The sequence below is a fragment of the Pholcus phalangioides genome, unplaced genomic scaffold (genome assembly GCF_987345545.1).
Source record: "Pholcus phalangioides strain wild (caught in Gottingen) unplaced genomic scaffold, Ppha-v1.0 ptg000005l_1, whole genome shotgun sequence".
NCBI lineage: Eukaryota > Metazoa > Arthropoda > Arachnida > Araneae > Pholcidae > Pholcus > Pholcus phalangioides.
This window is the reverse complement of record NW_028301598.1, coordinates 4,838,886-4,983,064: the sequence shown is the minus strand read 5'-3', so window position 1 is coordinate 4,983,064 and position 144,179 is coordinate 4,838,886. Positions and strand designations below refer to the sequence as shown.

At 35.6% G+C, this 144,179-nt stretch overlaps 5 protein-coding genes across 6 annotated transcripts in view; 2 read left to right on the top strand and 3 right to left on the bottom strand.

Moving 5' to 3' along the window:
- Window positions 1-47,313: 47,313 nt before the first annotated feature.
- On the top strand, window positions 47,314-66,866 carry LOC149085776 (uncharacterized). Its single transcript, XM_089232178.1, has 4 exons — window positions 47,314-47,600; window positions 55,282-55,846; window positions 55,957-56,150; window positions 62,203-66,866. The coding sequence occupies exons 1-4, from the start codon at window positions 47,486-47,488 to the stop codon at window positions 63,849-63,851; spliced, it is 2,523 nt and encodes an 840-aa protein (XP_089088304.1). The 5' UTR covers window positions 47,314-47,485; the 3' UTR covers window positions 63,852-66,866.
- Window positions 66,867-81,103: 14,237 nt separating this feature from the next.
- On the bottom strand, window positions 81,104-81,658 carry LOC149085775 (uncharacterized). The gene has a single exon (XM_089232404.1). It carries the CDS (start codon window positions 81,656-81,658, stop codon window positions 81,104-81,106), a length of 555 nt encoding a protein of 184 aa, XP_089088530.1.
- Window positions 81,659-82,650: 992 nt separating this feature from the next.
- Window positions 82,651-95,819, top strand: LOC149085774 (uncharacterized). 2 transcript variants are annotated; one of them, XM_089232176.1, is made up of 5 exons: window positions 82,651-82,716; window positions 87,631-87,753; window positions 90,438-90,631; window positions 90,785-90,946; window positions 95,676-95,819. In XM_089232176.1, exons 2-5 carry the CDS (start codon window positions 87,655-87,657, stop codon window positions 95,812-95,814), a joined length of 594 nt encoding a protein of 197 aa, XP_089088302.1. In that variant the 5' UTR covers window positions 82,651-82,716; window positions 87,631-87,654; the 3' UTR covers window positions 95,815-95,819. The 2 variants fall into 2 exon arrangements, with proteins under 2 accessions (XP_089088302.1, XP_089088303.1); XM_089232177.1 differs by lacking the exon at window positions 82,651-82,716 and having other exon boundaries at window positions 87,537-87,753.
- Window positions 95,820-96,067: 248 nt separating this feature from the next.
- On the bottom strand, window positions 96,068-138,728 carry mms4 (Methyl methanesulfonate sensitivity 4). The gene is made up of 12 exons (XM_089232175.1): window positions 138,529-138,728; window positions 133,610-133,763; window positions 132,277-132,384; window positions 125,981-126,127; window positions 121,419-121,586; window positions 116,633-116,725; window positions 113,583-113,701; window positions 111,464-111,527; window positions 110,132-110,247; window positions 108,122-108,320; window positions 104,282-104,338; window positions 96,068-96,260 (listed from the first exon to the last, which is right to left on the bottom strand). The coding sequence occupies exons 1-12, from the start codon at window positions 138,630-138,632 to the stop codon at window positions 96,147-96,149; spliced, it is 1,443 nt and encodes a 480-aa protein (XP_089088301.1). The 5' UTR covers window positions 138,633-138,728; the 3' UTR covers window positions 96,068-96,146.
- A 5,126-nt stretch (window positions 138,729-143,854) lies between these two features.
- LOC149085772 (protein argonaute-2-like) overlaps window positions 143,855-144,179 on the bottom strand; it is a 19,972-nt gene continuing 19,647 nt past the window's right edge. The window contains exon 6 of the mRNA XM_089232174.1: window positions 143,855-144,179. This exon is cut by the window's right edge and continues 3,513 nt beyond it. The gene's annotated coding sequence lies outside the window, so the exon portion shown is untranslated.

Sequence of the window (144,179 nt, the reverse complement as noted above, 5' to 3'; positions counted from 1 at the left end):
TGGTGAGTTTTCGATAACGTCGTTTGAGATTTCTGTCTGTCGGATTGTGTTTGGGTGAGTTTTCGATAGCGTCTGTTAATATTTTTGTTTATCAGATTGTGGTTTAGTGAGCTTTCGATAGCGTCGGTTGGGATTTCTGTCTGTCGGATAGTGGTTTTGTGAGTTTTCGATAGTATCGGTGTGGAAATTTCCGTCTTTTTCTTTCTTTCAAACCGAACACAACTCAGGTCTATCGCCATGGGCAATTTACTACATAGTGAGGTGTGCTGGAAGTGTAAGTGTGTGTGTGTTACTGTTTTTAGGCCTGTTGCTCTCTGTGGTGAGACATTTTAACGTGGAGATCAGCTCGCATTCACGCCTCGTAGTTGGGAATCACAGAAAACAAACTTCAGCCTACCATCACTGTGACGGCGGTGGGGTTTCGAACCCGGGCAATTCCGTCACTATAATCACTCGAACACCCCTACGGTGAGAGATTTCTTTCTGTCGGATTGGGGTTTTGTGAGAGTTTTCAGTAGCGTCGGATCGGATTTCGGTAGTGTCAGGATTTCGGTGTTTTCAGGATTTTGATATTCTTGTAATCGTTTAGGTATCGTCGGAATTTCGGCTTGTCGATATCGTTGAGACTTCGCACTGTCACGAGATTTTGGTATTTTCTGAATTTCAGTATTTTAAGGATTTAGAGTTGTCAGGATTTTGGTGTGGTCGAGTTTCATTATTGTTGTAATTTCGGTATCATTGGAATTTAAGCTTGTCGGCAGTCGCAAGATATCATCAAAGTTTTTGAGATTCAAGTCAAATTCTGGATTTAGGATTTCAATAATCTTGTAATATCAGCTCGTCGATATTTTCATTATCGTTTGGATTTCTTGCTAACGATACTGGTATTTCAGTAATGTCAGCATTTCAGGCTGTTCGATTTCTATTATTGTCCGGGTTTCGGTAGCGTCAGAATTTTTCTTGATCGAGTTTTTTCAATACTAATAGTATTTTGTGCTGTCCCGTGATTTCAGTATTGTCAAGATTTCTGGTTGTCAGAAATTGGTGTTGTCAGTGTTTTTGACTCGGGGAATCCAGGATTGTCCTGATTCCAATATTTTGTGGATTTTTTGCTGTTGAAGGATTTTCAAGTAGCATCAGAATTTTACTTTCCTATTTCGGTATTGTCGGGGTTTTTTTGGTGGATTCGTTATTTTCGTTTTTTTTTTTTACGGTTTCAGTATGTCGGATTCAGTAGCGTTGGAATTTTAACTTGCCTAGTTTTCACTAATATATTGTATTTGCATGCTATCATTGGATCTACGTGTTGATGAGATTTCAGCACTGCCACAATTTTAGGCTGTTGGCGGAAACCGGATTTTTTGTGTTTTCCGATCTCTGTGGTGTCGGGATTTGAGTAATATCGGAGCTATGGCTAGTCAGGATTAAAAAAAAAAGTTTTATTTCAGATTTTATTTTTTTCCTATGTATGTTCAGAATTTTAAGCTTTTGTAATTCACCTTTATCTGCACTCTGCATGCTTCCAATCAAACTCTACCTTAAATGGATATTCCCTAATTGATAGAATGGTATGCAGTGCTGTCAGTTCAGTAATAGCAATAGTACAGTGGTAGTCAGCTGATGTTGGTATTTAGTGGTTCCCATATTCGCATTGTGAATGCGAGCAGATAACCCCATTAAGAAGTCTCCTCACGAAGAACAAGTGACATACAACGGTACAAATCATTATACTTATAGGTTGAAAAAAAGAAATAGATGACTGAGTACCAAAATTCATAAATACGCACTCGGACTCTTAGGTAGTACGCGTTCATTCTTTCGACACAACTCATTCAGTAGTAAATTGTCTATGGTAGTAGACCGGAGTTGTGCTTTGTTTGAAAGAAATGAGGAGTAGTGGTAGAAGTGTGTGTGTTAGTGGGATTTAGGAATTGACGGCATTTTGGATTGTTGAGATTATGATTGGATTTGGCTTATTTATTTTTCTCTAAATGGGAAATTTGAACGTTGTTTGACATAAATTATTCATTCAGTTTAAAATTAATCAATATATTTCTCCAATATTTCTAGAAAAAATTAAAAATGAAAGACCTTTGGTAAACAAAATTTTTCAAAAAAATGCGTGCAGTGGAATTTGAAGTATGGATTTCCCTGTCTATTTATATTTAATTCTTTTCTCAACAATAGTGAACATTTAAAGGATTCGAAGAAGATGAAGAAATATTTTTTTTTCACCCTTAAACAACGAAACAAATCCAGTATTATGTTACTATCTCGGATATGTTAAAACCAATAGCTGAAAGAACGGGAAAAAAGAAGGCTCAGTCAAGTTTGATAGATTTCGAGGCTTAAGGCGGGATTCGAGGGGACCTGCAACACACGAGACGAGATAGCACAGGTCATTTAAAGTTAAGACATGGTTTTGGATCAGTCGAAATGGGTTTAACTCCAGGAACAAATCTTTCAAGCACGAATGTCTATTTGTTTTTGCTGTATATAAAAAAGACAAAACACACTCAATACGTTTTTCAGCTGTGAGCTGTGCCGGAATGTTTTGTTATAAAACGGTGTAGGGATGGAGTGATATGTTCATTTGTAGTGTTACTACATGTCGCTCATGTGGGAAGAGAGACCCAGAGAGTTTGTTTCCCTGGCAATGCAAGTACATTTAGCTTGTGAGGTTTTGTTTGCTATTGCCAGTTGGTAAATGGCTTTTCGATCTTGAAGCAAATCCATATAACAAAGGCTGTCTTACGATGCTCTGGAGTTGATAACAGCTGACGTCATGCATATGACGTTATTTCCCTGCAGAACCAAGTGTGCCCGCTTGGCTACTCTGTTAATTACGGAGTTCACACAATCGCTGTACGCATTTACTCAGCATTTTACTCAGTTTATTTTCCAAAAAATTATCTTTTCGATCATTTTCATTAGTATTTAACTACACTGCTGGCCACCCAAATTTCAACACCAAGAAAGACAAGAGATATCGCAACAATATTTATTTTGTAGATAACATGTTGACCAAGCATCAAATGATTAAATTTATAGACTTCTGTGAAGTGTGGTTCCTGCCAAAATCAGTAGCCAGAGTAGCCGCCATTGTTGGAGATCACCGCTGCCACACGCCTCGGCATTGATTCAAAGAGACTTTGGATGTGTTCTTGGGGTACAGCAGACCAAGCAGCTTCCACGCGTTGCCAAAGTTGATCTGGTGTGGCAGCTGGGCATGTAATCTGGGTCAATCGTTGAGCAACCATGGACCACATGTTTTCTATCGGCGAAAGATCCGGAGAGAGCGAGCTGGCCAGGGAAGCAATTCAATCTGGCGATAGACGAAAAACCTTTGGACAATGCGTGCCACGTGTGGTCGCGCATTATCCTGTTGAAATATGGCTGTGGGCAAGCCCTGAAGGTAAGGAAGGACAACTGGCTCCAACACCTCGGAGATGTAGCGCTGGCTTTTTAAAGTACCGGCAATGCGTACTAGAGGAGTGCGAGAGTGATATCCAATACCGCCCCATACCATAATACCCGGTGCAGGACCAGTGTGGCGGTGCATAACGCAGCTGTTCAGCATCCTCTCTCCACGGTGTCTCCAGACTCGAATCCGACCATCGTGGTGTTGCAGACAGAAGCGTGACTCGTCAGTAAAGACAATTTCACTCCATTGTGCCGTCCACATCCTTCTTTCATCGCACCATTGGCGGCGGAGACGTCTGTGGTTCTGCGTCAAGGGTAGACGAAGCAATGGACGTCTTGCGGACAGACCACTCTGCTGTAAACGGCGTCGAATGGTACGCGCAGACACTGGATGAGCGATCCGTCACTGCCATACGCACAATACGCCTGTCATCACGTGAAGTGGTGCACTGAGGTGGATGCGATCGAACACGTCGGTCCGTCGTACCCTCCTGCATCCAACGATCACATATCCGCATTACAGTTGTTTGGTTTCGTCCAACACGACTACCGATTTCCCTGAAAGATAATCCACAATCTCGGTAGGCCACTAACCTTCCTCTGTCGAACTCGGATACTTGATCAAAAGATGATCGTTTTTTTTTTAAAAAACCACAAGAAAAACACAATTGCCGTACTTCAAATCGTCGAAATCTCCAAGCCTTAAATAGCGCTTTGAAGTGGCGCCACAGGCGCGCGTGATGTGCGTCTGCGCTGAAATTCTAATCATTTGCATATCTCACCTCCGCTAATGCATGTTGTCAATTTCATATTATTTGCATGCTTCCTTCAGGGTGTTGCATTTACGGTGACCAGCAGTGTATTAGTAATTAGCTTGCTTCGTTAAACCATGTAAACATTTAAAATAAGAAGTTTTGCGTACGCTTTCGAGGTAACTATGACAATAGTTTTCTTGGATCCATTTCAGCTGAATCACGTACATCAAATTTTGTTGGGTTGATTGAAAGCCAACTCGAGGCAGATAATTTCAATTATCTTCTGAACTCTCAGATAATTTTTGTTTCCGTTTGAATTAAGTATAGCTTTTGGTTACTGCATTTATCTTGCTTATTATTTACCTTGTTTTGCGTTATTACCAATACAACTACAACATAAAACATGGGAAGTAAAATGTAAGAAAAAATCCTAATATAAAATATTTGAAGTTTTTAGTATTATTTCGAATGCTTATTATTAAAACGCATTGAAATTACTTACCAACTCTTTCTTGGATTTTATCCATTTCTCTGCTTTATCATCTCTTTCCGAATGCACTTTTTATCCCTCTATTCAAACTTTTAATTCTGTTAAAAGCCTTAATCCTAGTATAAATGTGTATAGTACGTGGGCATGTATCAGGAAGCTCCTTCGTATAATCTTTCTTTAGTAACACCTTTTCTACGGTTGAATGTCTCACGCTTACCACGGAGAGGTTTAAAAACTCTTTCGAAGCTATCAACTGTTCTTTAATATGTCTCTGTTAATCTACCAAAGGGTAAAGCCTTTATTCAAAAGAAATTTATCCGAAATTTGTCCTTGCACGTTGCAATCACACAAGATCTCATATTTGTTCGTAATTAATTTACTCAATAATCGCAAAATATAATATAAAAATACCCCCCGTGCATACCAGTGACACTAAAACAACACCGTAACGAGAGATAACACTCATGTAAAATTGTAAAATGAGCAACTGAAATTTAAAATAATCCTCTTCAATACAGTACGTTTTTTAAGCTGATGTCGTCTGCGAGAAAAAAAAGTCGCAGCACCTTGACGTCACACAGCAGCTGTGAGACCACCACGCACACTGATCCAAGGCGACAAGCGCAACATCAAAGAGATGAACAGTACTTACTATGACGGCTTATAGGAGATAAATAGTACTACTGGAACTAAAATGATAATGAATGATGAATTTATTATTCATTGTTCCAATATCCAAAAGATGTATCCAATAAGACAGCTTTTCTCCTGGTTGACGCCAACTATCGTTGGGGGAGAACACTAGGACAAACTGAAGACAAACTCAACGTTTGTCTTGGGAATGACGGCCTTCGAGCTCAAAAAACCAACTGGCAATGCAAGTTCATGTTTTTGATTGGTTACGTTCATGTGTGCATTGCTGCAACTATCATCCAAATTGCGAGTTTAACTCACGTAGTTCTTCAGCCGCATGCTATCAAGAGACTTTTTTGAAGAATGAATCAGCTTACAGGTAGTAAGTGCTGCCGCTGTGTGGCCATGTTGGCACAGTGATGGACTTAAATCGCAAGGATCCAGGTTCGAACCTCACTAACAGCGTAGCCGTAGTCGGCTGAAGTTTGTTTTCTGGGGTTTCTCCATTATCAAGCAGAGAGATCTTCTATTTCAAAAATTCTCTACACAGAGGGCAATCAGGCCAACAATATTTAAAATTCAGGCAAAATAAATTGCCAATTTTTTTACTTCCGGATTTGGAAGACAGACGACAACATAATTTGCGGACTGGCTAAAGATAAATAAATAGGAAAAATAATTTCTGGACTCACAAAAGATAAACAAATGGGAAAAATAATTCGGACCAGTGAAAATAAATGGATAGAAAAAACAATATGCGAACCAGAAAAATAATTTTAGGACTGACAAATGGTAAATAAATAGGCGGAAAATAATTTGTGGGCTGGCAAAAGATAAATATAGATTAGCAGTAATTTTTCGACTACTAAAGATGAATAGATAGATAAAATAATTTGCGGGCCGGCAAACGATGAACAAATATAAGGAATGATTCGGACAGGCAATAATAATTAAATAGGAAAACTAATTTGAAAACCAGGAAAAACATAATTAAGTAGGACGGACCGTTAAAAAATATACAAATAACAAAACAATTTGCGGAGCGTAACAATACACAAATGGTAAAAACTTGCGGACCATCACTAATAAACAAATACGAAAAACAGTTATTGAACCATCAAAAATAAACAAATGAGAAAATATAATTTGTGCACCGTAAGAAATTAGCAAACGAGAAAAAAGTTGCGGACCGTCAAAAACAAACAAATGGGGAAAGCAATTTGCGGACCGTTAAAAATGAACTAGGAAAAACTTGACTCTGTCAAAAACTAGGAATTTGAAAAACAATTAATGAACGGTGAAAAATAAACAAAGAGAAAAATAATTTGCGGACCGTTAAAAATTAACAAATCGGAAAAACAATTTGTGGGACGTCAAAAACAAACAAATAGAAAAAACAATTTGTGGGACGTCAAAAACAAACAAATAGAAAAAACAATATTGGACCGTGCAAAACGAACTAAATGCGAAAAACAATTTGCGGACCGTCAAAAGCAAATAAATGGGTAAAAACAATTTTCGGGCGGTTAAAAATAAACTAGGAAAAACAATTTGTGGACTGTCAAAAATTAGAAAATGGAAAAAAACAATTTGTGAGCCGTCGAAAACAAGCAAATAGGAACAATCAGTGGATCGTCAAAAATTGACAAATGGGGAAAAACAATTTGGAAGTGTCAAAAATTAGCAAATTTGAAAACAATTTGTGGACTATCAAAAATAAACAAATGGGAAAAATTGTGGATGACCGTGGAAAATGAACATAGGAGACAAACAATTAGTGGATCGCAAAAAAACAAATGAGAAAAACAATTTTCGGACCGTGAAAAATTAACAAATCGGAAAAAAAATTTGTGGGCCGTCAAAAACAAATAGAAAAAACAATTATGGACCTTGAAAAACAAACTAAATGCAAAAAACAATTTGCAAACACAAACAAGTGGGTAAAAACATTTTCCGGGTGGTTAAAAATTAGCAAATGGAAAAAACAATTTGTGAACCGTCAAAAACAATCAAATAGGAACAATCAGTAGATCGTCAAAAATTCACAAATGGGAAAAACAATTTTCGGGGCGTTCAAAATAAACTAGGGTAAACAATTTCTGATCTGTCAAAAATTAGCAAATTTGAAAAACACTTTGTGGACTGTCAAAAATTAAACAAAGGGGAAAAAAATTGTTGACGACCGTGAAAAATGGACCATAAAACAATTAGTGGACCATAAAAAATACAAATTAGAAAAACAATTTGTGGGACGTTCAAAATAAACTGGGAAAAACAATTTATGGATCTTCAAAAATATACAAATAGGAAAAGAACAACGGACAAAAGCAGTAACCAAAACAATATTTCATTTACTAAATATGAAATTATATTGCGGCTGCATAGTTTGAGGGGGGGGGGTTTATTGCAGACTAGAGGCTTTGAAGAACATTGACTTAAATTGTTTATAATTTTAAATTAATTGATTATTAGTGCAGCCTGGATCAAACGCAAATGCATATGCGCTTATGAATTTGCATATTTTGGCATTAATGCATACAAAATCATAAAATCAAAGAATTTTTCAGAATAAGTGCATATTTTTGAAGGTTTATTGAAGCTCAATCAAGTTTTAATTATTTTTTCAAACGAATGTTGCTCATAATATTTACATAACATCGGGTGTTATTTTTCCACAGCAGGTGGGATTTAGTAAATTAATAGAGATATTTGTAATATTTTTGTAAGCATCAACGATTTCACTGTAACATTATTTCTAGAGATAGCATCAAAAGAGTGTTAAATTTCTTTTCAGAAATAGGCTCGAAATTATTTTTGGTTACTGGTATTCCGTTCCTCAGCAGCTACAACTAACTGAAACTTGAAAATGCCTAAATAAAAAATATGTAGAAGTTATTTGCATATGCAGCATATACATACGTGGATATATTTTTTTTTAATGAATATGCACTAAGACATAGGAAATATACATTTTAAAAACATATTTGCTTTTTTTTTTTTGCATGGAGCAAAAAGCATTTGAAAACACGTTTTCTCATTTTTTGTACATATATCGCAATTTTCATATTTTTCAAAATTTTTAAGTGTATACATATTTTATATTTGTAAAACATATTTGCATATTTGTAAGCATATTTGCAAGCATATTTGTAAGCATATTTGCATAATTACATATTTCAAAAGCAAATTTGCATATTTTTAAAGCATATTTGCATATTTTAAAAGCAAATTTGCATATTTTTAAAGCATATTTGCATATTTTAAAAGCAAATTTGCATATTTTTAAAGCGTATTTGCATATTTTTAAAGCGTATTTGCATATTTTTAAAGCATATTTGTATATTTTAGAACATATATCGCCACTTTTCTAGTGCATATACAATCCGTACTCTAATTATTAATTACCATAATTAAACAACGTAAATAACAATTTAATAGTACTGGCAATTTCGATTTTTTTATATCTAAATTTTTCATCTTTTCACCTACAAAGTGTCCCACTATTTCAAATCTTCACTATTTGAAAAGAATGCTCAAGAAAATATCATTTTCGATTGAAATACCGAAGAATTTTCTCTTGAGAATCCAAGTATGTAAAAGCGTGTAAAGACATATGAACTGTGAAGAGAAATCATCAACGTAAAAGTACGCATTCTATTTTCCATCATGTCTGTATGTCATTTCCAACTTTTAGCAAATATTTCTCATTGATTTTTAGAAACTCTTGTTTTGAAAGAAACAATGTACTATTTTCTCTCGGTACGTCTGAGAAAGAGACGGACATTATTGAAACGTCTTCGACAAGTAACACGGAATTTTCGTGGACTTCTTGACAGTTTGAGAAACATCTGTGATGAAGACATTCCGAGTTCGAGACACGAAGCAAATTTCAAAGAGAATAACTCTCCTTTCAATATTTTTCCTTATAGTTTCTACTGAGAAGTTATTATTGGAGCCATTCACGAACTTTCAAAGTGAATTTTTTATAAGCATTTTTGGGAAAACAATCCAGAAAAATTAAAGCATCCGACTTCATTTCTTAGCATTTTTTCTATAAAAATCGTTTCTGGAGTGAACTTGAATAACATTTTTTGATAGGAAGTGTCTCAAAATAGTGGAAACAATAATAAATTGTGGATGGCCTATGTCATTCTCGCTGATAAAAGAAACTTTATGTCAAATTTCAAGCCAAAATGTATTAAAACATGATTGCAAAAAAATTCTATGAATATAATGTTTTGTTATTTTCACAGCAAATTTAGATAGTAATATAATGCAGGTTATAAATTAAAGTTCAAAGGATTGTATGGTATGTTCGTAAGTTACAACAAATCTGTTAATGTAGGTGTGAATTTTTTGAAATTTAATTTAACATATCGTGTATAAAACGTTGTTTTGAGACGACTGCATGCGACAGACCCTTGATTTTGGGACGAAACTTTGGAAATATATAGCAAAATATGATATTAAAATTTTCTAATGATACACTCAATAGATTTTTAGAAATCATGTTTTTCCAACTCAGGTAAAATGTCAAAAATATCGTTCTTCGCAAAACGTGCTCAAGATTAATTGTTCACTGATTACTTGTATGTAAAAACATAACGATCTAGACAATCTTTACAATAAATTAAGAGAATTAATAAATGTTCCAATAGAAAACAAAAACATACAGTGCCCCATATTGACACTGAGACATAACTACATCTACAGAACTCATAAATTTATCGTCAAAAACGAAGAATGGTTGGTAAAAAATGAAAATAGAACCTCGAATATAAAAATATCTATCAATTGGTCGAGTGGTTATAGTGCCGGACTCGTGATGCGAGGATCCGGGTTCGAACCCCACAGTGGTGGTCGGCTGAAGTTGGTTTTCTGTGGTTCCCAACTGCAAGGCGCAAATGCGAGCCGATCTCCCCGTTAAAAAGTCTCGCCACAGAGAGCAACAGTCCTACAACGGTAAATCATTCAACCATAACACTTCACTCATAGTTGTAAAACTGGGGGCAGATGACAGCACTACACATAACAAGCATTACACAGAAACAAACTTTACGTCAGGTTGCACTACACGTACACGCACATTCCCGCATGTACCGATTCGTTGGGGGGTTCCGCGGGGGGGGGGGGGTTCATGTGTGGTGTAGCAGTAGTAGGTAGGGGCTCGGGGATCCATGATGTTCTTAAGTCAGCCACCTCGTTGGGCAATTTGCCTGTTGTGGCGTTGTATTTGTATTTGTAAGTGCCTAAAAGTAACAAAATATTATTTTAAAAAAGTTTTTGTTACACCGCACCAAAAATGATGGACTTCATCTACTCTAGTATTTACGCAAATAGTAATAAAAATACAGATTACAATGTCTTTATTGTGATCAAAAACACAGATATTAATGCAGTACTTTGAAATAAATTATTGCACCAATGCATATTAATTATATACTAAAATACATCTAATGAAGAAAAGAGCTGTTGCTGAGGGAGGGAGAAAATCATGTAATAAAAATCATATAGGCCTGCTGGAAAGACTTCACAGTCCTTTGGGGCGACATAGTGTATGTATTATATATGTGTGTGTGTTTTTATGTCGTGTAACATATGTTTGTATTTGTATATTGTAATTTGCTGTTTGTTCATTTTAATTTCTTTTAAAAATGCAACAATAAAATGTACGTAACTTCGGTTCTAAGCATCGTATAAACAAAACAAGGTCTGTTCTGGAATCACAAAAATGCAGCCTTCATATAAAAAGGAAAATAGGAAAATCAATATTTCCTTTTTCAAGGGCATTTTGACATACAATAAACACGAATAAATCAAAAAAGAATTTCTCTAATACTCGTTTTTGACTCAGGTGTGAAGAGGATAATACATAGTTATTATAATTTATTATTATATGAATCAACGCATTTTTTTTCCTGTTTATTCAGATACGTTTTGGAATCATTGCTTATGATCATACGATTAAAACACGATTTTAACTGCAATACAAATTCCGGAGGTCTACCTCTGTTTTGCGAGAGTAATGTAGTATTCAATTACATGTAATTGGTTAACTTTCATGAAGGAAAAAAAAAAGCTCAAACATGAGAAAGGTTTTGAAGAATAGATTGGTCCGTTCCATCGCAGGAACACTGCCCACGAAGCTCCTTTCTCTTACCTCTTGTGAGCTCGAAAAGCTGCTTGCTAATGAAGATTTCATGTAACCATGCCAGGTAATTTCCTATTCGAACTACTCTCTCTCTCTCTGGTCTCTCAGTCAGTAATAGAATCTATGGCGGTTCCTGTCGAGGGTTATCAACGAGACTCGATTGTCATGAGTAGCTTTCAGCCGAGTCTCCGCCCACTGTGTCCTCCAAAGCACTGCAGAATGAATGAGACAGATTGGATTATAGAGAAATTGGACGAAAAGGAATCAAGTTAACGACGAATTTGAGGGACTCTAATGTAATGCTTGTGGATGGAAATATTTTTCCTTCCAGAAATCGATTGGAGATTCTACATTTTCGATCGAACATGAAAGTTTTCATTGGTTATCTGTCTATTTTGGGGACTTTTATTATCTGTTTGTTTTAGGGACTTGGACCTTGCCAATGACGCCCGAGTCCAGTTTGGGAAACAGAAAAATTTTATATTTTTAATTTCATTGTTATATGTAGCACAAAAAAATATAGCGTTTTCTTTTCATGAAATTGAGTTCATTTATCTTTTTTATTGATATAATGCACAACAAACAAAAAGGTTCCCATTTTTGGTGCATTTTTCTAAATATTTTCCTGAAATGAATTGCACTGTCAAGGTGTTAACACTGCTGAGTATTCTGTGCTTTTAATCCTGGTTGAGATCACAATTTTCTTATAATTCAGTCAATTTTTTAGTGAAAAAGTTTCAAATTCCATTAATCGTGACGACAATTTTGTTATTTATCAATTGCGTCAAAAAGAGCAGGGAAACAACGATGTTTTTACCCGCAACAACTTTATATACAGGGTGTTCTGTTAAAATGGAACGACAAACTCAGAGGGTTGTTAGCAGACATCAAGGGGAACAAAAATAGCGATGGAACATGGTGTCGCAAACCCCGTTGAGAGGGTGAAAATTGCGAAAAACACATACAGGTTTCGACGTCACGCTGGAACGACAAAAAGTACAATAATAACTGCAACGATTTATTTGATTACTTATTACTGTTGGAAGTGGCGGCCGCTGACGTCATTACACAGTATACAACGACGTAAAAACGATTCTCGGACCTGCTCGAAAATACCAGGTATGCATTTGATATCTGCCGAAGCGACGTCAATCCGCGCTATGAGATCCTCCGGTGTGTCTACAGGCGTTGCATAACCGAGTGATTTAAGATGACCCTGATAGGAAATAGTCACACGGCTTGAGATCCGGCGAACGTGGAGGCAAAGAAAAGGGTCTCGCGCATCCAATCCAGCTCCTTTCTCGTTTTGGCCCGGTAGGGATTGGACGTGTTCTCATCGCGCTCCGCTAGCCGACCAATAGCGGTAGTTATATCCGAAACCGTTGCCGAAGGATTATCTGTGGCGTCGGTGCGCCATTTTGTGTTTTTGTTCGTTCTCGTGAGTTTTATTTAGTGTGTTTATTTTTAAGATCAAACACTGCGTTGTTTTCTTTATTTTTCCAGATTGTGAGTTTATTCTCTTTAGTTTGATTTTGTCACTGGATTTTTAGGACTCCCATTGCTGAATTTGCGAGACAAGTGTTTTTCTTATTACCAACTTTTTTCATTTTCGTTGTGTATTCTCGGTCGACTTAAACTTCATTTTCTCGCTCTCATTTCATTTTCATTATATTTTCGCCAGGTTTAGGTTTGTGACCGTTGTTTTTTTGTCGATAATCAATTTCTTTGCTCACGCGCTATAAGAGGGAATAATTGGTTCTGTATTTCCGCCATTTTTCTTATTTTTCCCGTTATTTGATATAATTTAATGAATTTTTTGGGCGTTAATGTTAGCGAACAGTGTATAGTTTTTCCCGGGTATTCTCAGTAATTTTAGTTTTTTTCGTTTTGAGTCCCATTGTTTTAGTTAGTGAATGGATATTTAGCTAATACTAATAAGTATAAATTTTACTTTTTATCTTAATACTTTTTAGGGATTGTGTGTGTTCCATTTGATATATATTTGATATATATTGATATATATTTCTTGATATATATATTGATATATGAGTAGCTCGTGAATTATGTTGTGCATTATATTTTACTTACTTTTTTCGTACAATCTTTTACCTATATTTTGCATTGTATTGTAATTTACATTATTTTAATTTCCTGTTAACTTTTCTCATTTTCCTATTTTTATGTGTTATTATCTAGTTTTTAGCAATAATGTTAATAGCCTCGACCTCGATTAGTGCTGTGCAGGGCTTGTGACGGGAGTTTTCCCTGATCTAGGAAGATAGTAGCTCGTAGTTTCAACTGTAAGGGATGTTTGGAAGTGCATGGTCGCTCATTTTGGTTCGAACACCCCACGTTTCTCTTACGAGTTGAATGGTGTCACTATCCCGAATGCAACTAGGGTGACAGATTTGGGAATTCTCATCGTCAAACGGCTTAGGTTTTTTGAACATTGTTCAGTGGTGGTAAAAAAAAGCGAACAGAATACACTGTTTCATTTTCAAAAATATCTCTTCGTGCTCTCCTAAAGTCATTTTTCCGCTTTTCCGAGGCTTAATTAGTTCGTTCTGGACTGGGCTATGATGTAAGGTTTTGGAGACCATACCTACGGAGGGACATAGATTTGTTTGAATTAGTAGCAAAAAGAGCTACGCGTGTCCTCGTTGGCAACGCAGGTGTCGGGGAGATATGATCGAAGTGTTCAAAATTTTCAACGGGATGGACGGGATGAATCATGAACTATTAGTACACCACAAATCGACTGCTTTTACATGGGGACACCAGTATCGACTGGTATGAAACCGGGTGAGGTTATGGTGTCGCAGGGAATTTTTCTATAATGGGGTTGTTAATAAATGGAATAGCCACAATTGACACGTTTAAAAAGAGATACGACAAATATGTTGGAGTAAATCGAGGAGCTATCCATACTTCGAATAAGACGATCGTAAGAACATTTTATGGGCATTGTATTATAATAATTTTAACGTGTGTGTACTGTTCATAATTTTCATTTTTAGTTGGGCTGCTATATTTTAGTAATATATGACATCCATACTTGTTTGTTATGGGCATCTTTTTCTCAGCTACCTCGTTTGGCATTTTGCTTGTTTTGGCCTTGTATTTGTACTTGTGCTTGGGTGTGTAACATCGAGGTGATTACACACATCGCGGGAAAATAGAGCAGGGGCACAATCATGCATGAACCACATGCCTTTCTGCACTGCGGCCGGCACACTTTCCAATAATTCCGAGAGGACGTATTGCAGAAAAACAAGGTGCGTTGCTCCATTCAGGCGTTCGGGCAGCAAATACACAATAGCGCTACTTTACATCATCCGCAGTGCGTGATCCTACCCATGGGCGCGTGTTTCGCGACGCTGCTTACGTCAGATATGGTGAGCGAACCCACTAACACATTCAGCGATCAACTGGCATCCACTTTTTGTCTCCTCTGGACTCAGAGCCTGCACGCGTTTTTCGCGATTTTTACTCTCTGAACGTGGTTTGCGATAGCATGTTCCATTGCAATTTTTGTTCCTCTTGTTGCCTTTTGACAACCCACTCAGTTTTCCGGTCCATTCACAGAACACCCTGTAAAACAAAATTGAATAAAAGCAAATTTTGTACTTTTTCGACGCATAAGTTTTTTTGAAAATTTTATATAATTGCTAATTAAACAATAACCTTGAATGAAAACTCGTAATTTCGTAAATGTGCATACATTGGAATGTATTTAATAAAGATATAAAAACCACAAAAATTATCAGAGTGAGGTTTGCGCTCACACTTTAATATCAGAGTCAGTTTTTTTTCCTCGCATGAGAAAAATAGTTAAAATTATCACCGATAAGTGGCACTACCTGAACAAATGAACGCCAGAACTTTGCCACTGGATTTACCCCATTGCCGAGATCTCTTCCAGCCCAGCTTCGTGGCTGAGTCCGGAACATTTTATTTTGTGTCAAAAAAAAAGCATAACATACAAAATTTCCACAACATATTTTCTCCGGACTGGGAACTGTCTCGATTAACAAATTTTGTGGTGATTTCAGACGGGATGGCGTTGGAAATTAGAGAAAAGTTTCTGGGTTTCGTTAGACGGATAAATATACACATTAAAATGGAGGTATATTTTAAAAGCAAATGGAGGTTTGTCCAATGCCATCTTATCTGTTATCTTACACTTGTCATGTTATATACACAGGATACAAAAAAAAACGGAATGAGAATTTTATTTTGAAATATAAAATATAAAATCAGAGAGCGCTTAACACTTTATTGGTGAACAAATTGGTTTGATAACTTGCGGACTAGAAGCCAGCATCAGTTTTATTGGGTTAAGTTCACTCGCTCTGGGGGGTGGATTTGATGAAAGAAATACAAAATAGAAATATTGTGTGGGGGAATATATACAATTAGGGATCACCCGTGCCATCTCGCTTAGCACCTTATTCGGTGAGCAACATGAATCCGACAATATGAGTACGCACGTGTGTTGTGAACATGAAATGCATGGACAACTTGAATGGAGGAAAGAGAAATACACACATTTATATACATGTATATAACTGCCAGGTCGAGTCGTCTCGTCCTAAACCTATTTTGGTGAGCAATGTGGGCTTGATGTAAATGGGGGATTGTCTGGAGAGAGCCTTAGCTAAGGATCAGCTTCGGTCTTGGTGTTTTGGTTGACTCGCTCTAGCTGGTTATATTTATATTTAAAAACAATGAATATATATAAAATATAAACTACATGTAATGGTTATTATGAAGCCATTCTTGTCCTCCCACCTAGCATCCTCGCTAGAATAGCGGGATGAAGGGCATTTGTGGTTATCGCATTTACATCATTGTAACGGGAATGTCATAAAAATTCTTGTTCGGATCCCGTTAGTGCATTCTATATTCTGTACATGTAATGATCATGTATTAGTAGTGGCAGTAATGTGGATATGATTTTCGTTGTTGTTTTAGTCTATTTCTATTTTTTCCCTTATTTTTGCAGAACTCTTTATAAGTCATTATTTTATAAATCTGGTGCACAGAGATTTTGTTTTTCGTTGGCGTGTATATATCTGACAAGGCTTGCAATCCTTGCTGCTGGGTTTTTGTCTTTGATTATTTGAGTGAATCATTTTCTATTGTTTTAGGAATATTTGTACATGTGTAGATGCTTTGCAAATTTACACTCTGTGGCATAGTGAACTGGGGTACCCACCATACCACAGGCAAATTTGTCTGTTCGGCAGGGTTTCCGATCCCGTAGATATATAAGGAATTGACCAAGGTGGCACTACATAATGTTTCTTAATCATAACTGAATTCAATCCCTTTAAAGCACGCTATAGAAATTAACAACTAGCAAGTGAACAAATGTTTCCTGGAGACTAGTAAATGTGAATTGAATTACGGCATTTTTGCGCTATCAAGTGGCTTTAAAAGACTGCGGCACTGGTCACGGACCGGAGATAATAGCGGAATTTCACAGGGGCAGCATCAAACTTGTATAATAGGGGTGGTTAAACTTTTAGGTATTACGATCTAAAAGAAATTTCCATGAAGACCCGAGGTCATACCACGGTATCTATATTCACGCAGTGGCATGTTAACAGGTGGGCTTAATGGAACACAGAGCTCCAATTCAAATCGGGAATTTCAGAATTTTATTTTATTGGAGATTATTTTTTCACTGAGTATGAATTTTCATTAATCCTGAAAATATTTTCTCATTGAATAGTAATTTTCATTAATCCTGAAAATATTTTCTCATTGAATAGTAATTTTCATTAATCCTGAAAATATTTTCTCATTGAATAGTGATTTTCATTAATCTTGGAAGTATTTTCTCATTGAATTGTAATTTTTATTAATCTTGGAAGTATTTTCTCATTGAATTGTAATTTTCATTACTCCTGGAAATATTTTCTCATTGAATAGTAATTTTCATTAATCCTGGAAGTATTTTCTCATTGAATAGTGATTTTCATTAATCTTGGAAGTATTTTCTCATTGAATTGTAATTTTCATTAATCCTGGAAATATTTTCTCATTGAATAGTAATTTTCATTAATCCTGGAAATATTTTCTCATTGAATAGTAATTTTTATTAATCTTAGAAATTTTTTCTCATTGAATAGTAATTTTTATTAATCTTAGAAATTTTTTTTATTGAATACTATTTTCCATCAGTTCTGAAATTATTCTTCATTTAATTTAAATTTTCATTAATTCTGTACATATATTTCGAAAATTCTGTAGATACTTCTTTCAATAATTCTGTAAATACTTCTTTCAATAATTCTGTAAATACTTCTTTCAATAATTCTGTAAATACTTCTTTCAATAATTCTGTAAGTATATTTCTTATAATTCTGGAAATATTTTCATCAATGGCGAAACACTCTTTTCCACTAAACTAATATTATTTATTTTTTTGTCAAACTATTTCTCTCATTAGTTTCGAAAAAAGTATTCTAAAAGTTAATTTGAAACTATTTCTTTCACAAATTCCAAACTCACTTTTTCAATGAACAAAGGGAAAAATTTTCGTGCCTGTACAGTTGTTTTGCTTGCAATAAAACTTCTGTTGCAGTGAAGCTGATATCAGAGTTTCACAGGGGCTAAATAATACTTGTGAAACGAGGGTCCTCAAATTTTCAAACATTACGGGCAAAATAAAATTTCCATGAAGCCCGAGGGCCACCACCTCATAGTGTGGTATCTATATTCACACCGCGCCATCTTAACGGGTGGGGCCTAATGGGGGGACAAGGACTCCGATTCAAATGGAAAATTTTATAATTTGACTTGTATTCTGAGTTTCTCATTTTTTCATTGAATTTGAACCTACATTAATTCTGAGATATTATTCATGAACTTAATAAATCACAAAATAATTTTTTCTCGTTAATTCTGAAAAAAATTTTCCAGCAATTATGAAATCATTTCTCTCATTAAATTCAAAATTATTTCTTTCAATAGTTGTGGAACTATTTTTTTTTATAATTATAAAATTATTTCTTTCAATAATTATAAAATTATTTCTTTCAATAATTATAAAATTATTTCTTTCAATAATTATAAAATTATTTCTTTCAATAATTATAAAATTATTTCTTTCAATAATTATAAAATTATTTCTTTCAATAATTATAAAATTATTTCTTTCAATAATTATAAAATTATTTCTTTCAATAATTATAAAATTTTTTCTCTCGTTACTTTTCAAATGTTTGCTAAAAGTGAATTAGAAATTATGTTTCACAAATTCTGGAATACACTTTTCCTTTCAGGCTTTTCTTCAGCATTCCAATATACTTCGGAATTCTGAATCTTTTAATACATTTTTAATACAAAATTTTAAAATAATCGATCTCTAGTACATGTAACGCCATCTTTTGGACGTTTGAAAATACATAAATTTCTGATCTGCTGATATCTTGGATCAACGGCTAATTTTTAAGATGATCTTTGATCTCTATTAACTACTGGAAATATTAAACGACCAATTCGTTCGATTTTTTTTTTCATTCATATCTGCTGTAGCAGTTTCCTTTCTCATGGTCTGAAAACAAACAATGCTACATAATTAGTTCATGTGGATCCAATCATATATAAACGTTTATTAAATACTTACCATACATGATCATGTTTACTACAACCCCAGTCATTTTATGCAAGCGAGAGTCAATGCGACTGATAAATCTCCTAGACTGTATATGCATTCGTGAGTGCTCAGCTCTATTTTTATACTGGGTATTTCGAATTCTGAATGCTAATTGCACAGAACGGTTTCACAAAATACTGTGAGTGCTTGAGTACCCACTGCAACTTTTGCTCTGTGACGCAAGGTTGGGATCTCAATAATAAAAAATCCAAATCTCTTTTTGTTCGGATCCCCGTTTCTAGCCCATGGCCCTGAATCAAATAGAGCTCAAAAGTTATAAGCTTTCGCTAATTCTGAAATTATGCCCTTCACAAAGTCTGAGTTATCATTGATACTGGAACTGTTTCTCTCTTTACTGTTTTGTTTTTGGTAATAATTAGTTGTTTTATTCAAGAATTTTCAACTATTTTAAATCATAAAATTTTCGCTATAATTTTTCATCCATTTTGCATTAATATAACAAGTACCAGATAATCATTTTCAATGAGTCAAAATCATCAATAGATATGAAATAACGTCTTAAATTAATCTCCGTTTTTCATTATTTTTGTTTAGGTATTTTTCACAATTCGTGTAAACGGGGGAACACAGATGCGCGCTGTTTTTCTGCTAATATATTATTCTCGTTCGTGCACGTCACCAGTTGCCTATTAATAATAATTTCCAAACTTTTCGAGAAGACTCTCGTCAAATTCACTGGATGGTAATTGTCACGGTTTCTCTAGTACCTCTTTTGAGTATTGGAACCACATTATCAAGCTTTCAATCCCCTGAGACGATACGCTCAGCAACACTACTCCTGTAAATCTGTGCGACTGGCCCCAACAATTCATTAGCACATTCCCTGAGGACCCTGAGATAGATATGATCTCGTCCTGGTGCTTCCTGAGCACATACATTTCCCAAGAGTTTGAGGTCTTCCGCATCTTCCATTAGAATATCGTTGAGGGCTTTATCACCCCGTCATACACCCGTACATTGGATATCGCCCTCTCTATTAGAAAAACTGATGCGATGGAACCATTGAATGCTCTACACATGCTTTTATTTCTTTCTACTCTGGACCTGTAAATAGAAAGGATGCCAACTGCCCCTTAAATTCATTATTTACATACTTGAAAAATGATTTTGGGTCAGTGACAGTGTTTCCTACAAACCTAGGTATAACTTCCTTTTTACTATCCCTTATTACTTTCTTCAACGTCTTTTTATTGCATTAAAAACGACAGGTTATTTTTTCCGTTTTTATACTTTCTGAATGCCTTTTTCCTTATCAAAATAATAGACTCACATCGTCCGTGAACCAGAGAGGGTGTGAGGAGCAAATTTGTTTTTTTTTTTCTGACTAAAGGCTTGAAATCATGCAAAACAGAGGACGTTATATCCTAAGTTCTTCCCATTGGCTTACTACACCGACTGATTCCAACCTGTATTTGAAAATTGCAGCTAACCTTTCTCACAAAATTTCAAAGTTGGATCTTCGGAAACAAGGAACCATTTTTTCTTTATGAGGTTTACTCGTGAAGAAGCTACAGATAAACCTAATAACCCGATGGTCACTGGAATCAAATCCAAAATAGAAGTACCCCTGGTGGCTTCTGATACCTGTTGATACGAAAAATTATAGAGTACTAACGTGAGAAAGTCCCTTTCATATTGATCTCTGGCCGATAGGTTCTCCCAATCTCGATACTCATATATTTTAAATTCCCTAATGCAGTAGTTTGCAACCTTTGGAAGCTCGCGCTGCCCGGTGAATCTCTTTTACGTAAGTGGAAGGCCTGGTCATACATTCCCCCTAACGAGAAATTAACGGGAAAATGAAACTTCGAATCACTCACGATCCGGTATGACTGGTGTTAGGGCACTGTACTGGGCCGCGGCCCAGCGGTTGAGAAACACTGCCCTAATATAACGTTATTATGTTTACACATGAGAACTGGAATTATGATTTTCGAAGGTGACTATTTCAGTACGTAAGCTCTTACTTCTGGCTGTGTACAGAAGCCCCCAGAATAACAATATTAAGTGCGTTTTGTTCAAGGACAGGGCAACCGTAATCATATAAGCAGCTTGTGAATTCCATTCAAAAACTAAAAATTTGTATGAAACTAATTTTTTTTTACGTTCATATCTTACAGGGCTCAGCACGGATCATGGCCTCAAAACTAGTGAAAATAGTGACCAAAATATTTAAAAAAGTGACCAAATAGTGACCAAAATGTTTGAAAAGTGACCCAATAGTGACCAAAATAATTTTAGAAAGAGACCAAATGGACAATGAATTTTGATTATTACCAAATTGAATGAATTTAGTTTTCACTAAACTTTGTATTTCAATGGAGCTCATCGAAATTGCTTTTTTTACATATAGCAGTGTGAAATAAATCAAACTCGAATGCATTCTGCTAACCAGAAAAGTTTTGAATAACTTATCAAATTTATCAACAACTATGTGTGAGAGAGTAACATTACATCCTTTCTAAGTAACAGTAGTAATGCCTTTCCCCCCCCCATAGGGGCCGTTCAAGTATTATGTCATCACATAGATGGGGGGAGGGGGTTTCCGATTTGCTGACGGGGGGGGGGGGTCGAAAATGACTAAAAATTTGCTTATGTAATACTTGAATGGCCCCATATTGCTATCCACAACCCATCTTAAAATCAATTTAAGCAGGAAAAACTTCAAAACGGGAAAAAATTTTCACATTCAAAGAAAGAAAAAAAAATGAAATAACACAAAATTTGATGAGAGAATTTGTCCCATCTACATCCTAGTGGATTTTTCATTATGTTATGCTATGAATGACAGTATACAAAATGTACTCAAACTCTTTTTTTTAACTAAGTACAAATTGATTTACATAATTAGGTTTGTATAACATCTTCCAACAAATTTTAAGAAATTTACTATAATGATTGATTTAAAAAAAAAACTAAAATTACATTTTTAACAATATTATTTTAAATTATTAAATTAAAATATTACTTAAACTACTGAATTAAATAAATTATTTAAATTAACTAAATTATTTTAATTGTTAGGGGCCGTTCAAGTATTACGTCATCATCGATGGAGGGGGGGGGGTGTTTCTGACTTGCTGACTTTTGATGACAAGGGGGGTTTCGATAATGCTTACGTCATCAACCACCCTTTATGAAAATATGAGTTAGGATTCAGAGGGGCAGAGCTGATGACGAAATTTTGCTGACAAGGGGGGGGGGGTCAAAAATGGCTAAAAATTTCCTTACGTAATACTTGAACGGCCCCTTATACGTTGAGGGAGGGCAATCCATCCCCCCCCCCCCAACGTCAATGGCAGAGCCTAATGATGTATATCAATTGTCATCTGCCGCATCTCTAAGACCTTCAAGTCTATCTGCACCTATGGCTGGACTGGGAAGGGTGGGTGGGTCTACTCTTTTACAGGCGAAGGAGGCTCCAAAATAATACTGCCCTTGGGTGAGGGAGAAAACAAATCAGTTTTGAAATTGTTTGGTTTTTGAGAGAAAAATTTTTAAATATATATTTTCCTTTTTTTTTTACACACAACATACACCCTTGCAAAAAAAACATTTACTACTTTACCCAGAAACAATATAATTTTGCCCCCCCCCCCGTAATTTTTAACAGAAAAAGACTCCGCGGTCTTCCCCGGTAAATTTCCCATGAACCTTGTAAGCACCAACGTGGCGACTTTTTTCCTCGCCAACCAATCGCCGTTTTGCGGCGATCAATTCAAGATGGCTGACAAAGGGCACATAAAATTACAAAAAAATATATAATTTATAACATGAATCAACCAAATATGCGGCAATATGCGAAAATCGATAGAAATATATCGGGAAATACGGAAAATTAGGATAAAATGAACACAAAAATCGAATCAACGACATACGGGGTTTATAAATGCGGTTGATAGAGTTTATGGATGCTGCTGTCAGGGCTACTTATTTTAGCGCGAAAAAAAGTCGCCACGTTAGCTCGGACTCCTCCCGTAATTTTCAAAGAACAAAAACAGTGAATTCGCCCCCACCCGGGGCACCCGATTTACCATGGCCGTAATACGATATTTTTTCTGGAGGGGAAATGTAATTTTACTGCCCCTTGACTGTGAAATTCGATAATTTTGCAAAGGAATTTATTTCCTTTTCTTAAATATACCATTCCATCAAAAATTCCATTCGAGGCATTGCCCCCCCCCCCCTAGTTTTGGATTTGATCACGGTATGTAGCAACCCGGGCCGCAAGTACGAACGAAAATTTACTATCGCCCGGGGCCGGTATCCATTTTTAATAACGGAAAAAAGAGTAAACTCGGCACCTTTCCTCGTTCAACACCCGTGGAACCAGACCCCGCCCTCTCCTATTGCGGTCATAACAGCGACTCGAGACAAAAACGTTGTAATAACTTCCGAGGTCTGAAAAGGGGATTTTTTTTACACAACACCGAGAATGGAGCGCAATATGTCGATATTAAGTCAACAATCAGCATCGTGAAGATGCTCTAAATTAAGTTACGGCCAGAAGCGGATAAAGGTCAGTTGTTGACGGCCCCGGGCATAAAAAAAAATTAATATTACGCCCCTTAAATTAGGAAAAAAGTATAAAGTAGGGGCCAAAGGCGCGGTCGCTGTGCCCACCGTTAAATCCACCTCTATGTACGGCTCGCATGCACGTTAACTGAGTTTTCATCAGCCTGATGACCAATTTTCATCTGATTTGGTTAAATAAACGTTGAATCCGAAGGTTTTTAACAACTGGCTGTTGCGAAGATATATTTTGGAAAGAGAGAAAATTCAACTGCCCCTCCGGGGAATCGAACCCACGTCCTTTCACTTTCCGGGTGAACGCACTAGACTACAGAGGCAACGAATCTCTCAATCTTTCCTTGGAGCTCGTGTACACTGAAAAGGACCGTACATGGACGGCCAGACCAGACTCAGGCCAAGCTCACAACTGCTGACGCTGCCACTAGATGGAGACTTATGGAAGGATGACGTCACTCTCCGCTACCACACGAAGGTTTTTAATAACTGGCTGTTGCGAAGATATATTTTGGAAAGAGAAAATTCAACCGGAAAGTGAAAGGACGTGGGTTCGATTCCCAGCAGGGGCAGTTGAATTTTCTCTCTTTCCAAAATATATCTTCGCAACAGCCAGTTGTTAAAAACCATCGTATGGTAGCAGAGAGTGACGTCATCCTTCCATAAACGTTGAATTGCAGGATTCTGTGATCTTATAAACAGTTCTCCTTTCGATCATATCTGGGGCTACGGTTTCTTGCTGAGATTTAAATCCAGTTAGAAAAATAGTACGAATTTTATTTCTAGATAGATCGCGATTTTCAGTCGGATGATTTTTTTTTTTATTCTAAGTAAATTCAAAATACTTGCGAGCTTCTTTAACGTTGGCCAGCTACAAGAGTATTCTCCAAAGCGTACTAATAATACGCTTAATACGTATTAATAGTATGCATCTTTAATATGCGCGCTTTGGTATTCTCCCGCTGCGCGTAAGTTAGTTTCTGCACGGGCTCTCTTTATAAACTCGCTCAATGTAAATGAGCCTTTAAATCGTCATTTCAAATGTTAAAAAAAATTAATAAAAGTAACGATAGAACAAACAACAAATGTAACTTGCTCGATGCTCCAAGAAAGGAATTCGGCCCTTAGGACAAACTTTTTAAAACTAATAAAATAAAGGATCAATTTTAAAATAAGATGAAAATGAAAGAACGAGTGGGGAAATAAGAAAGAATGGTAGTAGAGGAGGGGAAAAAATTCTTTGTTGTAAATACGCTATTTTTTTCCGATCGGCTTTTCCATAAAATGACGACTCTTAACTATAAGGAGCTTTCTTTCCAAGCGCCTTGAAATCAAGTTATGCTGACGTCACACGGTATGCTCCCGGGAAGATAAAGACGCCTTCATATATATATATATATATATATGGGTTCCTTGTACGATCGTAGTTCAATGAAGGGAGGGAGAAAATTAGCGACCTTGAACCGGTAAAGTTCGTCCTTGAAGAAAAGAAAAACACTGACACCCGAAAAGCGCGCGAGACCGAGGTTTTTTTGCTAAAAAAAGTGGAAAAAGTGACCTGGGCCCGAAAATAGGTAATAAAAGTGACCAGCTTCTAAAAAAGTGACTTTTAGGGAAAAAAGTGACCCGTGCCGAGCCCTGTATCTTACCTTTTATTTTTTGAAAAATTTCATGATACTATAACTGACATATCATGATACCATAACTGACATATCATGATACTATAACTGACATATCATGATACTATAACTGACATATCATGATACCATAACTGACATATCATGATACTATAACTGACATATCATGATACTATAACTAATGATTAAACATTGTTCTTGAGTAAGTCTTCATAAAAAATCATTACAATTTCTCAAATTTTAAGAAGCTAGAAAAAAAGTTATTGAATAGAAGGCGGCCATCAGCTTCATGAGCTGCATATTAAAATTGAAAACTATACAAGTCGTGGCTTCCTTGCGGTAAATAATATTTCAAACTTATAACCGATAAGTTAAATCAACAAAAATCAGGAAAATTCCAACCTGTTTCTCCATTTCAAGAGAAAACACTCTTTAGATCTTAAAAGAAATCGATCAAAACGTCATATTTCAAATATCACACGGAATATAAATAAAATTCACTTCCCGATTCATTTCTCAAAACGGACCCCATTTTTATAGAGAGGCTTTTCAACTTTAATACAAGATTGATGAGAAATGATTTTCACCTCTTCACGCATTTTTTTTAAAAGCAATGGAGGATAATACTCGTATAGTAACAACAACAAAAACTCTCTTTACACCTCTCTCTCTCAAGTATTCGTCATAGTGTTTTATTTTAGTTTATTTTTGGCAGTGTTGAATATTTATTAACACGATTTCAAGCAAAATAAACTCTAAAAAAGAAAGTAAAGAGCCTTTTTTTTCCCCTGTGTAAAGTGGAAATGACATCGAGGGAGTTACATGTATCCTGACGCTACTAACTCTTTCTATACATAGACTTTTTTGTATGTATAAATACATAGTAAAAAAAAAATACACAGCAAGGAAACGTTTAGCTGACGGAAGAGCTACAACAAAATACTCTGAAAAAAAAAAGAAGAGGCTCTAATGTTTAATGTATGAACTCAACATCCAGAAAATTTATCTAAGAGGTCTTTCCGCTCAAAAACATTCTCCTTCTCTTTGCTCAGTCTGTCCTTTATCATAGGCACTTCACTTTGTCATAAGATGTTTTCTTTTTTGCTTTCTCCTTCAGGCTCTTCTCCATCATCATCTTCTCCTATCCATGCCATTTTTAGGTTATTTTTAAGGGATAGAGTTCATAAAAGTAAAGAACTGCCCGTTTTTTTCCCATCTTAGACACACATATAAACTGACGTTTAGCGCCATGAGTTTCGAAAGGTTTGCAAAAACATCGACTTGTTATATACAATATACAATTTTTTTTGTTCTTTTAGTGAGAGAAGAAGAGACTGTTTAACGATATGACGTAAAACGCTCGAGTTTCCTATTGATGGTCTGACGCTGGATTTTCTGAAAATTTTAGTATTTTCGAGCTTGATTAACCCGTTGAATGTTTCTGACAAAGTATTTGAATACAAATACAAAATTAGAAACCACAACAGACCAATTGTCCAGCAAGTTTGCTGGAAAAAAGGAAAAGGAGAAAATAAAAAAATATATATAAATACATAGTATTAGTAAAAATGCCTATAAAATTATAGCTGAGGGGCCTAAATACAGCTACCTAAAAATAATATGCCTAAAAAAGTAAACAAACAACTAAAACATCTGTTCATAAAAATATGGTTGCCATTCTTTAAATATGGATAGTTTCCCCGATTACTCCCACCCATCTTATAATGTTTTCTCTTCAAAATGTCTGTCGGAGGGAGGGAGAATTCACGACATCAGAAGGTAATGTATTCCATGCATTTACAACCCTGTTGCAGAAAACTCCCTGAGACACAACAACTTAGACTCATTCCCTAACTAATCGAAACTGGTGTCTCCGAATCATTTCATGGTCCATCATATTGATCCCTTTGAAAATTTTAAATATTTCAATCATATTTTCACGACGCCTACGTTGTTCCAAAGAAAGTATATTAATCGAATAAAATTTTTCTTCATACCTTAAGCCTTGCATACCCACCAGTGTTCAAGTGGTTCTTCTTAGCACCCCTTCAACCATGTCTATATCCTTATGAAGATGGTCTCCAAAGCCGTACGGCGTACTCTAGTCCAGGACGAACTAAGCCTCGGATAAGCGGAAGAATCACTCTGGGAGAACGCGAAGAGATTTTTTTTTTAATCAAACCGAGCATTCTATTTGCGGTGGTTATTATTCGGGTGGTAGACATTATTCTACGGTGGTTAAAAAAGACCACCGCTGAACATTGTTCTGAAAACCTAAGCCGCTCGTCAACGGAAAGTCCCGAATCGGTGAGCCTAGTTGCATCCGGAATATTTTTCCCACTTAACTCGTTAGTGAATCGTGGGTTATCCGAACCAAAATGTACGACCATGCACTTATCAACGATGAATGGTCATGCCCCATTCTACTGGGTGGGCAAAAAGTCCGTAAAAACTTTAAAAATGAATAAAAACCGGAAAAATAACCGAAATAAAAAAAATGGTTTGCAGGGTTAAGCATCGCTAGGTCACAGGAATTTTTTTTAGGATAGGAAAAAAACCCTCAATAAACAGCCGATAGATGTTACTGGTAAGAGCGACGACCGTGGAAATATGCAAATGAGATGGAAATGATTATAAGAACTTGCGTTCCTAATTAACAACCAGTTCATCGATGTAATGGTCCTGTGTGTGTGTGTGCAAAGGATAAAGCTTTGTTGGTGAAGCTGTTTTACGTGAAACAGGAATCAGCGACCATTGCGCTGCGGAAATTCCGAATTCAGAAGAATGTGAGGACTGGAAGAGGGCCTTTAACAGCGACAGGCCTCATAAAGCTTTTTCAGCGGTTTGAGGAAACTGGAACGCTGGAGAATCGTGCAAGAGCCGGACGACCATGTTTAAGGAAGGCACGTTCGCCGCGTGTTGCAGCTGAAATGGAAGCTTTAGAGTCTGAATCATCTGCAGGGACCAGCTGTGCTCGTGAAGCTGCCAGACGCTTGGGCTTACCACCATTTTCGATATGCAATATTCTTCATGGAATCCTTGATCTGCACCCATACAGATTGCAGTCGTGCCATTAGCCGCTGTGCGGTCGAGTGGTCATCGTGCTGGACTCTCGTTCTGAGCATCCAGGTTTAAACCCGTTGACGGCACAGTGGTGGTCGGTTGGTTTTCTGCGGTTTTGCAGCTTCGAGGCCCGAATGTGAGCCAGTCTTCCATTTGAAAAAGTCTCTCCGCAGAGAGCAGGCAAGCCTACAACCGGATACTGACAAAACGTTAAAATTGAAGCATCTCCATCTTTACTTCAGATATTGGAATCCAGATGGCAGCACGAACACGAAACAAGCATAACTCGACAACATAAATACGTTAGGGCCACACATACACTGAGAACACACATTCCGGGATGTGCCGATTCATTTGAAATTCCATAGAAGGATGTGTACGAGGTGCATGTTCAGTTAAGTAGGCGACTTTAATACCCATAACTGTCGCATCTGGGCGACGTCTAATCCACGTGAGTACACGCAGAAACCATTGCATGGCCCCAAAAGTGACAGTGTGGCGTGGGTTCACAGGTTTGTTCACCATAGGACCCTTCTTCTTTGAAACGCAGTGCCAGTAACTAAATGGAAAACGGCTACCGTGAATGCTCAATGTTATTTAACGCTTCTTCGCGAGAAGGTCGTGCCATGTTTGCGTGAGAGAGAAGATGTGCTTTATACCATCACGTTTACGCAAGATGGAGCAACTAGTCACACTACTACTCCGGTCAAGGCATTCCTGATACAGACGTTCGAGGAAGAAAAAATCAATAGCAGGCGTTGCAGATTCCCATGGCCTCCCCGGTCTCCAGATTTGACACCGGCAGACTTATGGTTCTGGGGATATTTGAAATCCTTGGTGTATCGATCCGGTCCATCAAATCTGCCGGAACAGAAAGATGCGCTCCGTCGAGAGGTGTCATGTATACATCCGGACCTGCTACACTCTACCATTGCCGGATTTGTGACTCACCTGCAATGTGTTATCCCCTTTGGTGGTGGTAATGTGGAACGCATACTGCTGTAATAAATGATTTGGAGGCATTCTGTTCGTTATTTGCGTATCTTTTGTATGACTTGTGTACGTCAGCGCCACCTATCGGCTGTTTTTAGTTGTTGTTTTTTTTCCTGTCTAAAACAATTCCCGTGACCTAGCGATGCTAACCCTGCAAACCGTTTTCTATTTCGGTTATTTTTCCGGTTTTTTATGAATTTTTTAAGTTTTTACGGACTTTTTCGCTGACCCTGTATATGGCCAAGCTGCAATCCTATTCGAATTGTAAGTGGAATGCATTCGAATTAAAATGCACTTATACATTTCTTTTAGAAATCGTTATCAGTGGAGTTGTAACAAAATAAGATTTTCTGGAAACAAAATATCGTAAGTATCGGGCAAGTTTCTCATCAGATCAAACTAAGTCTAGAATTTTTTTTATATATGTAGCCATACAGTCTGATAAAGCCAAGAATCCAAAAATACTCTATTGTTAACGTGTCTAGCTATTTGTTTCAACGTGGCTATAAGAAAAAATGGCAAAGCATCGAAATGTCCGTTAATGTCACGCTGTCAAATATAAAAGGATGAAATTTAAAAAAAAAATGAAATTAATGCCAATTTGTTTTCTTTTTCCTTCAGTGGACGTTAGAATAAGTTTAATATTTGCGAGTTAATATAAGGGAATAAATGGTAATTTTTTTAAGTAAATAAATAGGTTTTTTTTTTAATTAGAATAAAACTTTTAAAAAATGTGAATAGAAATCTAAAGAAATGTGAATAAAAATCTAAAAAGATGTGAATAAAAATTAGAAAAAAATGCGATCTGGAAAAAAATCTGAATAAAAATTTAAAAAAAACCATTAAGAAATTGATAAATTTGGAGAAAACAATATTCACGAAGTATTCGATGATGAAATTCAAACTATAATAATAACGGCAGTATAATCGGGAAATATAAATGAAAAAAGTAGTTCTATAAAATAATTTAAACAATAAGAATAGAAATAAAATTAATACAGAAAAATGTGCAGTTCCGAATAGAAGAAATTATTTCAAAAAAGAGGAAACGAGTAAGAATCTAAAGTAAGAAGAATGGAGAAAACAAAATAAGTGACAAGCAAGAAGAAATATGAGATGAAAAAATTATAATTACCTACCAAAAAAAAGGAATTAAATAAAATTTTCGAAAATATCGATAAATATTCTTTCAATTGCACATTAAGTTAAAAGATTAGATGACACGACAGTGTTGGAAATGTTTAAAACGAATTTTAACACGTAAAAAATGTTAGTAAATATACAGGCCTATATATATAAAACAATATATATATACAGAACAATATATATATATATATATATAAAACAATATATATACGGGGTGATTATAAAAAAACTATCCCGACATATAGGCCCCTAACTATCATACCATTCACAGAAACTGAATGAAATTTTGGCATAAGGTATTTTGAGGTATGCGCTCAAGAATGATATGGAAAACAACAGTGTCACTCTAACAGTTACGGTTACAGTGAGAAAATTTCGAAAATATCAAATGGCAACACCAAGTTTTTTGTATTGGAATGCGATCTCCATACTGAAAAACACTAAATAGCGTTGGAATGGCACCTGTAGCACGAAAATCCCCGGAGCTAGGCAAGGAAAAAGTAAAAAGGACTTTGCCGTGCACCAGAGCATTAATGTTCGTTTCATTCGTCACACCGTTTCCCAGCCTGATTAGTCCTCCACAAGGTCATGTGGAAAATTTGTGAAACACAATAAAATGCTTTATTTTATGCTGCTTCTCTGTCCTTATTGGTTGTCCTCACTTTTAGCCTATCTACCGCCGGTGATTTTCATGCTACAGTTGCCGTTCGAACGCTATTTAGGGTTTTTCACAATGGAGATCACATTCCAATACAAAAAACTTGGTGTTGCAATTTGGTATTTTCGAAATTTTCTCACTGTAACCGTTAGAGTGACACTGTTGTTTTCCATATCATTCTTGAGCGCATACATCAAAATACCTTATGCCAAAATTTCATTCAGTTTCTGTGAATGGTATGATAGTTAGGGGCCCATATGTCGGGATAGTTTTTTTATATATATAACAATATATATATATATATAAAACAATATATATATATATATAACAATATATATATATATATATTGAACCAAAATAGATTAAAATAGAATAATTATATTTGTTCTTTACTGGAAATAAAATGTTACGCGAATAAGTGAATATAAAATAAATTAATTTTCATTTTTTCATTGTTGGTGACTATATTCATCGTGATGTACGTTGATGTATTTCTTAAAAGTAGAATTATTCTCCTCCCTGTCGCATTATATTTTCACATATTTTTATTTAATTTTATTATTTCTATTATCATTTTCATCTATTTTTAAACATTGTAGTCAAACATATGCACAAATATATATTTTCAATTCATTTTCATCTTTATGTCTCATCGGTTTCACTTTCATTTTCTCTGAAAAATAGTGACGTCATATTTCGCATATCAGCATAAATGGCGTTGTACATAAATACATCGTGTTATAGTTATTTTATTTATGCAATATTATAACAACCAATACGGAAACCGATTCCTTGGTGATTTTGTTTTTATTTAGAAAAACTGAAACTATCATTTTTAATTATAAGAACAAATTTGAAATTTTAATTTGTCAGTTTTAGAAAATCAGTCTTTTTCCCATTTTAAAACGTTCTTTTCATTTATTTCGATTTAAATTTTTTTAATTTCGTAAACATTTTTAACTTTTTACATTTTATAATTCATTTAAAGTTTTTGTTTCAAAATTTCTTCGAATTCTTTCATTTTTATCATTCACTTCTTTTCATATTTTGCACTTTAAATTAAAAATTTAAAAAATATTTTCGGTAATAAAATGTGTAAAAGTATGATTTCACAAACGAAATAAGGAAACTAAGTCTAATTGAAACTAAAACAGATTGATACAAATATTACAACAAACGATAGAAAGTTTAAGAGCCAGATAAATAAAAATAGAACAATTTGATATTTACTAAAAATAAAATGTTATCAATGAGTAAGTGTTGCAAAATAAATTTCTCATTACAAATAATTTCCATTTCAAGATCATAAACATTATTAATGGATGTTTTGATCATCAATGGTTGTGTATGTGGATGTATTTCTCAAAAGTATAATTATTTTCCTTCCTTTCGCATAATATTTTCATCTATACTTATTTTATTATGTTATTTCTATTATCATTTTCATTTATTTTTATATTGTATTCACACATGTAGAAATATAATTTAGTTTTACCTTTCTTTTCCTCTCTCCTTGATTTCGTTTCTATTTTGTCTTAAAAATAAAGAAAAATGACACGTCATATCACGTATATTAGCATGAATGGCGTTGTATGTAAATACATTGTATTGTAGTTATTTTATTTATACATTATAACATTGAAGGACCAGACATTATAACAACCAATACGGAAGCTGATTCCTTGGGTTTTTCTTTTTTAATTTCATAAATGATAAACTGTCATTTTCAATTATAAGAATAATTTTGAAACTTTAATTCGACATAAAGTTTAAAAAATCAGCCTCTTTCCATTTTAAATCATTCTTTTTATTATAATGATTTGAATTTTTCTAATTTTTTTTTAATTTTTTTTGTTCCTTAATTCATTCTTATCTTAACTTTTTTCATTTCTTAATTTATGAAAAGTTTTCTTTTTTCAATTTCTTCAAATTTTTCTTTCTTTTTATTTAAATTTTCTATATCATTCATTTTTTTTATATTTTTCACTTTAAATCATTCAAGATTTAAAAAATATATATATTTGGTAATGAAATTTGTAAAAAAAAATTGTTTCGGTTAAACTAATTTAAACTAAAGCGAATTGAAAAACGAAAGAACGTCTATAATAGAAACTAAAACACGTTAAAACTAGACAAATGAAAATAGTACAATTGTATTTATCCTATTTACCCGAAATAAAATGTTATCAATAAGTGAATATCGTAAAATAAATTTATCATTAGAAATAATTTCCATTTTAAGGCCATAAACATTGTTAATGAATTAATTTCAAAATAAAAATTTCAGAAATATTTATTCAAAAAAATCATACTTCAAAGTTATGATGTTGTCATTTGCATCGAATTCGGGAATTCTTTCCGTTTTATTACTAAAATGTTCAAATGGTAATGGTTATCGAGCTCAGTGTAATTAAGATAATGTATCACCAAACAGAGTGAAACAGAAGTTTTGACAAGAGCTCTTTTGAAATAGTTTCTATTTCTATATATTCTTTCTATTTTCTAAAACAATTTCTTTTGTAATCGTTTTTTTTTTTCTCCCTCTCCATGTTCATGGTAGGATTCCTAAATGTCCCGGAGTAAAGCTTCGTTTTAATTAGAAATGCTTAGCATGGATCCCGGTTTATGACATTTCCATCCATTATATGCAGCGTTTTGATTGATTCGCGTGTCTTTATTACCGCTGAGGTTGCATTTAAACTCTGGATATCGTTTTGGAGCCATGTTTCTCGTTTATTATTCTTATTGATCAAGGGGAAAAAAAAGAGGTTAATGAGGTTTTTTGAATTACAGACTACAAAGATAAAGTTATGATCTTGGTTAGAAGCGTCCAAAAGAAATAGGAATATAATATATTAACTGTTTTATTGGGTTTTTTGGAGAAGTAAATTACTTAGGGGTTGTTTTGCAAATATACCGGGTGTTTTTCACGGATCGTTCGAAAAGAAAAATGAAATGATTGATCGTAAAATTAGTATAAAATATGAGAAAATTATAGACAAGTAGAGAAAATTTTAGCTGTGATCGAAGCATTCGTAATGTTTGTTCGAAATATAAAAAGAAAAAATTATGTGACTGCACGGATTAAATATGTTTCGGTAGTAAAATTTGCGTCTTTCTTGATTTTACCAGAAGAAATTAATTTCACAATAATTTAATGAAGAATTTTGGCGATACCGATTATTGAAATTTTTCCTTTTCACCACTTTCAAGCTCCAGAAATAAAGAATGTCAACTGTCGATGTCTCTCAACGAGTTTTTGTTCGGATTTTACATGAAACATTTCTTTGATCTTTATATAAAAGGTGTAAAATTCAATTATGGATTTATATTTTTTGCTCCTTAAAATTATTTCATATTCTTGACCATTAACCTCTACAATCTGAAGCTCGATTTCCTGTGACTAGTTTGACAATTTAGAACCTGGAATTCAATGCTTACTGTCTATTCCGTTACTAAAAAAAATATGTAACTTGAAATTGTAGTAATTAGAAATTTACAATTTGTTAAATCTGCATTTTTATATACAGTCTGGATCTGTATTTCTACGTACATCAATTGGCAATTGTGAATTAAGATTGTTTCTTTGGTAGTTTTCTATTATTCTATATTAATATTTTTACGAATATAAATGTACGAATAGACGTTTCATATCAGGAATTTTTGTAGTGTTTATTACAATAACTATTAAACGGCACATATCCTGCAGGTCCACAAAACATGCCGCTCAATTTATAGAGTCTATTTTCGAGTATTACTCCTTCTCTATATACATGTTTTTATAATTTGCTGGTCCGCAAATTATTTCTCCCGTTTATTTAGCTTTTGCCTGTTCTCAAATCATTTCCACCATTTATTTATTTTTTGTTGGTCCGCAAGTTATTTCTCCTATTTGTTTATTTTTTGCTGGCCTGTAAATTATTTCTATTTTAGTTAGTTTTTTTTTTGTCTGTTTTAAAATAATTTTCCCCTATTTATTAATTTTTTTCCGGTGGTCAAATCGATTCTCCCATTTTGACCGGTCCGGAGTTGGAAAAATATGAAGAACACTAATTTTTATAGTGTCTGGAACCAATTTGTTTTCGGTCTGCATAGGTGGTGCCCGCTATATATCCAGAGAACTGTAATTTTCACAATGCGATTAGTTAGTTTAATCAATAGTTTTCATGTTCTTAATTAGTCAGCCTTCACAATTTTCGATTTGTTATTATGTTTTCTATCAGTAACTTCTACAGTCGAGAATTGTTCTGTTTCCACGTTCTGTTATCAATATACGTTGTGGTCATAAAATAACTTTGCCGATATACAAGCCCCTAACGAAACCCTCGCTCTCGCGGTTAAGTTTACGGTAATAACATTTTGAAAAAATTCAAACGGCAACACTCACTTTTAAACATTGGAGTGATTCACTCGGTAGAAAACCATATGTGTCGTTAGAACGATACCTGTGGCTGGATAAACGCCTGTGGTAGAGGCAGACAGAAAAAGCACACAGGAACAGCCAGTACAGATCTCATTACTGCTGCAGAAAATCCCCCACCTAGGGATTAGCGTACCAACACCTTAGCGAAATCTTTTTTCTTTGTCTGCGTCCCGAGACGGGATTTATAATGATGCAGATATCGTTCCAATGCCATCACTTAGAAATACATAAAAGGGAGTGTTGCCATTAGCATTTTTCGAAATTTTGTTCCTGTGACCGTAACGGCAAAAACTAGGGTTTCGTTGTGTTTCTTTCATTCTCAAGCGCATACTTTGAAACACTCATGTCTCGAATTTCATTCATATTAGTTGACTTTTACGGCCGCTAGGGGCTCGTATATAATAGGAAAAGTTATTTGATCACCATCCGACATGTTAACATCATACTTCATACGATCATTGCTGTAGCATGATTTTTCAGTTCGTGCCATCGCTGTTCATTCTCATTATATCTAGTGCTAGTAAGTCTTTCCACGAACTAAATTTTCACAGTTTTCAAACTATGAAATGCACTTTTCTTTCTTCTCCATTCATTTCCAGATTTGGCAATGTTTAAAATAGATTGACGATGTTCATTTTCAAATTGAAATTGCAAAGGAAATGAATCATTCCAAGACATAAAAGGGTGATTATATCACTCAATAGCATACGGTCAATCGAATGAAACTCCGGAATCCGATGGGGAAAAGCGTAACAAACACGAATAAGATAAGACTTTTCTTTCTTAAGTCCTCCAAGATCGGTTCTGCGTGAACTAAGCCGTTAGGATTCAAGCGGTAGACTCGCCTTAAAGACTCGAACAGTATCTGGAACGGAAAAGTAGAATAAGAAGGGCCGGGAAAAATGGCCATCGGCCGGAGAGGATTACAGGACCTACCAGCATACCAACGCAATCATTGGCTCATTCAAAGACCCAACCTTTGGACGAAATCGCTTTTGACCAATCTCTGAAACCACCTTTTTGGATCATACGATGGAAGAAGATCAGGTCTTTCTTATTCCTGGAGCAATCGGGGAAAAAAAAGGAAATAAGAGAGAGAGGGAGAGTCTTATTTCTTGTTGGGAAATGTTATTGGAGACACGTGAGGAGTTTTAAAACTTGTTTTTAAACGCTTTTTTTTTCAAGGTTTTAGCAGCAGTAGAAAATGGCAACTTCAAGGAAATGGTTTCCAGAGATCCTTTTTTTCTCTTCTCATTGAGAAATGGTCTACCAATCGGGATATGTCGATTTCGGATTTAGAGAAACGGTGAATTTTTTAAGAATTTAGTAAAAGCTTTAAAAATTCTCGGATTTTCTCATACTGGGGATTGCGTTGACTTTCACATATTTCGAGCTATCATTTCTGTAACTGCTCACAAATTATCACTACTCTAAAACAAGAGTATTTTTAAAATTCAAGATAAATTTATCTTGTCTACGATAATCATTTTTATACTCAAAAAACATTCGTTTTTTTTTTTAGGTCTAGGTTTACAGAGGTTCGGTGTCTAGGATACGTCATTTTATAGTCTACGATTATTTATTCTTTAGTCTACGATTATTTATTCTTTAGTCTACGATTATTTATTCTTTAGTCTACGATTATTTATTCTTTAGTCTACGATTATTTATTCTTTAGTCTACGATTATTTATTCTTTAGTCTTGGATTATTCTTTCTAAAGTCTATCGTAATAATTACTTTCATTGTTTACGATCAGTCATTTTATAGTCTCAGATCGGTCGTTTTTCCTAGTTTCGGGCTATCATTTTGTAGTCTAAGGATTATTATTTTGTAGTCTAGGATCAGTCATGCTTATTGTCTAGGAAAAGGTTATATTTATTGTCTAGGAAAAAGCTAATTGTCTCTCTACGATCCCGTAATCGTCAAAGCTAAATTTCTCTTTCCGGTCACATGACATTCGCGTGGCAATTGTCTCTTCGAAACCATGACCTTCACGATCTAAATGTCACTATACAATCCCATGGCTTCATGAGATAAATCAACACCCCCTATAGATCTATATATATAAAATTGATTTTCTGTCTGTCTGTATGTCTGTGTGTATGTTCTCTATACAAATCTACAATTTTAGATCGATCGTCGCCAAATTTGCATATATACCAAATGGGACCCGACTTGAACGATAGGCTACTTTAAAATTTCGTCAGAGCAGGACGAATGCCCCAAATGGGCAAAAAACCGTAGGGCAACAATGGTTTTTGGGCCTCAACAATCACTTTCCGAACGTTTACTTTGGTTACCGTGGTTCCATAGCAATGCGTTTCAGACGTGTATATGCCTTTACAATGGTTTGTCATTTCTTCAACGCTGCCAGTATATATGTATAATAGTTTCTGCCTTTATAATGGTTTGCCACATTTTCAATACTCCCAGTAATGAGGCTTTTTGAATAGACGTCATCATCAGCATCGCTTTGAGGGTAAGGCAAAGGATGATACCCCATAGAAATCAGTGTTAAAATTGCCGATTTTACTGTAGAAATGCGAAAATTTGGTGGTGTTTTCTGTCACATCAATAATTTCAAAAACTGTATTGAATTCTAATTCTCGATTTTTGAAATATTGAGTTCGCTTAGAGATGTATGAAGCCCAGAAAAATTAAATATAAAATAATTAGCCGGACCTACTTTTGAGTTGGATATCCATGTAATAACATTGATTTCAACTTTTTATTTATATCTGCTCAAGCATGAAGATTAATGTCTCTGTATTGTCTTCTAATATTCAACTGCATGCATAAATTCATATAGTTTAGGTTGTTTTAAAATTAGTTATGGGCCCGTAAAGTGCATCGAAGAAATTCCACAGCTTTAACTAAGCATTTTTGGAAGCTGAAACAGGCAGATGGAAAACTTAAAGTTCAGGGAAGGGGATCGAAACACCTAGCGGCTCCTTAAAAAAGGAAAAAAAGTATTCATTTCTATGTTTGTTCAAATCTAGATTTGTTTATTTCATGATTCGCGCAGGAAGTCACCGTATTGGTTAACTTAGACACGGTTTGCATGTCCCTCAAAGAAAGAGGCAGATATCACGTGATCCAAAAAGGCTCATTGAAGGAAACCCGGGCAGCGCCGGGTATTATAGCTAGTAAGATATACGATAATATGTATACGCGTATTTATCTCGGTTTTTTCCGGGTTAAGGGCGGCAAAATTTGTATAGCTTACAGCTAACAAAACTACGCTTACGAATACGCTTCCGAAGTTGTGGGAGGGGGGGGGGGCTCGAATTTCCGTGTGGGAAAAATGAGGCATTTGCCCAAGCGGCATCTGCGATTGATCAAAGGACTGGATCCCATTGTCGTGGAGTGCCCCTGTGCACCAGAGAAGGCCCTAGGCCGTGATTGGCGGACCCATGCATTGAGATACTCCCGGGGTAGTTTATTAAAGAATCAGGCAATAGATCTTCGTTCTTCAATTCAGAAACAAACAAAATGAGTGGAACTTTGATCACTTTTGTCATTTTGTGCATTCGAGGGCTAATTAGACCGTAAGCTACAATTTATTGCTTATTGCAAACGGCAGACTTTTGTATACTCACAGAGGTTTTGGTGCGCTAACACCTCATTGCGGGGCTCCTTGCGGATAGCAATCTTTTTATGTGGTTCTGTGGCTATGCCACCGTTTCTGTGATATCCCGCCTCAAGAATTGGAAATTTGCCAAAAGTTTCTTGCAAGAATTGGAAATTTTACTTATCTTTGACAATTTTTTTGTTATAATTGGTATTAATCCCATATTTTTTTATGAACTAAATATGGTCAGCCTATGTGCGTGCGTGCGTGTGTATGTGGATATCTCCCGGACTTTCGCGGGCCGGTGCTTGTGACCCGATTTACACTATTATAATATACCCTCTGGGCCTTGGCGTCTCGAAAAAGCCCCCCTTAAGCTAGGGTAGTTGGTACCAAAAGTGGTCGCCCCCAGAGGGTGATGAAATGGTCCAGGAGGGTGGGGTAGAAGCTATAGGCTTCTGTGGTCCAAATCAAGGATCCTATGGGCTGACTTGAATTGGGGGGCGATGGGAATGAAAATTTTCGGAAGAAGAGGGCGATGGAACAAAGAGTTTGGGAAACTATGAGCTATGGCTGGCTCATGCCCAGCCTTGTCTAATATTCATTCGCAAGTACTTGCTTCCATCGGCCCCAGAGGGTGATGAAATGGTCCAGGGGAGAGGTAGAAGCTATGGGCTTCTGTAGTCCAAATGAAGAATCCTATGGGCTGACTTGAGTTGGGGGGCGATGGGAATGAAATTTTTCTAAAGTAGGGGGCGATGGAACAAAGAGTTTGGGAAACTATAAGCTAGGGCTGGCTCATGCCCAGCCTGGTATTATACTCATTCGCAAGTATTTGCTTCCAATGTCTGCCTCCCTCTGCTGCTGCAATGAATCACCAGCGGTTTAGGCTGGCTACACACTGACCAAGACACTCCCAATGTTCTTTGCCGAATGTTCGCTTCCACACACTCAAACCAAATCATCCTCCTGATTTGATTGAAAAATCTCAAATTTCATCGGAAAAGAATATTTTTCCTCAAAAATTCCGGAAAAATAAAATCTTTGAAAAAATTATTCTTTGATTACATTATTATTATTATTATTTGTTTCAATCCGACATCAAAAAATTTTAAAAATATCCATAAAAAATGTTATTGTGGAAAAGTGTATATATCTATGTATATAAAATTGATTTTCTGTCTGCCTGTGTGTGTATATGTTCTCTATACAAATCTACAATTTTAGATGGATCGTCGCCAAATTTTGCATATATATCAAATGGGACCCGACTTAAACGATAGACTACTTTAAATTTTTATCAGAGCAGGGTAAGTGCCCCAAATGGGCAAAAAAACTGTAGGGCAACAATGGTTTTCGGGCCTCAACAATCACTTTCCGAACGTTTACTTTGGTTACCGTGCTTCCCTATCAATGCGTTTCAGACGTGTATATGCCTTTACAATGGTTTGTCACTTCTTTAATCCTGTTAGTATATGTATATGTATAATAGTTTATGCCTTTATAATGGTTTGCCAATACTTTCAATACTACACAATACTACTATTCAATACAATTACATTTCAATATTCTCAGTAGTGAGGCTTTTTGAATAGACGTCATAATCATCATCAGCATCAGCATCGCTTTGAGGCTCAGGAAAAGGGTGATCCTCATAGAAATCACTGTTGAAATTGCCGACTTTACTGTAGAAATGCTGAAATTTGGTGGGGTTTACCACCACATCAATAATTTTAAAAATTGTATAGAATTCCCGATTTCTGAAATATTGTGTTTGCTTAGAGGTATACTAAGCCCAGGAGATTGAATATGAAGAAATTAGCCGGACCTACTTTTTGAGTTGGGTATCCATGTAATAACATTGATTTCAACTTTTTATTTATATCTTCTCAAGCATGAAAAATTAATGTCTCCGTATTATCTTCTGATATTCAACTGCATCAATTCATACAGTTTAGGTTGTTTTAAAATTAATTATGGGCCCGTAAAGTACATCGAAAAAATTCCACAGCTTTATTTAATTAAGCATTTTTGAAAGCTGAAACAGGCAGATAATTAACTTGAAGTTTGGGGGGGGGGGAATAGAAATACATAGCGCCCCTTAAAAAAGGAAGGAAAAGTATATATTCATTTCTATGTTTCTTTAAATCTAGATTTGTTTATTTCATGAGTCGCACAGGAAGTCGCCATATTGGTTAACTTAGACACGGTTTGCATGTCCCTCAAAGAAAGAGGGAGATATCACGTGTTTCTAACAGCCTCATTGAAGAAAACCCGGGCAGCACCGGGTATTATAGCTAGTATATATATATATATTCAAATAAAATTCTCCAGGTTTTTCTTTCCAGTAATCTTTTTATTATTATCACTTTTTTTCTTTTTAAATTGTTATCTATCCGGAAAGAGAATCGCGATTTACTATCGTATTTTGCATAACAACTTTGATAACAAGATGTTATTTTTACAGAATCGAATATCAAAGTCTGTGCGGGAGAAAAAAAAATTCCCTGGTGGGACAAAAAAAACTGGATAATGATGAAAAAAAATGCAGCGCAGTTTCAAATGACTATAAATCTGGGAAATGTGATCCTATTTTTGTAGAAAAATTAAATTTCAAAAATATGGGGAAATTTTAAATTTCACTTATATTGAAATTTCTACTTCTCCAGTATTGGATTACTGATATTTGGCTGGAGTTTGATGGATGTCCTGGTTTCGTTTCATTCTAGTTTGGTCTGTTCTATTTACATGATCTTTACCGGACAGCTTCTGTATGTCATAGTAAATTTGATAGCTGAGATTATTATACATAATAGCCTCATTGCTAATGACCATTTTCATTCTAATGTGGTCATTTCCTACTTGCATGATCTCTACCGGCCGCCTCGTGTATGTTACTGTAAATGTGATAGTTGAAGTTATTATGCATAATAACCGTATATTATACATAATCAATACACTAGGATATTATGCAATAATCACCGATACAGGCGATAAATTTCAAGTACTTGCCAAATTTATCAACGACATGAAATCAATATGCTTTGTGGATATTATGCCGAGGTGAGGGAAAAAAGTGTCGTTTCTCTCAACTAGGAATCGAACCCATTTTTCCTGCTCACTTCCGCATAATATCCAGAATGCCTATTGATTTCGTGTATCTTGGCCGAGCGAAAAATCATCATCCATCTCTATTGCCAACGACACTTGGTTATTATGTATATTCGTCGGTAAAAGTGATAAACTTATTAAACTAACCAAGGCAATTGATAAGTATGCATAATAACTGGTTATGCATGTATGCGTATGCGTGATACGTGAGTGTGGGGCTCCCAACTTATTTATGCTGTCGAAGGTGTGTTTGTTTCGCATTATGCTGGTGATGCCATCTCTTCCATGTTTCGAAGTGAAGGTAGTAAATGCTTGAATTTTCATGTTATGTAAGTATCATGTTAAAGGTCTGCTTTCTTTCTGCGGATAGACTTTTCCAAGTAGGAGACCGGTTCATGTTCGCACCTTGAAGTTGGAAAACCCACATAAAACCGAATTCAGCCGACCATCATTGTGCCGCCAACTGTATTCAAACCTGGATCCTCACTATGAGAGTCCCGCAAGATGCCCACATCACCGCACAGCGGCCAAAAAAAAAATTGGAGGCTGGAAATTATTGGAAGGCTGGTCGAACAGAATAACCAGGGCTTTCCAGCCTCAAGTAAAAGGAGCTGCCTTACGAGGAGGCAAACTGACCAGGCTAGTCATGAGTGTGGGCCCTGGCATAAGGTGCTTTTTTGAGACTCCCCCCCCCCAAAGCCCAGTCGGAAAAAAAATAGTGTAAATATTATGATCCATGTCCGAAATCTAACGGAATGAGTGTTCTAAGTGTGCGTGTGGTGCATGGAACACATAAGAGTGGAGCAGACAGGGCTCCACCCTGAGGAGTGAGCCCTGGGGTCGTTGACAATTATCGTCATTTTTTTTGTTTTTTGAAGCCATCAATTCACTATGGAAGGGCAAGTGAAAAATCTGTCTTGGGGCCGCCAAAGATCTTAGTCTGGAAGAAAACGAAATTGAATTCACAGAATGATCCTGACGTACTTTCTTAACGATTAACAGAAAATTCACCGCTACGCAATTCACCGACGGAAAAATCACCGCCGGAAATATTCAACAAAACATTTAACGACAACCGTTCGTCACCAGTGAGTGAATATGTGAGAGTGACCGAATGAGTTGGTTAGTGAGATTAGCGAATAAGCTAGTTAGCGAATGTGTTAATGAGCAAGTAGGTAGATTAATGAGTGACCGAGTGAATGGGTAAGTGAGTAACAGTGTGTGAGCAATTCAGTAACGGTGTGAGTGACCAAGTGAGTGACATTACAAATGACCGACTGAGTGACCAAGTGAGTGACATTATGAATGACCGATTGAGTGACCAAGTGAGTGACATTATTAATGACCGATTGAGTGACATTATGAATGACCGACCAAGTAAGTAAATAATTGGGTGACCGAGTGAGTGGGTGAGTTTTTGAGTGAGTGAGTATTTGAGTGAGTGTGCTCAACTCACCCGCTCACCTGCTTTCACTCACGTGTATCTCACTCACATTGATAATGGACTGGTCAACTGTGGACGATGTTTGACTACGATTTTTAATCCATATTTCTCATTGTAAATCTATGTATGCATGAAATAACGTTGTTTTCTATTTTCTCATAAATTTATAAATTTCCGGATACACCCATCCTTTGGGAACGCTCCGATATTTCTCTCTGAAATGCGAAGCGGGGTGTGTCCGGTCCTTCAATGTTCAATGTCGTGACAGTGAATTTTCCCTGCGGTAAATTTTCCTTTCGGCGAATTTCGTGGCGATGAATTTCCCGCACACGTTTTCTCAAGCACACACATAACGACGAGAAATTTACAGTTCCAAGACAAACGCATAAGAAGTCCATTTCGTCCAACTCTCCGTAATAGTAGCATCCATTGGCATGTTGACAAGTGACCCGCATGTCTCAAGCTCCGTAAGAGAAAAATGATAAGGGCCATTGGCCTAAAGAGATTCTCTTCCCATGTAATTCTGCGATTCCTTAAACTGGTCACGGAGTAATCTTTTCAAAAAACTGCCATTTTATTCTCCTTCTCACTGAAAATCCCTTTCATTGTTCTCTTTTATTGTTTTTCTTTCTTTCTGTGAAAGAATTTTTCTTCTCTAATAAGACTTACCCAATGTAATAAATTCTAGTAAATTCCGTGAATTTATTTTCCCTGATTTTTATATTGTCGCTCTATCTTATCATTTTTAGTTCATTGGGAAAATAAATGATTGGTTGTTGTAGTTTTTTATACTGGTGTAAAGTGCGATCAATTTACGTCATTATTTTGCTAATACGTGCGATCATAACAACGTGCTCACGACGTCCTGTTGTTTGGAGTTATCCGTCAAATTGCTATGCATCATTTGGACAACCTGCCATTATTTCTACAAAGACAGCGTCATTTATGTTGACCGTGAAGCTATCTACTGAACATATCGAGAATAACTAAGAGATACCTAATTATTTATGAAGAAGAACAATTTTTGCTTAATGAAGTCGATTAGCTAAAAGCCTTCATAAGCTAATTCTCCTCTTACGATCCTATGGCTTAACCAGCTAATTGTCTCTCTACGATCCCGTGATCTTCAAAGCTAAATTTCACTTTCCGATCACATGGCATTCGCGTGGCAATTGTCTCTTCGAAACCATGACCTTCACGATCTAAATGTCACTATACAATCCCATGACTTCATGAGATAAATGTCTCTTTACGATCCCGTGACTTCATGAGATAAATCAACACCCCCTATAGATAAGATATATAATCTTATCTATAGGGGGGGGGTGCTGGAGAAATGTCTCTTTACGATCCCATGACTTTATGAGCTAGTTGTTTATTTACAATCCCATGACTTTATGAGCTAGTTATTTATTTACAATCCCATGACTTTACGAGCTAAATGCCTCTTTATGATCCCATGACATCATGAGATAAATGTTTCTTTACAACGTCTTCACTGGCTAAATGTCTTTTTGATTGCATGACTTCCACGAAGTAATCGTTTCTTTACAATCCCATTGTCTTCACAAACTAAATGTTTCTTTCCGATCGCACTACATTCGTGAACTACTTGTCTGTTTACGAACAAACGACCTTCACAGAGCTAATTGTTTTTTTTCCAATCCCATGACTTTACGAGCTATGGTTGTCTCTCGACGATTCCATAATCTTTGTGAGCTAATTATCTCCCTGCGATTACATAATCTTAGTGAGCTAATTGTCTCTTTTCGATTCCATAAGCTTTGTGAGCTAATTGTCTCTCTACAATTCCATAATCTTAGTGAGCTAATTGTCTCTCTATAATTCCATAATCTTAGTGAGCTAATAGTCTCTTTTCGATGCCATAATATTTGTGAGCTAATAGTCTCTTTTCGATGCCATAATATTTGTGAGCTAATTGTCTCTCTAAGATTCCATAATCTTTGTGAGCTAATCAAGGCCGTAGTGCAGGGAGGACTTGGGTGTCTGGTCCCCACCAGAAATGTGAGAAAATGTCCAAAAAAAGGGAAAAGGATGGCCAAATCTATTGCTCCATCACTTTGCCCTTCCCTCCTCCCCCCCCCCCGAAATGAAAATGGTCTCTCCTCCGAACGAAATTTCTGGCACGGGCCTGGAGCTAATTGTCTCTTTTCGATGCCATAATCTTTTTGAGATATTTGGTTTTTTTTTTTATGATTTCATAATCTTTGTGAGTTGTCTCTTTTACGATCCCATGACCTTCACTAGCAAGTGGGGGCCTACAGGAAAAGAGACGTAAAGCTAAACAACATGCTGATGTATGATATTTCCATTTTTATTTGTGTGTATGCTTTATTTTTGATTTTTGAATGGCAATGAAAATGCTTATATCTCAAAAATGTAATTTTTGGAGTTGTCATGTTCTGACCAAACACCACAGAATTGACTGCTGAAGTTATCTTCGTCTTGCACCAATTGCGTAAAAGATTTTTTTTTTTTTCAAACGAGAAAGTTGACTAACTTTTAGTAACTAATTTGAGTAACCTACTTTAAGAGAAACTCAAAAGCGTGAAATATTGAGGTAACCCTATTTTGCTGTAAGCCGAATTACTTATTACGATCCCGTGACCTTCACTAGTTAAATATCTCTTTATGATCAAATTACTTTCGAGAGCTAATTGTCTCTTTACTATCACATGACCTCCACGAGTTGGTGCTTCCAACTTGAGAGAACTGTTAATACATAGAACCCACCACAGGCTATGCACCTTTTAGACCCGAGTATTCATTTTTTGGAGTTTGCCAAGATATTTTTGCATTTTTTGAGTGTCAAAAATGCAAATGCTCATAAAGATTTGGTGTTTTTAATGTCATCAAATCTTTATTTTTCAAATTTTCATTTTTTTGTAAAGAAATAATTCATTTCGTTCAAATTTTTTCAACCAAGAAGATGCAGGCTACATTTATCTTCACGTTCAATTTTTTTCAGAATTTTATTGCTGAATTTTATATAAAAAATCCCACTTTTCCGCGGGAAGCACTTTCTCCTAGAAGCCATAATAAAAAAACCCGGAAAATTTAACTTCAAGTGCTGCCCTCTGATGAAAGCTCTCAAAGTTCATACTAATCATGTTCCACAACTCAAAACTTACACAATTCTTTAAGTCAGGGCTGAACTCCCTGAAGTCAAAAGAAAAAATTCCATAGTAAGAAAAAGCAACCCACATATTTGTGGTACCAGGGGTCTGAAAGGGATATCTTGTATCTGAATTTGTTACAATCGCAGTACGGATTCAATGTTGCCAGTTCACGTTCTTTCACAACACCCCAATTATATGATAGAATATTCATCAAAACTTCAGATGGTAACTCGAATAGACTTGAAAACCATATGTATCTGTTATAAATACAAATATTCACACAATAATTGAAAAGAAATTTGATCATTTCCAAAATTTAATTTTTTTAACAAAATTCATATTTTTTCAAAAAATCAAACACTCAGAAAAGTACGATTTCCATTATGAACATGAATCAACTCCTGTTTTTCCTCCACTTCAAAAGAGATCCACGCATGCGCAAATCGACTCCCGTTTCCCGCGAGAGCATCACGGGAAAGAGAAAAAAAAACTCCTCTATTCAAAACATGTCTGCCATATACCCCAAAAAACAAAATATCGATCATTTTTGAGTGATTCAGAAAAATGGAATCTCTCGTAACTGGTAAAATGATGTTGAACCAGACTTGAATTCGCGTAATAAACAACAATAATGATGAAGTATCCCGACAATGGCGGCCATGCTCCGTTCTTGCTCCTGATCCTGATATCGACAGCTGCCAGCGTCGTTTGTTCATCGGCTAATAACGACGTCGTCTACAGACCAGGTAAGTCTCTTCCGTCATCATAATATTTATTCAAATATGTTCATCATATATACTTATTTTGATTATTTGGTATAAGCAGTTAAACCCCGATACTGCGTCAACCCCTCTAGCCATAGAAATGTTCATACAGAAAAAAATTATATACAGATTTATAATATAGAAAACCATGGTTGGTTCTTTCATTCTCATTTGGTTATTCCTCCCATTTACATGATCCCTACAGGGTACCTTGTATATGTTACGGTAAATGTGATAAATTCGGTCATTATGCATAATGACAGAACATGTTGGGAAGTTCAATAAATTTTTCTAAATTTATAACTTTTACCGACGATTATGCATGGTACCAAGCGTCGTTGATAAATTTAATAACGCTAAAAAATTATCACTTTTAAAGGCGATTATCCATAGTACCCAAACGTCGCGTCGTTGGTAAGCATTATAAATCGTAGTATGTGATGTACTGTACATGAAAAGTACTATTATTCATTATATCGGGGTACGGTCGTAAAATTTGTTATCATTATATCGGGGTCCGACTATATTCTTCACACATAGTAGATTCATATGAATATTTTTCATATTTATCAAATTCACGAATTACACTAGGATATTATGCATAATCACAGATAAAGGCGATACATTTCAAGTACTTATCGAATTTGCCAACGACACTTGGCTGTTATGCATAATCACAGGTAAAAGGGATAATATTTTCAGTATTTATCAAATTCATCAGCGACGTTTGGGTATTATACATAATCTTCGGTAAAGAAATTATGCATAATATTGAAATTTTGAGAATTCACTTGACATGTCTCCCTCTCAATAGTTTTTCTTGGGAAAGCGTTGATAATTAGTTTTTCATAGTTATTTTAATCAGTATTCTACAGCCGTGACTCCTATTTGTGCCCAGGGATAAGTTAAGGGACCACGGGTAAAAATTAATTGAAGGAGAACTACAGGGAACTGTGAAAAGATTATCTATTCCATAGTTTCCCAAACTTTTTGCTCCATCGCCCCCCTTCTTCAGAAATTTTTTCTCTCTCATCGCCCCCCCCCCCACCTTAAGCGAATCCATAGGATCCTATGTTAAATCAGTAGCTTTTATCACCTCCCGGGTCCATTCCATCTCCCACCAGGGGCGATATTGCCCACTTTGGGAAACACTTGTCTATTCGAATATATAAAGAAGACAAATGAAAAAAAATAATAACCAGCTACTCTCTCCGACCTACGGATTTTCGAGTTAAGAGCTGAAATATTTGTCACTGTTGCCAAATCCTGAATTGCCCCGCAAAAATCTTTTAACCAGCCCAGATCTGCCGGTTATTTGCATCATTTCTTGCAATTATTTCTTTTATGAATTCAAAAATATTGTTCAAATTTTCATTCAATTCCGGAGAAAATAAGTTTCTTTCAATAGAAACCATTTCTTCGAAACATTTCTTCAATTCTGAATTATTGAATATTCCTTTCAGAGGAAATTATTACTTTTTTATCAATTTCAAATGCTCATTAATTCTGAAGTTATTTCTTTTCAATGGATATTATTTTTCTTGGAAATATTTCTTTCACACCAATTTAAAATTTTCTTAAAATTCTGGACTTACTTCTTTCGGTAGAAGTCATATAAAACATTATTTCTTGGGATTATTTCTTGAATTGTGGATTTTTTTTTTACCGATAGAAATCACTTGCTTATTCTGAAATTATTGTTCTCTCTTATTCTGAAATTATTGTTCTCTCTTATTCTGAAATTATTGTTCTCTCTTATTCTGAAATTATTGTTCTCTCTTATTCTGAAATTATTGTTCTTATCAATTTCGAATTCTTATTAATTCTGGAAATTATTTCTCTTATGAATTTCAAATTTTCTTCCAATTCCGGATGTATTTCCTTCTATCAAAATCAGTTCTTGGAGTTATTTCTTTAATTATGGGATTATTTCTTATCAATAGATATTATTTCTTATCAATAGATATTATTTCTTATCAATAGATATTATTTCTTATCAATGGATATTATTTCTTATCAATAGATATTATTTCTTATCAATAGATATTATTTCTTGGAATTATTTATTTCAAAGGATATTATTTCTTGGAATTATTTATTTCAAAGGATATTATTTCTTGAAATTATTTCTTTCATCAATTTAAAATTTTCATCAAATATATAGAAGTCATAAAATATTATTTCTTGAAATTATTTCTTTCATCAATTTAAAATTTTCATCAAATATATAGAAGTCATAAAATATTATTTCTTGGAATTATTTCTTTAACTGTGAAATAATTTTTTCGATAGAAATCACTTGCTAGAGTATATCTCTGATTCTGGAATTATTTTTCTCATCAATTTCGAATTCTTATTAATTCTGGAAATTATTTTTTTTATGAATTTCAAATTTTTATCAAATTTCGGAATTAGTTCCTTCCATCGAAATAATTTCTTGGAATTATTTCTTTAATTCTGAGATTATTTCTTTAAATGGATATTATTTCTTTAATTATTATTTTGATATTATTTCTTTAATTATTATTTTGATATTATTTCTTTAATTATTATTTTGATATTATTTCTTTAATTATTATTTTGATATTATTTCTTTAATTATTATTTTGATATTATTTCTTTAATTATTATTTTGATATTATTTCTTTAATTATTATTTTGATATTATTTCTTTAATTATTATTTTGATATTATTTCTTTAATTATTATTTTGATATTATTTCTTTAATTATTATTTTGATATTATTTCTTGGTATTATTTCTTTAATTCTGGGATTATTTCTTTAAATGGATATCATTTTTTGATATTATTTCTTTAAATGGATATCATTTTTTGATATTATTTCTTTAAATGGATATCATTTTTTGATATTATTTCTTTAAATGGATATCATTTTTTGATATTATTTCTTTAAATGGATATCATTTTTTGATATTATTTCTTTAAATGGATATCATTTTTTGATATTATTTCTTTAAATGGATATCATTTTTTGATATTATTTCTTTAAATGGATATCATTTTTTGATATTATTTCTTTAATTCTGGGATTATTTCTTTAAATGGATATCATTTCTTGATATTATTTCTTTACTTCTGGGATTATTTCTTTAAATGGATATTATTTCTTGGTATTATTTCTTTAATTCTGGGATTATTTCTTTAAATGGATATTATTTCTTGGTATTATTTCTTTAATTCTGGGATTATTTCTTTAAATGGATATTATTTCTTTAATTCTGGGATTATTTCTTTAAATGGATATTATTTCTTTAAATGGATATCATTTTTTGATATTATTTTTTTCATCAATTTAAAATTTCCATTAAATTTTCGAATTAGTCCTTTCGAGATAGAAGTCATAAAATATTATTTCTTAGAATTATTTCTTTAATTGTAGAATTTTTTTTCGATAGAAATCACTTGCTAGAATTATATCTCTTATTATGGAATTATTTTTCTCATCAATTTCGAATTCTTATTAATTCTGGAAATTATTTTTTTCATGAATTCCAAACTTTTCATCAAATTCTGGAATTAGTTCATTCCATTGAAACCATTTTTTGGAATTCTTTAATTCTGGGATTATTTCTTATCAATGGATATTATTTCTTATCAATGGATATTATTTCTTGGAATTATATATATATTTCTTTGAATGGGCATCATTTCATGGAATTATTTCTTTCATCAGTTTAAAATTTTCAAATTAATTCTGGAATTAGTTCTTTCGATAGAAGTCATGAAATATTATTTCTTGGAATTGTTTCTTCAATTGTGGACTTTTTTCGTTAGAAATCATTTGTTGAGATTTTGTTTTCAATATTGGAATTATTCTTTCGATGGATATTATTTCCTGAAATTAAATCTTTTATCAACTTAAAATTTTTATAAAGTTTTGGAATTAGTTCTTTGGAAACACATCCTATCTTGGAATCATTTCTTTAATTGTGGATTTTTTTCTTTCTTTTGATGGGAACCACTTGTCAGAGTTATATCTTTTATTCTGGAGAGAAAGTGAGTATTATTTCTTTCAAATTTTCACTTATTTTATATTTATTTATTTCATTAATTCTGGAATTATTTTCTCTTGCCAATTTCAAATTCCTATTAATTCTGGAAGTTATTATTCTTTTATGAATTTCAAATTTTCATTAGTTCTGTAAATCTTTTTCAATGCTTCAAATTCCCTTTATTTCTAGAATTATTTCCTTTTTCTAAATTTTCATTCATTCTAAATTTTCAACAACTTTGAATTCACATTAATTTTTAACTTACACTTTAGTGTATAAATTACATCTAATTTTGCGGCAACCATCTAGCTTTCCATAACCACTCTCGTTATCTCATTTGTTGCAAAAAATAAAAATGTGTAAAACAATGTATTGCTGCATAAAGCTGGCGATAATTTAGGTTTAGAGCTATAAATCAATGCTTTATTTCCATTACTGTTGAAACTCATGAAAAAAAAAAAACTCGTATATTACGGAGAAAACTATTATTATATTCCCATTCGTTATTTATTCAGTATTTAATACAGATTTATATTGATCATCTGAATGATGTGATCTTCATTGAACCTCGCTTTTCCCGGCTTGCGAGGAACGTTCCAGACACTAACATTCGAAAAAGCTGATGCCCTTAATTTTTACGGGATGCCGGCTAATGCGGGGGGGATAGAGTATGAAGAGCAATGTAGATATCCTGAAACTTAATAAATCGGGAAAACGAAAAATCTTCAAAATTCTCAAGACTACAGTGAGCATGAAAATTACAGAAATTCCTGATCTAATAGATTCGATAATCTGCATTAACAACACAATGTCATTTGGCCACATAGGCCTAATAAAATTTAAAATAACGGATACCGGGAGGCTAGTTATCATAGTTTTTAGTTTTTGATTTTTCTAATTTGTTCAGTAATATTTACAGCAAATGTAACCAATGCTGTGGATAGCTGTACTCCTTCGTTACAAATACAAATCCATGATGAAAATTTCCCTTTCCCCCGCCCCCTCTTCACGCACAAGCTTTTAGCAACAAATTTAGATGATCTCTATTTTACAAATCGGCAATAAATCTGGTAACCCTGTCTTAACCTAACCGCATTAGATAAAAGAAAAAGAAGCGTGAAATACAAGAAGAAAAGGAAGAAATAATGAATAAATAGAAAAAAGGAAAAACTACATATATTATGTAAGTGGATAAGCAAGTATTTTTTAGTCTTTTTTCACCCTCACCTTACGCGTTCTCTTTTGCTCTTACATGCATATAGTAGAAAGGTACATTATAGGTGGGGGGGGGATCACTAAGAGGAGTGTAGAAAAAACTGGGTGGAAAAAAAAATTAAAATAAAGCTTCACGATGGTGAAGAGAGAGGAAAGAAAAACACAGGGTACTGGATTGGATTACTTTCACTTGCCTTTGGACGAAATATTTCATCCGTGATCGTAAAGGGGTCAGAATTGTACGCTTAGTTTATCGTACGCTTTGTTTAAAAGATTGTTACGAACTATTACTATTAATTGTTACGAACTTACCCCTTATCCCGGGGTAAGTTCGTAACGGTTACGAATGTAAGCGTTTACGTTCGCTTACGAAAAGTAAGTTATTACAGACGGGGGACAATTTGGCACAACATCTGGGACAAGTTGGCATAGTATGGTGATTTTTTAGATCTGTGGAATAAAAGTAGAAGTTATAGTTACTATAAAATTTTCATTTCAATACAGAAATGCAGCAAAAAAATTAGGTGCATGTGTTGGAGAGGTTACTTACGATATTTTCCGTATTATATATTACTAGGAAATCATGAATATGACATTGCGAAAATAACAATAACCTTTTCAATTAGCGAATTACAATTTAATTTTATTCATTCGTTGAAAATACTTCGACACCGTGAATTACACTAAACTCGATACAATTTACATTCAACATGGACACTCTCACTCCACCAAATTAAACACACAATAATTATATATATAGTTTGAATCACTCACCGTCATCTCGGGGCAAGGTTTCTTGCGTCCCCTACATTGAGGGATCACGACCCGGGGTTAGGAGGAGAGAGAGAGTAAATTAACGACTCTTCAAGCGCGACACGTTGGCCGTCCAACCTCCAACAATACCTCTCTGGCAAAAGCCTCGCGTGTTCCCAAACCAAGTTGGTGAAGACCTCTGCTATTGGTCAAAGGCAATCGCCTGATTTCTGTAAGGGGTTTTCATTGGCCCAGAGGCACAATGTCTGTCTGTAGAGTTGTGATGGTGTTATGTAATACATACTTCTTCGGTGCTCAAGTGCGTCTTAGAAATACCTGGTGAGGGAAAGAAGAGCACACGTGTTGCATCCCATGTATTGATGTATGTATGATGTGTGGTTTCTCTATGAGAAGGCGAGAGGGGGAGAGAGAGTGTGTAAGGTGCAATCGTGACACATGTTAAGCACTCAATATTTTAAAGAAGAAAACTAATGTAAAAAAGAAAAAATACGCAAAAAACCCAAAAGATCAAGGAAGTCATCATTCATAGCATCAGGTCCATCAAGGTATGTAACAAGTAATCATTCCAACATTGCCAATTTGTCCCAACGTGGCCCTTTAGATAATGGGACTGCCGCACTTTTTCGGAAAAGTTATAAGAAGTATTTATAAGCACTTTAATATAAAACGTGATTCTCTACCCATCACAACTGTTGAAAACGTCTCAACTCTCACCGTATTCATGAGTTCACAGAAGTAAGAAAAAACTTTGAGTGAAGGATATTTTTTTCTGGCAGGAAATTGGGAAACTTTCTGTCTTTCCTGACATCACATTGAAACTATCATGGATGATGCAACACCCTCAGTTGGTTTGACAGCCGCAATACCAACACGCAGTGCTCACTGCGGTATAAAAGAGAAGCTGTATGTGTCAACTTGCCCCTTATGCCAACTAGCCCCGTTCTCCACTACGTGTAATAATAGATTTAAGGGTTTGATCTCGGTGTTGGTTGGCTGACGTTGGACGCATGAATGCGATTTGGCTCTTCTCGTTGCAAAGAGTCACACCCACATTCGTAGTGGACACATAAAATTACAAAAATATGTTCGTTCCACATCATTCTATAACTGTTAAAAACATAGTCAGGTGGCAGCACATTCTCACTAACACATCTCTAGGTACCCCTCCTTTTTACGATGAAAATACTAAGAGACTCCGGCGAAACTATTTCTAAAGCCATTTACCTTCAAAAAAAAATTCGGATTATGAGCAACATTTATCTGCATCATCAGAGGAAGAGCATCCATGTGAAAACGCTGGCATGCTAATACTAATACCAGCTTGATGCTGATTCTTGCGTAGGATATTCTATCGGAGAGACAATCAACACCTAACGAGTATAGAATCACGTATAATTCACGAGCACTCCTTGAGTGTTCAAGCTCTTGCAAGTTACCTGTTCATGGCACTTCTCCTTCGGTAAAACAAAATCTTTTAGGTTTAAACTTAAGCATAATTCTTTGTTCTTGATGACGTCGAAGTCGGATATGTTTCGGTTGCTCTATTTCGTACCACAGGGCAGGGACTACAGTGCCTAAAGTACTTTTGACGCCTTGGAGGCTCCATATTTTAATTACAATATAACTCATCAGAAACTTTTTTCTCCCCCCGCCTTTACAGAGGACGATGACCGCTGCAACAAGACAGTCGACATATACCAGGCGATATCCAGTCCACCAGTGACCGACCAGAACCGCAATAAGCCCCTCCACTGCACCTACAGGATACGGGTCCGACCACCGAGGAACGACTGGGTGGTCTTCGTGCGTTTCACTCGGATGCGAGTCGGCGAACCCAGCGAGGACAGACAAACGTGCCACGGAGGCTATGTACAGATCATCGACGGTTACCGGGATTCGAACCACAGTAACAAGGACTCGCCCGGTTTCTACTGCGGCGAGATTGACTCCCCAAAGACATTCATGTCCGAGACCCCACACGTCAAGATAGTTCTGCACGTCGAGAAGTACGACACGGACTACTTCCTGCAGTTCGATGCGAACGTGGAGCAACAGCAGGAGGTGCACGCCCGCTACGGCCAGTACGCTCAGCTCTACCCTCACAGGAGGGGTACGTTGGTTCAAGGGACGTACTGTGAGAGATGGTACCAAAGCTGCGCCCCGACTAGGTGTTTCGTACAGTCACCGGCATTCCCGGGGGTTTATCCGAGGAACTTGAAATGCAGGTACGTTCTCATTTTGGATTTTTAGGTTTAGGAACCGACTAACATATCGTGGTGGCTTGTTGAATGTTACATATTAATGTAAGATTTATAATTTTTCACTTTATTCTTAGGTACCACTTGAAGGTCAGCCAAAGTGTCGTAGCGCTGGACCTGAACACCTTCGATGTGGATGGCCTGAGATGCGACAACCTATTGCTGTGCTTTCCTCGTCCAATAACGAAGATTCCCGAGGAATGTCCCTTCGATTACGTCAAAGTCTATGATGGTGACACGAAGGATAGTCCTCTCATCATTACATTGTGTGGTAAGTTTGAAATCCGATCATAAATTATATGAGATTGAGATTGAGGTTCAGCTTATTGGTCACAACGGGTTATGGTGGACGGGGAATTCTCTGATTGGATAGACACACACTCTTTTATCGATTTTTATCGATAAACTCGAATGGGGTATCGATGGGATTGTTAACAAATTCGCAGTTGACGTGAAGCTAATGGGGGTAGTCGGGAATCAAAGCGATAGAAAGAGTTGCTCAAGACCAACCTAAACTGGAATGGAGCATGGGCAAATGAATGAAGCATGATTTTTATCATTGAGAAGCGCATGGTCGCTCATTTTGGTACATAAAACCCACGTTTCGGTTACGGGAATGGTGTTGCTATCCAGGAAGCAACTAGGATCACCGATTTGGGAATTCTCATTGATGAACGGCTTAGGTTTTGTGAGCATTGATCCGCGGTGGTCAAAAAACGTGTACAATGCTCGGTTTCATCCTCAAAAAGGTCTTTTCGCGTTCTCCTAGAGCACGGGTTTCCAACTGCTATTCCACGGAATCCCGTGGTTCCGCTTGATCAAACGCCACGGAACCCTTGAAAATCCCGAGCGCTTTTAAAGAAAAAAAAATTTTCTCGTTGCTGTGATATTCACAAAGCTGATCATTGTTTTGAATTTCTACGACATAGTGTTGAGTTTAAAAAAAAATCCAGACCATTTGGATGACTAACCTAGAGAATGTGGGAAGCATGTGAGTGACCAAAAGAGTGTGCAAGTATGTGAGTGACCAAAAGAGTGTGCAAGTATGTGAGTGACCAAAAGAGTGTGCAAGTATGTGAGTGACAAAAATGTTGTACATGTATGAGAGTGACCAAAAGGATGACCTGTTGAGCGAGGGATGAAAATGGTGAACCAGAATGTTTGTAAGCATGCAAACCGAAAGATAGTGACACTCAGACATATTATGGGGGGGGGGGGGTATAAGCAGGATGTAGTCCGGGGTGGCTAATTTGGGGGAATGAGTAGTCAAGAAAACTAGACTAGGATGGATGAATGAATTGCGGCAAAATTTGTATAGCCCACACAGGCCACAAAACGATAAATCTGCATCCGGATGGGGTTGAGGTTGGGAGAAAATCCTCATCAGAGGGCCTAAATTTATGTGGTCTTTGTGAATTGCTCGAATTTCGTGAAAAAATCTGGCTGAAATGAGGCAAAAAATTCCTGCTGAGCTGAATAAAGTCTTTTATTTCGGTGGTACCAAGGATCCTTTTTATTTTTCAGATGGTGGGCACATTCTCTTAAATTTCACTTGCAGAGACCTGTTGTTTCCCTGGTTGCAGAATTTCGATATCCGTATGGAATTAAAAGAATATCAAACTACCACATACAATATAAGGGAATTTTTTTTCTGCGCTTCTGTGCGCAGCAGAAACTCTGGGTACACGGAAGTACTCTCACTCTTAGTCACTCTCAGACTCTAAATGTCGATATTTTTAAATTTATTAACCATGAAAAAAGATGTCTTAGTTACTTTTTGTCCATAACCAACCAACGAGTAAAAGTATCAGTCAAAATATGATGGGCGCGGCAGCCTAGGTCGATAAGAAACTCGCCTAAAGTACCAAAGGATATTTAGAGTTGTCGCGAGTTCGATACCCGGTTCGTCCTTGTCAGAAAACTTTCCTGACAGGGGGTACAACAAAAAAAGGCGACTTGACCGCAGCAAAAAATTGCTACCGCAGGGAGTCCCCCATCGAGGGGCTACCGCACCAACTTCTCGATGAGTATAAAAAAAACAAGCCTGCCATTCGGAATCGGCAATAAATTGTAGGTCCCGGTCTCAAATTTTCCCTCGTGTGCAGAAAATGACCAAATGATCAAAATATGCTTCTTAGAAAATAAGTATACAATACAGTACGTATTATATTGAAAAACATCATTTAACTGGAACCCCTTCCGCCACCTATTAAATAAAAAATACAACTGTTTATGGTCCTTCAAAAGAGAATTAGTAAATGCGCACATAAAAAATATTACAGTATGATATTAATATATATTTTTTGAGCAATAATATAGATTGAGTCAGCAATTTTGCTGCAAAACTTTAACAGTTGACATTCAAGAACAGTAAAATAGTATTAGTAATACGCATAAATATACTACCTTAAATTATGACCGAAAAAAATTCCGTTTTTTAAACTAAAAATTTTCTTTAGTTATAATCACAAGAACCTGATAAGGGTTGATGCGAAGTACTAAGCTCTTGGTTTCTCTACTTAGGTAGAGATATTGATCAGTCAATGGCAAAATGGTTGCTTAAAAACAACCACCAATAATTTTTTTTTTAATTATATATAAAATGTTCTCACTAATACAAAACAATGTCAATATACTGTTAACAGTTTTCAAGGGTTAAAACATCTTCTACCCCATCAGATTACACTTACTTTCAAAATAAATCTCGTCGACTACAAATATTCTCACAATATTAAACAAATCAGTTTTTCACAAAGTGATTAACACAACATAAGTTTACAGCATATTTTGCAATATATTTCCATTTAGACAAAACATTATATGTGTATATACATGAAAACTCCAACAATGTCACCAAAACCATTCAATATGATTTCTAAACATTTGACAAACATATTTAAAAAATATATAATTATAAAATAGAGTATAAGGTTACAAATGGTCATTAGAATTTACAGAACATCAATACACTCCTCGGAATCATATTACGTAACTCTTGAACATTTGACAGTTATATTAAATTAAAAAATCTATGCTGATTAGGTCACATGGTTATATAATTCACATAACGTTCATATCATATACCTTTCAATTAAAATTTAATTTCGTTTACATAAACTGATATACAAATACAAATACAACGCCACAACAGGCAAATTGCCCAACGAGGTGGCTGAGTTAAGAACATCATGGATCCCCGAGCCCCTACCTACTACTGCTACCCACACATGCACCCCCCCCCCCGCGGAACCCCCCAACGAATCGGTACATGCGGGAATGTGCGTGTACGTGTAGTGCAACCTGACGTAAAGTTTGATTCTGTGTAATGCTTGTTATGTGTAGTGCTGTCATCTGCCCCCAGTTTTACAAACTATGAGTGAAGTGTTATGGTTGAATGATTTATTGTTGTAGGACTGTTGCTCTCTGTGGCGAGACTTTTTAACGGGGAGATCGGCTCGCATTTGCGCCTTGAAGTTGGGAACCACAGAAAACCAACTTCAGCCGACCACCACTGTGGGGTTCGAACCCGGATCCTCGCATCACGAGTCCGGCACTATAACCACTCGACCACCACAGCGGCAAAAACTATTTTAGTGTCCTATCGGGATTCGAACCCACGATATATTACATGACTGTATTTACATGAACTAATCTCACTACACCAATGTTAAAAATGGAATTGACCGGTAGTGATTAACATTTCCAACATTTTACAAAAATTTGATGAAATTTATTTATAGTAATATTTATCTATACTATGCTGTGGTACATTATTAATAAAAATACAAGGTCTTTTTAATCATAACTTCAGTATGACCAACCATTATTGCCCGTTCTACGACAATTAAAATTCCTTTCTAAAATTTGTAACCAAGATATTCTTTGGTCTTAGCTGTGATAATTTCTGTTCAGCTGGGTAGTTGGATGCTGAGCTGATAATATCCACTTCTGAAGCCTCTTGCTTCTCAAAGTACTTTTTGGCCAGTTTCTTTATATATTTGTAGATGGATGGAATTTGAAGATCAGCGTGCAGGTCGGTTAGTCTGAAGTATTTTGGAGCACCTGTGAATCTCCTGAGAATGTAATTTTGATGTTTCTGGAGGTTGTAAATATTGCTTTTCTGAGCGAAAGCCCAAGCCGGTGCACCATATGTAAGAACAGGTCTGATAATTTGTTCATACATAATTTTCTTGTTCTTTAGTGATACATGGGGTAGCAAAAACGGAGGAGACTTTCCATTGCAATTAGGGATTTTTTTTATCACTTGCTCGACATGATATTTGAAATTTAGGCGAGTGTCTATGTATACTCCTAAGTACTTAGTCACTATGCTTGGGTCAATCGCTTGATGTTCAATAAACAAGTAAGAATTTTGTGGAATCTCTTTGTTTGTCAGCCACATAAAAACACACTTTGAAACATTTAATTTGACCCTATTTACTAAATTCCAGTATTCCACTTCTTCCATCAGCTCCTGGAGGTTGCTAAGAGGCTTAGAAGCTATCCTGTCTGTGCATATCATGGGGACATCGTCAGCTTATACGCTGACGATAAAATTCCTTTAGGCACCTGCGGATAATCATCCATAAAAATATTGTGTAATATAGGTCCTAAGTTTGATCCTTGATTGATTCCCGCCTTAATGCACTTTTTGGAAGAACATGCTTCTCCTATTTTGACCTGAAATGTTCTGGAAAGTAAGTATGATCGCAAAAAATTTTATGATTATCGAGGGAAAACCTCTGTTGATCATCTTCAGTAGGAGCTTCTCGTGCTAAATGCAATTGAATGCCTTGTTTTAATCTAAAAAAGCTCCTACTGCATAGTCTTTGTAGTTTTTAGCTTCTTGAAGACATTCCACAACCCTCACGAGTTGATTTGTTGTGCCGTGACCTCTTTTAAAACCAAACTGCTCGGCTAGATTATGATCTTCTATAAATTTGATCAATCTTGCTGCAAATTCCCTTTCGAATAATTTAGACAGATGTGTTAATAAGAGTTCCATTTTGCGAGTGTTACTAATGTTATTTTACTGCACACAACCATCAACTGTTAAAATTTGAAGCTGACATTACAATTTAATTAACAGTATTGCTTATGAAATATTTACTAATACCATATTACATTTGTTTCTTTTTTTTATGAACCGTGTTAATTAAAAATCGGTCACCCGATTCCTATCGAATAATCATAACAGTCGCGTTTTTTTTATTTATAGATGGCAGAAGGGGTTCCCAATGATGTTTCTCAATATAATATATAACATCCTGTACTTTATAGTTGTTTTCTGAAAGGCATATTCTTGTAGATGATAAATTTTACTTTTATCTGTTAAGTTATGGACAAAAGTAACCAAGAATGGCATCAGTGTTGTTCATGGTTAATAAGTTCACAAAATATGGGTGTTTAGAGTCTAGAAATGACTAAGAATGAGAATGCTTCCGAGCACAGACATGCTAATTTTCCGCTGCGCAGAAAGTAATTCCCTCTATCGTAGGTAGTATGTTATTTTGAGATTCTATGCGCAGAGAAACAGGTCAGTGCAAAAGACAATATGTCCCCATCTGGAAGAAAACAATGTTAGACAGCACATTTCACGTAGGAATAAAAAATTTTCCTATCCCTATGAACATCTCTGTGTTCATTGTGCCCCCTCCCCCATCCTGGAGAAAGGTCCCCCCCCTAGACTGAGATCTTTAATGGGGCCTCCTTAATATTGAATTTATAGTGTAAAAAAACCGACAACTCAGATAAATGCCCTGTGATTCAATGATTAGCATCATGATTATTTCAACCATTTTCATGATTATTTAAAGCACATGCCTGACACGAGAGCTCTGGTGATGGTTATTATAAAATCTCTTGATTGGTGAACATACCTCCAATCAGATGACAGGGCTCCAACCTCTTGAGTCCTATCCATGAGTTAAATCGAGCACGGCGACCCGTCCTCTCCCCATCCAGCAGTAGGGCCCCTGGTCATAATGACGGACGAATAATAACAATGTGGTCGAGTGGTCATAATGACGGACCGCGAGGTCCCGGGATCGAATCGCACTAGCTTCACAGTGGTGGTCGGCTGAAGTTGATTTTGTGTAGTTTCCTACTTCAAGGCGCGAATGCGAGCCGATCTTCACGTTAAAAAGTCTCGCCACAAAGAGCAACAGAGCAACATGCCTACAAATGGTACAAATATCCAATCATTATATTTCACTTCTGAAATATAGATGGCAGCACGGAAAAATCATACACAACACTACATACGCACACTCAGACTATATGTATATATATACTCACGACAAATTTGTATTTGTTTATTGCAGGTCGTGGACGATTGAAATCCCAGATCGTAGCTTCCGGATCAGACATGCTGGTGGAGTTCGTGTCCTCACCAGCGGGACCGCTCTTGAACACGGGATTCCATTTCAAAGCAGAAAGCGTCTACGGGGAGTCCGAAGCAGATTACGAGGCCCTACACCTCAACAACGGCTCCTGCACCATAGAGAAGAATCTCAGAGACACGCACCACGCGACATTCACCAACCTGAGGTCATGGTACCCGCCGAACACGACCTGCTCGTACAAGTTCGTGGCGTCTGAGAACGAGATCCTGAAGCTTTCGTTCGATTACTTCAGGATGGAACGCGTCACGCTGTGCGCCGAGTCGCTCAGATTATACGATTCGAACCACGCAGATCCATCTAAAATCATGGTTAAGCTTTGCGATATCAACAAACCGAGGACGGACCAACCGAAATCTGTTTACCAGAGCACGGGTCCGGCCATGTTCATCCAGTTCTTCAGTAAGGTAGGTTCCCTTGAGGGTTCCTCCCTCAATTACGCGTTTGAAGTCCGGGCGGTCAACGTCGAGTCTCACAGGAACAGTCTGAGACAGAACACTTGCAGCAAATCTTATAAACCTGAAGACGCGATGTCCGGGTCCTTCTCGACCACGTTCCAGGAACTGAACTCGAGCTCTTCGACTCAGCCGATAGTGTGCAACTACACGTTCGATGCGTCCGGTATACCCCAGGGACAGGTCAACGTGACGCTCCACACGTCGCTCAGAACCGTCGATGACTGCGACGAATGCTTTCACGAGCCGGTGATCATCGAGGCTTATTTGGGTCCCGGGCCGACGTCGTGCTTTTGTAAGATATCCAGCCTCAGGCGGTACACGCTGTACTCGATGGGGCCGCACCTGCACATGACTCTGCGAGTAGATCAGAAGTGGGATAACAGACTGTTACCGCAGAAACAGATGTTGAATTTCTCTTATAACTTCTATACTGAGCCCAGATGTGGACCAGAAAGACTCGAACTCGGACTACAGGGGACTCTGTTCTTCCCGCCGCTACCGGGCGTTGCTGGTGCCTTACCACCAACGTGCACATCCGAAACCCAATGCCGAGAGCGGCCCTTATATTGCACGTGGAAAATCCCAGCATTCCACCGCATGGACGTTGCCCTGCGAGTTTCGGGGTTGAGCACGACTGCCAATTGCTCCATGGATCACGTTACAATCAACAAGGTCTTGCTTTGCCCATCGGCAACCGAACAGGAGGTCATCGTCCACAAGGAGGAGGTGATTTCGGACGTCATCGTAGGTCTGAAGATGTCTTCGGATATCCAACAGCTCAACATCAGCTTCAAGTGGACTCAGCTTCGCATGTTGCCGACCCAAACGAATCGGGACAGCCTCGTTTCTCTCGGGAAGGACTGTGATTTCTTATGTGCCAACTCTATGGCCTGCCTTACCAGAGAACTCGTTTGTAACTCTTTCCCGAACTGCCCGGGACTGTTGAACGGTTCTCCAGCTGATGAAGATCCGAAACTGTGCACGTCCGAGCAGAACGGGCTGAGTTGGTACTGGTGGCTGGGAGGTATAGGATTGATATCTTGTATATTCTTCAGTGTCTGCCTAACGGTCGTTGCATGCAGGAGGTGTAACTACCGTAGGCATCGGTTTTGAAGTCAGTGAATGGCATCATTACCCCATGAGTAATGTACTCTACACATAGGCCATGGCCACGCTGTTGAACGGGATTCAACTTCTGTGAGTCTGTGCGTCGGATGTGACGCTAGAAGAGGCCCTGATTGACACATCGGTCAAAGTCCGAATTGTCATTCTTTAGAAGAAAAAAAACCTTAATCTCGAAGAGAGATGCACCACATTCTCTCCCCATACTACCCATAACTTCATCTCTTAAAACTGTATTTGAACTGTTCAAGAAAATTTGAAATTTAATTTTAATTCAAATTTTAGTTGTAAATGGAATCTTGTTTAAGACAGGAATAAAATTTGAATTCAGAAACGAAATTAATGGTGAACGAATACGAGAAAAATTGAAATCATTCTAAATCGATCAAAAATGTATTGCATTTTAAGTAAATGAAATTTAAATTTGTTCTTGAAGAAAGTCGAATTCGTGAAAAAAAAAATGAAATAAACGTGAATTAGGAAGAGAAAACAAAAAGAAACAAATAGGATTTATGAAAATTTAACAAAGTTCAAGTTCTAAAAGTTGAATTGAATTTAATTCGTTAAATAAGTGCAACATAATATAAATTCGTGGAAGAGAATGCCACGAATTCAAATTCGTAAAAAAACTGGAATTAAATTGCATTCGTGAAAAGAAGTGGGACAAATTTGAATTCCTATAGAAGTGCAATAAATTAAATTTCGTAAAAGAAATACCACCAATCAGAATACGTGAAAATATAATTCAATTGCGTTCATCACAGAAGCATAAAAAAAGTGGAGCAAAATTTCATGTGTTAAAGAAATGCAAGAAATTCAAATTCGTCAAAAAATGTCATGAATTTGAATTCATAAAGAAGAGGTGGAGTTAAATTGTATTCATTAAAAAAATCGTCACAAATTTGAATTCGTAACAGGATGGAAATGAATTTTATTTGTGAAAAAAAGGGGTAACAAATTTGAATTCGTATAAAAGTGGAGATGAATTTTATCCGTGCAAGAAGTCAAAAAATTCACATTATTGAAAGAAGTTCCATAAATTTGAATTTTTGAAAATATAGAATAAAATTTCATTCGTCAAAGAAGCGTAAAAGTTTTTAATTCGTTTAAAATTGGGGCGAAGTAGCATCTGTCAAATAAATTTACATTCGTGAAAGAAGTGCCGTGAATTTGGATTCATAAAGACATGGAGATAAAGTGTGCTCGTGAATAAAGTGTCACAAATTAGCATCCTGTATATCCTTCAGTGTCTGCCTGATGGTCGTGGCTTGCTGTAGGTGCAACTACCGCAGTCATCGATTCTCATGTCAGTGGATGGCATTATTTCCCTATAAGTAATGTAGAGTACGCATAGGCCATGACCACTCTGTTGAACGGTGTTAAACTTCTGTGAGTCTGTGCGTCGGATGTGACGCTAGAAGAGGTACTGATTGACACATCTGTCAAGGTCCGAATAGGAAGTTAGAAAAATAACCTATAGATCTCGATAGAATATGCATCATTGCATAAAATAAAATTCTAGTTCGAAATGAAATTTCAATTGAAGACAGTGATAAAATTTGAATTCAAAAAGTAAGTTAATGTTGAATGAATAAAAGAAAGATTGAAAACCTTCTAGATGAATGAAAATATTGAAAATTGAAAAATTCAAATAAATGAAACTAAATTTTGTTCTTAATAACGAAGTTGAATTCGTGAAAAAAAAATTAAATGAAATGCAGGTGAATTCTTAAGGGAAAGAGTGTAGAGTTACATACATTAAAATACAGAATTACATTCAGAAAAATTGAAGAAATACATTCTTGGAAAATAAAGGCTTGCATCATGCGAAAATAATTACATTCCTGTAAAAAAAACCATTGTTAGAAGATAAAGGTTATGCATTTCTCCCAATTGCATTAACGAAAAAAATATATTTTTGGAAAATAAAGACTCGAAATCAAAAAATAAAGAAATATATTCTTGAGAAATGAAGAATTGCATTCATGAAAAATAAATATATTCCTGAAAAATTAAGAATTTCACTCATGGAAACTAAAACATTGCATTTGTGAAAAAATAAATAATTACATTTGTATTCGTGACCAAATGAAGAATTGTAGCCGTAAAAAAAATTGTATTTTCGGAAAATATGAATTACATTCGTGAAAAATTACAAAAAAATCTATTCGTGAAAAATTACAAAAATTGCATCCCTAGGAAAATAAGGAATTACGTTGGAAAATAGATCGTTGCATTCGTCAAAGAATAGAAAAATTTCATTTTTTTTTAAATAATCAATAATTACATTCGTGAAAAAAATTTTAAAAAAAATGCATTTCCTGAAAAAAAGGGAAATTACATTATTGGAAAATGAAGAATTCCATTCGAGAAAAAATTAAAAGCGCATGCGTGTGTGTGTGTGCGTGAAAAAAAATTTTAAAAAATTAATTCTTGGAAAATGAAAAAAAAAGCCTTGCAAATACTGAAGATTGAAAAAATTTAAGAATGAATTAAATTCGTCTAAAGAACCAAATATATTAGCACTTGAAAACATGAAAAAGTATCGCATCAAAGGTGGAAAAAAAAATTTCATTCATGGAAGAAAAATTCCATTTGTGAAAAAGAAGTTAAAGGAAACATTGATACTCCCCAAAACACAAAAAAGAAATTATTTATGAAAACGAAAGAATTTAGTTCGGTAAAATGAAAAAAAAAAATCTGAATTAAATCTCGACCCAAAGCTGATTCAACCAATCATCAAACTATCTCGAGAGAATAAAATATGCAAATTATCATTAGAAAATGATAATTTTCAAAAATTGCATTCAACGTTGAATTCGCGTCTCTCTCTCTCTCTCTCTCTCTCTTCCGCGTCCCTGTGATTATTACAAACTACTTTTTCTTCGAAATTCTCCAATATTTTGTGAACCTGAATTAATTTGTCCTTTTTTTTTCTTTCCTATTTTTCTGCATTATATTCAATATTTTGATCATTGTTCGAATAAATAAGGATTACATCCTGCATTTAGTGTGTGTTTGAATTCTTGCTTTTAATTATTATAGTAATGAAATGATTTTATAGTTATGTAATTTTCTCCCTATGCACTAAAACTAATCTTAAAACTAAACTAAAGTTTGGGTATAAAAAGTATTTTTCGAACTATGTGAATTCCGTATCTCAATTTTTATTGAAAAAATTAGTTCTAGAACCCCCCGCCAGGCGCTTGAGTCCTGAATACTAGCACACCCCCTATGGATAAGATCTTATCTATAAGGGGTGTTGATACTTGCCGTTTTTCCTCATTGAAAATTTTTCATCACCGCGGACACCTTATCGTTTAAAAATATCTATTTCTATGCTACCATGTCTTATCCAGGGCCCCCCATTCACAGTATAGAGGGGCTTTTTACTTATTGAATTGAACTTAGTGAAAACTGAATTTTTTCAACTATTAATGAACGTGTTCCTCACGTATTCCCAAGGGATCAGCATGATCCGTCCAGGGAATTTGTTAGAGTTAGTAAACATCCATGCCCGAACCGGGATTCGAACCCAGACCTGCACAGTGAGAAGCTAGTTCCCTAACCACTCGACTGCCAGGCGGCAATACACCAGGCGGTGTAATACATAAACAGTTTTTTCTGTAAATAAGATTGGGTCCCAACTCCCGACGTATCATCCTGGATTCACGTCTAACTTAGGCGAGAGTTCAATGAGCTTCTTTCTTATGGAGGTTCTATTCAGAGCCGTCTCAACATCATGGGTGCTAGGGCAAAGGGGCCCCCATACTTTGCTAGAACTAACAGCTCACACATTTGCATCATAAATCGTACCAGATCTCATCAGGTAGGTTTCTTAAGTTACCTTATGGCCTCTTATTACCTATGAGAACTCTGGATCACGCCTGGATGGGGGCCCATGCGGTAAGGGAATCCATGCTCTGTTTGCCTAGTCACATTTGTTTTCACCGTATTCCACCTAAAAGCTTCATTTCTGCTTAGTGGATTTTTTTCCACAGTTTTCTGCCCCCCCCCCTAATCACCTGTCGTGGTTTCCCCCTTTCAATTAATTTTCAACCATGTCCCTAAAGATACCCTAGGACGGTGAGAGAGCCATATGGCCTTAATTTGAGATCCATTGTCTTAACGCCCGTTATGCTATTAAGACGGCTCCGCGAGTCTGCGAGAATCTCACAGGGAAAAGGTCCCTTCCAAGAAATACAACGCCACAACAGGCAAAACGCCCAACGAGGTGGCTGAGAAAAAGATGCCCATAGCAAATATGAATGTAAGAGTCGGATAATATCTCAAAAACAAAAATCTATCCCGTAAAATATGGAACGAACCTATGACCCCTAAGCAGTTAGTCGTCCCTCCAGACGCATCGGCCCTAGAGCCATATCAAGAGCATCATGGGCATCGGGCAAAGTGGCTTTTCTGAGGCCCTACCCGGTAAATTGTGGAGCATTTCTACCAGATCCCATTTTTGTGAGGCCCCTTCTTCTATTGAAGCCCTCGGGCCGTACCTGGGTGGGCCCATGCGTTAAGAGAGCACTGTTTGGCCTGGATCCTGATTGCAAGGAAGGTACGCAAGTCTTCTATGCATAGTTGTGGGTGTGCAACGTCTGCCGTCTATAGCGTACGTAACGTCTTCCTGTAACACATCGATAGCGTACGCAACGTCTTCCTGTTACGCATCTATAAATTACTCAGCGGCACTCTTTGCCCTGAGCCCTAAGGCCCGTACAGGTTGCTTTTCGAAGACCAACGCTGCAAGTCCTAACAGTACAGATCTGACAATGCAGAACGAGTATTACACCTCGAGTCGATAGTCAGCAGAGAGAGAGAGAGGTCAGGCTCGAAATGCTGTGTCAATATCTTATTTTGCACAAGGCTAATCTTGCCAAAACTGCAAAGTTTAGACCTATAGAGTACGCAATTTCTTCGTGTAACACATCTATATAGGGTATGCAACATCTTCCAAAATGTCTCTAAAAGGTCTCTAAAATGTTTCAAAAAGGTCTCTTCGCGTTCTCCTAAAGTCATTCTTCCGCTTTTTCGAGGCTTAGTTCGTCCTGGACTGGAGTATGCTGTAAGGTTTTGGAGACCATACCTACAGAGGGACATAGACTTGGTTGAAGGGGTGCAGAGAAGAGCTACGCGTGTCCTTATTGGCACACAGGGCTTGAGTTATGAAGAAAGACTTCATTTTTTGAATATGTTTACATTGGATGAACGCAGGTGTCGAGGAGATATGATCGAAGTGTTCAAAATTTTCAATGGGATGGATAGGATGGACCATGAACTTTTAGTACACCGCCAATCGACTGCTTTTACAAGTGGACACCAGTATCGATCGGTGAGGGACAATGCAAGGTTATGGTGTCGCAGGGAATTTTTCTCCAATAGGGTTGTTAATAAATGGAATAGCTTACCCCCGGAGGTAGTAAATTGTAACACAATTGACACGTTTAAAAAGAAATACGATAAACATGTTGGGGTAAATCGAGAAGCTATCCATTCTTAGAATAAGACAACCATAAGTATTCTTTATGGGCATTGTATAATATTTTATCATGTGTATATATTGTTTGTAATTTGTGTTAATTGCATTTTTAATTGGGTTGCTGTATTTTTGAAACATATGACAACCATATTTTTATGGGCATCTTTTTATCAGCCACCTCGTTGGGCATTTTGCCTGTTGTGGCGTTGTATTTGTATTTGTATCTGGTGAGTACTCAGTCTATTCCTGCAACTAAAAGAATGACCCCGAGAGCAAGAAACAAGGTAAATGAGCGATCAAAATAATAAGAGAATGTGTGAGTATAGGAGTAACCTAGAAAATGAGGACCAGGTTAGTGAGTGATCAAAACAGTGATCTAGAAAACAATTGACCAGGTGGTTTGTGAGTGACAAAGAAAATTTTGCAAGAATTTTAGTGACCAAGAGAATTTTGCAAGAATTTTAGTGACCAAGAGAATTTTGCAAGAATTTTATTGGCCAAGAGAGTTTGAAAGGTTTTTATTGGCCAAAAGAGTTTGCAAAAATTTTAATGACCAAGAGAGGTTTTAAGGTTTTTAGTGACTTAAAGAGTTTGCATGAATTTTAGTGACCAAGAGAGCTTGCAAGAATTTTAGTGACCAACATAGAGAGAAAGAACTAGGTTAGTGAATGAGACCAAAAGAGCGACTTAGAGAATGTGTGAGTATGGTAGGGGACTAAGAAAGTAGTGTGCAAACATGTGAATGTCCGAAAGGGTGACTTAGAGACAAATGCTCATCCAATAGTGGGGGGGGGGGCTAATTGTGAAAAATGTGTAAAATGACTAATCACAAAAAAAACATACAAGGATGGGAGAAGAGCGGCAGATATTTGGGTAGTCGCGTAGACGGCAAAACCGTAAATCCGCCTCTAATGAGAGCGCCACGGAATATCAGAAATTATCCCTAATATACTGAAAAATTCAGAAATATATAACCATAGCTTAAATTGGTCAATTTCAGAACATCAAGCCATTAACGACAAATTGCAAGAAACACGACAAGAGGTAATCCAGATCTAATTGCAAAAAAAATAGAGCGAGTTTTAACGACGATCAATGGTTGTTGTTCGCTGATTTCTCGTATGTGTGCGAGTGTCTGAAATAAATTACTAATTTACTTTTTCCGGGAAACTTTTTGCTCAATCACGAAGAGAAAAACGACCAAAGTTTCTCTTGGATAAAAAAAACGTCGTGTTTCTTCTTATTTGTTGCCTTACTTTTAGCCTCTTGAGTGATGGTCAATATCAATCCTATCGGACACTTTTTTCTCTCTCTTCCGCAAAGACTTTTAAGGAAACTTCCGTAACTCATCCTAAATCGAGATCCCTTATACGATATTTCACTATCAATTATCGTCTAATATCGCAGCAGTAATTTCTAACGAATCTCAATTAAATTCACGAAATAACCATATTGATAATTAAGGTTAAAAAAAAAGGATGTTTTTGAAGAAGTTTTTGGAGGCAAATTCTGTTTTATTTTCCAAAATTTTCTCCGATGTGCTTTTCAAATTTATTGAGAAAATTACGTTTCCCCTTAACCCCTCAAAGAAGTCCTTCGAGGGAGCCTGTTACACCCGTCACATTATTCTTCAAAATTTATTTTTTCTCAGTGAATTTTTGCCATAAAAATTTCACTAAATTCATTTTTAGCATCTGTATAATTTATGAAAAGGGCCGTTCAAGTATTCAGAAAGCAAATTTTCAGCCATTTTTGACCCCCTCCCCCCCCCCCCTCGTCAGCAAAATTTCGTCATCAGCTCTGCCCCTCTGAATCCTAACGCATATTGGCGGGATCATAGACGTACGTGAGAGCCCCCCTAGCCCCCCCCCCCCACAAACAAAAATTTATTTTTTTAATGCAAAAAAATATTTTTCCATTGAAATTTCGGAAGAAAATACCTTTATATGTTATTATAATCAACTTCTGTTAATTTCAAAGCTATTTGAAGGGTATGAACTCAAAATTTATCTTTAATAAATTCATTGCGACCCACCCTCTAAGCCATATGATGATGAATCGTATAAAGGCCCTTGGCTCGCGGACCAAATATGGCCCTGGGGGTTATCCGATGCGGCCAGCCCTCCTCAAACCTAGTTTTGTAAAAATGAACTAAGCGGCACATTTACAGACCGCTGTACAGTGGTACAATTGCAGAGCATTTAAGTGACCCGTGGCACATTTTCAGATCACTTAAATGACCCGGGACACAGTTTCAGAACACTTAAGTGATCCGTGGCACATTTAGAGATCCCTTGAGTGACATGTGACGTCGTTTTAGAGTACTTAAGTGGCCCCCAGTGCGGTTCTACATCACTCAAGCTTCATAAAGGGTCGTTGATGACGTAAGCATTATCCAAACCCCTCCCCCCCCCTGTCATCAAAAGTCAGCAAATCGGAAACCCCCCCCCCCATCGATGATGACGTAATACTTGAATGGCCCCTAAAGTAAAGCGAGGTCATCGTATTGCGCATTAATTCCCCACGGGGTAGTGATGGCTGATTTAAGACATTACGCGAAGAGGATAATGAAATAGGTGCATAACAATGGGATAGGTTCTCCTGGTGGAATACATCATCTTGCTACGTAGCACTTTTCGACAAATCATCACTAGGCATTTTAGCTGAATAGTAGCTACTGTATAATGTAATGGTGTACTGCCCATACTATCTTGTGCAAAAGAGATGGTCCTATATATATATATATCAGACTATAGATTTAGTATTGAAAAACTATATATAACACCGAAGAGTCTAATGTTTATTTATAAAAATTTCCTACTTGGTTTGAAATCAGAAAATGCCCAACAAACACACGTCTTCGTCGAGGTTTTCAATATAATATTATGCAACCTAAAAAAACATTAACCCAAAAGTAATTCATATATTTGGCTCCATTTTAATTTAATAATCTGCCAAATGAAATAAAATATGAAAAAGAATTAAGAGCTTTCAGAAAACTAATTATTAATTATATTAATCTTTTACTACAATAGGAAAGTACTTCTTAGCCCCCAGTATACAGTGTTGTGACAATAAGGCCTCTGTAATATTTGTGTCTGTTTGTATATCTTGTTTCATTTGTCATTATATGAAAGTGTTTGCCACCACAGAAATATTTTTTCGTATACTCTGGACGGATCAAGCGATTCCCTTGAGTGTAGTGTTCCTTAGTAGTGTACGTGTATTGTAATATTGCATGTATATTGTATTTTTCTTTTCTCTTTTTTCTCTCAATAAATTATTATTTATTTAAAATATATATATAAATACTATCTTTTTCCTCTTATATACCTATATAGCCCTAGATAGTTGTTGTACCAAATGTATAGGGACCCGTTTGTTCGAAGCTGAAATAGTTAGTAGACCTGCAACCATACCGACCAAAGCTGTACGAGCCCCATCACAACGTGTTTAAGGATACCTTCTGAAAAGTAGGATAGAAAGAAGGTCTATTTTGTCATACTACTTCCTCCTATAGGTCCTAGTTCCCCCTCTTTGGTGGTCCATACATTCTATATGGTAATTCCATGCTACTGTAAATATAGGGGGTATGAATGGTGCCTTTACTGGAAGAAAGAAACTAAAAAGGTCATTCCTTAACCTAGTCTTCCTAGTTTATCCATAGTTAAAGAATCTAGCGCTTCTTCGACCCAAGACCGTTCTATCCTGATATGGGCCAATAAATTGGTTTACTTTTATAAAAAGTTCAAATAGTAGTTCGAATTCTCTCTTCAATGATTGCATGTATACCGAATGCTACTATCCGTATTTATCGCATTCAATCTTGTATCCACATGTAATCACATATATAGCATTTAATCACGTGATTCATTGGAATGAACATACATATACTCTGTTGTAACCATTAGATGGAGGATTCCACGCATATTTGTCAATTAGTAGCTCAGATAATTGATAGTTAGATTCTGTAATTACATATGAAAATCAGGGGCTAGCCAATAAAATGCAGTGAGTTTACTCAGCGTTCTTGAAATTTGATACCTCAGTAAGAATTGTAATAACAAAACACCGGGGTTTTCCCCCTAGACAATATCATCAGTCTAAGGGATTTCATCCCGAAGAACCCAAAAACATCGGGTCCCCTGGTTTTTTTGTTTTTTTTTCACGCGGGTAATAGCATTGTTCGTGGGTTTTCTTGTAAAGTATAGCATCTAACAGATATTTCTCGACCTCCTTTGGATTTCGCTCTGCAACTTCTAAATTTCTGTAATGCGTAAGCCACAACTATCACATTCATATTTTCTAAAGCAGTGGTTCCCAACCGGGGGTGCGGGAGAGCTTTCTTGGGAGTGCGAGACGGGGGAAAAAATTACAATATGTTGACTGATTATTCAGAAAAAGTAAAATGATGATACTCGAATTTTGCAATTCCTAAAAAAATATAAATCATGTTAATATTTTGACGCTTCATCTTCTGACTTCTGCTCGCAGAAATGTGTCACACGAACTTTGCGTTGTAAAAGTGTCTTTTTCGGTTAACGATCATGCTTGTATTTCATTTCGGTTGAGAAAAAATACCATTATTTGCTTAAATTGTTTGATAGTTTGTTTCAATTGGTACTTCATGTTATTAGCATGTTGTGCTTAGATTTGATACTGACGGGAACACACATGACTCAGGAAAAACTCTTAAAAAGTTCAGTCAAGTGTCAAAAAAAATTAATTTATATTGCGGCTGGAATCAATAAGTGAAGAACTGTTCGATGAAGTTTTTGTTTTGCCAAATCTCAAAAAAATGTTAAAAATAGTGTTTTTTAACAATAATTCGAATCCCGACACATTAAACCTCGTTACTTTCCTCAATAATTACGGGAATCAGACTAGTTTTAAATATTCCAAATATTCTTAAAGTCTTCCTATACCCAGTCTGAACAAGTGCTGTGTAGTCCAGTGGTGAAGGTATCTGACTCTCATACCGATGATCCGGGTTCTAATTCTAAAACTGGTCAGTGGTTATGCAAAACCGGATTTATAATATTATTTCGTATATATGTTATGGTAAATGCGGTTTTTGTATGTTATTATGCATACTAAAAAAAGCATTTTGATGTTTTTGATAAAAAAATATATACTACTGATTATGCATAGTATGCCAGCGTTGTTGGTAAATTTAATAAATGCTAAAAAATATCACTTTTACCGGTGATTATGTACCCAAGTGTCGCATCGTTGCTAAACATGATAAATCGTATTATACGATATACTATACATGATAAATCATGCATGTATTGCGTCATTCTATGAAGGTACAATCGTAAAATTTGTTATCATTATATCGGGGTCCGACTATATTCATCACACGTGCATGATTCATTTGGATTTTTTTCAAAGATTTTTTGGATGATCACAGATAAAGGCTATAAATTTCAAGTATATATAAAATTTACCAACGACACGTGGTCATTATGAATAATCGGCGGTAAAAGTGGTAACATTTTCATTATTATCAAATGTATCAACGACGCTTGGTTGTCATGCATATTCGCCGATGACAGGAATAAATTTATCAAACTTACCAAGACGATGGTAAGTATGCATGATGAGCAGTTGATTATTATGTACTTATATATATATAATTAGTAAGTATCCGTAACATATACTTTTATTTTTTTGCTATTTTTATTTTTTTTTCCGATTTAGAATAGTTTCAATTTATGACAGAACTTGTGCTGCCATCTGTGGGTATGATATCGCATTTTTAGTTTCGGATCTCAATCGACAGATGGTAGCAGTGTGTTATATCGTTCGATCAAATTGCAGCAAAAAAAGAAAAATTTATTGGCAATTTTGTGTGGGAAAAAAAATCGATTGATCAATTAGTAAATTAATAAATTAAATCAATCAGTTAATTATAACAGATCAATCTCCATCCATAATGCCAGTGTTTCTTTTGTTTTAGCCTGCCATCGATAAAATTCCAGCCTCGCACAAATGATCACAGAGGCAAACTTCTCGTGACCATAATAACCGCTTTTTACATATTCTCGTACAAAATTTTGGCGATAAATTTGAATGATCTGGTGTTAGACGTATAAGCGATTAAATATGGTAGTCTTGTTCACACGTTAAAAAATAAAAAAAGTGATTAAGGTGGGAAGGAACAGTATAGAATGAAGGTAGATGATATTAGATAATAGATACAGTTCCTTGCTTTTTTTCTGCCCTCACCTACGTGTTCTCTTTCTCACGTCCGTGTACAGCAGGCATCTTCAATTCGTTGCTCGCGAGCACCATGGTGCTCCCCCGAAGCACTCGATGCTCGTGTACGATTTGGTGCTCCCGAGCACTTGATTAATTTTTTCATTTAAACACCCCTTGTGCAAGTTGCATTCAATTATTAAAATCATCTGGATTTCATGAATTCGTATGTCAAACATAACGTAAGAGTGCTCTTCTTTTCATGATGGGTACAGGCAGTGCTCGCGACTGGAGAAAGGTTAAAGACCTCTGGTGTACAGTATATAGTAAAAGGATTAGATCTGAGAAAGATACGTTATATGTAAAGAAGAGGAATACCATGGAGAATAGGGAAGCCGAAGAGGGAACAGAGAGAGGGAAACAACACACACACACAACTTTGCTTCATAGGGTTACAATAAGGCTTCATGATGAGGAAAAAAAAATAAGATTGAAGAGGCAGTCAGCTGGGATGAATTTATTCCACTGGCATTTGGACGCAATATTACGTCCCTGATGGTAAAGGGGTTAAAAACGTGATGCCATGTGGATTTTTGTTAGAAGAATTCTTTTAAAATTTTACTGTCTCTAAAGCCTAAGCTGCTGCCCCTTTCAACCAGCTACCCAGGTGCAACGCACCCCTTGCACCTCTCCTTCTTCCCCTCTATCGATGCTGATGTAATACTTGAATGACTCATTTATCTATCTATTGTACAATATAAAATCAAACTGGCCGTTTCTATGAAACGGAAATCGGTAACGATTTTGGGTGAAGTTTTCATTTAACTCTTGGATATATCGGGAACCGTTTGACCCATCGAGACCAAATTATGTGTATGTACCGAGAGGCGTGGGCCTCCACATCCTGCAGCAGGGACCCCTAGGCTGGGATAGTTGGCGGTCCCCCCCAAACCAGCTTTTTTCTGTGGTTAATTTATAGTGTGGGAAAATCTAAAAGTGGTAAATATCGTTCCGGCCCCTGTCAGCCCTGCGCTTGTGGGGGACATACCGAGAGGTATGTATATATATGATATGCATATATCACCAGTGCCCGCAACACACAGGGTCGGAGTGCGCGTGGCATTGCACATATACTTTCATGGAGGAAGAAAGTTAAAAGGTATCATTTCCAGGTACCTTTGACGGATGTCATTCTTTTCTTGCTGCTTTACCATTGAAAAATTTGCAATAGCGGAAGCCAGTCTGGGGACTCCATAAAAATCTGCGCATTGGGTCCCGGGAAATTGGTTGGACGCCCTGGATTTTATTCGTTGTTAAAATGTATACAAATGAACATTTTTCGTGGCCCTCACAGAGGGGATGTCCGACAAGTTTCCGGGCCTGTCAATGTGGAAATTGACAGGTTTCATTTTGGGGGCCCTGGATGAATCACATTCTAAAATTCTGTGAATTGGGTCCCCGGTCATTGATTGGAGGCCCTGGAATTTATTTGTTGGTAAAATGAATACAAGTGAAATTTTTCGTGGTCCAACATGGGCTCCAGTCTAGGGACCCCGATGGAGAAGTTTTCTGGGGGGTACTTGATGAATCACATTTGCTTTTTCTTTTCCTTTATTATTGTAAAATTCGTCAGTAAGCTGGTGCTTTGACATGTCGCTTTTCATAGCATTCTGATGAAGTGGGGCGAAATAAGCAAAATATCATATATCTTTGCAATTTTATTTGTTTTTTAGAAAAAATTTCGTAAATTAAAACAAACTTATCACAGTCAAACTTGGTTATAACGACAATGAAGATTCCGCGAAATTTTGTCATCATAACCGAGTTGTTACACGCACACACACAAAACCGAGATCGATATTTTCAAGACCTTTTTTTGACGAAAAATACAATCGGATGCAATCACATACTGTGCATGAAATTGTAATTTCATTATTATTACGGTAATAAGAATACGCTTAACTGGTATCAATAGATGCGGAACATTGTCAATTCCCACCAAAAATATTGCGTATTGTCGGTGAAATTGCCAGACACTGTATTGCTTATAAAGCTTAATACCCCTGGGCAAGATATCAGTGCTACAGCAAAGTCTTCAGTAAATTAAAATGTATTTCTTTTCACGGAAAATGAGTGGATTTTTTTTTTTTTTTTAGGAATTCTCATCCCATTTGAAGATTTCATATTTGTGCTCTATTATTGTACATGCGCAAAACTGTTTTGATTTATTTGAGGCTTAGTTCGTCCTGGATTGGAGACCATACTTACAGAGGGACGTTAACTTGGTAGAGGGGGTGCAGAGAAGATTCTGTTTGTCTTGATTGGCATTGCCTTGATGGCACACGGGGCTTAAGCTATGCAGACAACAAACATGGCCCCTACTCTGTCCCTTGCAGGATATAAGCAGTTCATCTTACGTCTAGGCCATACTGGAAAAAGAAAGCCCCCCCCCCCACCAGCCACCAAGACCACGGGTCCAACGCCGTCCGACATCGCGCCACCGGATCCCCGACCCACGCAAAGGACCAGCAAAAACACCCCGGCGGCCCAAGATCTCACCGGCCCTACGACAGAACGCCACCATCAGTCACTCCCCGTCCATCGGATCAACAGAAAAGAACCAAAAGTCCGCTCCTCATCCAGCGGCACATATTCAAATTCAAATTCAAATTTCCTTTATTTAAGATTTTTAAACACAGTTACAAAACATTTAGGGGCTAAGCAAGCTTGTGAGCCCACAAAACAATATCCGATACATATCTGTCGGCATAAATAATAACGAGAGAAAAAAATAAAGAAAAAAAACCACACATACATATAACACCAAGAAATAAGTGGCAACAGGAATGGAATTGATAAACAAAACAAATTAGGCATTTAGCAGCGTATGCAAGATAAAAGAAGGTTACATTACAATATCAAACAGATAATTTAAATCTTCTTGAGTTAACAACCAAGATTTTAAATTGACAAAAAAAGATGTACATGAAGATAGTTCTTTTATTAACTGAGGAAGTAAATTAAATATTTTGGGAGCTAAATAAAGGAAAAAATTTTGGAAACGCGTTTTATGTGGCCTTGGTACCTGTATAGTATGACGTCTAAATTGCATTCCAGACTTATGTAATTTCAGATTGAGATGGCCACTTCTTTTATAAAACATTTTTAAACTTTTATAAACGTACAAATGTTGCAGAGGGAGTAGCTTTAATTGATTGAAAAGTGGAAATGTATGCGTGAGTCTATTTTTACTCAGAATGATACGGATGAAGGACTTCTGTGTGACAAAAAGTGAAGAAAGATTGCTGAAGTATGTCCCACCCCAACATGTAATGCCGTAACTCAATCTAGATTCTACTAACGCAAAATAAAGAAGTTTTGAAATGGATTGGGAACATTTATTCCTGATAAAATAAAATTTCCTAATGTTCCGATTTAATTCTACACTCAAATAATTAATATGTGTTTTCCAGGATAGGGATAGTTTTGAATCTAAAAAAATCCCTAAATACTTAAAGGTGTCTACTCTGTTTACAACTGTGCACATACAATCCGAGATACAGCCATCTGCCACACTATGATATTTTAGGACACCAAAATCATCGAAAGTACCAGAACCAAATAACATATATTTAGTTTTATCTGTATTTAATTTTAAATTATTATTTCTAAACCAGATATTTATTGAGTTAAGATCATTTTGCATGTTATTCCTCAAGTTGATTGAAGAGCTTTCAGAGTAACAAAGAGCTGAATCATCAGCAAAAGCAGTGATTTTTCCTTTCAAATTAAAGTTACACAGGTCATTTATGTATATTAGGAATAAAACAGGTCCAAGTACTGATCCTTGAGGTATACCAGATGTAATTTGTCTTTTAGAAATCAAAACGGAATTTACTTTCACACTTTGAACTCTGTTAGTAAGATATATTTTGAAAAATTTAAGTGGCAAACTCCGAATTCCAGCATATTCTAGTTTGGTTAGAAGAATACTATGATTCACGGTATCAAAAGCTTTGCTGATATCTAAAAATAATGACGCTACTTTACAATTATTGTTATCTGCTATATACACTTTTGAAAGAAAATTAACAAGAGCGTCCTCTGTACTTTTTGCCTTTCTGAATCCAAATTGGTTCTCACTAAAAAAATTAATGCTGTCAAGAAATTTAATTATTCTGGATTTAATTATTTTTTCTATGACCTTTGAGAAGACATAGTAAAGAAATCGGTCTGTAATTATTAACATTCTTTTTGTCCCCTTTCTTGTGTATTGGAGAAGCAATTGCAAGTTTCAGACACTCTGGAAATTCGCCAGTGATAAAACTTAAATTAAAAATAAACGATAAGACATCACTTACATATGGTGCAATGCACTTCAATGTTATGGAATTAATTTTGTCAAATCCTGGCGATTTTTTGGAGTGTAAAGAATTTATTATACTCAATACTTCATGACTATCCGCAGGGTATATAAAAAAAGGATTTCTCAAAAAATTTAAATTTGAACAATTTAATGAGTTACAATTATTAGGAAGATCATTGTTACAAAAATTAGAAAAAAAGTCATTAAAACATTCATCAATATCAATTGGATTCGTTATTTCACCAGTTGTTTCAGTAAAAACCGTGTCAATGCTGCTATATTTATCCTCACCAATTAATTTGTTAATTAAATTCCATTGAGATTTTGAATCACCGTTTGCTTGAATAAATGCTGCAGTATAATAGTCATTCTTATTTTGTTTTATCTCATTGTTTAACATATTTCTAAATGTCTTGAAATTATATCGTAGCTCAATATCAAACGGTTTCTTTTTAATTTCTTTCAATAATCTATGTTTAATTCTAATTTTTTCATAAATGTTTTTCGTAATCCAGGGTTTTCTTATTCTTTTATTATACTTTACTCTAGTAGAAGCATCAACACAATTCCTAATTAAATCCAAGAAAGTATTCATTGCAGAGTTTGCAGATTCACAACTGTAAACAGTATCCCACGTAACCATTTTTACAAGATCAATCAATTGATTTTTATCAAGATAGGTAAAGCACCTTGTTTCACAATTTGAGTCATTGCTGTCATGATCTGTTTCCAAATAAAATAAAGCCATTTTATGATCAGTTATGCACAAATCGAGAAGTGCAGCTTTTTTTTAATTTAAATTTCTGGATCTACAAAAAATATGATCTATGCAAGTTGACGTTTCATCGGTTTTTCTAGTTGGAGAATTAATTAACGATTCAAATCCAGATCTTGACATAAAATTCACATAAGAAAAAATATTTAAGTCTTCAGATCTTAAAATATCAATGTTTAAGTCACCGATGAAATACATATCTTTATCTCGTTTATAATCAAGCAAATAATTCATTTCGTTTATGAATGTGTCAATAGAATACATGTGATACCTATAAATGCTTAATAAAATAAATTTGTATTTCCCGTAAGTGCAATCAACCAACAGCGAATCAACACATGTCATCTTATTTAAATGCAACTTATTAAAAATTATACTTTCAGAAAAAAATAGTGCTATACCACCAGAGCGATTTATGTTTCCACATTTAAATAAACTTTTGTACCCATGTATCTTGTAAAACGAAGTTTCTCGTTGATGAACACTCGCTGTTGCTCTGAGAAGGCGCCATGGATGTCTTTCGCCGTCAAACGCATTTTTCGTGATGCGGTAATGTAGGCATCTCGTATGTCCCGTGAACGGAATTGTGCCACGATTTTGTCAGGTTGTTGGTCACCGTAGTTTCTGATCCGGTGCGCGACATCAATGTCCATCTCCGATACCTCAAGTCCAGCTTTCTGTCCGATCGTGGATACGATAGTCTTCACATTTTCATCTTTCGTGCGTGGAATTCCAGAAATCTCTACATTCCGATTCCGGCAATACTGTGACAGGTCATTTAGTTGGCACATCAAGTCACTTACTTGAACTTCCAGCGATGCCTGATTCCGAGAAAGGGATTCTTGTTTTGAACGTATTTCATCGGTTGACACTTGCAATTCGTGTATTTGACCCCGGTAGATCTCAATTGACTCCTTCATTTCTTCCAGCTTTTGCAAGTTGTCTTTGATCTCCTTCAAAATCTCCATCTTGAAAGCCGCAAACATTGATTCCAATCTCGAAAATATCGCACTTTCAAAAGACCTGCAGAAATCACACATCCATGTATTTTTCCGCGAAGCCGCTTGCTTTAGAGTGCCGGTAATGTCAGTGCATACGAAATGGAAACCTCGACCACAGTTTCCCGCGTAAACCGTTATTATCATTGTACTCAATCCCTAATAACTGATCAAGTGACCAATCTAATGCTATTCTAGAACCTCTCGATCAACATCGAGCTGTTGCATCGTCGACCTGAAAACATAACATAAAAAGACACACTGCATAGAATAAATGTTAACAATTAACAGCAATGTAGCTCTTCAAGTGTAATAAGTAGAGCCCGGATTACATGCATTTGCATATTTTGGCCTTTTTTAGCATTAACGCATATAGATGCATAAAATCGAAGACTTTTCAGAATAAGTGCATGTTTTTGAAAGTTTACTTCAGCGTAGTCTCACTTTTTTATAATCTTTCAAATAAATATTGCCAATAATACAGTAAAACCTCTCTTTTGCGGCCGTAAAAGAGGGTTGTCCGTTAAGAGAGAGAGGGGTTTCCACTGTTTCTCTCTCCTGGAAATTAATACATTACACTAAAACACCCTGCACACATAAAGACAAGTATATAATTTCTTTCAATGACATCGGGGCGTTGTATCAGTATCCTAATCAAAGAGAGGAATATAATAATCCTTTACAATGCATTGCGTGTGCACGCCCCCCCCCAGTGGGGGGGGGGGCGGCATTACAGAAATCATCAAAAAGATGCCGAAGCGAGAGCGCGGGTCCCTTTTGTACTCCTTTGTGTATTCCGGGAGAGTTATATTCACTTTCGGCACGGATCCTATGCAGTTAGGGGAGAGCGAGCTAGGATCACAAGAAGCCGCCCTCATCCAAAAAGCTCGCTCTTTGATCAAAGGGGGGCTTTTATCGATCGAAACCGGAGCGCTCAATTCCGAAACCTTCAATCTCTCAGACCCCGTCACTGATGTCGCCTCGAAACAGTCCGTACATTGAAGCGATGATCCGCTCTCATATGACAGGTATTGTAAAAACTTATTTTTCAATTAAATAATGTATTATTTAAATTAAAGATATGCGACTATGTTTAAGAGGTCTCATACCTTATAACATGGTAAAAACTATGTTTCTAGTAGAAATATTATTAAAAATACCACTAGACCATTAATTTATTTCAAATTTTTTTTACACATATTTTTGATCGTACATGATATCTTATATCAGTATAAAGTTTTACACATCTCTAATACTTAATTTTTTACAAATTTTTGAAAAAAAATGCATTAAAAACATTTAATTGGCATATAATTGAATAAAAATCATTCAAAATAAAGAAAAATGTTCAGTTCGTGAAATGGAGCGAAAGATTGAGATTTCATTGACTCAATCTCATTTAGAATTAAATTTTAAATTTTGAAATTTAAAAAAAATTAAATGATGAGTCAATGAAATCTCAATCTTTTGCATCATTTCGCGAACTGAACATTGTCCTTTATATTCATAAATTGAATAAATTTTTATTCAATTACATTGATGTCATGCTATTTTATCATGCACGCGTAAGCTGTTTTTAATGCATTTTTTTGAAAATTTGCAAAAACTTTAATATCAGAGATATGTGAAACTTTTTATACTGGCGTTAGATAGTATGTATAATCAAAAATATGTATGAAATATTTGAAATAAATCAATGGTTAAGTAGTATTTTTAATGATACCTCTAATAGAACATAGTTTTTCACCATGTTAAAAGGTACGAGACCCCCTTAAAACGTCATTTTGGAAGAAAATATGTATCTTTTTTTATTTTTTTTTATTTTATGGCAGCCCAATTTCTTGTGATTCCGAAGCAGGCCTTATTTTTTATTCATATGATGCTTAGAACCGAATTCATGCCCATTTTAGTGTTGCGTTTTTACATCAAGTTATCTGTGAATGAAAACTTCAACGCGTTTTACGAAGAATGCTGGTTTTTTTTTTTTTTTATTCTTTTTTTTTTGGCATTTTACTTGAGTTTGAAACATGTTTTCTAAAAATCTATTAATTGTGTCACTATAGAATTGCAATGTGGTATTCTGTCACGTGTTGTTGAGTTTATGAACCAAAATCTAAGGTTTATCAAATGTATTTGTCTGACTACACGTTTTATACACGATATATAGATTGAAATTTCAAAAAATTCACAACAACGCCAACTGATTTGGGTGTAACTTATGAGCATACCATACATTACTTTAAGTTTCAGTTCATAGCCTGTATCATCATTACCTGAATATGCTGTGAAAATAACAAAACATTTCAGTCATAAAATATTTTGACAATAGTGCTTTGAATATTACATAAATTTTGCTTAAAATATGACGTAAAAATGACTTTTCCTAGAAAATGGCATTATGTAGTCAAAAATATTGTTTTCAACATTTTGAGACACTTTCTATCAAAAATTTTTTATTAAAATTCACTCCAGTGTAATTTTATTCAAAGTGCCAAAAAAGGTAGTCAGATATCTTAATACTCTGTATTAGGACAATTTAAGATTAATTAATCAATTTTATTACGATAATTTTAAAAATTCTCGAATAATTCAACAACTTACTTGGCTAATATGTGAATAAATTTTTTGACTAATTCATAATTACTTCATAAATGAATTACAAAGATTGATTAAGCAAGAGCATTTTATGCCAATTATGTATATATAAAAATGGTGCCTTTCTTATATCATCATTTTATTTTGGATAGCTTCTCGATTTACCACAACATGTTTATCGTATCTCTTTCTAAAAGTGTTATTATAACAAACATCAAGCAGTTAAAATAAATGAAAAAATTGGTAAATTTTTGAAGTAGAAGGGTGTACCGCAGGGATCAGTTCTAGGGCCAATGCTTTTCCTTATTGGCATCAACGATTTTTGCAAACTAAATGGAAAATTAATATCTTTCGCAGATGATACAGTTCACACGATACAGTTCTTTATGTAGAAAACATGGAAACAGCAAGATCATTAAGAAGAAATGTATAATACCTTTTCACAATAAATACAGTAGAACTTGGTTAATTCGAATTTTTGGATAATTCGAACATTTACGAACTCCCCTTCAGTTTTGTTTCTAATTTAAATTTCTATCTGACGTCAAAATTCCTTGTTTAAGTCCAACTTTTTTTTAATATTTTGGATAATTCGAAATTGGAGTTTTCCTCCAACTTCGAAACCATGATTTTTGTATGAAAAATCCTACTAGAAGCCAGACTTTGCTTTTCTCGATCAAGTTGTTATATTTGTGTTCAGGTGGAAAAATGGTCTTAATGTTCTAAAGGTCTAAAATGGTCTTAATGTAATAAGTCACACTTTTTAAAATTTCCACGAGGGAAAATTTTGCAAAAATGTGATACTGTGGCTTTTTGACTTATTGCAATTTGCCTCCGTTAATTCCTCATAAAACGAAATTTTGTCTCCTTCCAAAATTTTGAAGAGCGAGACGCAGAATGCGAACAACTCAATTTTTTGGGAAAAGTGACTTGTCACATTTTCCATCTGATTTCAAAATTTAAAGAAAATTTAAAGTTTGAAATTCTGTTTTTCTCTATTCTTTTTTAGTAATTTAATGCTCATTTTAACATTGTTCAGCTGGAATGAATCGGGAATGTGTACCACTTAATACCGATAATGCTTTTTAACCTATAAATCAAAGTGTAACATTCAAAAAAATCTGAATTTATTTTCTTTTATCGTCAATTTACTTGATAGCATAAGAATAATAAGCAAAATTTGGGCAACAGTTTCATAACGGATGATCATGAAGTGTTTCCGTAAATCGGGCTTTGAACACGGTTATGAAATTTGGCAGTTAATGCTGATTACAGAACAGTGGAATAATGTAGCTGACATCGATTATTATAAATTATTAAAATTCGGGAGGCATTTTCGCAACTGATAAAATTTTAGTATTTAATAGCAAATTATCTTATTTTGCTTAAGTTGAAATTTATAGTCATTTCACAGATTCAGGAATAACTAATTGGATAATTCGAACCTTTTCCAGTGATTTTAGACTTCGAATTAACCAAGTTCGACTGCAGTTGACTAAGTAAAAACCGACAGTAGATGTGTGTGTCCCTTTTGTTTACAGGCGATTCCCGTTTTAACGAATACTGTTATAGTGAAAATCTCGTTTTAACGAAAATTTTTCCAACCCCCCCCCCCCAGAAAAATGTACATAGGAACAATGTAAAAACCTGGAATTCCTTCAGAGCGAAATTTCGTTATAACTAAGTGATTTCTCTGCGGTCTCTTGGAGTTCGTTATAACGGGATTAGACTTTATTTTTACGAATTTTTGTGCCTTTGTTATCAATTTTTCTTATGTTCTTTGTAACGTGCTCTGCTCAATTAAAAAAAAAACATAAATAACATTTTGATCCGTGAGGTCGAACAACGATGTCAAAAGCTGTAATAGGAAATGGAGTTAGGCGCACATTTCATATCAACAAATAAACGTACAACGACACCGTTACTCATTATTAGGTCTAGTAAGTACCAGTCGCTTCGGCATCCTACACATTGCCGATAAAGGATCAAGTGCTGATAGTACATTGCAAACAGAACTGGCATGGCACGAACATTCGAAGGGCGGAGTGACCGCCACTTCGGTTAAATTCTTCAAGGGGGAGGAGGGTCGTGTTTCGTTCTACTTTCGACATTATTTTGTGTGCAATATATATATATGTGTCTATATTCAATTAATTTTTCTTTACACCCTAAGAAACACCCAACTTTATAAAGTCTGCCCATCTTTGGAGCACTCGTGACTTGTGACCGGTAAAGCTACCACTACGTGAACCAAAGACTTAGTACCGGCATGAAATATCCTCGATTCCAGCCTATAGTTTAGTGTTTCTCAAAGTTTGCGTCACGGCTCATAAAGGCGTCGCAGTGAGCAGTAGATACAGATATGTGCCTATTCAACTATGAAGTGGTTCTTTTCGGGACTATCGTGAAGAGCCGTGGGTGGCAAAAGTTTAAGAACTACTGTCATAATTTTTAGTCCAATGACTTACTGATTAGGTGGGCAGCCAGTCAACTGAAACGATAAGGTCAGACGCTTGGTTTGAAGCCTTTTCTGTGAGTTCCAAGCTTTGTCGACAGGTGCTGAATGCCACTGGAAAATGCTGTTTTGAACAATAAGTGTTGCTCAAATTTTCCATTATGGAAACTGGCATGATACCGGGCACTTTGGTGGCCAATTTTATTGTTTTCTTAGAGAATTGGAGCTTTGTACAACTTTCATGGGAGAGTGGTGCCTAGAGACCTTATTGGCAAATTAAAAACTCTTAAATGTTCAAAATCTTTTCATTTATAAGAAGAATGTTTCAGAATGCATTTCTTGCGTAACTGTGGTGCAAATGTTTTTCATTGATTATACCCTAAGCTGACAAGGTTCGGTCGAGTGAAAGTGACCTGTCTCCGGAAGTCTTCAACTTTCAGGTCATGCAAAGAAAGCATAAATATTTCCGAAACATCCAAAACCTAAGCCATCACATTGCCTCTGGACAAGATTTCGTCGGATGCGAGCTATCCCTGTTCTGATCATACTCAGTACGTGCTTGACACATCCATGGTCAGTCATAATACCCCCCGTCTAATTGAACTTGATGACAACCTGATATATAACTAAACATTAGAAAATAACTTTGCTTAATTCAGGTTTTCCTGCTTTGTGGAGCGTCATATCTACATGTTTCAGATGACCCTCTCCACCTCCATGCCACCGGCTTCATTTATTTTTGGATACATGCGCAGTACTCACGTAGCCTCTTACTCCGACTTGCGAATCAGACGGCACAACAACTGTTGGAACTTCGTAACGGTATTTATGTGAAGGTTATCCCCAAATGTACGCACACTTAAATATGTGAATTTGTTTTCTTCTGTCGTAGCAATGCAGTTTGGCGATAGAAACCATGAAAACGAATGATCTCTTCGCATCGATACTCATAGAAAAATTAACTGCAGTCAAAAGGGACCAAGACTTGAGGGAATCCGTCGAAGCACAAATGAAAGTAATTATCTAATTTCTTATCAATCATATTACTTGATAATTATCACTAAAATAGTCATTCCCTAGGCATCATAATCTGGCATTTCGAAGGCAAATCAATGAAAAATATTGCTCTGTATCATTCCAATTTCAATTACAGTGAAACCTCGCTACGACGATACTCAGTATAACGATAAATTCCCCCTACCACGATATTTTTCAAGTCTTGTTTGGAAATGTCTATTCTCTAATGTTAAACTGTAGCCTCTCGATAAAACAAATAATCCCTTTAACAACGCTATTTTTTCTTGGTCCACATGGGATACCGTTGTATCGAGGTTTCACTGTATAATGTACTAACAAAGTGAGTCGGTAAATGGCCACTACTACATCTTGGCTACATGGGCGGATACTGAGGAGGGGCTGCCCCCCCCCCACCAGCAGCGTCAAAAGTGGGAGTCGTCTGATCTAATGTATATGTATGAATTGACGACATCATCGTGCCCCCCCCCCGACTTTCAAGTCTATCTTCGCCTATGCTTGTCTAGCAATAGTAGTGGTCAGTTAATAATGACCACTACTACTGCAAGACGTTATCCCGAATGCTATGAGGATCCCCTTCCCTTGGTTGATTAATGAGCTGGAGACATAGTATATGACATCGTTCATGCATTGAATGAGAAATGCTTGTTGATATGAACTCAAAGCGACCATATTACGCATTATGTAGCCAAATCATGGTTTTATGACATTCCTGGAGATGTGAGGCGAATGTATTCTACTGAATGAGAAATTTGAAAAATAATCGAGAATATTACTTTTCCTTTTAAATAATGGAAAAATATTAATTTTGTTTTTATCACGAAATATAATTCATTTTTCATTGCTTGAAACATTAAAGCAAAGTAGTTTTTGGCACTATACCCTTATCAATGACAACTTTAAATTTAAAGAATATTCTTGAGAGGTTTCGGTTGTGGTTATATTAGAAGCTTTGCAATAAAGGTTTCTGCTACCTTCAAAGAGTATAATAATCAAATCTTTCAAAATGAGATTAGTATTTAGAAGTTCAAAGCAGAAAATAGTCAAAATTAATTGACGGAGGAAGGAATTACAATTACCTTAATTACCTTCATTCTAAGATAGGGAACTGTGTGTGTGTTATTTTCTTTAATGGACACATATTAAAAATTCTGAATCACTATTTCTTTTCAAGCTGTTCAGTTCAGATATATTGATATTATTTTCCTGTTTTAAAAGTTTAATTATTGTCAGCTACAAACTTCAATTTCGCATTCAATTGACAGTCAATTTCTTTCTTTGGTATGTACAAGGTACTAAAACTTCTTGCTTTTGTAGCAGTTTCAGAAGACCAATCCACACTCAATAGTGTATGTTCCATTCCACCATGTAACAGCACTAATGTTTCCCGCAGACTTCCTGTAGCGTGTGGCTTTTTAAGAAGTCCTATTTTCCCCCCTCTATATTCTGTTCCAAAAAGATTCCCCTCTAACAGCATACCTTCTATGATTACCTAATGGTCGAAAAATTCTGATCCACTCATCTTTGCTCAAACCACCACCATAGAAATTTTAGAATCCAAAATACCTGAAGCATGTTGAATAACTTCTAATATCACAGCTTTTCTTTTTTTTTACGCAGCTTCGGAATGATTTTCTTTCCATTTTCAAGACTGAAGCATTTGTTAATTTCAGGGGGAAAAAATTCTTTGAAAACTATACTGGTTGTTGGTTTGGCATATTCCAATATTGCAATCCATTTCACAATAGGAAAACAAATCGTGAATTTTTCAGACATGTAACCAAAATATAGCTTAATTTAGAATGCAAGAGCTTGTTATTCATATACTATTGTAAATAATTAAGAGTCAGACTGCCCATTCAGAATAGATGTGTTTCTTTTTTGACAAAAATTTCATGTCCAATTACTTTAGATGGTGGGAAAACTCTAACAAAATATAGCTTTATTTTACTAGCATAATCAATTTACTATAAATTGTTATTCCATGAAACTCATTCCTAAACATGTAGCATTCTATAAATATTTTTAGATATTCATTCACAAGTGAAATCTTTAAGATGAAGTTATTTATTAGTATTAAGTTAAATATTATTATAGCGCCTTTTGTTGTCCAGAGAATATTCTCTATTACTCTCTACAATAAGAAATTATTACTGAGAATTTTACATCCCTAGCTCATTCTTGAAACTATTTGCTGAAGGCTCAAGTTAAATTTGTACAAAACAAGGCACAACCCTAGATGGGATATATTTCAGAGCCCCAAAAACTGGTCTGTGATAGATGAATTTTCCTTATTTTAAAACCTATGATCATTGTTCTATGAATATGGTACTATGGGTGGAAATTATTCTCTCCAACCCACTTCAGAAGAGAAGTAGTTGAAGAAGACTGCAATCAAGACCTCTCTACTGTGCCCAACAGTAAAAAAGCTTTAGCAGCTATCTCTGTTTTGAGGCAATATATTGCCCAAGTAATCAATAGGGAACTTATAAAAAAAGGCAAGAAAACAAGTTTTTCTGTCATGATCAAATTAAGTAAATTAATGTTTGCTGTTTAGAAATTGTTAGATATGGTAGTCATGAAATTTCAGAGATAAAAGTGAATTAAAACAAGAAAAGAAATAATCCTATCCAAGATTACTTTGTGCATTCTATATCTCCAAAGGATGTCACACCAAGAAGCAGTGCAGCAACATCAAGGAGAAATGTCAATACCACAGGAACTCAGACACATCCGGTGATCCAAGCGACTCGAGTATACAGGCGGAAAACCACAGATAAACCTACAAATGCTAAACCTTGTAGGAAGTACAATGTCCATCATCACAACCAGAGGACACAACGTGAATATAACCAGAAGTAAATAGTTATAGATATACTTGCATGAAAATGGCATATTGCCACCACTACTGCTTATTTTGGCATAAAATAACTGGCATGACAAAGTGCCGATAATTTTATCATATAGATGTCTGATTCTTATACTGATTCACTTTTCTCACCTCCATACAGTAAGATCACATACACGAAATGCAGATTTTGCATGAGAAATGAGGTGACACTAGTAGGATATACAATATGTGGCAGTCCAATACCATTTCAAACTCAAGTTCGGGGCAGAAACATAACTCTGGGGCAGTTCAAGAGTGTATTGAATCGAAAAGGCAGCTACAGGTAAAAATATAGTACTTGATTACTTATTTGGCACAATGTTGCTATTACTTCTTCTTTGTATCTACGTTATAAGTAACATAATGTAAAAAAAAACAAATTGCGTATTCAAACAAACATAAGCATTTATCACTGAAAGAGAATAACTAATTGCATTAAAATAAATAATGTTCATACCAAGATTTATGATTTCATTCATTTTCAAGAATTATTTCATAAATATCTATTTTTCTAACAACAATGACAAGAAGGCAGTTGAAGTTTCTCTGGTTGTAAGGCTGACGTAAATTTGAATTTCCATACGATGTTTCACTCATTCTAGTGTTAAGCATCTTCAAGAGTCAAGGATAAAGTTGAGCTCTTGTCATACTGACCGCAATGTCTGACTGGAACAAACAGTTTTTTTATGCTGACCAACTGAGAGGTGAGATTTGGTAACCAACCCAAGTGGTATACTTAACTGGTTCATTCATGCAAAACAACAAAACTGCTCCATCAAAGTTGTTTACTACATGCTTTATTATAAAATAATGCAAATATGTGCAGTACATCTTTTTACACATAAATTTCTATGACAAGCATGCTATTTACATTTTTTTTCTCATAAACATGAGGGCAAAAAATTCAACTGAAAATTCATCATACGCTTGTACAGACTTATCTAAATTGAGTTTGAGGATCTCGGACTGAATCTAGTCAAGTCCATGAAAGTGGTATCCAGTAGTTACCAGATTTTTCATTGGAATCTACATGAAACTAGAATTCATAATCTCATCTGATATACATTTAGAAAAGGTTCCCCTATGTTCAACATGTTTTTATATCATTTATATTACATTTCAATAATTAAATGGCTTGCAACAAGTAAGTGTTAGCTCAAAAGTGCTAAAAATGAAGCTAAGTCCACTTTCTCTTGATAAAGAAATAAATTTTCTTTATTTGGCACTACAGGGAAGTAACTGCTAGCAGTTAATTCCTGTGTTTCTCAATAGATAAAGCTAACACCATCGTAGCATTGAGGCTAAAAAGAGGGGCAGACTCTTTCTAGACCCAATGGAAGAAAAATGGAGCCAACCTCCCATATTGCTACTAGACTTTAAATTTTTTCATCAACACATGCATAGTTGGATAATTGTAAAAAAAAATACAGAAATGAATGCAAGATGTATGTCCTCAGTATAAGCATGATTTCAATGCCAAAATAGGTACAGTAGAGTCTCGTTTATCCAACCTCAGCTTATCTCACATTCCGTATTATCCGACATTCAACCACAAAAAAAAAAAGATCATGCACCAACTGTCGAGCCTCTCAGAATTTTACATAACGAGTTTCTGGAGTTAAGACTCTAGAAACTGCAATTAAATACATTGAGTAACAGGAAGACACCATAGAAACCGACATAATGATGCAGCAAAGAATGCAAGACTTGGCAACAAAGAAACGCCACTCGTCAGAAAAGCAGATGAGAAATTTCTTTAAATCATCACAGGACAGAACTTTTCAAGCACTGTATTTAACTTCAGAATATTCTGTAACTCTGAGTTCACCTTTTTAGTCAATTTTTTTCTATTGTTTCATTATAAAACATTGCGTAAAATTATAACATAGTTTGATGTTCAATAGACTTTTTCTTAACACCTCCCTATTATTTGACATTTTTGCTTTTCCAATGTTCTGCCGGCCTATCAAATTATTAATATCAATTAAAATTTTTATTTTGATGACTTTTTCGAAATGCAAAAAGAATAATCTTTAGTAAAGTGTGTCTATGTACACTTTTCATGTTTCTTATTTCACATATAAGACGAAAAAATTTACATATAATATCATGAGGACCATGTACAGCAAAGAATCAGCGTTGCCACGAACTGATGCAATGACAAATTGGTTACATGATGCATTTACACTGCAACAAACTTGTACAGTAACAAATTAGAACCTTGACGAATTTGCACCAAGACAAATCAACAAGCGACGAGTTGAGTGCGACCAATTTTGCCGGACACAGAAAAATACCACCTTATACATAGTTACATATTTCATCTATTTATTCCGAAATATATATATCATCTGCAATAGATGAATTAGTAAATATAAACAATGTTTCAACTTGTTCCAGTATAAAATAATGATATATCTCTTCAGCATCAAAACCCAGTACTTGGATACAGCCACTGTGGTGGTAGAGCGGTCATAATGACGGACTCGCATCGCGAGGACCCGGGTTCAAACCCCCCCCCGTCGCCATGGTGGTGGTCAGCTGAAGTTGGTTTCCTGTGGTTCCCAACTTCGAGGCGCAAATGCGAGCCGATCTCCCCATTAAAAAGTCTCGCCAGAGAGCAACAGGCCTACAACGATTAATTATTCAATCATTAACTTCACTCATAGTTAGAAAAACTGGTGACAGATGGCAGCACTACACATAACAAGCGTTACGCAGAAACAAACTTTACGACAGGTTTCACTACACGTACACACACATTCCCGCATGTACCAATTCGTTAGAGGTTCCACAAAAGGAATATGGATGAGGTACATGTGTGGTTTAGTAGTAGTAGTACTTGGATACTTTTCTTTTACAAACAAATAATGAGAAATGCATTTTAAAAAAATTCTAATCATAAAATCCTTTGAAAATTCACTTCTGGAGTAATTCCAGCAAAAGAAACAGATATAAATTATGAACACAAACGAAAATAAACTAGATTTTCATCTGTTTTTTTTTTAAGCAGCATGACTTTTCAAGTTCTTGGCTATTATAAATTAAAAATCCAATCAAACTCAAGGCACTTTTGGTCGTATGCTGTGAAACAAATTGATCCGCAGTTCTGACATGCAGCAGGACCTTGAATTCAATGCAGTAAAAGTCTGTTATAATGAGTGCAGCTTAGAACGAGTGCTTCACAAATGATTGTGACAAAACTAATGCTGAAGATAGAAAAAATATTCAGTTATAGCGAGTTAAAATTAGAAAGCTTTTGCTATGTTCCGAAAATTCGTGAAAATGACAATTTCCCTTTTTCTGCAAAACTTAAATTGAGGATGACACTTATTAACGAACGCACTCCTTGTAAGCATTACAGGCATTTGTTTCTTTATGCTATCTCACTTTACGTATTTTTGCTATAACACAATTTCTGAAAATGTTTCTAGAAAATTGCAACTCAAGATAATTTGGCCTGGAGTTTGATTTTAATATTGAAAACTGATGTGCAGGTTAAAGATTCGACGCGATTGATTCTGTTTGAATGGCAAAATCTGTTGTATTTGAGGATCTACAGTAGATGAGAGAAACATGGATAAAATGCTTAAATCCAATTCATCAAACCTTGCCAATAAATATCTCTTAGTACAAGAAATCACGAAAAAAAAAAAGAAAAAATGATCTGAATGGTATTTGCGAAAAGTATTCAGGATTCTTTGGTTTTCTACAATAGTTTTTGTAAAGACAAAGCATTCTGCTTTTCATCTGAGAGAATGTCGACTATTTCATTAAAAAGTTATCCCAAGCTCTTCAGGAGATCAACACTTACCAAAACGAGTCTATCAATTAAGAACAGTCGGAATTAAAAATTATTAATTAAATTTATCCACATATGGCATGAATTTGTGTGAATGAGTTATCTATAAGTTTAAAAAACCAATTCATCCACAAAAATTTATTTTGCTGCTGGATTTGCACTTATTTTCTTTAGTCTTCTTTAAAACCCCACATTTCCTATCTTACCCAAGTTAAATTCAACTTAGTTTATACAGGATTTTATCTCACTCAATTATTTTGTGGAATTAATTAATTTCATAAAGGGAGGGATGCCTGTACTCTGACTTACTTCTAACAGAGAATGGGCACAGAAAAATCTAATTTTTCCCTTATTGATTTGTAGGCTTTCCTATTGCATGAACGGCATGTGATTATTTTATTCAACTTCTGTTACTTCCATTGACTAAGTTACTACAATTACATCCATGGCTCATTTGACCACAACTTACAGTTTAAAGTCATTTGCAAATGACTGAGCAAATCTTGTTAAAAAAAAACTTTGGAATCAGAGGAAAAATGATAAAAAAATTCATACACTCATGGAAGTGAGCAGTTTATAATAATTAAGAATTTCAACTGTTCAGTTTGTTGGCTGAATTACATTGATAAAAAAATTCTGTACAAAAACGTTTAAAACAATTGATTGTGGCAAGACCAAAAATCCATTTTACGTCTGGAGCTCAGAGTTTATTTGTTAATATTACAAAGAAATGATCGAAAAGACATTTTAATAAAGATAACAAAGTAATCTTCAACCTAACAGAGCAGAAAATTGAAATTTGCTTATAACAAGAAGTCTGCTAAAACCGACATTTTTCTAGTGATTGTAAGCTGTCATTATAACAAACTTACTGTATATCGAGTCTGCCATCATATATATATGTCAGTCATTTTATCTAACTACATGATTGGAAGAAAAAAAATTGTATTCCAAATTGTATTGTGGATAAGCTATAACATGGGATGGAAGGGGGTAAAACATGCCCTAAACCATGTCTACCAAGTGCTGTTATGCACTCTCAATAAATTGAATTTGTAACTAGGGGTGGCAATATATACCTGAAAAAGGTCTTCAAGTGGCTTTGGACAACATTCAAAGCTGCATCTCTTTGAAAAACCTAGGTGTACATTATGTTTATATCTCTCATACTGTTTTTTTCCTTCTTATAACTGCATGTTTTTTACAACAGGTATTTCTTCAAAAGGTATAGCAATGAATTCGGAACAGACATAGTCTACGAAGAGATCTTGAATGACACTGATTTAGTACCACTTTGGGAAGACAAAGTTTTTGCTCTGGTTGAAGAAATTGAAGAATGGCAGTTGTGATTTGTTGTGCAAGACAGTGTACATATAGATTGATTGTAAATGATAAAATATTAATGTAATCTCTATTTGTACAAAACGAGTAAAAATATCATCAAAATGTTTTGCTCCAACATCAATTCCTATAATAAGAATTTCATACTACATTATAACCAGTGGTCTTCAACTCATGACCCCTCAGAATTTTGTGTGGCCAACAGACCATTTTCAGAGAATAGCTAAAGGCATTGAAATATTTGAAAATTTTTAAAAGTAATTTGATAAAGTCAGATGCAAGACCCAAATGTACCACAAACAAACCTTATTAAAATTAATTACTCTAACATCATTAATTTTCATCTTTGTAGAATTTCATTTCCATCCATCGATGTAAACATCCTATATATTTTGTACGATAGCTCTGGTCCAACTTTACGTGTAGAGCTCAAGGGTCCATAATCTCTTCTAACCTGAATAAGAATCAAATGTGAAACAGCAACCTATTACTCTTAAAAATATACACAGCAAATTAAACAACAGAAGATCAGATTGCACGTGTGTGGAGAATGTGGCAACAGGCATGGCCCCCACAAGGGCAGGACTGACAGGCTAGCCCTGGGGCCCAGGCCAATTCTCTTTTTTTTTGCTTTTCATGCTATAAATTAACTACAGAAGGGCCCATAAAAAGTCTGGCCAAGGAGCCTGCAAAAGATCCCAGCCTAGGGGCCCTGCTACAGGTATGCAGTTTACTTCATGATTCCTCATCGCCTCCATGTACTACAGCCACCTGTACGGCAGTTATTCCATGATCCATTGCGGCATTGGTTAATGTTACTCAACTCAAATGATTTTTTCTATGATGGCATCCCTCCTGTTAGCAATAATTCTATTCAGAAATAAAGTGCAGGTTGATTTATTTCATATTATTAGCTATTAAAGGTGTTTATGTATATGCCTGCGTATAATACATATAAAGTAGATGCTGCTCACTAGAATCACAGATAATATTATCCTCCAGGCATCGTTATCACTTTAGCAAAGTACAGAAAGACCAATAGAAAAAAAATTTGTTTATAATTAACAGAATTTTGATTTATGTTATCACTTTTTTTTTCTGTTGAAAGGTTTTTTTTGCACATTTTGAAGCTAAGGTGGAACCGAACTTATTCCCCCCCCCCATAAGTTATCATTAACAAACCTGCAAGATTATGTAGGATAGGAGAAGGTGCACCCCTCCTTTCACCCTTGTTTACAAAAATGACTGTTACATGTTCACAATACCCTATTAGGTTAACAGTAATTTTTCCGAATAGCCAAAGACTGAATGTTCGGCGGCCGAATATCAATTTTCTTTAAATTCCTCACAATTACTAAGAAAATTGGTGTTTTTAATTAAAAATTGAATTATTGGTAATTTTTCAAATGGTTTATGATGAATTTTAATTGTGCGATTTTTTATTTAACTAAGTGGAGAGGATGGCAACACGCCGTCAATGTTTACAAACAGATAGTTACCGAGCTCCGAAAAATACATATAAATTAAGTGTTTTATCAGTAGATTAAGCGAAAACAACAGCACTGGAAGCTGCAGGACTGTGGGAACGGTAATTATGTTCAAATAATATAACAATATGATAATTAAAAAGTAATGAAAATAAATGAATAAAGTACAGCGACATAACTAGACAACAAAGAAATAAGGAATCGGAGTCGCCATCTATGAAAACAATTTTAAACTAAGAATTTAGAATATACGATTTTTTCATTGGGGAAAGCAATCAGAGATGGATGGATCACGATGTAAGAAGTGTAACGATAAAGTGATAGACGTGAACGAATTTTTCTTGTGTACAGTGTGTAAACAATATATACACCCCGTTTATGCTGGATACAACGAATCTGCATTTAGAAGGATGGCAAAAGACAAAAGAAGCAAATTCACATGTAAAATCTGTGAAAATGAACAAGATGAAGGAGCCACAGCGGTGAATGATACACAGCAAGACAATTTTCACAGGATAGAAAAAATCATAGGTGATTTCAAACTGGAAGTAAAGGAAACCATCCAACAAGTCACAGAAAAAATCATACATAAACAAGAAGAAATGGAAAATGAAATGAAGGAGGTTATAAAGTCTATAGAATACAACTCAAAATGCATGGAAGATTTTTCAAAGCAGGTAGAAAACTTGAAAGAAATGGTTCAACAAATAAGTAGAGAAAATCAAGAACTCAAGATGGAAAATAAAAACATGAAAGCAGAAATAGGAAATTTGAAATATCATATGAATGAGTTAGAAACCAAAATGAGACGAAATAACATTGAGATAAATGGAATACCAGAAAGCCCAAATGAGAATATACAAGAAATAATTCAAGCGGTAAAAACACAACTACAAATACCTGAAAAAACTAAAATTGAATGTGCTCACAGAGTCCCAACAAGAAATGACAATATACCCAAACCAATCATAGTAAGATTCAATAGTGAAACATCAAAAAACATCTGGATTCAAAAGGCTAAGCGACAAAATACCCTTACAGCAGATAAAATAAACCCGATCTTTCAAGATGTCCGAATATATGTGAACGTACATCTAACAATTGAAAACAAGAAGTTATTTCACCTGGCTAGACAAACGAAAAATAAACTGGATTTCAAGTTCGCGTGGGCGAAAGAAGGGAAAATATTTCTCCGGAGGGATGAAACTTCAAGAGTAATCAGGATAACAAACCAAGAACATTTGCAAAAGTTAGAATCAAGCCACAGTACAAATGATCACAGAGAACTTTCTCGAAATGCAGGACCAACGACCTCTGGAGGACATTAGTGAAGCAAAAAATTTATGAACTGCCCCAGTGAACCAAACTCAACATTGACGTTTCTTACATTGAATATCCAAAGTATAAGAGCAAATTTTGACAGTCTGGTGGTATTTCTTAGAACTTTAAATGAATTAATAGATATCATATGCCTAAGTGAAATATGGATTGAAAGTGAAGAATTATTTAATTACTATATTGACAATCTTTAGGGAATAATAGATTACTATTGCTATATAAACAGTAGAACATACAATAGAGCTGGGGGAGTAATAATGTATATAAATAAAAATATCAAATCAATACAAAAGAAAAATGTTAAATTTTTAACTGCTGAAGAATTATGTATATACCTCCCTGATTATGACATTGATTTATTACTCTTACACCGTTCGCATTCTTTCTCCATCTCACAATTTAATGATGAATTAGAACAAAATTTACAGAAATTGAAGCAAAATACTTTAATAGTGGGTGATATTAATATAAATTTACATGGAGATGATAACGAAACTTCTCAATATCTTAATATAATGGCAATAAATGGACTGGTCCCCCTTCACAAAAATATAACAAGAGAAACAAATAATAATAAAACATGTTTAGACCATGTATTCTATAGATCAAAAATAAATTCAATAGAAAAATTCACAGTGTATAAAACTCAGATAACAGATCACTATCCAGTATTAGGATACATAAACTTTTTACAAAAGAAAATAGAAGAAAATGAAAAAAACAAACATATAAAAATAATAAATTATGATAAATTTGAAAAATTCATTGAAAATATAAATTTCGTTAGTGTCATAGAAGAAAGATGCATACAAAATAAATATAAACGATTCGTGGATATCATACAATCAAACTCTAATTTATGGACGAAACAAGTCAAGATGAAACCCAAAAAAAGTAAAAAAAACTGGATCACAAAAGAAATAATAAATAAAATAAATTATAAGGAAAAATTATATAAAAAATACAAAAAGTACCCAAATATTATGTCATACGAGCAAGACTACAAAGACTACAATAAGGAACTGAAAAAGTATATTAGAAAAATAAAACAGCAATATATCAGAGATACTTTTACGAAATGCGAGAATAACAAAAAAATGCAATGGAAATGTATAAATCAGAATATACTTAATAAAAGTGCAAAGCAAAATATACTCCCAATCTGTGATAACCATAACGTTTTAGCGAAGAAATTTAACGAAGACTTTGTTACAAGAAACTTGGAAGAAATAGAATCAAACACAGTCTGTAATTGTGAAGATGACCAAACAATGACTAATTCTAACAATTCCATGTACTTCTTTGAAATTAACGATTATGATATTGATAAGGTTATGTCAGAATTGAAGACTAATAAAGCAAGTGGAATTGACCAAATAACCCCTAAGATGATGAAAATAATTGCCCATTATCACGTGGATGTAATAAAAAACCTAATTAACTCATCTATAACGGAAGGAGTCTTTTATAGTGATTTAAAGAATGGCATAGTACACCCCATTTATAAATCAGGAGAGACAAATAACTTACTAAACTATAGACCCATATCAATTCTTCCAATATTTTCAAAAGTAATAGAAAAGTGCATAAAAAAACAGCTCGTAGATTTTCTTAATTATCAGCATTATTTAGCTCCTAACCAATACGGGTTTCAGAAAAGTAAGAATACAGAAATGGCCATCTTAGAGCTGTGCAATTATTTAAATACCGGGTTCAACTGCAATAAATTTTCTATAACGATATTTCTTGATTTAAAAAGAGCCTTCGACTACGTAGATTTAGAGATACTCACAGGAAAATTGTCAACAGCTGGTATACGTGGAAACATATTGAGCTGGTTTAAATCATATTATTCTAATAGGAAACAATCAGTTAAAATAGGTTAAGAAATGAGTACATTCATAGAAGTAAAAAAAGGTGTCCCTCAGGGATCTGTGCTTGGCCCGATATTGTTTCTCATTTACATAAATGATATATTCAAACTCAACATAAATGGTAAATTAATCTCATTCGCAGACGATACAGTACTGTATGTTGAAGACACTGAAATTACAAATTTAATAAAAAAAAGTTGAAGAGGACCTATTTAAAATCAGTAACTGGCTCAAGAAAAATAAACTAAAACTAAACATACAGAAAACTAAATACATATGCTTAAAAACAAGAAACATAAATAGTTTGGCAAATTTAAGTATAAAAATTCATGATCATTGTCCGTGTCAACATATATTACAATGTAACTGTCAAGAAATTGAAAGAGTACATGAATACAACTACCTAGGAATAATAATACAAGATGATTTAAAATGGAAATCACAGTGTGAAAAAATAATAAAAAAATTAAGAATATATTCAGCAATTCTTTATAGACTAAGAGACACAATAGACAATAACTTTCTAAAAGATTTATTTTATGCTTGGATATATTCAACAGTAACATATGGAATCACTGCTTGGGGAGGTGCATATCAAATAGATATACAAAAACCAGATAATATATATAACAAGATAAGATCCCAAATAACAAGCACCACAATAAACACCAACAAAACAGAATGCCATAAGCTAACTATAAGACAAAACTATGTTTATAGACTAATAAAATTTTCATTCTTAAACAATAATTGGTTAGAAATGAAACAAAATAGAATGTCATCTAGATTAAATAACATATATAAAGTGCCAAAAACAAATAAAACGTTATTTCAAAAGAGTTATAGATACACCGCTCCAAAAATAATGAATCTATACCATACAATCAATCATACAAATAATTACATAAGATCTAATAACAATATATTCACGTTTTCTATGAATACCAGTCTAGAATCTATATTACAACAATAATACAACCACATGATACAATCCATCTGTATGTAAAATTTCTTTGTAACATAAATACAAAAAAAAGCAAAAAAAAAACTGTATATTGGACAATTATAAACCGACCTAAACCATAATAGGCTGTTGCTAAGAAAAATAATCTCCGGAGAAACCCTGTAGACCTACTGGAAGGACAGGCATGTCCCTTGAGGTCAAAAGTGTATGTTTAATGTGTTTCTGTATATGCTTGTATATATGTTTGTATGTTATTAAAAAAAAAAAAAAAAAAAAAGTGTTAAAAACTGATAATTGAAAGATTTTTATTGCCCTGATACTGACAATCAAAAACGATAACATATTGTATTTAAAATATTACTTACAGAATCAATCTATTTTTCAACACTTGTCACAATTTTACATCAAATCAAGAAAATGTCAACCACTATTTACGATGAATTAGTAATGCATCATAAAATTTATGAGTTATTTCTCCTCTTTAGATGTTCCTTGCCCCTTTTGCCTCTTTCAGTAGCTCAATACTTATCCTGTCTAGATAGAGCCTCCCATTAGTGAACTTGTGTAATTGTAGTAGGATTCGACTTTCAATTTCATGTTTTCATTTTATAGGACTGTTTTAGACTATCATGAGATAGGTTAGTTTCACCCTGCTGTTGACAGCCTGGGGTTCTCCGGATTGTTACGGGGGGGGGGGGGGCGGGTGATTCTATTAGCTTGATGCACGTTGCCTAAGCCCTGGGGTCAGCAACTTTGGCTTTATGGTCATAGTCAAAACTGTGCAACAGATATTAAGAGGGTTGGCAAAACCCCTCAAATCAGACTATTGCTGGCTCTTGATTTGCTGAATTATTTCCTGTCTCGCCTGTAGGTCTTATTGAGTGTTTAGCAGGATGGCAACGTCTGTTCTACGAGTACCTGAATTGCCATACGACTGGGACAGGGGTGCATCAATTAGATTATCCCATGAATTCAAACTGACATAACCTCCCACAGAAAGGGATATACGCCACACAGTAAAATACAATCAGCAAATTTTTAATTCATGCAAAAAATTCCAATTAATATAATTTTTAAAAATTAGTTTGTTGTGTTTAGATTTACACATATTTGGCTGAAAACGTAAACATTATTCAGCCGAAAAAATATTCTGCAAAAGGGCAGAATACCGAATAGCAGCTGAATATTTGTCTCATCTCTACTACGTATATAGTGGAGACAAGTGTAATGTAATAAAAAAAAAAGTCCATGAGGGGGGGATACACAGTTGCTCAGCTGAAAGACTTTCTCAGAGGTGTATGGAGCATGCCATGCAGTAAAAATGCATCATAATTTGAGTAAAACGCATTAGAAGCTTCCATTCAAACTCCTCATAATGGCTGAATATTTATAAAACATGCAGGATTTTTGCTTGAAGTAAAAATATCTGGTTTTAGAACGATATGGAAAATGTTGAGATATTTACTGTAATGTTTTCTCCGCCGCTTACCTCCTCTGTAGTTCATTTGTGGCATCATGTCAATCTCTGTTTAGTTATTTGTTATTCTTAATTACTTATTTTGTTATTTAATTGATGAGTAGTTCATGCTATAAAACAACATCTCTGCTAAATCCGCAACAGAAAAAGAAAACAGTGTAACTAAAAATTTTACAACCAGTTATGCGACAAAAAGAAAAACAGTTGTCCCGTTTTCATATGTCCTGTTTCATTGAACTGGAGGTATAGACACCGTAGTAGCTTTAGGATTTCTTTTGGATATAGTTATCAATCGGTTATTGTTATCAGAAACCCTGATTCCTAATATGATCACATTAAGCAGTGTACACACTGTATATATATATATTTGGTCTTTCATGAATTAAAATGATAGGAAGAGCCCAAAAATGATAGGGGCTGGTCCCTGAACCCATTAAGACTGCCTTCCCTGCAGTGAGACAAAGCATCCTGACAACTTTTTAGTTGTGATACTTGGCAGACAATGCAAGTACACTCACACAGTCTCTTATAGACTAGCCCTCATCTAGGAGGCTTTGCTATGAGTACTACTCATAATGCAGGATATTACTAGTTCACTGTTAGAATTTTCTTAAAATAATACTTAGGTAATAATGCTTAGGTATTCAGCCGAATATGTGTAAATCTAAGCATAGCAAACTAATTTAAAAAAGTTATATAAATTAGAATTTTTTCCCATAAACTAAAACTTTACTGATTAAATTTTATTGTGTAGTGTATATTCCTTTTTGTGAAAGAGGTTATGTGAGAATGAATTTCCAGGCTATAGGCTAGGGAAAACATGAAACTGAAAATAGCATTGTACTGCAATAAGGTGGAAGTGAGCTTGAATTATACACAAGTAAGATACCTATTGAGCTACTGAAAGAGGCAAAGAACATCTAAAGAAGAAAAATTTTATGATGCATTTCTTGTTGAAAAAGTAAATAATTTTTGACATTTTCTTAATTAAGTGTAAAATTGTAACAGGCGTTGAAAAAAAATTGATTCTGTAAGTAATATTAAAATACAATATATCATTGTTAAATTTGATTGTCAGTCATGGGAAATGAAAATCTCTCAATTACCAGTTTTTTAAATATCTATTTAATATTTAAAATTACCACTAATTTTGTTTTCAATTAAAAACTGCAATTTCATTTAGAATTGTGGTGGGTTTTAAGAAAATTGGTATTCTGCCGCTGAATATTTGATATTTGGTAAGGAAAATAAACATTAGCCGAATATTCTGTTATTCGGCTAAATCACTATTTGTCCTATCCTTAACTGCATTACATTACATAAAAATATACTCACCACAATATCTTTTAGAAGATTTTCAGCTTCTTTTGTTGAGCTGCACTGAGCATAGGCCTGCAAAATAAATTTTAAATGATTCTTCATACAATGTTGTATCAAACTAATTGAGTTCTAACAGATGCAAATAATGTATTTGGACTAAATTTCAATTTTTACAAGAATATCAATAAACTTCTGCACTTCTTTTAAGATTTTAACTCTTTGTGGATCCTCATTAGCAACAACCATTATCAGATGCTTCTGTCAAAAAAAAAAAATTGTCTAATACATGGTTTACACTCTTTCAAGGCAAAAAGGAAAAATTCAAGGACTACTCCAGGACTTTTCCAAGCAAAATTTAAAAACTTCAAGGACATTGATGTTTTGCAAATAAACCTATCTGCATCCCCAAGCAAAGCAGAATATTTAACAAATTTCTTATTGTTTGTTTCATCAGGGCCTCAACTGGGGGGGGTACAGGTGGGTCTGGTGCCCCGGGCGCCAGATTAGAGGAGGCACTCTCTTTTTTTTTCAGGGGGCATTTCTCTCTTTAACCTCTTCTTCAACATTATCAGGGGGCGCCAAAATGTGTGCTTGCCCCGGCTGCCCAAACATCTAGTTGCGGCCCAGTGTTTCATCATCAAACCCATAATGGTCTGCTCATAGCAGCATTCGCTTTTTGCCTAATATGAAACAATCTGTGATTATTTTCTTGAGGTAAAGAAAAATAATTTGTGGGTTTGAACTTGTGAGACAACTTGGAGGGTCTTGAACAAGTTCTCATACTGTAAAATGGTTTTGCCCTTTTCTTTGAGAGTTCCCCCACAAATGGTACTTCATTCGGCACATAAAATTAGTTTTGTAATCAAGAATGTTGATAAGACTGAGAGTAAGTTGAGCTCATCCATTTCATGAGGTGAATAACAGATTTAAAGCTGTGATGCAAATGGGAAAATAGCACACACATTTTAGGGGAGAGGAGTAATGACAACAGTTTGGGAACTTTCTGCCATATAAGGAAAACTGAAGCAATATATATGCAGGGTCCTGAAAATTTTGAATGACTCTGGGTAAACTAACTACTACTATATCTCCCCCCCCCCCCCACTAGCTGGCATGATATGAAAATCAGCAGACACCAACTTCTTGAATATTGGAGTCTACTACTACTACTAATTTACCACAAACCTACTCTGGTAATATCGCCATATGGCAATTTCCTACCATTGGAGCTGGGTGGGAAGTGAAGGCTCCATCTATCTGTAGTCACCCGCAAGCTTGGTAGGTATAGAACTTGTTTCTATGTTTCTATGTACTCGTGACACCTCTAAACATCTTTGGGTACTTTAGGTGAGTATCTTATCAACCTGGGCTACAGCACCCAAATTCACTCTTTTATTTTTTAAAACTTTTATTTGCAAAAAAGAGTTTTGAAATAGGAAATTTTACATTTACTTGCAAAAAACCTTCAAATCAAAAATTTTGCATTTGTTTGCTAAAAGCAACATATTTCCTTCTCTATTTTTTTTTCAAGTGTGATCATGACTGTTTTTTAATTATGGTATTTTTGCATTTAAAATTAATAACTGCCCTTGAAAAGTTAAGTACCAACATTTTTTTTTAATTTGAGATCTACTACGTCTTCTTGTATTTTTTCCTCTGGAAAATTTCTAATGAGCTGGCACATGCAGGAATATGGTGTGTGGGTGTGTATGCGTGAGCCCCAAACATAATTATGTTGCCAAAGTTATGCATGTTTTGGGTTATGCTGGTGGCATTTGAAGTCTGCATGATACAACCAAAAGTATACTGGATTATCACTAGAGGTAGCTACCTGTTAATATTATCATTTCCCCCAGCCTGTGCACGCCTTTGAAAAAATGCTATTCGGAATAGGCTTCCAGTAATAAATTTGAGTATAAAGGTGATGTAGGTGTTGTTGCATAGCTTCAGATTGTCAAAATATCTTTACTTTACAATAGTAGGCGTCATTTCTTGAGATGGATATCATGTATAGAGTCAATTTATTTGAACGGTTACCTTCTACTGTCTTTAGCACAGGGGCAGCTTAAGCGAGGGTGCAAGGGATGTGGCACACCAGGGCAGCAGATTGTAAGTGGCAGCAGCGTAGACTTTAGTTAAGATCCCAACATTTAACATAGTAAAAATTCACGAGTCATACCTCGACAATGGAAACATTGATAAAATAGACCAGAGCCTCCGACCATAATACCAGAAACAAGAATGTAAGCTATCAGGGCAGCTTGAGACAAAATCTGTACCTCTGTGGTAACTATTTTTTGTGCCTACAGCATATCCACCCCCCCCCCCCAATATACTGTGTCAGAGTCCCTGGGCTGAAATCTTTCATGGGACCCAAGCTAGATTTTCCATTGGACCTCTTCTACAGTTAATTTATAGTGTAAAAAAAATAAAAATTATATGGATTTTGTCCTGGGTCCCCAAGATAAAGCCCTGTCCAGCCCTACCCATAGGGGTCATGCCCTCCCTCATAACTTATCCAAAATATTCTTAAAAAAAAACTATTCTTCCTTTCATCTTGGATTTTGCACCCCCTCTGGAATTTTTTTCATATCAAACTCACCAATTACATTAGGGTATTATGCATAATAACAAATAGAGGTGATAAACTTCAAGTATTATGAAATTTACCACTGACACTTGGTTATTATGCATAATAGTTGCCTTGAAGTCAATAATATGGCCACCTGTTGGCTTATACAGGGTGATCAGCGAATAAGCCCTTATTTCAAAATTAAATATCTCTACAACAAAGATCAATAGAATTATGCTGTAAACGGTACGTTTATTAGCATAGCTGTAAGAATGTTGTACAGAAATTTCAAAAATTTAGTTGTATTTTTTTAATTTTTTAAAATTAAAAAAAAAACAAAAAAAAAACTGAAGATTTTGGGGTTCCGAAAATCCTCATTTGTGTGAAGAGAAACCACTGCATTCGCCTAAAGTTACTGCATGGGCTGCGGTATGCGCCATGTGTGCTGACAAATTGTTCCAAAATTGTAACGTAACGTTCAGTAGTAATCGTTTCTCGCACGAAGAAGGGGCCGATAATGCCTCTGGCGCATACCGCAGCCCATGCAGTAACTTTAGGCGAATGCAGTGGTTTCTCTTCACACAAATGAGGATTTTCGGAACCCCAAAATCTCCAGTTCTTTTTTTTTTTTTTTTTAAATTTTCAAAAATTTTTTAAAAAAACTAAATTTTCGAAATTTCTGTACAACATTGTTAAAGTTTTGCTAATAAATGTACCGTTTACCGCATAATTCTATTGATCTTTGTTGTAGAGATATTTAATTTTGAAATAAGGGCTTATTCGCTGATCACCCTGTATATGAGTGTATGTGTACAAAGTTATTTATTATAAAATTATATTAATTACAGCTTGATGTTTGTACACTTAAAAAATGGAACTGATAATGTGTCCAACCCCCCCCCCCTCATTATCTAATAGCTCTAATTACCTGGTCAAGTGTGCACTCAATTCAGAATTACATATAACTGGATTATTCTTAACTAATATTCTTGATTAACTCTGATTGACATGGAAGTCCTGTGATTGGCATGTTAACGGAGTTAACTATATTTTCAGAGTGAATCAAATCTTCGGTCTCTTGAAGTTCATTAAGTGGAGTTTGACTGCATAACAATTTACCCAATTTTTTTTTTTTTCCTTGTAATCTTGCATCAAAATTCACGTTTCATAAAAATAAAGTTATCAAGATCCTCAAAGTACATTTACCAACAACTTCAAAACTGGATTCTTTCTGTTTAAATTTGAGAAACTAAAGGAAACAATGAATTCCATGTTCACATTACCTTTACAAGGAGAAACGGTGACGGAAATTTTGCAGCTATGGCCTGAGCAGTCTCTTTCCCAACACTGTTAAACTGCAAGAGTTGCTGCTGCCACAGGCTGATAAAGCCTTTCCCTCCCTTTTCAATCTTTACTGGTCGACTACTGTCAGCTTCAGCATACCACGAGAATGACTGATGGCGCTGTTGTATTTTCTCTTTCCTACATGAGAAAAAACAAAATCTTAATTCACTATAGGTTAAAAGAGAATTTTAGTGATAGAATCGGAGCTAAATATTTTGTGAACAGAGGCATTTCTCTGTTATTATTGAAATCCATGCAAGTTTAAAGAATGCATAATTCTACACATTATACCAACATTGGTGTGGAAGCATCATTAAAATAATGTGCAACTTTAATTACTATTAGCCTCTTAAAAAGTAATGGACTTATTTGACACAATGAAAATCACAGTAACACAAGTTTAACCAAAGTGTCCACAATAAGTGAGACTTTCTTATGTAGTGGGAGGAGTTGACTCCTGGACAAAGTGGTCATGCTCTGTAATCTTTTATACAGTCGGGCCTGCTTATAATAAGGAGATCATTTTCAACGAAAATGCTCCTTAAATCCAGTCACTTATTAAATCCGTTTCCAGGTCAAAAAATGAAATTTCAGAAAAGTGCTTATAGCGAGCATAAATTACAATTGTCCCTCCATATTCGCAAGGGTTACATTCTAGTGGAACCACTGAAAATATGGAAAAGCCCTGAATAACACACACACACCCCATAAACTAGTTTTTTTAAGCATTTCTTGTGCTGCAGGAGTAAGAAAAGGCTCAAGGCTTTTTATAAAAATTGTTCTACATTTGAAAATGCATCATACATGGGTCTATGTTATGGAAACAGTACATTGACAATTTAAATTATGAAGCCTTTGCACTATGCTACTCGTAATGACCTCGTCTTCCACTTCTTTATCATTTTCATAGGTGTATCACTTCGGTTTTAAAAGCAGTAAGCATGATTAATCCCTCTTGTCAAAATTTCACAAAAATTGTAATAAATTAATTCTTCACCCACATCATTGAACCATTCTTCATTCATTTGTTTTGCTAATGTGACAATTTCTTTTCTAATTTTTTTGGCTGGCTCCGTAGAAATGGATGTGTCCATGGGCACACACATAGTGTAGATAAAAGTTCTTTCAATTCAACGCGGACTGTTCCCATCTCTATAGCTTCCACAGCTCTAGCAATGCCACTAATGGTACAGGTGAAATTCATCTATAACTTTAAGGTGTTCCATGCATTTGTACCTTCTTTGATTGCCTGCACACTCGTTATTGAATAATGTGCATAGTAAGCCATAAATGTTTGCATAACCCCTAATCAAGCTACTGAATAATGGGTGTTGAGTTAAAAGGAGTATAGACAAGTCCCCATATGCTGGGTGAATGGTGTTCAGGGGCATTACCCAGTATCCAAAGAATAACATGCCTTTTACTGTCAAGATGCTCTCTGACTTTTGGGACAAAACATGTTTGCACCAATCCAGAAAAAGTGTTTTCTTAGTCCAAGCTTTTCTATTGTTCATATAAAATATTGGGAGATGTGACATTCTTTCTCTTCAATGTTTGCTGAATAATAATGATGGTTATATTATGCAAGTTAAATAATACACGTATAACTTGCATACTTTTTTCTATTGCACCCACAGAAAAACTGCACTTTCTGCGTGGGAGATATGTGGATCCAGGGCTATATAATAACAGGTGTGGCTACAGCAATAACTGATCTAATTTCAAGTTCTTTTGTGTAGTTTTGTTTTAATGACATTTTGTTCTAATGACATTTTTATTATGCCAATGCAGAGTCATGGACAATTCAGAGTCAGAGTCAATTTTCAAGAACAAACTCTTTTTGAAGGGGGGGGGGACTTTTGAACGGCATTCGTTTCATAAATATATAAATAATTACCAAAAATACCATTCAAGCAATAGAATGTGTGAAGTCCAGAATAAAAACTTACTTGAATGGAGCTTCAGCAATTGCTTTAGTTAGCCTCGCCAATAGCTGACCAAATTCTTGCATATCTTTCAGAGAGTAATATGTGGTATTTGTCTCTAAATTCAATGCCACAACTGCCTGTAATTCAATCCAAAATCAATGTGATGTATCAGTAATGTGAAAAGTTCACTATTTTTTTACTCAGAGAGAAACTATAAAAAATCCCCACCATTTATACAAAATATGATGGGCTGGAGACAAAGTGGAAGATGTATTTTGAGAATAAAATACACATGCTGCAGGGAATCAAACTATAAACCTATCCCAGACAAGGGCAACTGCTTTACCATTAAGCTATGGGGATATGTATTTTCTTTCCTTAGAAGTGAGTAGGTATGTTGAATGGGGACAGTGCATGGGCAGCCTCCTAGCTCAGTTAATAGCCCTTAATAATGATAGCCTTCCAAGGCTAGTGGATTGATTCTCAGCAGAGGCACAAAAATTTTCTTTCAAAAATGCATTTTTATCTCCACTCCGTATCCAGACCATCATACTTTGTATTTTCTACTCCTGTGGAAAATGCATGTAAAGAAACCAAGTGATGCATTTATACCACAGGTTAGTCATATACCCACCCCATCTCTAAGCAAATCAAATCTCTGTTCTGTTCTAAATATATTCACATGCTCAGTGGCAACAAAAAGTGATGCTATAGTGAGCGAGCAGTACATGCTTGCAAACGCAATGTTTCAGGTGATGAACTGAATGCAAATTGAATATGAAAAATGCATTGCATCATACTAGTGTCACTAAAGAGACTCTACATTAATTTTGAATTGGATGTCAGCAAATTTTCCATGCAAGATCTTGTGCATCCCCAATCCAAAGCTGTGAACCACCACTTTCAGGAAACCGCTAACTTACCAGGGCACTGCTATAGGAGGGTAAAAATATTTTTCTGTGAAATTCAAACTATATAAATATGCATGATAGAATTATTCATGAGGAAATCTCTAAATGAACGATTTTATTTCTTTTTTACTCACTGTATTGGTTAAATTTTCTTGCCACATCCTCCAAAAGCCATAGAAAAACAACCCTCTAACAGTTGGGCAAGTTAATTCTGTGAAACCGATTTTATGGGATCATTTTTGGAATGTTCTGTGCCCTTTTGCTTTTCAGAAACTTGTTTTTGAATTTGTTTAAATTTTTTTTTTATTTTGGAACATCAAAATTCACAATACATTGTTCCTATGTAAATTTATTTGGGAATTAGAAAAGTTTTCATTATATCAAGATGGTCATTAAAATGGATTCAACAGTATATACTTTTGTGACCGACTATATTTCTTACCTCATCAACATCTTTCTTAAAAATGCATTTATTCTTTTGAGCAGAAGAGCCATCTTTCTTTCTCCTATCAAAACATAAATTCAAGAGTGAAAGCAACATAAATAATACACAAATCATCACTTATTCAAGGTTCCCAGCAAAATCTGTGCCATCATTTCCATGACTGGTCCTGACGAAAACTCCAGAAGAAAGGAGTATAACTCAAAACCTTAACCTTCCAACTTTTAAATTTTTATTTTATTATTTTTTACTTTATTTTTTTATTTTTGTCCCGTTCTTAGAAATTTTCCCTGGCTTTTACCAAATATTTGCATATTTCCCTAAATTTTTCCAAGTATTTCATCTTTTTTTTGCCAATTTTTTTCATTTCCCTGATTTTTCCTGACTTCCTGTGTTGCTGAAAACCCTATTTTTCCAGGGTTCTGTGCAGTGGAAATTTAGGTCTGTTTTCCACACCCTTCACAAAATTCCAGATATGAAAACTGACCCTTCACAAAATGCAAATTAGCAAAACCATAAATTCTTCATTTCATTTCTTTAGCAATAAATTAACTAGATTTTTTTCACTCTCTACCAAAATTAATGATGAATATTTTTCACAAAAAGAAAATTTTCACAAATTTTACAAAGAAAATCTGAACAGACATCTGCATTCTGATACAACACTTGCAAAAATTTTATTTCCCAATTTCTCGAAATCTAAAAGAAAGCACAAATGTAATAACTTCACACCAAAAGTCAAACATTTAGTAGTTTTTTAAATTAGGTGTGTTACTAAGCCATTCATGTCAGCATTTGTAAACCCATGGTCTGCAGGTGACACTGGCACAAGTGATCCAAAAGCAAACATGATAACTTTACTCCAATTGAATGAAAAGCTATTCAATTGTTGCAATTGATTTTAGCAGTATCTTTATAGGTTCAAATAAAAATTAGATATATAAATATATAATAACCATATCTCATCAAGAAAAATGCAAAAATTGTAATCTTAAATATGGGATATTGCTAAATATAGCCAAAAAATTCAATTATAGATCAAATTGCTAAAGGACAGGTGAAAAAAAAGGGGCTGCTGTAAATCTAAGTAAACAAAAAAAGTATTTCACAAGAAAAAAAAATTGTCATGACTGATTGACCATACAACAGACTCAATAATCCAGACTGTCCAGTAATCCATCACTTTTAGAGGGGGGGGGGGGGTTCTTCAAGCATTAGAAGTTCAGAGCATTACATATGCATGTTCGTAGGTCCTCCAAGTTGTGTGGCAGTGATGGCATATACACTTTGTCTTTCACAAAGCCCCACAAGGAAAAGTCACATGGGGTAATGTCAGGTGACCTGGGGGCCAAGGAAACATCACTTTGTCGTTCTTCCCAGAGCGGCCAATCCAGTGATTAGGAATCACATTGTTGAGGAATGCTTCCAGTGTGGAGGCACACCATCCTGCTGAAAGATAAAATTATTCTAGTGTTCTTGCAATATTGCAGGAAAAGCCAGATATGTAACATATCAAGATATGTGTTGCCATTAACTGTCTTTTCCATGAAAAAGAACGGCCCATGCAATTTGTTCTCCGAAATTGCACAAAACACGTTCATTTTAGCCGAATCTCATTCATGCATGTTTTTCTCAGTTTTGAGTGTATGTTTCATATGTTGTGTTCAATCCAATAAAAAAAGAGCATAAAAAATACCATAAAGTGACACAAATTTTATCAAAATATCTGGTCTGGATTCAATGGCGAGCTACAAGTTGAGCATGTTTTAAAATGCATCTTGGAAAAGTAGTCAGTGAAGCATCATATATATACAAGTGTACAGTTGACACTCATTTCTATGAACTCAAACTTATTACAAACTCAACTGACAAAAATGAGTTGCAAAATCAAAAGTTCACAAATGCAAAACATATTCAAAGAAACAATAGGCCTATATTATTTCAGACCAGAAAACTTAATTCATAAAAAGGTATTGGTTCGTGAAATCGAATGGTGACTCTACATAACAAAAACCTGAAAAATGATGTTAGTTTATTTCTTCCAACTTGCACATAGTAGCTAAACATTTCCAGGAAATAGTTACAGTGAAACCTGTGGTAGAAGATAATAAATATTTACCCAAGGTTGTGCTCCAAGCCGACTGTCACACATGTCAATTTCATTTGAGGATGTGAACCTTGAATAAACTTGAAGTAATCTAGCAGTGTTTGTTCAGAAATGTGTTTGCCTTTGGATTTCTTGAATGAAATTCAAAAATAAAAGAATCAAAAAAATTTTATCTTACGATAAGATTTGTGGTTTGTAACATAAATACAACGCATTTAATCTCTTCCCTTTAGCTACTACTTTTCACTAGTACATTTTTCTCTTTTTATGATCATATAAAAATGATCTAGTATCTCACAAACGTAATAAAAGAATGTACTTTTTCTGAGTAAAACAGAATGAGAAAATGCTTTATCAGAGAATCAGCAAATAACTATGAAATAACCAAATATATACAGAGTCGCCATATGCAAACTGACAAAGTAAATCTTTCTCATTTAATCATCATTCCAAACTTTAAGGTACAAATATGAACTGAGCTGGTCTACCCCTTTGTCAGCACAACACTACATACATACCCAGACTGTTAAGTACACATTCAAATTTCCAGCACAACTCACTCGGTAGTAAAATGCCCATGGCAATAGATCAGAGTTGTGCTCAGTCTGAAAGAAAGAAAGTTCTGCTCTTTTTTTGAAATTTTTTTTTTGACAAGTAATTACAGCCATACTTGCCAACTGCTACAGAACTTCCATAGTTTCTACAGATTTCTACCATAAAATAGGGAACTACTACTACTGTGAAAAACTACAGAAGTCTGGTTTTTTTTAGAAACTTCTTTTCTTCAAAAATTTATTTGAATTTCATTATCCTGTCAAGTACAAAATGACATCACGCAAAAACCAAATCTATAAAAGGTAAATATTACACTAAGAATAAATAATATCAAATAAATAACAAATCAACAATTGACAAAAAAAGGTGTGATTTGCACTAAAATAATTTATCATTGCCTAAAGTTATTTGATAAATGAAAGTTCAAAGTTCACTCACAGATGGTGCTGTAAAACGAAAGCAACTCGACATTTATATTGATTTTCTGTGTGTCTGACTGTGTACATATTCTCTGTACAAATCTAAAATTTCATACCAATCTTTGCCAAATTTCGTATGTGTACTAAACAGGCCCCCTAACTTAAAGAATAGGGTACTTTAAAAGTTCTTGAGAACTGAGCAAATGCCTGACTGAGTCAAAAAACCATTCAGCAACAATGACTTTTGGAGTGTTGACCGGTTACCTTGATTCCCAAACAATGGTTTGTTACTTTTTTAATACTTCCAAGTAGGCCTATATGAAGAAAACCCAGACAGTGCCAAGTATTACTGCTAGTTTGATAGAGAATGTCAGATTTATTGATTTTTTCAAAAAAGTCACATGAAAAAAACATTTGGGGGGGGGGGCTGCCTTGAACTGCCCTTCCCCTCCAAAAAAAATAACCCTCCCTCTGGCGATAAACATTTTCATCATAGGGAGGCTTTGTTCCAAGGTTATCACGTATGCTCACAACATTTGAATTGTGTTCATTAGAATATTCATTCATTGTTGGTTTCACCTTTAGAAGGCAAAGTAAAACTTCAGATTACAAGTAACTCAGCTCATGAGTTCTCGTCCAATTTGCAAGAGGGCCTAGGTTCATGTTCCAGTAGAATGACTTTTTCAGAAAATCCACCAGATGACTTTTTTTTCTGAGTTCAACTTGGTATAATATCCAGAAAATATGTTTCCTTGATATATCTTGCACTGAAAATAAAAATCTACCTACTTTTCTCTACTGCCCCACCTGGGTGCCATTTGCTGAAGGCTACTAGCACCTCTATTTCAGTACCTCACGCCACAGTACGTGAAATAAGGAAGAAAGTAGGGTTGTGTCTCCAGTAGTGTAGATAGTGGCATGTTTGCCCAATTTGCAAGAGGATCACATCAGCATAACATCCAGAAAAAATATCTGTTTCCTCAGTTTATGAGTGTTTTGCATGACAAGCAAAATTTTTTAACGAATTTTGACCAGTGTGTGATTAGGAGATATTTCTTGCAACAGGCCTATAGACATATACCAAAGACTACTAAATGAGCACTATAAATTTTTTATAGAGTGGAGGGACAAGCTCAAGCATTTTATGGGGCTCCTTTCTATAATTTTAATGGAAGACCAAATTCAAAAAGTATATTGTATGAACATATGTATCAATGAAATCCCTCAAAAAGTTCAAGGGCACTTGTTTGATTTGGTCCCATTTGTTAAGACATCACTAACTATAGGAGTGACATTCATAGCACATGCCCACGAAAGACTCACTCCTCTTGTTGGGTTTCAATGCAAGCAGGGATTCCAAAGTGAAAACTCCCTTGCTTTGCTATATCACATTACGGAAATATCTAAGCTTTCAATATAAAATAAGTAAAAATTCAATAACTTAAAATAGATCAACCAGCACATTATCTTTGAGAAGAATCATCGCTGCTACCAGGAAAAGGTTATGGAACAAATCATTTTTAGTTTTGCATTGTTTCCTATAGGGGAAGTTTGAGTTGATATATATGAATGTTTCCAGGTGTTTGGTGAAGTAGATTATGAAAGAAAATATTTTTATATGCTATTTTAATCCGCTGTTTTAAGTTAAATGCTTTTTTAATGTTGGTAACTATAAATTTCTGTGGAAGATATTCCCTGTGCTCTTTTCCAATTTTCCAATATACCCTTCTGTGCCTCCTCCATAGGTTGATCTTGCATATGTCCCTGCAGCCAAATATAGCTCTAAGAAATGTCAGTTTAACTATGGTCACCTTGTATACAGCCTAAACCATGCATAAAAACATATGATAATAGAAAATATGCTTATAAATATAAAAGCTGGAAAAAGGTAAATTTCTCTGGATGATAAGGATTCAAACTTGTCTTTATCAACTGAGAAATATCAGGAAATTTAAGCAAGATGAAATAAACAAAGACGGTACAAAATGGAAAAGAAAGAATTATAAATTATAACAATTGAGCACCCCCCCCCCCTCCCTTTCCCATCAGTCTCACATGCAAAATAAATTTTATTTCTTTTCCACTTACTTGAGTATAGGCATGAACTAAGTCGACGAAAAATGTGGAAGGAAAATAGATCAATAATGAGTCCTCTACCTGGTCTCTGTCTCGTTTCAAAATCTGAAATATTTTAAAAACAAATTTCAACAATATAAATAACACATTTTTACAAAATTAAATTCAAATTAGTATGGTAATAAGAAGAAAAAATTAAAAAAATATATTCATAAATTTAGAATTTTTCAGTAAAAAATGTGATACAGTCAAGTGCTCATATTTGAGACAGCGGCCCAACTTCAGAAGATTTGGAGCGTCTTATTTTAATATGTTGGTAGCTCTGGTGGTTGGTGCAAAGTGCATTTAAAACAGATCATCACGTTTGTTTCTTGTTGTGTTAACATTTCACGATAGTTTCAGTGGTGTCGAAAGTGTTTCGGTTGGTTAAGGAAAAGTTTTCCATGTGTTTTCCTGAAAATCTGTAAGCTTTTCTAACGAACTACAGTAAAACCCCTCTTAAGGGACAACCCTCAGATGTGGTCACTCTTCTTTTATGGCCAAATAATAAATTTCCCAGAGTATAATAAAAGTATACAGGAGTGCTATAATTTTGTCCTCCAGCTTTTCAAACACTTCAATATTTCATTCTTTGTTAATTCATGTCAGCCAAAGTTGCTTCACACATAATGTCTTTCAATTTTGTTCGTTTTTCTACTTGAAGTTGTTCTGGTTCAAGTTTTTCTAGTTTTTTTTCAAGTTTTCCTACTTTCTAAGGTCATTTGTCCCTTTTTTGAATGTGTGGTCTAATGTGTACTATTTTCTTACCAGAGAACTTCATGATTTTGTCACAAAGGTTAACACGTTATTTTTGATGAACAGAATGATTTCCGAACTGTTCCAATCTAGTAATGTTGTGTTATTACTTGTATATACAGTGTGTACATGTGTGCATTCATTCTCTCTCTCTCTTTTTTTTTTTGCAAGTAATGTTTTTGATTTTTGAATAAATAATTAATCTTATTTTTCATTATATTCACTCATAGGCGTACGCAGAATTTTCTTAAGGGAGGTTTATGTTTTTCCTGCAAAGTAACACTATAATTTCGGCTTCAGAGGGGTTAAAACCCCAAACATCCCCCCTTTGCGTACACCAATGTAATTACTATTTGTTTCTTTTCTTTTACTTTTTATTATTGAATATAATCTTTATTCATTATTTTCATGCATATGTGTAACCGTATATAATTATCTATTAATATATGTATAGTGTGTATAATTTATTATTTTTTTCTTTTTAATATTTGAATTGATACCTTACGGCCATAAACTAGTGCCATATTGAACTTTCAATTGTGTCCATATGTTGTTATTGTACATGTTGATTTGATTTTCTTTTCTTTTATATTGCCTGTATTGTAATTCCAAGAGTTTCTCTGAATCATGTTTGTTAGTTGTTACTTACATTTGTAAGGCTTGTGGCATATTCTGTGGAACATGAGTTGTTTCTGTAGGAACGAATTAAAAAAATCTAGTATTGCCTTGGAATTTCTTTTTAAAAATATTTAATTGGTGCCAAGTTAAAACTAAGGCACTTAAACATGAAACAACACACAAAACTATACTGTCTCAAGTTAGGGTACCCATGCCTAACTTGGGATAAATGCCTTTTTTTTAGGTATTAAATGTACACCCAAAATTTTCAAATTATCAATATAAAAGGCCTAAAGAAAGGCCTAAAGGCCTTCAGAATGTGGATATTTTTTCTTTTTTTAAATTTATTCCAACTTTCATTGAGGGCCTGATTTTTCAGTGAAAAGTTCAAAATTATCGCAAGTATGGACATTTTTGACTGTACTGTGTATCTTTATGGCGTATAGTTAAACCCTTTAAGACGAAAAGCCGAAGAGGAGCCAAAAATATTTCATATCAACAGCCATAACAATCGTTGAATAAGAATACTCACGGATCTGAACTCCTTACAAAAACTGTACAGAAACAGAAATAAAAGAAATTTTTAAAAAAAGTAGGAATTTTTCATACATGAAAATAAAATTATCACAAAATTGAAAAACTTTGCCTGGTTTTAATTTATACAAAAATTGCCACGTTTTCAAGACAAATAAATTCAATTGGTCGAATGGTCGACGCGTTTCGGCTCTTCAATGGAGAGCCGTCATCAGGACCTCGTGGTCAGAATTCACACAAATGAGTCGTGGAGGGGTGATGTTTACATCTGGTCGTCCGAGTGGTCTTTGGATGCGAATTGGGGAGCCATCTGTTGCAAAGTGTTGAAAGTCAGCTTGGACAGGCTTTATTAAACTCAGTCGTGAAAAAACTTTCAACACTTTGCAACAGATGGCTTCCCAATTCGCATCCAAAGACCACTCGGACGCAGCAAATACAAAGGCGAACTCTTCGGACGACCAGACGTAAACATCACCCCTCCACGACTCATTCGTGTGAATTCTGACCACGAGGTCCTGATGACGGCTCTCCATTGAAGAGCTGAAACGCTTCGACCATTTGACCAATTGAATTTATTTGTCTTGAAAACGTGGCAATTTTTGTATAAATGAAAATAAAATTGTAGGATTTTTCTAAGGAGGGGAAAAATCCAGACATTCAAGTCAGAAGCATATCCAAGATTGATGTTTCGAGGGGGCACGTCGGGTTTGGCAGGGGCACAATGAATCTTTTCCAGAAAATTCTTGGTTACCAGCCTTCAAAAAGCTATTTGGATTTAACAGAAATTGATTGAGACAGCATATAGATGCATTTCCTTTCAATGTTTTAATCATGTTACCAGGGACATCATTTCAACTTTTTCCGGGAGGGGGGGGGGAAGAACATGTACTCAATGTATGAATGTATGTGTGTATATATATACATACCATATTTAGTGTATTTTTAAAAGACGGGGGCAACGGCCCCCTTCCTGACCCCCCAAATGATAGGCCTGCATGTTCTAAATTTATTTAAAATATTTTTAAATTTTAATCATCTTTGGGGGCATGCCCCCACTAGTCCCTGTGCACACCTCTGATTCAAGTTAGCCATCACCAATTAATTTTGTGGGGGGGATTTTTTTAAGTGTAACTGTCATGAAAACTATTTTTGATTTGTAAAGAGGCATTTGCCATGAAGAGCACCAGTCAGAGATGGAATCGAGATCAAGTTGGAGAGGTGCTTGATCAGACAATGGTGAGTTATATTACACAATCATCTGCAAAGAATCTAGTATTGCAGTTGAGGGCTTCTGGAAGATTGTTAATATAGATTAAGAGCAATAAAGGCAAGAGGACCAATTCCTGAGGAGTACCCGAGTTTACATTCAGAGATAGGAAGTTTTCAAAGTGGACAAACTGTTTGTGATTTTTTAGTGAAGTTTCCAATCACTTGAGCAGTTGAGCATTCAGGCCAAGATTACAGAGTTTGGGGAGTAATCTGTTGTGGGGAACTTTATCATACAAAGTACAAATGACTGAATACTAAACAAAGATGAGTTTCAGGAAAAAAAAATTCACTTTCCTCTGTGGAGTGTCAAACCACCAACCTCTCAGTTTGAGTGAGTATTCTACCATTAAGCTGCAGAGGACAAGCATTTTCGTCTTTTGGAAGCATATGTTTATGCTGAACAGGGCTGTGCGGTGGGCAGCCTCCTATTAAGGGGAGATTGTTTCTCTTTATAATATGCTTCACAGAAATAAAGGAAAATTATGTCAGTTTGTGATTTATTGCCAATGGATCCCGATAAGTCATGAATGGAAGGGCCAAAATTGCAAGGAAGTAGATAAGGAATGTCTGAAACAGTGTTGGTTAAGAAAGAAAAAGTAATGGAGCCTAAATAGGTTTGAATTTTCTTAAATATAACATGCTGTAAAATCTTGCAACAGGATGAGGTAACGCAATGGGCCTGAAATTGAGGGGGGGGGGTGGTTGGAAATAGGACCAGATTTGTGAATTGGAATAATTTTATTGATTTCACAGTCAAAGGGTAGATGGGAGTATTTAAGAAGCATTGAAAAAATTAAAAGATAGATATCTCTCCTGAAAAAAATTTGAGAATGATATTTGGAATTCTATTGGGACCAATGGACTGAGGATTTTTAGTTTTTTCAATAATTTTAAAGTACTTTCTCTGGAAGAAAAGACTGGTTTTGAATTACAGATGGAATCAGTAAAAATGTAATTTGGGGGAAAGAGGGATCTGTAGAAAAAACTGAGTGCAAAGCCAGATTGAACTCGGTGGCAATGTGATTTGTTGATATGGTTCTTAAGATACTGTTATGAAAATAATACATGATAAAAGAAATTACTATTTACATTATATAATTTTTCATACGTAAATAATCATTAATTCATTTCTTTGCGAAATCTTGCCAAACTGACAACAAACTTGGCAAGTCTGGTGACAACAAGGATTTGGCAAAGTGAAGATCCAAGAAAAGTTAAGATCTTGTGAGAATCATTGAGATTATTCTAGAAGTTTTCGTTTACCTATATAGTGGCCCCGCTTCAGCGGAATTAAGAGGAGTTTGTGGAGTTTTAGTCAGAAGATAAGGTCTTATTTGTCAGTTGTGCTCTATTTATATAGCTCGTATTTCAAATCACTGCTTATGAATACGTGTAACAGCTTTTATGTAAAATAAATCTGTGTTGTCTACTAAATTGCTTTGTACTTTGTCATCTCGAATACTTGGGAGAGAGACATTATTCAGAAAAATACGAAAAAAAAAAATATCATTAGAGGATGACAGTGATATGAAATCAGAGAAATGATAGTGCAGAAGCAAAGCATTAAAATAATAATAAATACCTGGTTTTCCACGACATCAACTTCAGCAACTTTGCGAAGCCATTTTACTGAGAGAGAAATGGAATTTATTTGATGCACATATGGTAGTTCGCTGTTCAATAAGACATCATATACAGATTGAATACCGAGAACATCCATAAATCCTACATCCAGACACAACTGCATAGACTGGAATATGGTAAAATATGTTTACATGTAAAATAACATGTAACCAAAAATTAATTGAAAAAATAATAATTATCAGAGCTGAAACGATAATGAGAGTCAAGGTGAAGGACAATTGGATCGCTATTAAAGCGAAGAAGCCAAATAATCCCGTGAGTCTGACAAGCTCCCTCTCAAAAAGTTTAGAAATTACTATAACAAGATAACAGGTGAAGTGGATAGGCAAGAATAATGTATTGGCGGACAACCAGCATGGATTCAGGAAGGGGAAGTTGTGTATAACTAATCTCTTCTTTCTTTCTATGACCATGTCACTAAGTCTTTGGGCAAAGGCAAAAATGTAGACCTTGTGTATCTTGATTTCCAATGGTATTCAATCAGGTACAACATTGTAAACGCTTAAAGCCTTTGCATAAGACTGGCATGAGGGACAATGTGTTGGGAAAAAAAACACACACACACAAGTGGAGTCCCTCAAGGAAGTGTCCTTGGTCCCATAGTTTTCACTTTTTATTGATAAACTCAATCAGAATATCAATGAGATTGTTAGCAAATTCGCAGATGAAATGAAGCTATGGGAAGGGGGGGGGGTAGTCAAAAATCTAAGCAATAGGGGCTTGCTATTGATGAACTTGAATATTATTGCATTCATGGGCAAATGAATGAAACATGAGTTTCAGCATTAATAAGTATTACCCAAAGCATTAGTCATGTGATCATAGATGCAAAGGAGGTTGGTTACACATGACTTCCCATTCCTGCACCCATGCTGATTTTCCAATATTATGTTATTCTCATCTATCCACTTCACCTTTGATAATAATTTATAAAGTTTTTGAGTGGGAGCTTATCAAACTCATTGGACGATAATGCAACGTGGTTTCCCTACTACCCTTACTCCTTAAGGACCCTAGGAAAAATATCATCTGGTTCAGGTGCTTTGCTTGCACATGCAGTTTTTAGAAGTTTAAGTACCTCCGCATGAAAAAAGATGTAGAAGTACTTAAATATAACATGGAAGTACTTAAACGTAATGATATTCGGGTGGAAGCACCTGAATATCGTCAAGGGCTTTATCACACCATGACACATCCGTTCTTTGGATATCACCTTCTCTATTACAGACTGACGTGAAAAAAAACATTGAAAGCACTACACATCCCAACATTGCTCTCTACCCTAGATCCTTCTATCTCGAGGGGGAGGGGGCAACTGTGCTCTTACATCCATTTTATTGGCATACCTGAAAAATGATTTTGGATCAGAGCCAATGTTATCTTCCACTTTTGTATTCTCTGTATGCCCTTCTCTTTTGAAGATAAAGATCATGCACGTTAAATTCAATATCCAAGATAAAGATCACGCACGTTAAATTCAATGTCCAAGATAATATGAAGAAAAAATAAACTAGTAACGATCAACATATTTTTGTTCACATACATTTAACTACGTGTAATTGCAGTCAAATTTCAATTTTTTTAAATATACAGAATTGATTTTTATAACAATCTATTTTTAAAGTACTTATATTATTAAAAAATGAGCATGTGCGTGTAAATTATGTTTCATTTTACTTAGTTGTATCACTTTCCAAGCCAGAAGGAACATATACAAATACTAGGCCACAACAGGCAAACGCCCCATTAAGGTGGCTGAGTAAAGATACCTAAAAATATATTTATATAATAGAGCAACCCAATTAAAAATGAAAAATAAAACTATTATGCATATGATAAAATATTATACAATGTCCATAAAAATATTTATGGTTATCTTATCTAAGAATGAATAGTTTCTCGATTTACCCCAGCGTTTATTGTATTTCTTTTTAAACGTGTGTCACACACACACAAAATTGTGTTAGAATATACTACCCCCAGAGAGGTAAGCTATTCCATTTATTAAGAACTCTATTAGAAAGAAATTAATGGTGCTAAAGAATAGGGAGCCCGAATGATGATGACGAAATAAGGGTGGGCTCAGACATTACAGTGGTTTCCAGATCAGCTAGACTGAAAACAATATGTGTTTACTCAGAGATCCAGTTGAACGTACAAGAATAGACCCAGAACTTATGCCAAACCAGTAACAACATGAGTTGGGTCCAGGTCTCCTTTGGGTTCCATTATAGGGCCTCAGATTTTTTGTATTTTTGCATGTGCACATTGTGAATTACATTTTTGTATCTCAAATGAATGTATATTGTCACAAGGTTCATTAGGTGAACTTTGTTCATGAACAAGTTCATTCATTGAAAAGGGAGCCTCAATCTCACTTGCACAGCCTGTCCTTTCGAACATTTGTCTAACCTCGTACATGCTTTTTTTTTTAATTGTATGTAAATGATCATGGCTCGAAGTCCTTTGGGTCCCATGCGCCAGAGCTCTGTGATTTTTTCCCTTTGTTCATTTTCGCACTTCAGTTGTTTTTTTCCCCTTCTTATGTTTCAGAATTTTCTCCATCACAACCACATCCTCTGGGGCAATGAGGTAAAATTGTGTAAGCAACAGAACCCAGAGCCTGGTCGTGCTCGGACTGTTCTGTTCTGATATACGAAATGTCAAGGAATGGCTTCCCCCCCCCCAATACATCATTTTCTTTTAAACGTGACTCTTTGCTCAACAAATCACTCTAGTCACGCTACATAGTTTGTTTATGAAGATTCTTCAACAGTTAAGTATTTTCTCTTCGGAATTTGCTTCTCTCTTTTACACTGGCCTAAATGGCATTAACATTCAGTTTCTATTTCGGTGAAGTAGGCAAAAGCTTGTTTCCAACATTAAGAGGCCCTAGACATAGCAGATATCAGGAGGTCCCCCCCCCCCCTGCCAATAACATCAAATCCTTTGCTCGACAATCATAATCCTTTGCTCGACAGAATATTACAACCGGAATAGAAGTTTCGAAAAAGAAAATAATTTTCTTAAAAAATTCAATCCTTAAGCTTCCTGAAGACTAAACAACATACTTAAGGATTTGATCCTCATTAACGAGGAGGAAGTGGTACACCCTATTATTTTTGACAACATACAATAGTGTTACTAATTTACAAATTAAAGAGAAAAATTAATCCTTCGAATGCCTAAAAATGGCTTAAGAGAATAGTTTTTGAAAGAAAAGCTGAAAGCACACATTCGTATTCATTGTGTCTAACTCTGAACTGAGAGACTTACCAGCTTTTAAATAGATTTACTGTAATTTTGGGATATTCTATATGAAACTCACTTTCAAACGTGAGTGGTGATATTCCTCTAATTTTTAACAATGTCAAATATGAACAGAATATAATGCTTTATTGAGAGAAAATGTTTTCCTTTATCAATTACATATAACTCGAGGGTATGATTCCGCCTTTCCCAACTATGCCAAGAATACCCAAACTTTTATCATCCACATCTCTCCCTTGGGTACAAAATTAGAATTAAAATGTGTGATAATTCTTTGAGAGTCAAATGACGACATGAAATTACAGTCACTTTCTTACTAACGGACTATTAGAGTTATGTAAATACTTGGCACTCTTAGCTAATTATTCAGCTTGGTGTCATTTGGTTAACTATTTCTACAAAACCTTTCTTGCCCTCTCCTCCTCTAGGTTGTAGAATTCTGTTTTTCATGGTACAATAATGTACAAATGTGTAAAATTTGCTTATGTAATATGGGTTTGGTTTATACCAATGGTCCTCAGCTAGGGATCTTATGGCTTCCTGGGATATGCTGGAGGAACCAGGGACAAGAATCAAGTGAAAGAGCAGCCATGCAAGAATCCGCAAACACAGCTATCTTGGGTTAAAAGACACGTTGGCCTGTGGGGCAATGAGCAAGCTGACAGGCTGGCCAAACAAGCAACTAAAACAAGGAATAAAGAAACAACAATACTCAATGTCTGCATGTCAGCAAGTTTGGCAGAAGGACCCCGAGAACCAAAACTTCATGCCACGAGATATTCATAGCAGGGTCAGAAAACTCACAAAAAGTAAAATTCATTGATGGAAAATTCTTCACAGATAACAATTCACCAAAAAGGAAATCCATTGAATCAAAATTCATCTACGGAAAATAGTAGCATCAGAGCTGGGGGTGCTGAGGATGCTCGAGCACGCGCAACAAAAACCATTCTTTATTTATCACAAGATTTACATAGCAGAAGGACCACTCCATCAGTCATGACATGCATATAGCAGAAGGCATAGGCACCAAAATTTCAGGAAACTGTATTGCAGCCCCCCTTCCCCATGTCTGGTCTAATTATGTCTGGGTCTCAACACAGCCTACTCAAATTATTTATTTAAAGAGGCATGTAGACTTCCATCCAATGCAATAAACCTCTATACATATGTATGTGGAAACTATATAATGTCAGCACCACCATCAAAAAATATATATACGTAATGAACCTTTAAACATTCCTCAGGCTTGGCACTTTTTTTGGCTTCTTTCTCTACATTCTTCAAAGCTTTTTCCAGGAGCTTCGCCTGGCGTTTTGCTTCTCTCTCCTTGAGACGTTCTTCAGAATTTGCAGGAGCTTTCGGACCTCGTTTCCTCTATTTCAAAATTTGAATTGAAAAATAAAAGTCATTAATCCTTCCACATCATGGTTATTTCATGTAATTTATCAGGTAGAGAAAGTTTAAGAAACAAATATACATGGGCCTATAGATACAAAAATCAATCAACATCATAAACATACAAGTTCATTTTTATGCAACATGCTGTTGCATAATGTCTCAGTCGGGAAGTATTATATGAAAAAAAACTTGTAGGCTTTCGGGACTGCTGTCAAATTTATAAAATTGCCTATGCTTTCTAGGACATAGGCTTAGTTCTATTCACTGTCAAAAACAATAATGCTTCAAAAAAAAAATTGGATTAAAAACGTGGCAGGTAATTATATCACATGTAAGTATGCAAATGTTTAATGTCGCAGAAGAATTATGCAAATATTCTGGTCACCAGAGGGCAGGAGCAGCTCAAGCTTACCTTCCGCCTGAGTGTGAAGCTTCATGTGCCACTTCTGATGGCGACCCTGGCGTGAGGCTGACAGGGCTCCAGTCCAGGGAACCTTGATATAAACCTGATTTTTTTTTCAGAAGAAAGCCGCACACCATCATTAAGCATGCAAAATTTTCGTGACCATATGTTCCACTTTTCAAACATATTTTTCAGCTGTTTGGTCCAGAATCATTTAGCCGTTCTTAATAACGCCAGATAACGTAATCCTCAAAACAGCACTTATTGGTAAGCCATCATCACTCATGCTTATTCTTTAAAGAGGATGTATAACAAGGTTGGTTTTTGTTAAGAAATCTATTTTAAAAGTGTTTCTGGTGCTTCAGGGACCGAACAAGTGAGAAACAAATGTTTTCAGTCTTTATTTGATCAGTCTCTGGAAAAAATATTAGGTGAGAAAAAACAAAAACGCACACTTGCCCCTTGTGATAGAGTACAGGGGCAGCTCTTGGGCTATGCAACCCATTGTGGCAGCATAAGGCACAGCTCAAGAGGGGTGCTAATTCCAAGGTGAATGGGTGGAAAAGGTTTCATTACTTGAGAAAAGAAAAAGAAAATAGTTTCTGTCTGCCCTGGAGGAGCGCCAAATTCAAGATGAAAGGACAAAAAAGAAATTGAAAAAAAAAATTTTTTTCTTGTTAGGAATAGTTTGGATAAATTGTGAAGGTGGGGCATGGTCCTCACAAAGCTCCAGCCTGGGACTATTCTTATCATTTTTTCACACTATAAATTAACTATAGAAAAACCCCCATGAAAAATCTGGCCTAGGGACCCTGACGCAGGATGTTGAGGCCATGGGGAGCAGATAAGCAGGAAGTCAAAAAATACATCCAGCATGGGCAGAGATTCTGTCTCGAGCGCCACCCCTACATTCCTGTTTCTGATATCACGATCCCAGGCCTTGTCTATTCCCTCTAGTTTCCTCAACATCTGCGTTGTCACGTAGGTATACAGCTCAAAAGTGTTGTCATGTGAATTTTTACTGTGTGAAATTTTTAAAAGTTTTGTAGTCTAACTAAAGTGAAACTGCCACCCCTTACAACCTGTTGCCCAGGTGCACCACACCCTTGCACCCTCGCTTAAGCCGCCCCCTGCAGGATGGTGTGAAATTATTTGGTTTTCTGGGGGGGTCCCAAATTTTGAGGTGCGAATACGAGCTGATCTCTCCATTAAAAAATCTTGCCACAGAGAGCATCAGGCCTACAATGGTACAAAAGAGCTTTCATCGAAAGTAAGAGGTTAAGACAGGCCAAGGATCTGCAAAAGAGAGCAATTAAAAAAGTGTTCAATTCTAAGATGATTAAAAGAAGCATCGTCAAGGATATAACTTGTGAGTTTGGTTGTCAGAGGAAATTAAAGGATGTCTGAGATGAGCGCCCTCTGCCGTCACTGAGTAGAAACTCTTTCAACCGTAAAATCCACGAATACTTGGAGGAAATGTGCAGTTTGCTTTCTTCTATGTGTGACAATAGTTCATTTGGATCTTTTAAAAAGTGTCGTTTCAATTTCTTATCTTCCGGGTTAACCAAGATGTATGAAGATGTGCATCTAATTGAAAGAGAAAAGTCTATCTGTTTTTCTGCTAATAGTGGTGATAATTTTTCTCCTGATGTCAGCTCTAATTTTCTTGCTTTATCAAACTTAATCAAAAGTTATTTTCTTAAAATTGAGAACCAAACTTATCAAAGTTGAACAACTCACTCAAATCATTCCAATGGTTCAAATGGAAGTTGCTAAATTGTCATCCAATACTGAAGTAACTGGTGAATCTTTCTGTGGTCTGACTCTCTCAAAGACTTTTTCAGAACAAGTGCCACCACAATTATTACCTGATATAACCTCTGCACCTGGTTATACTAATTCCAGTCACGCTCTACGGAATAAACAACAAACTGATGCCTCAACATTTAATTGGAACAATTCAACTCGGCCTAAAGTAGTTTCTGATGTTAATAATACACCTTGAGTTCGTAAGCCAATTTTGAATGGTAAAAATAAAAGTTTGATTCTTAAAGAAGTGGTTAATCATCTTAAGGGATCAGCTGTGTTTTTATCTACATCAAGTCCTGATAGTACAGCCGAAGATATTGCTCAATTCTTGGATTCTAATAACCTTAATAATTTCATTTGCACCAAGATGAAAACAAAATATAAATCATATGCCTCCTTCCATATTGAAGCTAATAAAGATGACATTAATATTTTATGGAACGGTGAACTCTGGCCTGTAAGGTTCCATCATTTCTTCCTTTTATGGGAACCTACATGCATCTCAAATTGAGAAGTCAACCAATGTGGACACTAATTCAGACTTGGAACAGAGATCAAACGATAATAATTGACTAGAGAAGATATGTTTATTATCAAAATATATGAGGCCTTAGAACTAAATTTTCATCTTTTAAAAATTTGGTTCTTTACCTGGGAACCATGATTTTATGTCTAATGGAAACTTGGCTTATATAAGACATATGTGACAGTGAAATGTTTGATGATAGATACTGTGCCGATAGTACAGTAATCTGTGTGTTTTTATCGCAGCAAAAAATAAATTTAAAGTTAGTTCTATTGCTCTTGATTGTAACTTGGAGATTACTTGAGTTAAAATATTTTGCAATGGTGATCGAATCTCATATTTGTGTTGTGTTTATTGTTCTCCAACTTGTGGCTTTTAGTATTAGTGACAGATTTTGTGCAACATCGGGAGTCCCTCAGGAGTCTGTCCTTGGACCTCTATTGTTTCTCATTTTTATTAATGACCTTGCAGCTTCTATTCATAATTGCTTATTATTTGCTGATTTTAAAATATTTGACTTTATTGTAAAATTTGAATCTTGTTCTATTATTCAAGATAAGATAACCTGCATTTACCACTAGTGTACCGAGAATCATCTGCACTTGAATATAAACAAATGTTCTGTTATGCCTCTCACCTATATGAAAAATCCTATCCTATACTCTTATTATATTGGACCTGATACTTTACAGAGAAGATATTCTGCTACTGACCTGGTGTAATCTATACCTCTGTTTTTACCTTTCGTGATCATATTAACAATATTTCTACTAATTCATATCGCAAACTTGATTGGCTTAAAAGAATAACTAAAAATTTCACCAATTAGGATACAATGATTGTTCTTTTCAACTCTATAATATGATAAAAACTTGAATATGCAGCTGTTGTTTGGAATCCTCATTACGATAATGCTATTGATAATATTGGAATTATACAAAATTCATTTATGCGATATTTGTATTTTAAGAAATTTAGAACATATGACAATAGAATTTCAACAACTTTCCTTCGTCAAACTTTTTTAATTACAAAACTCCAAAAGAGAAGAAATTTCAGTCTTTTGAAATTTTTCTGGCTCAATGGTAATATTGATTGTTCTTTTCTGTTATCCATAATAGGATTCTTGGTCACATGGTACAACACCAGGTCAAATAAATTACTCCATATAGCTCTCTTCAGGACCTCGATTGGTTCTTCTTGTGCTATTAACAGATTTTGTATTTTATATAATAGTTCACCTGATGAATTTGATATATTTGCAACACCTATTGGTAAATTCAAAGAGCTCTCTGAATGATGAGTGATTTTTTTTCTTTAAATGTTTTGTTGTCTGTGAGTTCTTATTATGTTTTTAATTAAACCAGTGATTTTATATAGGCTTTCATTTTACTTATTTTGTATTCACTTGTGTCTGTTTTTATTTTCTAATATTTTTTAATTACAAAACTCCAAAAGAGAAGAAATTTCAGTCTTTTGAAATTTTTCTGGCTCAATGGTAATATTGATTGTTCTTTTCTGTTATCCATAATAGGATTCTTGGTCACATGGTACAACACCAGGTCAAATAAATTACTCCATATAGCTCTCTTCAGGACCTCGATTGGTTCTTCTTGTGCTATTAACAGATTTTGTATTTTATATAATAGTTCACCTGATGAATTTGATATATTTGCAACACCTATTGGTAAATTCAAAGAGCTCTCTGAATGATGAGTGATTTTTTTTCTTTAAATGTTTTGTTGTCTGTGAGTTCTTATTATGTTTTTAATTAAACCAGTGATTTTATATAGGCTTTCATTTTACTTATTTTGTATTCACTTGTGTCTGTTTTTATTTTCTGTGTATTGCATTTATCCAGTTTTATTTTATTCAATTTACATTTCTATGTCTTACCTTGCTGTAATTGGATTGTTTCTGTAGCTTAGTATATATTTAAATAAAGAAATAAAAAATAAATTAACCCTTTGCACTGGAGACCTTTCTCACTCGGGTGAACCAGCAACTCGAGACGATTTTCCACATATTTGATGAATTTCTTACAGCTAACTTAAAATGATTTCACACACAATTTAATGTTTAAAATGTTTATATTTTAACATTTTATATATCTTTATACTTCAAATAAATAAATAAAAAATAACTTGAAGAAATCGAATGGTTCTTTTATGTCTGAAGATACTTGTGGTCCTGCTGCTTTTTTTCCGGATATAAACAGTATTCTTTATGGTATTTCTTTGGATTCTATGCACATTATTCATTCTGAATTTTCTCTCTCTCCTGTGGAATCACTGTCACTTTCACAATCACTATCCATTACCCTGATTTTTCGCCTTCTTACACCTCTTATTCCATCGCTATCTTCACTACTTTCCTCCTTTTTATCATGAAGTAGTCTATGCATAGATGTAATTTCATTCTACATCAACGAAAAATCAAACTCATCTTCACTTGAACTGATTCCTTCATCATATTTCATGCTTATAGGGCTCCATAACTTCGAAAATAATATTCCTATTTTCACAACTGTCTAGTTTGAACTAATGTGAAAAAGTAGATGCATATATAACAATAAATCTATAAAAGACGTATTTAAGATTAAAGATTAGCAGTTGTATTGCTGAATACACTCATGAAGCGATGCTGCCCAAACCAAACCTAAATAAACACTGTCACCACTCGAATTATCGCGTCAAACCGAGTGGTGATCGAGAGTCATCTCTCGAGTGCAAAGGATTAAAAGTCATAGAAAAATGCTCTCATGACTGCCAAACTGAGGCCTGCTTTTGGAGAGAGTTTTGTCTTTTTCCCGCAAAAATTACAAATTTGTTTGTGAATTGCTGCAATGGTGACAATAATTTACATTGAGCTTTTCTTTTAGAAAGCACCTGTTTTTTTCCATTTAAATCATTGGAAATAATCCCCCCCCCCCCCAAAAAAAAGTGGGTTTTTAGTAATCCCGGTGAAAATTCAGGAAATATAAGAATTTTTCTGAAGTCTCAGAGATGGAGTAGAAATGTTGGAGAGTTGACACCTATGAGCTAAATACTACCCTCTATAACAATAATTCTTAAAAAAACGATATGTTTCTCTGTTTCCTTGAGAAATGTTATACCGACATTTCACTGTATTTGCATAGCACGCATTATGAATAGAAAGTTACAAATGAGGTTGGAGCTGACTAAATTTCTTCCACATATTTTGTACATTTTTAGAGCAATTTGGCAATCTATCCATTCAAGTTTCATTTAGGTATAATTCTAGATACTGAAAAGTTTGTAAGAACTTGGGATAGGCAGCAAAGATGATAAGGATGCATATATATGAAAGAAAAAAATGAATAAAAGCAAAATCAATAAGTAAACAATCTTTCAAAAAATGCATTACTGTAGCTTTCTTCTGAAGCTGTTTGTCTTGGCTCGTAGGAGGTATACTATCTTGATCATCAGACGATTCCCCTGTCTCTTTTAGGTCTCCAGCTGGTATCTTGAATACCTAGGCAAATAGAATCAATCCAGGATTTGAAATAGAAATTCTCGCGAAAAATCATATACAAATTTGTTGAAATGAAAATCTTTGAATGGTTTTTTCAGACAGTGCAATCAACACATATAGCACGTTTGAGTTATATTGCACAATAAGCCATAGTATAGTTTTTCCTACATGGGTGCATAAGCCTAGGCCCGTTAAAGATATTTATCCAATCTATAAGGCATTTGGAAACAATTAGATTTATAAACTTCAGCTTCTTTTTTTATTATTATTTCTCACAGTTAAGCTATGATATCTCACCATCTAATGTTCTTCATAATTACCAATTGTTTATTTTTCATCAGTAGTTGCCAAGTATTACTGCCAGTTGATCAGCAAACTCACTAGGAGTAAGATTTGTGCATGCTCCAGTATGTAACATAAGAACCATTTTTTTTTAAACCTTTTATTAATTGAAGTTGTTTCATTTCTTTTAGTCATGTTTAACATTACACCGTTCTTTTTTTTCTTATAACTCGCTCTGTAGTATATGGCCCATGGCGATAGACCATACTTGTGCTCTTTGTAGCACACACATGGTTGTAGTTACTTCACAATGGAAGATGTGCGTGTGGTCCAACTGGGCTAAAAACCAGGGTATGAAAAAATCATGTTTGTTTTTTTTTTAAAACAGATTTTTTTTTATTTAAATCAAATTATTTTGATTAAAATTAACTGACTGCTTATTAATTAAAACAAATCTTGTAAATCATTAATAATGCATATTTTCATATCACCTAACTGCTTTTTTTTAATTGCTCAAATTTAATTAAGCATTAATGAATAAACTACAAATGCACTACAAGCAAAAAACATGATCACAAAAAATCTGTGTTTATACAACATGAAAGGTCATTAAGCCCCTAAATTAACTTCATAGATTAATATTTTTTTAATAGAAAAGTGCTTTTATTCATGAGATTCCCCCCATTAAAGTGAATGAGTGGTGGCATCTCAGTATGAACAACCAAAGGGTCATTCAGCATCAACTAAATAAAACAAATTCTATTGAGATGATGAAAACAGATATGTATTAATTGATGATTAGTACATATTGATACAAAAGTTATTAAGATTTTTGGGATCAGTAGCATATTTCCCATGAACATGAGTTCAATGCATTAATGAGATTCTATTCTTACAATCTCCATGAAACTGATGTAAATGAACAGAAAAGATTTCTCCCTACATCATCGTTGTCATCGAAGTCCAGTGCTGCCTGTTCATTTTCTGAAGGAGTGTGTGTGCGTCCAGAAACGAAAGTCACCTCTGATGATGAATCGCTGTCATCACTAGAGGACACTCTGTGAACAGACGTGCATCGCAAGCTTCCATAGCTTGACCTGATTGAGACAGAAAAAAAATTCCCATTAATTTCGAATTTATATCAATTCTCACATTACTAAGTCATTAATTCTCAACTAATGCCAGGAGAAACATTTTTTCATGTTTTGCAACACTGCTACAAAAAACTAAGCATGTGCTTTTCTCTCTCTCTCTCTCTCTCTCTCAGAACTAAAACAATCACAGGCTTTGCGAAAGTCAATTCAAGATGGTCGACAAAGAACGCATACAATTACACAAAAAATGCAATTTATTACATGCATCAGGTTTGGTAAAAACTTTTTTTTCGGTTTACTTATTTAACTTATTTATTGAATATTGTTTGATCAAGGCTTATACAAGAGGATGCAGTGATTAAGTATCACAAAAAGGACGATAGAAGCTGCAAGAAAATTTGGAAATCGCAGTGCAATCTACAATATTTGATGGGAGGTTATTCTAGTCAATAATAGTTCTTGGGAAGAAACTAAATTCATGACAATCTGAAGAAGCAAAGATGGGCTCTAATTTTTGGGAATGGTTGAGTCTAACAGAGAAATATGAGGGTTTAATTAGAACATTGGAAGCAATGATATTAAAAAGAAAAGTTATTCGAGAGATAAGTCTAAGAGAGGTAAGCGATTAGATATTGAGTTGGACCTTGAGCTCCGAAATAGAGTCAGATGAAGACCAGCAGTTAAAAATGAAGCGTGTAGACTTATTTTGGAAAGATTCTAATTTGCCTATGCTGGTTTGAGTATGGAGGGGGGGGGGGGCAAGTTTCACAGGCATAGGAGAGAACAGGGAGGATATAAGTCTGGAAGCACAGGTGACGGACGGATCAGGTTACAATGAAGGAAAAAGTTTTTGGAAACATTTACAAGAAATATAATCAATGTGAAGATTCCAGTGGAGATCGGCAGAGATTATAACACCCAGGTATTTATAATGGGAAACCTCAGAGATAAAAGAGTTTTCGATTGAATAAGGGAAATCGTGGGGAATTCTCTTACGAGTAACTTTCATAAAAACTGATTCTGAGGAGTTGCAGGGCAATTCCCAGGTTGAGCACCATTCGGAAATAATGTTAAGGTTGTGTTAAAGAGATTCTTGGTCGGATGTATTCGAAACTGTTTTGTAAATGACACAATCGCCTGCGAAGAGTAGGATATAGCACTTAACATGTATCAATCTAATATACAATAATCAATTTACAATAACGGGATCGCTATGGTACTATGTTTGCCAATGTCCACACAGTGTTCCCATTTTGGTCAGATGACAGTATTCAAGAGAAGAATACTAAAAAGTCAGACGAACTTCTCGCACATTCAAAGTTCGATTCAATTTTTAGACCATAACCTATATTTGCTGCACGACAAGGGTGGACTATGGAAGAAGCAGGATGAATTTCAGCCTTCCAGACCAGTAAAGCTGATACCAGGGAAGAGTCTACAACATGTGTCCATGTAGGGGTACTGGAAATTCATGAAACTGATATGGCGTTGAATGGCAAACTTTATTGGAGAAACAATAAACACTTAGCATGTAAACGTGGTGAATCAATGCCACCCATAATCCAGGTAGCCAGCCGATATAGTTTAAGGAATGATGAAATTATCCTATAATTGCCCAGGAGAATTAAGATGTAGGATACTTATGGGAACAGGACTGTAAGCCTAGAATGAGCTAAAACACTTTGGTGACCGAACATTGGCAGACTTGGACCAGGACTCCATGTGATAGAAACATGACATTGATTTGTCATTGTACGGCCTACACAACTATAACTTGTGGCATCCAACGAACGCAGATGGACTGCCACCAACGGAACTTCGGTTATCAAGTCCAGACGTGCCAAGGATGATACAATATCAATTTAGATTTTGATTCTTAGACCACGATTCATCATAATTATTCCATTGATTTATACTCTGTAATTGAACTTGCTATTCTGTTATACAAATTTGTATAGATATATATACATATACTCATTTAATAAAATTCTGGGTGCACCCATCTTTTGGGAATGCTTTGATATCTCCTTGAGATGGGAAGTGGTGTGTGTCCAGTCCTTTAATGTTCAATAATCAATTGAAAGATGCGGGGGGGGGGGGAATTATACACAAAAAATTAGATACAAGTGAAATACGCGGTTGATAAAGGGGTTTGCCAAAACTGTCAAATACCAATTCGGATATCAGTGAATTTCGACACGAAAAAGTCACCACAATAGTGCTGACTGTGATTGTGGGAAAATTAACCTGTGTGTAAGCATGGGAGTGACCTAATGAGTGTGAGATGAGAAAAGTGATCTCATGAGCTAGAAATGAAAAAGAGTGACCTGATGAACAAGGAATGAAAAGAGTGGTGTAGTAGGTGTGCAAGCAGCTCAGTGACCGAAAGAGTGGCCCAGAGAGCAAGATTTCAGGCCAGTGAGTGCCCTAGATAGTATGCAAGCATGTGAGTAACCAAAAGAGTGGCCTAGACAGCAAGGTGACAGATCAATGAATGACCGAAATAATGGCCTTGACAGTGAAGGGAGGAGGATTTTGGGTTAGTGGAAGCCTTACAATTTGTAAGCATTGTCTCACAATCACTCCTGAGGAATCACGTTAGTCAGTGACCAAAAGACTGACCTAAAGAGTGCATAAGCATGGGGGGTGATCTAATGACGATCAAAGGATGAAAAGATTTAGTATGAGAATGTGATTGTTTTTGTCGTTTTTTCCCCCCTTTGACAAGAAAGCATGACTTCGTTTCACTTATGGTGACATCCACCATGGTTGATGGCAGTGATCGCCAACAATGGAACTTTGCTTATTAAGTCCAGACGTGCCAAGAACGCTTGTATAATTCCCCCCCCCCCCTCCCGCATCTTTCAATTGATTATTGAACATTAAAGGACTGGACAAGACGTGCCAATATCAATCTGGACTTTGATTCTTAGATCATGATTTATCATATTTTGCTGGTTTATACACTTGTAATCTCACTTGTTATTCTGTTATATTAATTTATATATACACATATACTCATTCAATAAAGTTCCGGATGCACCCATCTTTTGGGAACGCTTCAATATCTCTGCAAGATGGAAAGTGGGGTGTGTGTGTGGTCTTTCCATGTTCATGGTGACATCTTGTGCTTCCAGACGTTTTTCTCAGCAACACATTGTCAAAAGTGACTATACTATAGCTGTTCGAAAACATTAGACTAGATGGGGGTAAAGGGCAGCAAAACTATAAATTCGCCTATGATTTTAAAACATAGACAGAGGTGCCAGCATGAACACAGGCGCAGATCCAGGACGATGTGACGAGAGGGGCACATTGTGTAAGTTTGTTCAATCGTCCCATATTTTACAGAACAGACAAATTTTCCCATATTATTCAGCTCTTAAGAGGGGGTGGTTGTTCCTATCACCTCCCTCTGGATCCGTGCATGAGAGAAAATAGGAATATCTTCAGCTGCAAATTGAATAGGCAGGCATCTTCAGCTGTGAATGGAGTGAAGGCAGGCTTCTTCAGCAGCAGAAGAGCAATGCAACTTCAGCTGCAAATAGAGGAAAGGCAGACATATTCAGCTGCGGATTGAGGGAAGGCAGGCATCTTCAGCTGTGAGTGGACTGAAGGCAGGCTCCTTCAGCTGCAAATAGAGGAAAGACAGACATCTTCACCTGCAAATTGAGTGAAGGCAGGCATCTTCAGCTGTGAATGGACTGAAGGCAGGCTCCTTTAGCTGCAAATAGAGGAAAGACAGACATCTTCACCTACAAATTGAGTGAAGGCATGCATCTTCAGCTGTGAATGGAATGGAGGCAGGCTCCTTCAGCTGCAAATAGAGGAAAAGCAGACATCTTCAGCTGCGGATTGAGAGAAGGCAGGCATCTGCAGCTGCAAATGGACTGAAGGCAGGCTCCTTCAGCTGCGGATTGAGGGAAGGCAGGCATCTTCACCTGCAAATTGAGTGAAGGCAGGCATCTTCAGCTGTGAATGGACTGAAGGCAGGCTCCTTCAGCTGCAAATAGAGGAAAGACAGACATCTTCACCTACAAATTGAGTGAAGGCAGGCATCTTCAGCTGTGAATGGAATGGAGGCAGGCTCCTTCAGCTGCAAATAGAGGAAAGACAGACATCTTCACCTACAAATTGAGTGAAGGCAGGCATCTTCAGCTGTGAATGGAATGGAGGCAGGCTCCTTCAGCTGCAAATAGAGGAAAAGCAGACATCTTCAGCTGCGGATTGAGAGAAGGCAGGCATCTTCAGCTGCAAATGGACTGAAGGCAGGCTCCTTCAGCTGCAAATAGAGGAAAGGCAGACATATTCAGCTGTGAAGGAAGTGGAGGCGGGCAGTATGCAAGAGAAGTGACCTTCTGTGTAATTGCATCGATCATCCCATATTTTACTTGTAAATTTTCCCCCATATTATTGGGGTCTCGGGAGGGACTATAGCCCTTATGGTTACCCCTCTGGATCCGTGCTTGCCTGAACAAAGCATTGAGGGAAGGACTGAAAATTGCCAATTGTCGCATATGCATGGGACTCAAGCCCATTGACAAGAGGGGAGGGAGAGAGAGTGTGTTGCATATTACCAATTATTATTATATATTTAAATAATGGGGAATGAGGCTTAAATATCCCCCCCCCCCCAGTACCACACAGATAACATCAAAATCGCACACAACCTATATCACTCCCAACTCAATGCCTCGAGCTGCGAAATATTATCTTATCAACATTAGCAGTAAAAATTGTTTTTATTCTCACAATTGCCCTTACTTACTGTGAAGAGGAATTATTATTATTATTGTTACACCGGCCCTTCAATCTTTTTCCCAATTGTTCATCATTATCGGAATCGATCATGATCACCTCTTCTTCCATCATCAAATCGAAAATAAATAAACAAACAAAAGGTTTAAGCTCGAAATCAAAGCGCTTTGCTCGAAATGGTCTCAGCACATGTTCATTGCAGGACCATTGTTTATTTCCCGCGCGTTCCGAACGTCAACCTCATAAGTAAGCTCTTTTATCCCTTTTATTTGGAAAAAAATAATCAATTTTAATACTTCTTAATTTGATAATATCTTACTAGATGGCAGCATGGTGACAGGATAGCTTTAAATCTGTCACGAAAATTGATTATATTTGTTTTTTTTGACTTGTAAGAGATGGCGCGCGGTCTGTTTGTGAAGCTTATGGCTATCTCAAGAGCAAAATGACCATATCTGCTTAAGAAAAAGATAGAGAAATACGGGATATTGCCAATTATCACCATAAACGAAGCCAAATATAAGAAAAGTTGCTAACTATTGCAAAAATCACTAAAAACAACGCCAATGGCGGGGAATGTGTGAATCGTTACTGCAAATTGCTGTGGATTAAAATTTATTCCTCGAAATAAAACGTTGGACGTAACAAATATGTGAGGTGAATATTCTCATTTATAGCTGTAATTAACATAATGCCATTCATTCAAATACAGTTGATAAATAATTTCAATCCTTGATTAAAGAATAAAAATTCAAGTTAGCGTTTTTAGAAATACACATTCTTACATTAAAGTCGGGACAGCCAAGACACATGTCCAAGAATGTCCGGGGAATTATGAGGCGTATGGCAGGGCCGTAACTAGGACTTTGCCGCCCCTACATCTTTGAAGTTCAATAATTTTATAACGGCGTTCTTTGTTCTCGGGTAATAAGCGTATCGGTAACATTCGACCGAATGTAACCGATACGCCTATTGGTTGCATTTTTCAAGTTTTATATAACAGCACTTTCTTCTAAAACTTTTGCAGTGAAATCCCGGCCCTAAACAGCTGTGTACATTCATTCACAAAATATCTCTTCTTTTCATTTAACATGAACATACTGGTAGTCTATTACGGTAATATTGCTATTGTCCCGAGAAATGTTGCCATAATGTCGGGAAAAAGATTTTGATGTGTGGGATAGCAACATTTGGACGTCACAGTGTGTGGATCCGACTAAACGTGCGCAAGTGCGACTCGGTGATGGTTAATTGATGAATGGGCTTAGTGCTTATAAACGCCGTAATATTACGCATAACCAGTGGCATTGGTGCCGGAAATGCTGTAGGTGCTTAGAGCACCCGAAAACAGTTTTTATTTTCAACACACAAAATCTCTTTAAACGCAAAGGTCAAATGACCGTACTGTGAGAGTTATGGAAGTAACAGTAATAAATTTTCTTGCACAATCATCTTAGTTCAGTGAAGGTAATCTCAACGATTTAATCCCTTTACGATCAGGGACGTAATATTGCGTTCAAACACCAGTAGAATAAATTCAATCTATCTCTGACTGTTTTTTCAACCCCTTTTTTCCTCATCGCGATGGTGTATTGTAATCCTTGAGACAAAGTTGTGAGTTTTTTTGCCCTCTTTGTTCACCCACTACCATCGTGATATCTCGACGAATGCAACGATCGTGGCGGTTCTCTTCAGCTTTTTTCCCCCGCCTCGTGTTCCTCGGCATTCCTCCCCCCCCCCCCCCCCCCACACACACACACACATGTAATGTATCTTTCTCAGAACTAATAATTCTTCTATTATATACTGCACGTATAAGTGAGAAAGCGAGCAAGTAAAAAAACTACAAAACAAGTTTATAAGTTAGGGCGTAAAATCAGTGTCCTGTACCAATACTCACTTATCCAATCATCTATGTACTGTTCCTTCCCCACCCTGCTTTTTTTTTGTATTTCTTTCCCTTTCTTGTTCTTTTTTTAACGTGCAACAGAATACCAAATTTACCGCCTAAACGTCCAGTACGGATCTTCAAATTTGTCACCAACATCTTGTACGTGAAGGGGGTTGAGTAAGTTTTCCGATGAAAATGTAAAACTAATGTCATTCAGAGCTACGTTCAGGAAGTAACATTCTCCACTCTAGTTAGAGCATCAACATTCATATTTTGAGGAAAGAAAAGAAAGATAAACAATTTTTATTTTTGACAACGCTAAGAAAGTGTACTCAATAAAACAAAAGAAATACGTGGGGCACACAAAAAAAGATTTTGCCGAGCTGCGAGAAATTGGCAACATCAACTCGAAGGCTAAAAAACACCAACCAGAAAAATGGCAGGGGAAGATTAAGTTTAAGTTCACGTTGGAAAAAATCGGGATCAACACCACATTTTTGTCGTGAAGTAGTTGGAAAAAGTTTCGCAACTCAGGGCTGTCTTTAACTCTTTAATGCCCAGATAGAAGACCTGGGAGGTTCGTGAAAATACCAAGTTTTTTGTGTTCGAAGTGGACTCGTCCAAATTTCGGATACTTCCCCTACCCCTTTCTCCATGAGTTTCTATTCATGCTACCCTTTGCATTCACGTTCACCCTTTCATTACAATGGATTTTCGGACATAATAATTCTACTGAAAACAACCCTTCCCTCACAGTATTATCTCTTTGTAAAATGCATTGAGTACCCTAAGGAACATTCTAGTACATCAGCTTTTAAAATCCCATTGATAGGGCGTTGCAGATGTCTTTTCCGTTCCCGCCTCTGACAAGAGCTTTTACCTTCTTTCCCGTTGGTGACAAAAGCCCACCAAAACATACCCATACCCCCTACCTGGGCCGACTTGAGGCGGTTATGGGCATTAACCTACTCGGCCGGCTACGGCCGATCTGGGCGCTATAGAGTTAAAAGCATCATACGCCCCCGGCCAAGCGATTTTTCTGAGGTTTTACCAGGCAAATCCCAAAAAATTCAACTAATTACGTCTGTCTCGTACGTGAGTGTGCGGTATCCGCTGGTAAAAGTTCATGGCGCAACTGAAATCTGTATGGGTACAGATCAAAGATTCCATGAAGAATATTGCGTACCGAGGATGGTGGTAAGCCCGAGAGTCTGGCAGCTTCATGAGCACTGGTGGTCCCTACAACTGATTCGAACGCTAACGCTTCCATTTCGGCTGCAACACGCGGCAAACGTGCCTCCTTCCTTAAACATAGTCGTCCAGCTCTTACACGATCCTCCAGCGTTCCAGTTTCCTCAAACCTCTGAACAAGCTTTATGAAGCCTGTCGCTGCTAAAGGCCCTCTTCCAGTCCTCATTTTCTTCTGAATTCGGAATTTACGCAAGGCAATGGTCGCTGATTCCTGGTTCCACGTAAAACAGCTTCACCAACAAAGCTTTATCCTTCGCACTCAGCATCCTTGTTGACATACACGGTTTAGAACGGTGAACTGATTGTAGATTAGAAGCGCAAGTTCTTATAACGTTCTCATTTGCATATTTCTACCGAAGTCGCTCATACCAGCGCCACCTATCGGTTTTTTATTGGGTTATTCTTTCTGTCTTAGAAAAGTTCCCGTGACCTAGTGATGCCTAAATACAAATACAAATACAACGCCACAACAGGCAAATTGCCCAACGAGGTGGCTGACTTAAGAACATCATGGATCCCCGAGCCCCTACCTACTACTGCTACACCACACATGAACCCCCCCCCCTCCCCGCGGAACCCCCCAACGAATCGGTACATGCGGGAATGTGCGTGTACGTGTAGTGCAACCTGACGTAAAGTTTGTTTCTGTGTAATGCTTGTTATGTGTAGTGCTGTCATCTGCCCCCAGTTTTACTAACTATGAGTGAAGTGTTATGGTTGAATGATTTACCGTTGTAGGACTGTTGCTCTCTGTGGCGAGACTTTTTAACGGGGAGATCGGCTCGCATTTGCGCCTTGAAGTTGGGAACCACAGAAAACCAACTTCAGCCGACCACCACTGTGGGGGTTCGAACCCGGATCTTCGCATCACGAGTCCGGCACTATAACCACTCGACCACCACAGCGGCCCCACTAACCCTGCAAACCGTTTCTATTTCGGTTATTTTTCCGGTATTACGAATTTTAAAAGTTTCTACGGTCTTTTTGCCCACCCTGTACATTAATAAAAATATACTGTATGTTTGGGGCCATTCAAGTATTGCGTAAGCAGATTTTTAGCATTTTTGGCTCCCTCCCCCTGTCAGGAAAAGTCATCAACACACTGACCCCCCCCCCCCCTCTTTCCCCCCTTGTCAGCAAAATTTCGTCAGCAGCTTAGAATATTTCATATCTTCAAAAAGGGTGGTTGATGACGTAAGCAACCGTCAAACCCCCCTTCCCCCCCCCCCTTGTCATCAAAAGTCAACAAATCCAAAACCCCTTCCCCCTCGATGCTGGCGTAATACTTGAATGGCCCCTTTCCCCCCCCCCCGGTCATCCAAAAACAACACGGGCGACAGGAAGTCTGGCTCAATAGGTGCCAAATCCGTGACGACAGCAAGTCTGGCTCGAAAGTTGCGAATAAGCGCGGAAATCGAAAATGAATTTTCCGGTGGCGCCATCTAGTTGCGGGAATGGGCGAACTTCACTTCTGGTTCTATACCGACACCAAGACTACTTATGAATATATATTTTATCAGTCGCATGAGTGGAGATACGGCAGGGGGGAGAGGCAACGTCGCAGCCGGCTGATCTAATGTATAAGTGTGTATATGAATTGCCATCAACATCATGATGTTCCCAGTCTATTTTCTCCACCTATGATCAGTCAACTCCACTTCTGACCCTAGGGGAGCACCTCCTCCTTCCGTATCTCCGCCCATGAAATTAGATTATTAATTATTGATGAAAATTCCAGAACTGATAAAAATTTACGAATTCAATTCCAGAATTGATGGAAAAATTCAAAACTCCAGAATTCGTGAAAATTCAGAATTTATGAAAAAAAATTCCAGAATTCCATAGAGTTGTGAAAGGCTCAGACAACTTGTTTACTTTAAAAAATGTATTTGATATTCCTAATATTACTTTTTCATTTCGATAACCGAAATGCTGAACCCCCAAAACTCGAGGCTCCGGTGCGACCGCACCTGTCGCACACCCCTAAGGGCGGCTCTGGTTGGCCCCCGAACAGAAAGAATTTGGCCACCCGTGGTCTATAACACTTCCAACGCTCCTGCCCGTAATAATAAGTAACTCGAGAAGCTAATTTCAACAATGTTTAATTCAATTAAAGTCATTACAAAGCAACACAGGAACCTTCACCAAATATGCAAATTTCCCATAATAATGGAAAGCAGTATTGGACACAAAAGTATTAACCCATCCTGAATAATGTTATTTTTTTCCGCCATGAATTGGATGTCATCTGGCGAACGAATCACAAACTATGGTTGCGAGATTAACGTCTTATTGTGTAGTTTTTTATGTATTGGAGCGTAATGAGAGAGAGAGAGAGAGATCTGAAGCAATGGTTCTCAAAATGGGTATCGTGGCTCCCAAGGGGTGTCAAAGCATATTGGCGGGTTCGAATGATCAGTTATATCAGAAGGGACCGGACTTTACCTAAGTCATACTAGTATTGTATTGTCAGAGGGCAAGTGAGCCACGTTCGTTAAAAACGTGAGAACCACTAGTCT

Coding starts and splice junctions, on each gene's coding strand:
- LOC149085776 (XM_089232178.1), top strand. CDS start 47,486: ATGATGAAGTATCCCGACAATGGCGGCCATGCTCCGTTCTTGCTCCTG. Junction 55,847..55,956: donor CCGAGGAACTTGAAATGCAG/GTACGTTCTCAT, acceptor CTTTATTCTTAG/GTACCACTTGAAGGTCAGCC. Junction 56,151..62,202: donor TCTCATCATTACATTGTGTG/GTAAGTTTGAAA, acceptor TGTTTATTGCAG/GTCGTGGACGATTGAAATCC.
- LOC149085775 (XM_089232404.1), bottom strand. CDS start 81,658: ATGGAGATTTTGAAGGAGATCAAAGACAACTTGCAAAAGCTGGAAGAA.
- LOC149085774 (XM_089232176.1), top strand. CDS start 87,655: ATGAAAACGAATGATCTCTTCGCATCGATACTCATAGAAAAATTAACT. Junction 87,754..90,437: donor CCGTCGAAGCACAAATGAAA/GTAATTATCTAA, acceptor ATATCTCCAAAG/GATGTCACACCAAGAAGCAG. Junction 90,947..95,675: donor AATCGAAAAGGCAGCTACAG/GTAAAAATATAG, acceptor TTTTTACAACAG/GTATTTCTTCAAAAGGTATA.
- mms4 (XM_089232175.1), bottom strand. CDS start 138,632: ATGATGGAAGAAGAGGTGATCATGATCGATTCCGATAATGATGAACAA. Junction 126,128..132,276: donor AGCTTCAGAAGAAAGCTACA/GTAATGCATTTT, acceptor ATTTTGAAATAG/AGGAAACGAGGTCCGAAAGC. Junction 108,321..110,131: donor ATTGCTGAAGCTCCATTCAA/GTAAGTTTTTAT, acceptor TTTCTCATGTAG/GAAAGAGAAAATACAACAGC.